Source organism: Phocoena sinus, chromosome 20, assembly GCF_008692025.1.
Source record: "Phocoena sinus isolate mPhoSin1 chromosome 20, mPhoSin1.pri, whole genome shotgun sequence".
Taxonomy (NCBI): domain Eukaryota; kingdom Metazoa; phylum Chordata; class Mammalia; order Artiodactyla; family Phocoenidae; genus Phocoena; species Phocoena sinus.
Genome location: NC_045782.1, coordinates 4,826,745 through 4,970,923, shown reverse-complemented (window position 1 = coordinate 4,970,923; position 144,179 = coordinate 4,826,745). Strand labels below are relative to the sequence as shown.

At 44.6% G+C, this 144,179-nt stretch overlaps 1 protein-coding gene and 1 pseudogene across 3 annotated transcripts; both read left to right on the top strand.

Annotated features, from left to right (window-relative positions):
* The window catches only part of LOC116745478, a 3,124-nt pseudogene extending 800 nt beyond the window's left edge, over positions 1-2,324 (top strand).
* A 50,131-nt stretch (positions 2,325-52,455) lies between these two features.
* Positions 52,456-142,698, top strand: MYOCD (myocardin). 3 transcript variants are annotated; one of them, XM_032617846.1, is made up of 14 exons: positions 52,456-52,858; positions 87,434-87,499; positions 97,359-97,414; positions 98,817-98,892; positions 101,551-101,712; positions 114,659-114,831; positions 117,767-117,892; positions 122,732-122,976; positions 124,629-124,782; positions 131,961-132,899; positions 134,974-135,117; positions 136,367-136,495; positions 139,407-139,464; positions 141,808-142,698. In XM_032617846.1, the coding sequence occupies exons 1-14, from the start codon at positions 52,804-52,806 to the stop codon at positions 142,380-142,382; spliced, it is 2,958 nt and encodes a 985-aa protein (XP_032473737.1). In that variant the 5' UTR covers positions 52,456-52,803; the 3' UTR covers positions 142,383-142,698. The 3 variants fall into 3 exon arrangements, with proteins under 3 accessions (XP_032473737.1, XP_032473739.1, XP_032473740.1); XM_032617848.1 differs by lacking the exon at positions 134,974-135,117 and having other exon boundaries at positions 52,749-52,858; positions 141,808-142,449; XM_032617849.1 differs by lacking the exons at positions 52,456-52,858; positions 87,434-87,499 and adding an exon at positions 92,721-92,753 and having other exon boundaries at positions 141,808-142,449.
* The last annotated feature ends 1,481 nt before the right edge of the window (positions 142,699-144,179 follow it).

Sequence of the window (144,179 nt, the reverse complement as noted above, 5' to 3'; positions counted from 1 at the left end):
TAGGAGAAAGTCTGGTGTCTGAAAATTATTGCCAGTATCTTCAAAGTTCTTAATAATTGTAATAAGGAAGGAAGGGAAGGAGGGAGGGAGGAAAGGAAGGAAGGAAGGAAGGGAGAAAGGAAGGAAGGGAAGGAGGGAGGGAGGAAAGAAAGGAAGGAAGGAAGGAAGGGAGAAAGAAAGGAAGGGAGAAAGAAAGGGAGAAAGAAAAGTCTGGTATATTCTAGCACTTCAGGGCATTGGGCAGCATATATAAATTTAAAGAGTAAAACGTCTTTTTTTCTGGAGTAAAAATCAGAAGTCTACACATTTAAATAAGACACATTAATGAGGACAAAGGTGGATCAGGGGACCATGGTCTTTTTCCCACATGCTGCATATACCAGGAATCAAGAGAAAAAAAGTAGATAATGGTGAGTGTGTGACCGAAGTGCTTTTTTTCACTGACCTGGAAGAAAATGCAATCTTGAAGCAGAAGAAAAATACTAGCATCACTAAGGGGCTTTGTGTCCTGGCTACAAAGTCAGATATACCTTGGGAATCCAAATTTAAACCTGGGAGACTGGTTTCCTTTTCTCTGTAAAAGCACCAGATAAGAAGTCAGGCTTCAGACTGAACTTGAATGAAAATCATTTGTGCACTCTTCTTTCTGTCTTAATCAAACAAATGGGATTCCTTACATTTTATGTGCTATTCGTCTCATATCTGAAATACTTTTAAATTCTGGTTAGATTTGGAGTTTGTTTGAATCTAGTCTTGATCATTTAAGAATGATTCAGTTGGTTGCTGTTTCTTATTTCATTAGACTTCTAATCATGCCATGATGCTGTTTTTAAGAATATCCAGGGATTTCTCCTGCCTAAGAGATAAAGCCCAAAGTCTTTACATTAAAGACTTTCATTATCACACACCAGCTTACTTTTTCAGTCTGGTGTCTTTATGATCTAGAAGCACCAGGTTACCCACTAATGGCCAAGCACATCGTTTGCCTTCTTCCTACTGTCCATTCATTTACCCTCAGTACTACCTCGTTCATGATGCTTTCCAGATACCGGAGCCCCAGGCAGAACGAATCACCTTCCTCTGCTCCTAGAATCCTCTGTTCCCATTGTTGGCCCAGCAGGGATCTCACTGGTTCTCGGAAGCCACGGGTGTGACTCTCTTGTTGTATAGTCAGTGACAAGCATTAGGGTAGGGACTCTGCCTGTTCCTCTTTATAAGTCTGGCATCTAGCACAGAGCCTGACACATGGTAGTTGCTCAAGAAATCTTTATAGAAAAAAAATTGTTTCTAATGAGTGAATTCTCAATGGCATCTAGACATTAGGGGACTGAGCAGTTCTCTACATGGTGGATCCTTCTTTTGTCTGTTTTAAATGTATAAGCTTACTTACTAGTTGTAAAATGAAGAGTACTGTGGGTGTTTTGAAACTAAATCTTTCCAGTTTAGGATGACATGTTTTTGGTTTTGGTTTTGGTTTTTTTTCCCTAGGTGGCTTTTTAAATATTTTATTTAAAAAAAATTTTTATTCAAGTGTAGTTGATTTACAATGTCGTGTTAGTTTCAGGTGTACAGCAAAGTGAATCAGATATATAGAGATATAGATATCTGTATATCTATAACTATAGATATAAAGGAGCCCAAGGAACTGCTCCCACCCTTGAGTGAAGACTTCCTCCTTAATGCTTTGTCCAAGGACTTCAACGTTCCCCCAAACACTTCATCTCCTCAATTTGAAGATGCTAAACTTTCGGCTGTCATCTCTGAAGTAGTTTCCCCAACCCCAGCTCCACCCACCCACTATGCAGGTCCACCCCCTGACACTCCGCAGAGTCATGACAAAGAACTTGACAATGCCCCGGATCAACTTTCTGACAGTCTCGGGCAAAGACAGCCTGACCCAGATGGGAACAAACCCCCTAGAGGATAAAGTCGAGGCAAAAGCGAAAGCTGAACACAGAGACAAACTGGGATAAAGGGATGACACCATCCCACCTGAATATCGACATCTCTTGGATGATGACGATGCGGTCGAACCAGCGACACCACCTACAGAGAAACCTGAGACATCAGAGAAACCTGCAGATGCCCAAGACCTCACTGATGCCCTCTCAGGGGACTTCGACAGCTGTCAGTCAGCTACAGAAACCTCAGAGAACACAGCAAAGGACCGAGACAAGAAAACTGCTTCCAGCTCCAAAGCACCCAAGAATGGGGATAAAGCAAAGGATTCTGCAAAGGCAAAGGAGGAAACTTCCAGGCGAAAAGCTGGTGGAAAAAGTACAAATTAAAGTTCACACTATTTGGTATCTGCATATTAAAATCTTCATCTGGTAGATGGTGACTTTTGAAGAACAAAAGGCTTTGACAGCAGAAATATTTTCTGAGTGGCTTCTAGACAGTAGTATTTGTTGAGTCTTTTGACATCCTAAACATTGTTTGTTATTCTTTTCCTGAAAAGAAACTGAATTTGTCTGGTTCACCTGTGTTATTCTACTGAGTATTGATAAACTTTGAATATCTATATATCTATATCTATTTACATTTACATTCTCTTCCTTTGTAGATTATTACAAGATACTGAGTATAGTTCCCTGTGCTGTACAGCAGGTCCTTGTTGGTTATCTATTTTATATATAGTAGTGTGTATATTTTAATCCCAAACTCCTAGTTTATCCCTCCCCTCCTTCCCCTTTGGTAACCATAAGTTTGTTTGCTGTGTCTGTGAGTCTGTTTCTGTTTTGTAAATAAGTTCATTTGTATCATTTTTTTAGATTCCACATATAAGCAATATATATTTGTCTCTGACTTACTTCACTAAGTATGATGATCTCTAGGTCCATGCATGTTGCCACAGATAGCATTATTTCATTCTTTCTTATGGCTGAGTAATATTCCATTGTATATATATCCCCCCCCTTCAAAATGTCCATAGAACTGCCATTCTCCCATAAAGAAAAATTAGCAAAAAGTCTGCATCAACTTTGCAAAACAAGGAAGGGCATTTTCTGCATGAAAAAAAACTCTGAGGACTTTCTGTTAAATGTAGTGCCGATCCGAGCCCACCCACAGTTTCAGACACGCAGTGCAGCAAACACCTGAGCAGTAAAGGAAAAAGCACCCAGAGGTGAGCTTGAAAGCCACTGGCTTGAGAGTTTGGTGGAACGACGTGTGAGTAGCGTTAAAATATTGCTGGAATAAGTGGGAAAGTTGAGGCCAGTTGGCAAAGCTGACAACATCTTTGAAAGATGATTCAAATAAACTCTACATGAAAAACAAATTATGAGACAGGGAAATGTGAACAGAGACTGGACATTTAATGATTTCAAGTAATTACTGTTAGAAACAGACTCACAGACATAGAGAACAGACTTGTGGTTGCTAAGGGAGAAGGGGGGGAGAAGAGGGATGGACGGGGAGTTTGGGGTTAGCAGATGCAAGCTATTACATTTAGAATGGATAAGCAACAAGATCCTACTGTATAGCACAGGGAACTACATCCAATCTCCTGGGATCAACCATAATAGAAAAGAATATTTTAAAAAGAATGTATATATATGTATAACTGAGTCACTTTGCCATACAGCAGAAATTAGCACAACCTTGTAAATCAACTATACATCAATTTTTAAACATACATTTATTTATTTATGGCTGCGTTGGGTCTTCGTTGCTGCGCTCAGGCTTTCTCTAGTTGCGGTGAGCGGGGGCTACTCTTCGTTGCGGTGCACGGGCTTCTCGTTGCGGTGGCTCCTCTTGTTGCGGATCACGGGCTCTAGGCACACGGGCTTCAGTAGTTGTGTCTCGCGGGCTCAGTAGGTGTGGCTCTTGGGCTGTAGAGCACAGGCTCAGTGGTTATGGCACACGGGCTTAGTTGCTCCACGGCATGTGGGATCTTCCCGGACTAGGGCTCGAACCCTAGTTCGAGCAGAACTAAAGCAGCAACAGAAAAGCAAAATAAAACATACAAAGGAAGGCAGATTCTTAACCACTGTGCCACCAGGGAAGTCCCGTATACATCAATTTTAAAAAATGAAATAAAATAAATAAATAAAAAATTAAAAGTAATTACTGTTAGAATTTTTAGATATAGTAATGGGACATGGGACTTTGGTTGTGCTTTTTAGAAAGAGTTTATATTTTTCAGAGACATATACTGAAATAGAGTTGATCCTCATTATTTGTGATTCCATCTTTGTGAATTTGCCTCCTGCTAAAATTTATTTGTATCCCCAAAATCGATGCTCACGGTGTTTTTACAGTCATTGGAGGACATGAGCGGAGGGGTGAAAACTGAGTCATCCGACACCCCACCTGAGGTCAGCAAGGCAACAGCCGCCCTTGTGTCCCTTTTGCCATCCATTTAGTGCTACATGTTTTGCATTTGTGTGCCTTTTGCTGGTGACTTTATTGTTTAAAAGGATCCCCAAGCATATGCTGAAGTGCTGTCTGGTGTCCCTAAGCGTGGGAAGGCTGTGACGTGCATTTCGGAAGAAAGATAAGCGTGTAAGATAAGTTTCCTTCAGGCGTGAGTTGCGGCTCTGTTGGCCATGAGTTCTGTATTAACGAATCCATGATATATAGTCACTAAGGTGTCTTTAAACAGACGTGCACGTAAAACAAGGGTATGTATTAATCAGTTGACAAAAAGTTTGTGACCAGAGGCTCTCAGGAACCTAACCCTGTATGTTTCCAAGAGCCGTGGTTGAGTATTTGCTATTTCGGTATTCACGAGACTTCAAAAAACATCACTACCACGAGTAACAAGAATCAGCTGTCAACACGGATGAACTGATGTGTGTCTGAAATTTGCTTCAGAATTGTCCAGAGGATTAGAAGCAGGAATATAAATGAAACAGGTTAGCCCTGAGTAACTCGCTGAAGGAAAGTTCATCACACTCTACTCTCAACTTCTGTATATATTTGAAATTGCCCGTAACCAAAAGGTTTTATTTTTAAAAGAGAGAGTGAGAGAGAAGAGCAGAAACCCAAGTGTGGCCTTTTCTTCAGGCATTAAAAGAATCATTCCATGTATTCTCTAAAGAAATATAATTATTTAGAGGGAGGATGAATTAAATTTCATGTTCAGTATAAATGATCCAGGGCCACGTAAAGTTAATATATACAAATCTGCAAAAGCAAAAGACAGTGAACGAGTGTGGGCTTTTATAAATTGTAAGGTAATATAGAAACTTCCATGTTGTTTTACAAAGTGAAAAGCGAAAGGCAAGAGACATCTAAATAAAAGACCACGTTCTGCCATTTCATTATAATAAAGCTCAGTTTCTAACCTTCACTCTTGTTTATTCCATTAATAAAACTGCTTCAGGCTCCTGGGAGGGCTTTGGCCCCTCTGCCCCAGCTTAGCCTCTGAGAGTTCAGAGCAGGCCAAGGGCAGGGGCGAACGCCCTACTTTATCTCCATCAGTTTCCATCACGATGCCTCTACTTGTACTCAAGCCCTCAGACACTGATTCCAGTCACTTGTCCCAAGTTAAAGCCTTTCTAGCATTCCATCTTCCCTCACCTCTAACAGTGTTCTCCAAATGCATCCTGAGTGGTCCTAGAGCTCCAGGGAGATTTCCCAGGAATGGGAAAACTAAAGGACCCTGCAGCATGGAACCACACCACTTTTCTTTTTAATTGAAGTATAGTTGATTTACAATGTTGTGTTAATTTCTGCTGTACAGCTAAGTGATTCAGTTATACATATATATATATATATATATATATATACATTCTTTTTTATATATTCTTTTCCATTATGGTTTATCCCAGGATATTGAATATAGTTCCCTGTGCTCTACAGTAGGACCTTGTTGTTTATCCATCCTGTATATAATAGCTCACATCTGCTAACCCCAAACTCCCACTCCATCCCTCCCCCAACCCCCTCCCCCTTGGCAACCACCAGTCTGTTCTCTGTGTCCCTAATTCTGCTTCTGTTTCATAGATAGGTTCGTTTGCATCATTTTTTTTAAGATTCCGCATATAAGCGATATCATACGATATTTCTCTTTCTCTGTCTGACCTACTTTACTCAGTATGATAATCTCTAGTTGCATTCATGTTGCTGCTAATGGCATTGTTTCATTCTTTTTTATGGCTGGGTAATATTCCATTGTATATATGTACCACGTCTTCTTTATCCATTCATCCGTTGATGGGCATTTAGGTTGTTTACGTGTCTTGGCTATTGTAAATAGTGCTGCTATGAACGTAGGGGTGCATGTATCTTTTTGAATTACAGTTTTGTCCAGATATATGCCCAGAAACGGGGTTGCTGGATCATACGGTAGCTCTGTTTTTAGTTTTCTGAGGAACCTTCATACTGTTTTCCATAGTGGCTGCACAAACTTACATTCACACCAACGGTGTAGGAGAGAACCACACCGCTTTTATCTGCCTTATAATTTGGGTTTTGCACAAGATTTTACAAGGGGAAAAACAATAGTCTGCTTCTTAGGAAAAAAAAATTGCACAAGCCAAGCTTCTGAGATACACGGTACACTGAGGGGACATGAGGGCTTGATGGAGACACATCACAGCTGTTCCCCAGGAACTTGGCTCACTTCAGGTGAAAGACACACTTCCTCGGAACACTTCACTCTGTTTCTTTAGAGAAACCAAGCCCTTTCGCAGCCCGGATCAACATCAGTACCTCTGAGATGCTTAGGACTGGCCGCTTCAGGTTGAGAAAGATGTCGAGGACCCTGAGAGCTTTTTGAGGCACCGTCCTCATGACCATTTCTAGAGAGCCTTTTGTTTGCCGGTTGTTGCACTGGTTACTTTCCATTTATTTATTTATTTTTAATTTTTTTTTTTCGGTACGCGGGCCTCTCACTGCTGTGGTCTCTCCCGTTGCGGAGCACAGGCTCCGGATGTGCAGGCTCAGCGGCCATGGCTCACGGGTCCAGACGCTCCGCGGCATGTGGGATCTTCCCGGGCTGGGGCATGAACCCACGTCCCCTGCATCGGCAGGCGGACTCTCAACCACTGCGCCGCCAGGGAAGCCCTGCATTTATTATTTTATTTAATCCTCTCAACAAACTTGCCAGCTAGGTGGTGGCTTTCTCATGTATTAGTCAGCACCCTTTTACAGGCAAGTGACAGACACCCAGACCCTAAGCCACAGAAACTCACAGGAACCAAGTGAAAGAAACACCAGACAGAGCCTGTCTCTGGAAGGACCAAAACCCAGGGCTCCAGCACTGAAAGGATGGCCGCTGCCTTCACGCTCTTTGGTGTCCATCTTCACCTTGACTTGAACCCACAGAGGGGTCACTGGACGTGCCTGCTTTGTCCCTGCAGTATTCTCAGCAGATAGACCAATGCCTGGCATGTGGAAGGCACTCAGAATATAACTGTTGAATGAATGGATGGAGTGAAAGCAGGATATGGAGTTTTGTAAGTCCCATTACCCTATGCTCATACCAAAGACACAGGCACTTCCCGGTGTACAGAGTATCAGGGTGAGCACTGAGCAAGTGCATCCCCCAGCCTCTCTCCAGCCGGCCTCCATTAATAGATGATTACATCTTTTCCCTCATAGTTAGCTAAGTTATCATTCCACATGTTTTTTTTAAATGTGATATGTGTGAATCTAGAGGTAAAACAAGACCAGAACACTCTCTATGAAATATACAGGCAGGTGTGCACATACAGCTGCTGTTGGCTTTGGGTTATTGCGGAGACTCTACCACAGTTTTCTAAGGAATAATCCCTCTTCGTTACAGTCTACCAAGTAATTTCACTACGCTTTTATAATTTTAATTTGGAAAAGAAGCATCTTCCCATGGGTTTGGTCCTGAAGAAAGTCGAGTACTTGACCTCAGATCTCCCTACATAAAATGAAAGTTTTAGACAAAAGGTTCAAGGACTCTTCTGGTTCCTTCTAAATTTCCTTCTACTTGTCACTCACCCACACTTATGCCCCGTTCCCATCAGTCTTTGTTCACTACAGTTAAGTCCCCTACATACAAACAAGTTCTGTTCGGAGAGCGGGTTTGTAAGTCCAGTTTGTTCATAAGTCCAACAACGTTAGCCTAGGTACCTAACTAACACAATTGGCTATATTGTACCGTACAGGTTTATAATACTTTTCACACAGATAATACATAAAAACATTTAAAAAATAAAACATTTTTAATCTTACAGTACAGTACCTTGAAAAGTACAGTAGTACAGGACAACAGCTGGCACACAGGGGCTGGCATGGAGTGAACAGGCAAGATGAGCTACTGACTGGAGGAGGGAGAGGAGGTGGCAGACGGCAGAGCTGAAGGATCGTCAGCAATAAGAGACGGAGGGCGAGCTGCCATTTCACTCACGCCTGACGTTGATGGCACAGGTTCCGGTTCCTTGCTAGAACCAGATGCACGTTCACATCTTTGAAAGTTCGAAACTTGAAGGTTCGTATATAGGGGACTTATGTACTTGGGACCAAATCCAGTGTATTTTCCTCCATTTGGGCTTTTAAGAAGATGCTATATTTCCCCTACATCAGCCTCAGGAAGGCACTCCAGTACTTAAGAAAATATAAGATGCTAGTAAGGCTTCTAGAAAGGGAAGCAGACAATAAACAAATAATACCATAATATGTTATATAATATAGAATTCATTAGTTATTAATTTTATCAAATTAGTTAAGATATATAATGTCAGGTAGTGAGAAGGTAAAGACATAAAGCAATGCCATCCAATAGAAGTTTTTAATTTCTACTAGCCGCATTTAAAAAGTAAAAAGAAAGCGGTAAAATTAATTTTCATAATATATTTTAGAAAACCAAATATATCCAAACTATGGTCAACATGTAATGAATATAAACATTGAGCTATTTTACATGATTGTCTTCTCATACTAAATCTCCAAAATTCATTTAAAAAATCTTTGAAACCGAAGTATATTTGACACATTCAGCATATTTCAGTGTCAATGGTTAAAGTGGAATCGGTAGTCCCATCAAACAATAAAGTTGTTTAACAGGAAAATCATTTACACCCCATCAGTTTTTAAATTTAAGTTAAAGACGATTAAAAATTCAGTGACACTAGTCACATGTCGTGTGCCATATAGCCATGTGTCTCATGACCACCGCATGGAACGGCAAAGCAGAGGGAGTTACAGGGTGGGAGATGGGGGAGAAGGCAGTTTCAAGTAAAGACGTCAGGAAGATCTTGTGTGGAGATGACCCTCGAGCAGAGACATGAATGGAATGAGAGAGGGAGTCTGCCAAGATGGGAGAGAACAGCATTCCAGGAAAAGAGAAATAAAAATTGCAAAGGTCCTGAAAATGGGACCATAAATCCCAACGCATGTACAACCTCCGAAGACACGACCTTGGGAGTCTATTCTACTTGTTCTAAGGATGCCATCGTGGTGCAATATCTCTTTGGTGTTTGGGGCACAAGGTTCCTAAAGTATGCATCGTTTCCCCTTTCTGCGGTTCATTAGAACAAAACATGAGATTCATGTGCGTGATTTGAAGGGTGTGAATGGAGTTTGAGGCTCTGTGTTTGGTCTTAGGGCTGAGTCAGCCGTCTCCCTCTGGCCTTATGGTGTGCGCCACTAAAGAGAAATCCGAAGAGCAAACTCTCTGGATCACACCTGGCAGCGAGGTGCTGCTTGCTCTCAGCCACCTCTGTCCTTGAGAAGGGTTCCTGGTGTCCCTCTGCATTTAGCTAATCTCGGTGTTATTTTCCCTCGGTGGTTTTCTGGACAGCTGACACCTTTGACAGTGATAATCAGAAGTAGGTTTCCAAACAGTGCTATTCACGGCCCACTCAGAGCATCTGAGCGAATGGATGAAAGCCCTCCTTATCTCTGCTTTTTCTTAGGCGAGTTAGACAGAGGTGTGTAGCTGCCGAATAATCTCAACCAGGGACAAAAAGTCTAGAGGAACCAAAAGACCAAGAGCTGCAAGGCCCCTCAAGTGGGCCCTGAGCTCCAGGGCCGGGAGCACACAAGGTTGAGTGAAGCTGGGGAGCCAGTTCTGGCTCCACGCTTCGATATCCCTGTGCAAAAAGCGAAATACCTGAATGTGTGCACAGCATTGCCGAAATGAATTAGAAAGGTAGAAGGGTTTAAGCTAAATCAAAAATAGATTTTGCGAGGGTGATTGGTTGAAAACTTCTTTCCTTTTATCAAAATTGTCTTTAATAATCAGTATTAATTAAAAGTTGTAAAAGTGAAAAGATGCCCACTACCACTAATCATTGGAGAAAGGAAAATCAAAGCCAAATGAGATGTCCCCTCACACTTGTGAGAATGGCTGTCGTCAAAAAGACAAGAGATAACAAGTGTTTGCATGGATGTGGAGAAAAGGGGACCCTGGGAACGCTGTTGGTGGGAATGGAAATTGGTGCAGCCACTATGGAAAACAGTCTGGAAGTTCCTCGAAAAATAGAACTGCCATGTGAGCCAGCAATCCCCCCTCTGGGCATATAGCCAAAGGAGATAAAGTCATTATCTCAAAGAGAGATCTTCACCCCGGTGTTCACTGCAGCATCATTCACAATAACCAAGACATGGAAACAACCTAAATGTCCACTGATGGATGAATGGGTGAAGAGAAAGTAGTATACTGTTTACAGGGGAATATTACTCAGCCGTAACAAGGAGGAAATCCTACCATTTGCAACAGCATGAATGGACCTTGAGGGCGTTATGCTAAGTGAAATAAGTCAGACTGAGAAAGACAAATACTGTATGATCTCACTTATATGTAGAATTGAAAAAAGCCAAACGCACGGAAGCAGAGAGTAAAGTGGTGGTTGCCGGGGATCGGGGGTTGGGGGAAATGAGGAGAAGATGGACAAAAGGTACAGATTTCCTGTTACAAGATGAATAAGTTCTGGGGAGGTGATATACAGCATGGTGATGATAGCTAATAATTCTGCGTTACATACTGGAAAGTTGCTAAGAGGGTAGATCTTAAATGTTCTCACCACAAAAAAGAAATGGAACTACGTGACCCCGTGGGACTAATGCTACCTAGGTGATCATTTTGCAACGTGTAAGTGTTTCACATCAATACGTTGTACACCTTAAACGTAGACAATGTTATATGTCAGTTATCTCAATAACATTGCGGGGGGGGAAAGTTGGAAAACAGAAATTCTTGCAACTTTTCATTTAAGGTTAGTCCTATCCCGTCTTTCAACACTATCAGCCTTGATGACGCTGCTTCCAGAGAAAGTTTGCCCAGGCTTCTCTTGAGCCCATTCCCTGAATTAAAGCCCCATGAGGGTGAGAGTATGCTTGTCCTGTTCACCAAATAGCCTCAAAAACTCACACAGAAGTGACGCTTAGAAAATATTTGCTGAATATTGAAGGGCCCATGTCATGTAAGAACTCATTGCCCAAACTACAGGACAGGAGAAGAGAGCAGAAAACAGGAACCATGTGCCTGATTGGGGGGCGGGGGGGAACATGAGGTTTTAGAAAATGAGACCCTGAAGGCATATCTGGGGTGAGATGAGGAAGGACCTTCCAGGCTGTGTAGAGAGCTGCTTTGAAGTCCATCAGAAAGCTATGGATTTTCAAGTCCAGGGACGCAAGGCCCTGGGGGCGCCATAGCACCTGCCCTTGGAGGTTCAGGATGTTTGAACCTGAATATGTGTCTGCCCTGAGCCTTGGGAGCTAAGATAAATCAGGCACTGGACTCAGCCCAAGGCCATTTAACGCTAATGGTGAGCTCCGGTTGCCCAGACCAGCAGCTGCCAGTTAGGAGGGGGCTCAGGGATCCCTCAGGGGAGAACCAGGAAACAATGGGGAGCAAAGGACTTCCCTTGCCCCTCCAGTCTGATAGCACCTTTCCATCCTCGGACCTTCCATAATCATATCTGAAGCGTTCTCCATTAGGAGGGAGAGCAGACTTTCTGTGCTCTTGGAGAAGGAAGATTTCAGCTCAGTCTGATAAAGAACATTTTAGAATCCACCGAACCACACAGAGAGTAGGCTGCCTCCTGAATCAAGGTCACGACCCCAGCCTGAGGGACCACATCAGCGGCATCATGGGGGGGAATCGCCATTCAGAGGGAGTTGAACTTGGTTATCCACCTGTGTAACGATAGCACCCCTTTGTGAGTGGAACCAGCAGCTGTGGCCCATGCCCGGCGCCCTGAGCACAGCCCTGCTCCCCTCCAACCTCTGAGCAGAGTCAGGACCCCAAAGCCAGGTGGCCCGCTTGTCCCCTGCACGTAGGGTGACCATCTAATCAATCATGCAAATTTGGACATTTTTACAAGTGAAAGGGGACAGTAATATTATTATAACATACCACAACAGGGCAGAGAGGGAGCCGTGGGCCCCTAACTGGAGTGCACCAGCAGAAAAAATGCCCAGCCTTGTGGTGGGACCTGTGATTCTAAACCACAACATTGATTAATGGGCTAAAAACCTGCCTGGTGCGATTAGAGCCTGAGGATCTCAATGACTCTAGCAATAAGTATTACATGTGGGGTTATGTAAAGCCTCTTGGCTCGGAAGTCTGTTGGATACAGAACACATTGTGTGGGGTTAACGGTTGAAGGAGAGCCCTCAGGTTTTTGAAGAGCAGAGGTGATTAAGAGAAGCAAGGCCGGAGTGAGACGTGTTTCAAAACTGCATTTCCAAAGAGACTTTTTTTTTTTTTTTTTTTTTGCGGTACGCGGGCCTCTCACTGTTGTGGCCTCTCCCGTTGCGGAGCACAGGCTCCGGACGCGCAGACTCAGCGGCCATGGCTCACGGGCCCAGCCGCTCCGCGGCATGTGGGATCTTCCCGGACCGGGGCACGAACCTGTGTCCCCTGCATCGGCAGGTGGACTCTCAACCACTGCACCACCAGGGAAGCCCGAAAGAGACCTTTAAATGCTCTTAAAATAAGCGTAAGAAACTCTCAACTGTCTGTATCCAGTTATACCATTTTCTTTTATCTGGACCGCTTTAGGGGATATCTAGAATAGAATTGGGGGAGATAAAGCCCTCTGCTACACTGTCTCCTCACAGCACTGTCACCGAGCCACGCCCCCAAGCTGGCATTGCCTGGGTTTGCTAAGGAACAGCCATAGGACCAGGCATGTTTCTAAACATCTGAACGTCAGGTCTGCATCTGTGAAGCCCAGCACGGAGGCCTTTGCCCCTGGGTTTCCACTGTAGCCCAGACCTCTGTGACTTCACTCTCTATTGACCTTCACAGCAAACCAGCTGACGTCATGCCAAGCCCTGCAGACCTACCGGGGTGACCCATTTAACAATATTTGTAATCTTTGTAAGGTGCAGTTGCTCCATAAAAGAGTTAAAAAACAACCAAGTCAGGAGTCCCTCTGGTGCAAACAATTTTATTACGGCCTGTGCTCTTACTTTCTTCCACTGGCTTCCTATCACCCCACTCCCCCCCTCCCCGGGCTCAGACTCACACTGGAATGGTTTGCAAAACTCCGGTCTTTTCTGATTGGGTCCATCTGAATGGAGCCACACCACTGTCTTCACAAATGGCATTTCCATTAACATTTCTATTTCCGTCCATTCGGGGCACCTAAAGATTTCCCACCAAGATTTACATCATCTATTTTAAGAAAGCGCTTTTAAAAAGCCAGCGCTTTGGCTAAGTTTAAGTCTGACTTTCTCAAGGGATGCTTAAAAGAAATACACAAAGCTTTTTTTAAAAGAACCTTTGTAAGTTCAAAATAACATTCCAAAAGGAGTCACTAGAAAAACATTCCGGGGAAGAGAAAGGCTTTCTTTTTTTTTCTTGCGTTTGGGGCAGTCCTGGCTTCATTCTCATGTTCTGTGTGTGTTTTTTGATGCGCAAAAGTCAAATAGCCCTACGAGTCAGGTAATAATTGAAAGAAGAATGGGTTGTGCCTCCCATATCTAGGATATTTACAACAGAGGGAAGAGTCAAGCCTGTCTGGATCCATTACTCAATAGGTCGGGTAGAAAGAGAAGATTCTGACAAATGGTGGATCAAAGGCAGAGCTTTGGAGATTCTCTTAGATCTTAGAGGAGAAGCGTCAGAACCATTGCCCAACTATGCCAACTGTAACTTTCCATGAGGCTGATGACCCACGATCCTCTGATGCCACAGCCCGATGGAATGCCTGATGTGCTTGGACAGCTGCCAATCAAGAAGATCAGCCGTGGGTGATTACTTCAACAAAATTGAGATTTGACGTGATTGTTCTCCTAGGCATGGAGACTGACCTCTGCTGACAGAGCAGCATGAATGTGTCAGCATACGGTGTTTGTTTTTCTCTTTCTGACTTACTTCGCTCTGTATGCTAACACATATATATGGAATCTAAGAAAAAAAAAAAAAAGGTCATGAAGAACCTAGGGGTAAGACGGGAATAAAGACACAGACCTACTGGAGAACAGACTTGAGGATATGGGGAGGGGGAAGGGTAAGCTGTGACAAAGCGAGAGAGAGGCATGGACATATATACACTACCAAACGTAAGGTAGATAGCTAGTGGGAAGCAGCCGCATAGCACAGGGAGATCAGCTCGGTGCTTTGGGACCGCCTGGAGGGGTGGGATAGGGAGGGTGGGAGGGAGAGACGCAAGAGGGAAGAGATATGGAGATATATGTATATGTATAACTGATTCACTTTGTTATAAAGCAGAAACTAACACACCATGGTAAAGCAATTATACTCCAATAAAGATGTTAAAAAAAAAAAAGAATGGCGTCTCAGTGAAAACTGGGTTTTGCTACGAAAACTGAAAAACCATAATAGTGGTCTAATCATAGAGTCAAAGAGGAGGTTTAGGACTAATATAGTGGGACCACAGTGTCGTCTGGGTCCCAGGCTCCTAACTGTTTCCTCTGCTACCTTGAACATGTGGCTTCCATTCTCCAGTTTACCTCATGGTCCCAGATAGCTGCCGGGTCACTGTTCATCATGACTGCATTCCAAGTAAAAGCAGAGAGGAAACAGGGGGAAGTGTGGTCCCTTCTCTTTTTGGAGTCCCACACAACACCTCCATTGCATCTCATTGGCCAGTGTGGTCACGTGGCAGTTAGGAGCCACAAAGCAGGCAGAGAGTTTCTACTTTGGAAAGGTATCCCCCCCGCCAGTCTCTTCCATAAATAGAGACTGCAGTGAGTCTTTTCATATCTTCCAGAAGCACCAACTTGCCTAAACTCAGCATTGTAGACTACAGAAGTCTTTACGAATGTTGACTCACCCTTGGACATAAAAAATAATCCAGAAATTTGAAAAGAATGCCATTTTCCATGACCTATAATAAATGGTAAGTGTCTAATCCTTAAAACAGTAGGTAAGAAGTATCTCCTGGGCTGTCTCCAGAAATGGATATGGACAGATAACCTGTGTTTTACTCTAATAAAGATGTGGTGTCCTAAATTCACTTTTGAGGGAAAATGAGAAAACCATTAGCTTCTAGAGAACCCACCCACTGTGCTTGCAAGGTTCACATCCAGATTCCCAGATCTGTGTAATTCTACTCAGGATGGCTTAAGGGGTGCCAGTCTGGGTGGAAGTTACAGGGGAAGTGGAGGTGGTAAAACCTGTCTTGAAGGTTACTTCCATAGCAAGCACGATGCCCATAATTTGTTCAAAGTCTGTTGATTTCAGGTTTCGTTTTCCCCACACCCATGACAAGGCAGCTTTGGAGATGGTCCTGCGTTGGAAGCTTTTTCAATGTTCCTACACAACAAATGTCTACAGGGCAGGTGCTACCACCGGAATCGGGCTGTATTCAGACACCTTTCCACGGGAACTGCTTCCCGCCTGCTCTAGGTTCTGAGCTCTTGACTGAGAATACTCAGTGGGTCTTTCAGCTTTAAATATTTCTTTCCATTTTAACACGTGATACTTTGCTTCTTTCACACCAAAATATATAATGATGAACAGCAAAGACTTATTTGAGACTAACTGTGTCCGTTATCTACACACTATGGAAGGAAAAAAAAAACAAAACATGTTGATCATGAAACCATTGACTGAAACGGTTATCTACAACAAACTCCGGTAACATGGTACTGATGGGGTCTTTTTAGTGTATTTTCCCAGCCTGAGATATAATTGACAAGATTGTAAGACATTCAAAGTGTGCAACGTGGGGCTTCCCTGGTGGCGCAGTGGTTGAGAGTCCGCCTGCCGATGCAGGGGACACGGGTTCGTGCCCCGGTCCGGGAAGATCCCACGTGCCGCGGAGCGGCTGGGCCCGTGAGCCATGGCTGCTGGGCCTGCGTGTCCGGAGCCTGTGCTCCGCAACGGGAGAGGCCACAACAGTGAGAGGCCCGCGTACCCAAAAAAAAAAAGTGCGCAACGTGACGATTTGATATATGCATACATTGTGAAAGGATCCCGCCTACTGAGTTAATTAACCCATCCATCACCTTACATATTTATCTTTTTTTGGTGGTCGTGGTGGGGGGATACATTTAAGTTCTACTCTCTTAGCAAATTTCAGTTATACGATACAGTGTTATCAACTATAGTCACCATGTTATGTATTAGATCCTCAGACCTTATTCATCTTATAACTGAAAGTGTGTATCCTTTTACCAACCTCTCCCTATTCCCCACCCAGCAGCCCCTGGCAAGCACTATTCTACTCTGTGTTTCTGTGTTCAGGTTTCTTGCTTTATGTTTGTTTGGGGGTCCACTATGTCACACTGTCTTCAGTAGGCAGATCTGGATGTAATTGACGGGAAAGTGACTCCAGCTTATTCTTTTCCTCCTTCTCTTCTCCCATATGCCCAGAGGCACGGGCCTGGTGCACACAAGTAGGTTCAGGGACCTCCTGAAACTGCATGTCCAATTGTGTGTATATGTGTATTTGCGTCGGGAGCAGGACACATATCAGATTCTCAAAGAGGCCTCTAGCCCTATTTTATACCTCAGCAATGCAAACCCCTCCCACCAAGGCTAAACACGCAAGGTTGTTTCCTGCCTCCGAGTCTGCCAGGGGACAGAGAGGAGGCGTCCAGGTAGAGAGAGCCATGTTGTCTACCTGGTAAACTCTGGCTCAGCCTTAATATTCCAGAACAAAACCTGTCTTCTCTGTAAAACTTTCTGAGACCTCTAAGGAGATACAGGCTTTCTTTGCCTGGGTGGTGCTGCCTGCACCTTATTTCATCATATCCTGTTGTTTTTCTTTTCATTTGTCTGTGAATTCTCTGAAGCTCAGATTGACTTTTCATGTAGGTATCAGCTAGTACTACAACTAGTACATCCCAGTGAGTTCCCACTGGATGGGTAGGTGGGTGGTTGGTTGGATGGATGGATGGATGGATGAATGGTGGGAAGATGGGTGGGTTAGTGGATGGGTTGACGGATAGATGGATGGATGGGTGGGTGGGCAGATGGGCAAATGGATGGATGGGTGGATGGGTGGATGGTGGATGGACAGATGGATGGAGCCTTTCCTTTCATTGCCGGTTTTGCATTATCCACAGATCCACTTTTGTTCCCTAATATGTTAGTCATTTCCTTAACTCAGGGCTAATATTAATTGCAGTGCCTAATATTGCTGAATGTTTAGGCTTTAAAATAAGCAATCCTGGTTAACTGAACTTTGATCCATCCATTTCTGTTTTCTCTGGACAAATTCTAGAGCTGCAACTCTATTCTGTAAATGGGTCCTGTTTGGTTCCTGAATAACAAATAGTGTCTTCTCTTTGATGGGGGCTGTTTCATGCTTCTTCCTTTTTCGAGAAAGAAAACAATGTCCAGTCTCAGGCTTATCTGAATCTAACACCATTTTCCACAAGTTGTTTTTGCCTCATCTACTTTACATGGCTCTCTATCAATTGCTGGTCCCCGCTCTCCACAGTAACTAGGTTTAAAAAACTGTCAGTTTGGCTCCTTCCTGAGGTTTTGCTAATTTTTAAACTTCCCAGTACTGACTTGCATGTTTTAAATTTGCTTATCTCTCAACTTACTTCCAAGAGCTGATGAACTTTCCCTTCCACGTTGATAAGCTGTGAAAGAGTGAAAAATTAGGAGAGGAAAGAGTTACTGTCTCACAAGCTGCGAGTTTGCCTGTCTAGCGTGGCGTTTGGATGAGGCTCATTATTTGTGGCAATGGTGTGTTCCACAGGCAAAAATAACTTTTTAAAAAAAGAACATCTCTGTACCCTCCTGAAATCATCTCAAAAGGAATTCAAGATTTCTTATGAAACGTAGAAACCTTTATCATGGCCCGAGTGGGTCCTTGTATACTTGGCCACACCACATTAAGTCTAATCTCAGTAACATTAGGGTCCAGAAAAAGCTAATAGAGACTTAATGATGAGGTAATGAGAACAGAGGTCAAGGGTGGGAAACAGGTTTTCTATTTGGAGCCACACGACCATGGGAAAATCTCACTTGAGGACCATAAACTACCAAAGAGAAACAATGGAAAGGACCATTCTGATATGGGACCTTTCCCTTACCTGATTTTAAATTAAGCACAAAGGAGGTCATGTTTTGATTAATAAAGCATATTATGTCAGCTTCACGTGAGAATCAGCTAAGGAAAAGAGAAAGAGAAGGAAGGAAAGACAGAAAGGGAGAGTTGGAAACAGAGGAGAGGAGAGGATAAAGGAGAGAGAACACGGCTGGAAAAAATAACCAGCACTTCCTTTGTGCCAGGTACTCTTCTAGGTGCTTCATTCATATTGGTTGTTTGAACCATTGTAAATCTACAAGACCCATATTATTATTCTCTCTGAAGAAGTGATGCATAGAGAGGTTAAGTAACTCACCCAGTCAACACACCTAACAGGTAGAGGAAGTGGGATTTGAACCCAAGAAGCCAGACTCCAGGGTCTTTGCCTTGACGACAGTGTGACTGCAGGTGCAACTGAGGGATTGGAAAGCTGAGCTCTCCTGACCCCAGGCTGACTGTTTATTTCCCCTCAAAACTCATTGAAACCTCACCTTCAGTTTGATGGTATTTGGAGGTGGGGCCTTTGGGAGGTGATTAGGTCATAAGGGTGGAGCCCTTATGAATGGGATTAGTGCCCTGATAAAAGAGACTCCAGGGAGTTCCTTCACCCCACCTCCCGTGTAAAGACAGTTGTTTATGAACCAGAAAGTGGGCCCTCACCAAACACCAAATCTGTCGACACCTTCATCTTGGACATCCCAGCCTCCAGAACTGGGAGAAATAAATTTCTGTTGTTTATAAGCCACCCAGTCTGTGGTATCCTTTTATACAGCAGGAACGCACTAAGACACCATGGAACTCCCATCCCAAATCCCATTCAGGGTCCAGCTGCCCACATCCCTGCTTTGTACGTTCCACCCCTCTGCTCCCACCTTGGGCTCTTGAAAAAGCATTTCCAAGTGCTCTCCTAAGAGTTCTTTCCTTCCCTAAGAGTTCTAGTCTAATAATAAGCTTTGCCTCTAGTTCAGAGGACACAGTAGGGAAAGCCCTGGATTCAAGGTAAGTTGCTTTGAGGGGTGTAGTGGATACAGTAGTCTGACACCCAGAGCCCCCAGCTGCTTGGAGTGTTTGGGGGCTGATGCCTCTCAGCTGAATCCCACTTAGAGATTTGCTCTCAGCCAAAGAGAATTACCCAAGGTTCGATCCCCTCCCCAGGGGCACGTACACTCAATGACTGGTCCGTGAGGTTGGCGATAAGCAGCCCCAGCCTCATTGCCTGAAGGCAGAACGACTCTGAAGGACCATCCCAGCTCCAGACCTCCTGGGATTCAGAGCCAGAACTAGGATGAGGAGATGAAGGTGCTCACCTCAGCTACAAAATCTAAGGGGGCACCAAAAGTCTCAGTAAACAAGATAGATACAATTTTAATGCAATATTTTTTTTAATACTGCAAAAAAAGAATCCAGGAAAACTATCAAATTTTTCAATAAAGACTGACCTTGACCGGGGTGAGGAGGGTGAGGGCAGTCACACAAGTGCAGGGTTGGATTTTGACTGTATTTAAAATTTTGATAGCGTGTTCATGATGGATTTTTTACCGTTAGCTTAATTTTTTTTTCGCGTTGCATTAAAAATATTATGTATCGTGATGACTGTGTTTTCTGGCACCCTTACATTTCGTCCAAGGCAAGACTTGCTTCACCCTGGTCCCGGTTCTACTGGGATCTGCTGGGGTTTCCATGGCAATCACATCCCAGCTTAACTTCTTTGCTTGCTAATTCTGCGTTCCTCACTCTTGTAAGAATTATTCCCCACAAGCCTTCTACGTCCACACCTAACACTGTCAGAGTCTGTTTCCTGAGGATCCTGACTGAGGTCACGGAGACAGCTGGAGCAGGAAGCTTATATGATGGGCAGACTTGGGACTGAAGCTCAGCCCTGCAGCCTTCTCAAAGCACGATCCCAGGCAGGGCAGGCAGTCCCCGTATCTCGGTTTTCCTCCAAAGTAAAATAAGAACAACGATGCCTATCACTGATTTGATCGTGGGTCTCTGTGAGGAGTAAATGAGCTAATGTAGGTAAAGAATTTAGTCTAGCAAATAACAGGTGTTTGGGAAACGTTCTTATCTTTCCCTGTTTCATCTCCATCTTTACTGAAACCCTGAAACAGACAAGACCGGGAGCCTCGGTAAAAGGGATGAGACCCAGTGTCATTGGTTTTGCCAAATCAGCCTGGGTCCGACCCCCCCTACAGCTAAGTCAACACTCTTTATCCTTTGCCTGCTGATAACCTGATCCACTGCTTCCTGGTAAAAATCCCTAACGCGGGAGGTCTTCCCTCTGGGTTGTCTCTAAACATCCGTGATTAGGGACAATTAGGGACCAGTGTGCCTGCCTTTCCTCGCCTTTCAGCTGAGGAGGAAGTCCTGATGGGCCATTATCAGGGGCGAGACATCACCTGTCAGCCACAGTCTCAGGAATCCATGGCTCGTTCAGGCCCAACACCAATCTCACTACCTTTATCTGTGTTCCCCAAGTGCCTCCGACTGTTTGCTTCCCACCGATAGAGGAATCCAGCTTCTCCTTCTCTCAACAACCAGAAAAGGATGCTTCAGTAACAAGAAACTAAGATAGGTGTTATGGAATGTCAAGGAAATCGGGAAAACCACATAGGGGATGCAGTCCCCTCCTTCAGGGAGCTTCCAAATTTCCTACAGGAAAGAGGGCATAAACATACACGCGAGAGACAAACAAAACCCATAACCACAGACCTATAATGGGATGTACCCACCTCCCTGCGTGCCGCCTGTCAAAACCCATTAGGGCTCCTGTGACACCTCCACAATTAAGTGTCCCTCTCTTCTGCGCCCGCCCCCTCTCCCACGCCAGACAGAAGCAATTTCTGTACTATCTATTTCCCTAGCAAATTGCAATGCTGTTATAATACATATATGTAACAGCTCGCTGAAATGCTCTTCTCGTTTCTAGATGCTTCGCTTTAAATTCGGATGACTGTATCCACTCTTGCGTGCTTTTTCATGTGTCTCTTCCACAGTGATTTGTGCAAAACAGGTGCTCAGTAACTGCTTGCAAATGAGTGGCTGGGCTAGAAAAGGCCAGGGACCATGAGTAAAGGAAGGAAGAACAGATTTCCATGGGAGGTGGATTTTGTGAGATGGCTTTGGAAGGAATGGAACAGTATGTCCCTCTGGAGTAGGAGTTACAGACTGGAGCTCCAAGGGCGCCGTTCCGCCCACCCAAGTGTTTGCTGGGCTGGCGTGGTGTTGTGAAATTTTCATATCCAAAGGCCTGAGGTTAGCATGTGCACTCCTGCTGAACAGCATGTCCCATCACTTCCCGTCTGCTCTCTGCATCTCTGGTACCTGCCTGGCTCCTAAGGCCATTGGCGTTTGTCTCCTGCTCTAAAGCAGCCTGTCCATAGCTGCTTCCCTCTCTAGAGCTAAGTCTGCCTGGCCAAAACACATGGAGGACGAAGGCAAATGTGTGTGTTTTCCCTAATTTCTCCGCCGTCTCCTTCAGTGTAGATTAAGATCTCTTCTTTCAGGGCCAAATACAGATCTGGAAGAGAAGGGACAAAGCAGTTATTGAATACTCCCCCTCCATATAAACTAGGCTTTGTTGCATTTAATCCCCACAGCCGCCTTGAAATTAGGTGTCCCCCATCCCCATTTTACAGATGAGCAAACTGAGGCGCAGAGAGGTTTAAAAACTTGCCCAAAGCTACAGAGCTGGGAAGTAACCAAGCCAGAGCTCAGACCTAGATCTGTACATCCTACACCCTTTACCTAATTACAGCTTGGAGCTGCCAGGGAGGAGAAGCAGCACAGAACCTCCGTTTTCACGGGCAGAATCCTGGGAGGGAGGATTGTCTGAGAACATGTGCTCAGACACATCTTCTGAGCCACACAGGGGTTTGCATGCAAGTAATTCATGTTTATCTGCAGTAAGGCAGGAGACTCATGGGCAGATAATCCAGAAATAGTTTCTCATTTTTCTTGGGATAAATATAAAGTTTTGGCAACAGACACCCGTTTCAAAGTCTGTTTTGATTAGAGTTACACGGAAAGGCGTTTTTATTCTATGAGGATTTGCCAACTAACAAGCAAAAGGGAACTGAGAAGTACGCCAGCCCGACCTTTCTCCTGCCACCAGCAGGAGGACTGTGTCCAGGACACAGAGCTGTCAGTGGAAGGACACTGGGTGGATGTGAGCCACCTGGGCTAGGGCTGAGTGTCTCCCACTCCAGAACTTGAATCGCAACTCAACCCTCCTCATTTCACAGACACATTTCTTACTTCAGTCTGGTTAGGAAGTGTCTCAGCCATGGTCCCAAGGCAAGTCGGTAGAGAATAGGAATTAGTCATCTCTAGAGCCCTTAACGTCGTCTCTTTTCAATATTAACTGTCCTCCTGATCCGAATTCCAGAGTCAGGAATAGCCAGGAATTGAGGTAAAGAGATATTTGCATATGACTCAAAGTATGTACCCAAAGCGTGAGGGACAGAAAATGGTGGGTGGGCATTGTTCTATTTTAGCCCAGAAACTGGGCTTCCGGGAATACCCTACTTCTGAAAATTAACAAGGATCTTGGAGACAGTCATGAGGCAATTTGAGTCAAGGGGACGGAGCTGAAGCTTGCAATCAGGCAGACCCGTGTGGTCTGGGGCACCTTGTTTAAGCTCTCTTGGCTTTCCCTTGAATGCCATATTCAGTTATGGTGGGAGCTCACAGAGGCAGCCGGCATGTAGAGAAGACTTGATTAATGCAAACAAACGGTCTTGTTGAGGGCGGAGGGATCCTCGTGCTGCAGTCCTTGTGGATGAATCTGGCTTTATGATTCATTGTTAAAGTTATTGATTTAGTGATTTACTGGCGGGTCTGTTTTCTTTCTCCCAAGCACCTGCAATAGATGAAAGGGAAATTAAGAAATTGACATACAAAGAAAAGCAAGATCTATCCTCCCAGCCCTTTGGACTCAAAACCCGTGCTCTTCTGTACCACAGTTAGATGTCGAGGGCGTAAGTTACGACACAGCTGGGCAGAGAACATGGGGAGGGGAAGAGGCCAGAAGTGAGAAAACCCTAGAGCATCTGCTTCTGAGAGCACAGGCTCCAGTAGCCCAAGGTTAACTGAAATTGTCCAGCGTGCACAGGAGGGCCATGCTGCCTGGAAGAGCCAAACCAATGCGCACAATGTTTCTGTCTTTAAGATGAGGTCTGAGAAGGCCTGGGGTTTACCATTAACGTAGTCTTTAATTCTCACTTACTGGATCCTAGCTGATACTCAGGAAGAACTCAGGAATGGTCAGACAGGGACCCAGTGATCCCATTTCGTGGATAAGAGAAATTGAGACTCAAGAAAATCAAATGACTTTTCCAAGCATACACAGTGTGTAATGATAGTGCCTCCGTTAGAACCTACTTTTACTGAAAGGGTGTGTTCATATGCCTTGTACCTGGGGGAGGACAGAGGCTGTATCTCGTTCATCTTTGTGTCCTCAGTGACTAGCGGAACGATTGGGCTTCTTCAGTAAGGATTTGTTGAAGGGATGACTTTCCTACATGTTATCCTGCTATGGAGTGTTATGAGTCGCCATGACTCCTTCTCCCAAACAGTATGTGACTTGGGATAATCCCCGGTGATCACAAACTGAACCAAGTATAAGTTGGTGAGACAAATATTTATTTAGCCATATTAAAGAGTCTTTTAGTACAAATGTTTTTACATAATCCTAATTCATCAATCATTTCGAAATCAATTGTTTTCTGACTTTCTAAATATAATCAAGATACTAAGAGCCAAAATGGCTGCCCCAAGGAAGCTCACTCTGCACAGCTTCTGTGGGAAAGGGGGAGGGAGGCTATAGGAAGAGCCGTTGCCAGGACCATTGCCCCGCGAGCCGCACAGTTTCTGCTCAGCGTGGAGTCTGTCTTTCTATAAAAGAGCTTCGGGAGAGACCTTAAAGATGGCGGAGGAGTAAGACGTGGAGATCACCTTCCTCCCCACAAATACATCAGAAATACATCTACGTGTGGGACAACTCCTACAGAACACCTACTGAACGCTGGCAGAAGACCTCAGAATTCCCAAAAGGCAAGAAACTCCCCACGTACCTGGCCGTGTGGCTGACAGTGTCTTGGTGCTCTGCCGGGTGTCAGGCCTGTGCGTCTGAGGTGGGAGAGCTGAGTTCAGGACATTGGTCACCAGAGACCTCCCAGCTCCACGTAATAATATCAAATGGCTCAAGCCTCTCCCAGGAGATCTCTGTCTCAAGGCTAAGACCCAGCTCCACTCAATGACCAGCAAGCTACAGTACTGGACACTCTATGCCAAACAACTAGCGAGACAGGAACACAACCCCACCCATTAGCAGAGAGGCTGCCTAAAATCATAATAAGGTCACAGACACCCAAAACACACCACCGGACACGTTCGTGCTCACCAGAAAAAACAAGATCCAGCCTCATCCACCAGAACACAGGCACCAGATCCTCCACCAGGAAGTCTACACAAACACCTGAACCAACCTTAGCCACTGGGGGCAGACACCAAAAACAACGGGAACTACAAACCTGCAGCCTGCGAAAAGGAGACCCCAAACACAGTACGTTAGCAAAATGAGAGGACAGAGGAAACACACAGCAGATGAAGGAGCAAGGTAAAAACCCACCAGACCAAACAAATGAAGAGGAGATAGGCAGTCTACCTGAAAAACAATTCAGAGTACTGAGTGTAAACATGATCCCAAAATCGTGGAAAATAGGATTGGAAAAAATACAAGAAACGTTTAACAAGGACCTAGAAGAACTAAAGAGCAAACAATGATGAACAACACAATAAGTGGAATTAAAAATTCTCTAGAAGGAATCAATAGCAGAATAACTGAGGCAGAAGAACAGATAAGTGACCTGGAAGATAAAATAGTGGAAATAACTACTGCAGAGCAGAATAAAGAAAAAAGAATGAAAAGAATTGAGAACAGTCTCAGAGACCTCTGGGACAACATTAAATGCACCAACATTCAAATTACAGGGGGTACCTAGAAAAAGAATAGAAAAAGAAAGGGACTGAAATATTTGAAGAGATTATAGTTGAAAACTTCCCTAATATGGGAAAGGAAATAGTCAATCAAGTCCAGGAAGCGCGGAGAGTCTCATACAGGATAATCGAAGGAGAAACAACGCCAAGACACATATTAATCAAACTATCAAAAATTAAATACAAAGAAAAAATATTAAAAGCAGCAAGGGAAAAACAATAAATAACAGACAAGGGAATCACCATAAGGTTAACAGCTGATCCTTCAGCGGAAACTCTGCAAGCCAGAAGGGAGTGGCAGGACATATTCAAAGTGGTGAAAGGGAAGAACCTACAACCAAGATTACTCTACCCAGCAAGGATCTCATTCAGATTCAACAGAGAAATTGAAACCTTTACAAACAAGCAAAAGGTAAGAGAATTCAGCACCACCAAACCAGCTTTACTACAAATGCTAAAGGAACTTCTCTAGGCAGGAAACACAAGAGAAGGAAAAGACCTACAATACAAAGCAAAACAATTAAGAAAATGGTGATAGGAACATACCATATCAATAACTACCTTAAATATAAATGGATTAAGTGCTCCAACCAAAAGACATAGACTGGCTGAATGGATACAAAAAGCAAGACCCGTGTATATGCAGTCTACAAGAGATCCACTTCATACCTAGGGACACTACAGACTGAAAGTGAGGGAATGGAAAAAGATATTCCATGCAAATGAAATCAAAAGAAAGCTGGAGTAGCAATTCTCGTATCAGACAAAATAGACTTTCAAAATAAAGACTATTACAAGAGACAAGAAGGACACTACATAATGATCAAGGGATCAATCCAAGAATAAGATATAACAATTCTAAATATTTATGCACCCAACATGGGAGCACCTCAATACATAAGGGCAAATGCTAACAGCCATAAAAGGAAAATTGACAGTGACACAATCATAGTAGGGGACTGTAACACCCCACTTTCACCAATGGACAGATCATCCAAAATGAGAATAAATAAGGAAACACAAGCTTTAAATGATACATTAAACAAGATGGATTTAATTGATATTTATAGGACATTCCATCCAAAAACAACAGAGTACACTTTCTTCTCAAGTGCTCATGGAACATTCTCCAGGATAGATCATATCTTGGGTTACAAATCAAACCTTGGTAAATTTAAGAAAATTGAAATCGTATCAAGTATCTTTTCTGACCACAACACTATGAGACTAGATATCAAATACAGGAAATGTCCTGTATCCTGTACACTAATGACGAAAAATCTAAAGAGAAATTAAGGAAACACTCCCATTTTGCCATTGCAACAAAAAGAATAAAATACCTAGGAATAACCTACCGAAGGAGACAAAAAACCTGTATGCAGAAAACTATAAGACACTGATGAAAGAAATTGAAGGCGCTACAACAGATGGAGAGATAGACCATGTTCTTGGATTGGAAGAATCAACATTGTGAAAATGACTATACTACCCAAAGCTATCTACAGATTCAGTGCAATCCCTATCAAACTACCAATGGCATTTTTCACAGAACTAGAACAAAAATTTTCACAATTTGTATGGAAACACAAAAGACCCTGAATAGCCAGAGCAATCTTGTGAAAGAAAAACGGAGCTGGAGGAATCAGGCTCCTGGACTTCAGACTATACTACAAAGCTACAATAATCAAGACAGCATGGTACTGGCACATAAACAGAAATATAGATCAGTGGAACAGGATAGAAAGCCCAGAGATAAACCCACACATATCTGGTCACCTTATTTTTGATACAGGAGGCAAGGATATACAATGGAGAAAAGACAGCCTCTTCAGTAAGTGGTGCTGGGAAAACTGGACAGCTACATGTAAAAGAATGAAATTAGAACACTCCCTAACACCATACACAAAAATAAACTCAAAATGGATTAAAGACCTAAATGTAAGGCCAGACACTTTAAAACTCTTAGAGGATAACATAGGCAGAACACTCTATGACCTAACTCACAGCAAGATCCTTTTTGACCCACCTCCTAGAGAAAGGGAAAGAAAAAAAAAAATAAACAAATGGGACCTAATGAAACTTCAAAGCTTTTGCACAGCAAAGGAAACCATAAACAAGACGAAAAGGCAACCTTCAGAATTGGAAGAAAATATTTGCAAACAAAGCAACTGACAAAGGATTAATCTCCAAAATTTACAAGCAGCACATGCAGCTCAATATCAAAAAAACTACCCAATCCAAAAATGGGCAGAAGACCTAAATAGACGTTTCTCCAAAGAAGATACACAGATTGCCAACAAACACATGAAAGGATGCTCAGCATCACTAATCATTAGAGAAATGCAAATCAAAACTACAATGAGGTATGACCTCACACCAGTCAGAATGGCCATCATCAAAAAGTCTAGAAACAATAAATACTGGAGAGGGTGTGGAGAAAAGGGAACCCTCTTGTACTGTTGGTGGGAATGTAAATTGATACAGCCACTATGGAGAACAGTATGGAGGTTCCTTAAAAAACTAAAAATAGGGCTTCCCTGGTGGCGCAGTGGTTGAGAGTCCGCCTGCCGATGCAGGGGACACGGGTTCGCTCCCCAGTCCGGGAAGATCCCACATGCCGCAGAGTGGCTGGGCCTGTGAGCCATGGCCGCTGAGCCTGCACGTCCGGAGCCTGTGCTCTGCAGCGGGAGAGGCCACAACAGTGAGAGGCCCGCGTACCACAAAAAAAAAAAAAAAAAAAAAAAAAAAAAAAACTAAAAATAGAACTCCCATACGACCCAGCAATCCCACTACTGGGCATATACCCGGAGAAAACCGTAATTCAAAAAGAGTCATGTACTGGCACATAAACAGAAATATAGATCAGTGGAACAGGATAGAAAGCAGCTCTATTTACAATAGCCAGGACATGGAAGCAACCTAAGTGGCCATCGACAGATGAATGGATAAAGAAGATGTGGCACATATATACAATGGAATATAACTCAGCCATAAAAAGAAACAAAATTGAGTTATTTGTAGTGAGGTGAATGGATCTAGAGTCTGTCATACAGAGTGAAGTAAGTCGGAAAGAGAAAAAACAAACACCATATGCTAACACATATATATGGAATCTAAAAAAAGAAAAAGAAAAAAAAGTGGTTCTGAAGAACCTAGGGGCAGAACAGGAATAAAGACGCAGACGTAGGGAATGGACTTGAGGACACGGGGAGGGGGAAGGGTAAGCTGGGACGAAGTGATGTGAGAGGCATGGTCATATATTCACTACCAAATGTAAAATAGCTAGCTAGTGGGAAGCAGCCGCACAGCACAGGGAGATCAGCTCGGTGCTTTGTGACCACCTAGAGGGGGATAGGGAGGGTGGGAGGGAGACGCAAGAGGGAGGAGATATGGGGATATATGTATATATATAACTGATTCACTTTGTTATAAAGCAGAAACTAACACACCATTGTAAAGCAATTATACGCCAATAAAGATGTTAAAAAAAAATTTAAAGAAATATATAATCAAGAAGCCTGAGTTATAATTCTTTTTTATTTTAATTAATTTTTATTGGAGTATAGTTGATTTACAATGTTGTGTTAGTTTCTGCTGTACAGCAAAGTGAGTCAGTTATACATATACACATAGCCACTCTTTTTTACATTTTATTCCCATATAGATCATTACAGGGTATTGAGTAGAGTTCCCTGTGCTATACCGTAGGTTCTTATTATCTATTTCATATGTAGTAGTGTATATATGTCAATCCCAGTCTCCCATTGTATCCTTGCCCCCTTTCCCCCCGGCAGCCGTAAGTTTGTTTTCTACCGCTGTGACTCTGTTTTGTAAATAGGTTCATTTGTACCATTTTTTTCGATTCCACATATGAGGGAGGCCATATGTATTTTTTCTCTGTCTGACTTACTTCGCTCAGTATGACAGTCTCTAGGTCCATCCATAATTCTTTATGAGACATTGAAGTAGCATCACCTGAGGTGTTTCTTTGCTTAGGGACACAGGTTTAGGTGGGAATAAGAATGAGGAGGTGGGTCAACTGGGCACATCTTTGGAATTAAAGATGCCAACTCCCAGAATTTCATCTGTGAATAGTCCACCATTTCTTAGTCCTCTAAGATAGTGTATTTTGGAAGAAGGACATTCTTTTCAGCCAAAAAAAAAAAAAGTTCTTTTTTTCTTACATCAAGATAACTCTGTCCTTCATCACCTTTGAACCCATCACCTTGATGTTTGGTTGCATTCTCACCCGTGTTGTGATTGCCCCCTCCTCACTGTTCGGTTCACTCTCCTGCCTGACTCTCTATGTAGACAGAAACTCTGGGGCAGGCGTAGGATGACAAGGAAGGAAGAGGTCAGTGGCTTTGCACACTAAAAGGAGGACGGAGCTGACCCTTGGGTGGGAATCTATAACAAAGTTGATTAAACATGTAAGCTGACAAGTAGGAAGCTCGGCTTCATTCCATAATTCTCTGCTGTTTGTAAGGAACTAGACAGCCCTGGTTGACATTCTCATGGGGTAAAGGGAAGGGGGGAATATGAGATGGTTTGGGATCATGAGAGGGAAAGCATGACGTCAGCTCAGGCTGCCATAACAAAATTCCACAGACTGGGTGGCTCAAACAATAGAAATTATTTCCTCCCAGTTCCAGAGTCTAGAAGTCCAGGATCGAATTGTCAGTAGGGTTGGTTTCTTCTGAAGCCTCTCTTCTTGGCTTGGAGACAACTGTCTTTTTGCTGTGTCTTCACTTAGCCTTTCCAATGTGTGTGCACCTCCCTGGTGTCTCTCTGTGTCCTAATCTCCCCCTCTTATAAGGACTCTAGTCAGATTAAGAATTAAGGCTTCCTGCGACAGCCTCTTAAAGACCCCCTTTCCCAAGACAATCACATCCTGAGGTACCGAGTGTTAAGGCTTCAACATACGAATTTTGAGAAGAATAATTCAGCCCATAACAGAGGAATATGTAAAAACACCAAAATCAAGCTTCATCTTCATCACAGATTTTCTCAAGGCAGAGTTAGACCATTGGACCCAGGAAAATGGAAAACTAATATGTTTTCTAGAAGCAGTCATTTTCTGGTAAATGTTTAACCACCATTTGTCCAGGGATGTGGGGCACCATGACTTGTAGTGTTTGCCAATGTCTGTGGTGTAAATATTCCCACCACCAACTATTTCAGGTTAGCACTGTGATGTCACCGAAAATGGAGTTGGGAAGAGATGCATGCAGTCCAAACCTCACGAACAGTCCAAGCTGGCTTCAGCACACCTGCAAAGACTGGGACATTGTGTCGTCCCTCAAAGAGTGGAATGGTTGTAGGGATGTCGTCTTGTCTTCTGGGCCACATTTCTTCTTCCACAGTTGCCTCTGGTTTGTAGTCCCTCCTTAGTCTCCACCAGCTACTGGGTCTCTAATCTGTCAAACTAAAGATCTGTGAATCTAAATGTTTCCCTTTTCCCTTCACCTGGACCCGAAATATTTTAATACCAATACACAAAATCCTTGATAGAATCCATCTCAACTCTCTATACTGGACAAATCACCTGATAGGTCATGGAAGAAAAGCGGTAGATGTATGAAAATATTCCACAGTCTCCAAAAAGGGAACTGATCTGATAAAGGAAATACCCCCCCCATTCAGGTAACAGTTACTGAAATAATCGTAGGCAACCTAACCTCTAATATGTATTTTTCAGTGTTCTTCAGGAAGATTTACACTTATGAAGCTGATCCTGAAAAGGAAGCAACCTGACATCAGAAATATTTATTAGCAAACTGAAAAATGACAGATACATTTTAAAATTCAGTGAAGGTGGCACATATCAAATGGAGTCTGTATAAAAAGTGCATAATTTAATTACAGTATAAGATCAAGAAGTTTCCACATAATGTGGAAGCTATAAATGATAAACGTGGTAAAGTATTAGGCATGATCCAGAAAGTCTAGTGTTTATGTGGAACAAAAATTCCAGAAAGAGATCAGAGTATTCAAAGGATCAATGAACAAAGAATTAAAGGAAAATCCTTCCTGAACTAACAAAAGAAATGAGTCTTTCACCAAGTAGCACACCCAAGAATAAACTAAGACATACATCAAGACATATCTTGTTTGCTTCTAATTCAAGTGTGGGAGGGGAGGACCCATAAGATCCATGTATTTTTGTAAATTACTCACAGCAAGAAGAAGGTCAGTTCTACAATCAAACTTCTCCTTTGCAACACTGAAAGCAGAAGTCCAGTTTACAGATTTCTAATGAGAAAATATTGCAACGATGGGAAATGTTCTTAGACTTACACACTTTAAAACTACACCATTTGTTATAAAGCAGAAACTAACACAGCATTGTAAAGCAATTATACCCAATAAAGATGTTAAAAAAAAAAAAAACTACAGCAATACACCCATTCTACAAAGTTAATCAGAGAAAAGGCGATTTCACAAAAAGCAGATAAGTAATATAAAATCCAAGATATGATGCTAGCTCAAAGATGAGAAAAGTACAAATAGATGATGGTGAGTAATAGGGACAGTAAGATTTAAAGTTTTACATTTTTTTGTTAAAATGATTTTGACACTGGATGCAAATGTAAGACCAATTCTTGCCAAAATACTGTATAAGTGAAAAAAAAAATTTGAAGTCTGATTATTTTCCTCTATATTTAATATTCTTGATTATTATTGAAGTTATTACTGAGAGTAGCAGAGGTTAAATTATACTCTAGTTTGGAGCTTCCCTGGTGGCGCCGTGGTTAAGAATCCACCTGCCAATGTAGGGGACACGGGTTCGAGCCCTGATCCGGGAAGATCCCACATGCTGCGGAGCAACTAAGCCCCTGCACCACAATTACTGAGCCTGCACTCCTGGAGCCCGTTGAGCCACAACTATGAGCCTGCACGCCTAGAGCCTGTGGCTCTTGCAACAAGAGAAGCCACCGCAGTGAGAAGCCCGCACACCGCAACGAACGAGTAGCCTCCGCTCACCACAACTAGAGAAAGCCCACGTGCAGCAATGAGACCCAATGCAGCCAAAAAATAAATAAATAAAATTTATTTAAAAAAATATACTTCTAGTCTGAAAGAACCAGAGAGGGATCCCCAGACAGAGTGCCACCTAACGTAAGTTCTGGAGGGAGAAATGCCTAGGTGATGAGAAGGGGAAGATTGTTCCTCAGAGAGGGAGCATGTCAGCGAAAGCACAGGGTATTAATAGAAAAATGTTGTTCAACTGTTTTTTAAAGAGATAAGGTAATAATCAAGGACTAGGAATAAGATATAGAACTTGGAAAATCACTATAGGAAAGAAAAATAGCAAGAGAAAATTAAGAACTATGATAGAAGCGTGGGAAAGCAGAAAAACGTAAAACAAGATGGGAGAAATAACGTTAACAATTTACCACAATAAATGTTAATGGATTAACCCCCCCATTCGAAAACAAAGACTCTGAATCAGATTGAAAATTCAGATTGTGCTTTTTTATTAAGAAATACCTAAACTCAAATGACATTAAAAAGTTAAAAATAATGTGGGAAGATGTCAGTTGCAGATAAAACAAAAAAATGTCAGGGGTAGGGACTTCCCTGGTGGCGCAGTGGTTAAGAATCCTCCTGCCAATGCAAGCGGACACGGGTTCAAGCCCTGTTCTGGGAAGATCCCACGTGCCGCGGAGCAACTAAGCCCGTGCGCCACAACTCCTGAGCCTGTGCTCTAGAGCCCAAAAGCCACAACTACTGAAGCCCGCGCGCCTAGAACCCATGCTCCGCAACAAGAGAAGCCACCGCAATGAGAAGCTTATGCACCGCAACGAAGAGTAGCCACCGCTCACCGCAACTAGAGAAAGCCCACGTGCAGCAACGAAGACCCAACACAACCAAAAATAATAATAAATAATTTTATACAAAAATATTTTTTTAAATGCAGGGGTATACTACCATTAAACAAAGAAGTCATGGCAAGAAGCATTTAATGACACAAGGTTATGTACCAGTTACTGTTTCCTCAGCTATAAAATAGAGGAAATAATAAGTGATATTAAGAAAATAATGGAGAAAATAATAAGTTCTGTTTGAATACTAAGTGAAATGATGATTAAAAGTATTTAGCACAATGCTGCTTGGCACATAGAAGGAGTTAAATAAATGATTATGTAAAACAAGAGATATCACTGACCAATTCCTTCAAAATTTCTCACATATCTCACCTTTGTTCTCCATTCCCATTTCTATGACCCTAGCACAGTCTGTCCTTAAATTTCTGCTGGATTACAAGAATAATCCACTATCTGCTTTCCCTGTCTCCAGTTTTTTTACAAACTTCAATCCACCCTGCACAGATTAATCCTCTTAGAACACTATTTTTAGTGTTCTTTGGCTCAAAATTTATATACAAGATGAAGTCCAAACTTTCCAGCTTGTTATTCAAAGCCCTTTAAAACCTGCCATGATCCCACCTTTGCTTATAGGCTTACGCTGTACCACTTCTCTGTATGAACTCTCCATTCCAGAGAAAGGGCTACCTTTTCAATAGCCCTGAAACATATTTTAATCACGTCTCTCTGTGCGTCTTTCCTTGTTCACATTTGTAATCTCCCTCCACTTATTTCCATGTCATCCTTCCCTGCTTTCACCTCCCAGCCCCAACTAGATCTCCCTTTCTCCTCTTCAAATGTAGTGTAGCTCCTACTACAAAGAAGCTTTCCTCTTATGATGTCCCAAAGAATCAGGTGCTGTATTCTAATACTTAAATAAATCCTCCTTGTACATTATTCATCATATGTCATTGAATTCAAAAGCGTTGATTATAAGGTAAGACATTATTGTATGAACTACTGAGAGAAGAGAAAAAACTTCCAAGTACACTGTGACATTTCATTGATTTTTTTCTTTTTTTTAATTGGAAGTATAGTTGATTTACAAATGGTCAGTTTTCAGGTGTACAGCAAAGTGATTCAGAGATAGATAGATTAGAAATTCCTTTTCAGATTCTTTCCCTTATATTGAGCATAGTTCCCTGTGCTATACAGTAGGTCCTCGTGGTTTATATATTTTATATATAGTGTGTGTATATGTTAATACCAAACTCCTAATTTATCCCTCCTCCGTTTCCCCTTTGCATTCCATTGATTTTTAAGAGGCATTGTATTTTGGTGATAGTAAAAGACAGAAAAATGTGCATCTTGGATTCAGTAAAGTACAGTGGGTGATTCATACATACATTCATTTTTCTGTAAATACTTCCTGACTGCCGACCACGTGCTCAGCACTGTACCGACGGTATCATCGAACGATACTGACAAGACACCTACATTCAAGCTTACGTTCTGGTGTACACACGCCTTTTACGGCCCCCGCCCCCCAGAAAGGATGGTAAGGTCTTTAAAGGTAGAAATTAATGTCTTATACTTTATATCCCCTAGTAAGTAGTATTTCACATAGTTTTGCACGTAGTAGGCACGCTAAACATTTAGTGTGAGGTAATGAATTTTTAAAAAGGTGCACATAATGTAATAAAGTCTGTTCTAAAAGAATACACAGTCTGTTAGAACTGCTTAGCTTACAGGCCTCTCAACGTGCATGTCTTTACAGGACTTCATAAGTCAGGGGGGAAATATTCAAAAAGTGTGAGATGAAGCAATCGCGTTACGTCGATGTACCCGAGAGCTGTCTCAGGGATTCTCTGGCGGAAGCAAAGGAACACAGAGAATTAGAATTGATGCATTATTCGTACTGCTTTATGAAATGACTTTCTTCCCAATTATTTACAACAGCAAGTCAGCAGGTCCTTGTCATTTGTTGAGTTCAGATTTCTGGTTTTTATTATGAGCCACTGCAGAGTCCACGCTGTCTAGAAATTCGCCTTTGTCCTGGGAATTCCATCACCTGGGAGGCTGGCACTCAGAAGAGAGTCGCCAAGCTGGGGGTGGGCGCAGACTGCCAGCCAGCATCTCAGCATCTCAGCATCTCACTGCAGCTCTGTCCTTCTCGACTTCAATTTTATTCAGGAACTTGAGGATTCTCAAGACTGTGGGATTATCCCTTGAGAACGCTGAGCGAGCATTGTAATCTTGATGAGCTGCAGCTCTTCATTCTTGGAAGTTCTAAGCACACTCCTTGCAGAACTGAGTGAGGAGAGCACCGTGTAGGCTACCAGCAATGCTTATTTATTCTATCAACAAACTTATAAAGAGATTTACAATGTGCTAGGCTCGGTGTCAGAGGGTGGAACACATACAGTAAGGTATATACTCTCATGTGACTGCAATGCTCCCTTAAGTGAGGACTGTCCTTTAGAGAACTTCCATACTTTTCATTGTTCTCTCTCATTTTCATGTTTCACCCTCCCAACTACACAGTGGAACAGCCAGGAAACATCTTAGTCCCATTTCACAGATGATGAAGGTGAGGCCCAAAGAGGTTCAGAGAACTGCCTGAATTTAGATGGCTAAAAAGGCCTCCCAAGCTCAGGCCTCTCTGACTGTAAATCAAATCCTCTTTGCCAGATTATACATGTAGAGAGTCAGGGATATCAGAGACAATGGATGGCATTTCAGAGTAGTTCCACCGGAAGTCCTGGATGGGCTTCTAGAAATATTCCCCCATCCCACCTCCAAACACACCCAAAATTCAAAGAATCATGCAAAAGAGTACCAACTGGTTGAACATCTGAAGGTCCAAATATAAAATGACACACAGAAGCTTCTGAGCAAACCAAATTAGCATGGAAAAGTGACAGGGAAGTTTTCCATGTCCCCGAGTGTTTCTTCAACCCTCTGTTCTTGTCTGGGGCTTGGCCTGACCGAAGAGCTCCAGATGGAATGGATAGTGTCTGGGGCCAGTCTCGGGCCTTGTGTTATGACTGCAAGTGGGCATCTTGCCAGGTTGGCCTTCACTCTGTCCTCCCCAAATGACCCTGGCCGTACTTGGGCTGGCTGATTATTTAAATATTGTACATTACTAGTTATAGACACAACATATTGAAAGTTTTACAATCAAATATTTATGCTGCTAGAAAACATTTTACGTGATCTTTAAACAGCCATGTCTATTTATTTTCATTCTCTGATCTTTCTGTTTTGTATCAGATCGGAGAATTCAGCCTATTTAACCAGAAGTAAATATTATGATGAAAAACATGGGTTGGCTCAAAAGTAGACTTAGTAAATGCAGAAGTATTTTTGTTAGCGTCCAGTTGTGCAAGAGCCCCGGCATGGTAATACGTTAAGACGTTTCTTTGGGATGCTTGAAAGCCATGGAAGATTAAATGTTCCATGGCTAGACTCCTGCCTCTTACCTGCCTCTGGCCGCCTTCACGGAGCAGCCTCACCATCCTGTCCGTCATTCGCTCCGATTTGTGAAATGGAGAGAAACGCTTCTGGGGCAATGAGAGTGGGCAATTTGCAGGTGACGGCAGTCAAGGAAATACATTTAGTACGGAACCTGGTGCTGCAAAGTATAGAATTGACAATGCGATGATCTGAAGTCTTCTGTTTGGCAGCTGAGAGCCACGCGGCCCTCAGCTGGCCTCCTCCCTATTTTTGCCAGATACTTCTCACTTCTGAATACTTCTCCCTAACTTCTGTCCTTGTGGCTGCTTAATGAGAACCTGAGAGCTAGTCCACCATGTTTCAAGGGCAACTTATCTCTGCCCTAGAGAAGGTCCAGCCAGTATCTCCTCTTATTACTGAGTCAGAGAGAAGACCCTCCTTGAATATCAGTGGGTTTTCTCCATGTCCTTTCCAAAGAATAGTCTTAAAGATGCAAAGAAGGCACTAGAAAGTCAAAGGGCCAGGAAAGCACCATCTCTATGATGAGCCTTGCATGGACCCCCCATCTTTAACTTTGGGCTCAAGATCTAATTTCGACCCCTTAGCCTTAAAGTGGCTCTGTATGCTCTCTGCTCCTTGGGCTTCATTCCTCCACTGATGCCTGATTTTTCCAAGCTCTGGCTGAACTCCCAATCAGGCTCTTACTTCTCTTCAACCCCCTCTCTTCGAAGGCCAGGTTACCTGCAGCTCCCTTACCTAATTTACCAGGAGCCTCATTAGATTTGGAGAAGGTAGTGTGCAGGGCTTAAGGTGAGTGGGACCCGTGTCTTAAGCCATCTCCTAACCTCCTTGAATTTCAGCTCCTGCCCCTAAAGAAGAGGAAGATGTGTAGGTCACGGGATTACTATGAGGAAAAATATGTAAGAACTTATATGGATTATATGCAAAGTGCCTCATGCTATGTATCGGTCCAGACTGAGTGCTCATCGATTAAGTAGCAGTAACTATTATTATCACGATGTGTGGGACAGATGCTCTGACTTTTCTTTTTTTTTTTTTTTTTTTCGGTATTCAGGCCTCTCACTGCTGTGGCCTCTCCCATTGCGGAGCATAGGCTCCGGATGCGCAGGCTCAGCGACCATGGCTCACGGGCCCACCGCTCCGCGGCATGTGGGATCTTCCCGGACCGGGGCACGAACCCGGTCCCCCTGCATCAGCAGGCGGACTCTCAACCACTGCACCACCAGGGAAGCCCTTTTTTTTTTTTTCATGTTATTTATGTATTTATTTGGCTGCACCAGGCCTTTAGTGTGCGGACACTTGGGATCTCCATTGCAGCATGAGGATCTTTTAGTTGCGGCATGCATGTGGGAGATCTCATTCCCTGACCAGGGACCTGAGCCCCCTGCATTGGGAGCTCGTAGTCTTAACCGTTGGACCACCAAGGAAGTCCCTGACTTTCTCCAGGGTCTCCCAGGTCTTGATCTCCCCCAGTTGCTCTCCAGTCCTAGCATGGTTTTTTCCAAGTATCTAAACATTAGCTCTTAAGTAGTGGTTCATAGCTACAAGAAGAGGCATGGGGATAGGACATAGGAAAGAAAGAGAGCAAGAGGGTAAAGAAAGATGGTGGGGGGAGATACAGGTTAGAACATCATGCTTTAGGAGAATTACTCATTATATTAAAGATCATAGCCAGTAAAGAGAAGGTAAAGGAGAGAGACCCCTTTCTACAGGAAAGACAGGATTAAAATGAGATTGGAACTTGAGAACTGGACAGGCAGCCCTGAGTCATAAAAATCTTGGTTCAATTCCCAAGAGGGGTCCCTGGACAAGATCCATTTCCACAGATCTCAGCTTTCCCGACTGCAAAAGTGACATGGTCCCATTGGATTCATTGAACAAACACTTAGCACCCATTTATGGGGCACCGGCAGTGTGCAAGGTGCAATCCTAGGCACTGGGGTTGCCTAGCAGCGCCAGAGAGACAAGAATTCCTGCCCAGGTGTCAGCAGTGGAGACAAAACAGACCCACAAACGAAAAACCAGATAACTGAATATGATCATTTTAGTCCATGATAAGGGACTGGAAAAAAAACAAAACAGAGAAACTGATAGAAAGTGGCTGGGAAGAGTGGGCTGCTTCAAGGAAGAAGGTCAGAGAAGGTCTTTCTGCGAAGCTGATTCCTATGTGATTGGAGCCTGGGCCTGTAAAGATCTGGGGAGAGTGTGTTCCGGGCAGAGAGACGCCTTGGCCACTTGTAGTGCTGAAGGAAGAGAACGGAGTGGTCGGCAGGGCCCACAGGAAGGGATCACAGACAAGACTGCCTAGTGAGAGCTGTAGTCTTCACACGGGATGCTGCTGGGGTCAGGGGACCCTGGGAAACAAGCACCCTGACCTCACTCTCCCACCTCTGTGGAATCCCTGCCAGAGCTCCCCGTTGGCTGACACACCGGGAAGTCAGAGGGCAAAGGAACCTATTAACCCTGGCCTTATTGGTCAACCTCCCGAGCACTGCCCCACCCTTGTGACCCCCCCCTCCCAGAGTGGAGGGTAGGACAGAGGAAGAAGGAGGAAGATGGGAGATGAAAAAGGAAGATAGCAGGTGATATCCAGAATGGCCATGATGAGCTGTGTGCTTTAACTCTGAGGGCATTGGGAAGCCACTGGCGAATTTTGAGCGAAGAAGGACTTTAAACTGATTTATGTGAAAAAGATCAATCCGGCTTCTGTGTGGAGAATGGACTTTCCAGGGGCAAGACTGAAAGTTGGGGGAATATTTACGAGGTTATTACGCCATCTAAATAAATGTTTTAAAATGCATGTTGGGGTGGTTTAGCATGGTGGCTGAAGATAAAGAAAAATAAATGGATTCAGGAAATACGCTGGAAAAAACATTTTAGAAGCAAGTTCTGCCATTGCCATGAGCTAAAGGGAGACCCTTCTCCAACGCTGATGGGAAATAAGAATGTACGTACACCCTCAAAGTTGCGAACTCTGGAACCTCGGTACCAGTACCAACTAATGTGGCTTTTATAGTGCAAAGTGCATTGAGATAAATGTGTCAGCTCTATGCAGTCTTTATTTATAAGAAGGAGAGAGGAAATAAAGAATTTTCTGAGCCTGGCATGTAGAAAAAGGATTTGTTCCAGTCGACCCGATAAATAACAAATTGTAAAGTCTTCCAGTTTTATTGTTGGCATTATCATAAAGAACATGCTGTGCTTATTATCTGGTTAAAGGGGTTTCATTCTTTGTGATGTTGAAGTGAGTTATAATCTTTAATAAACAAATAACGTCAGTAATTTTTAAATTCCAGAGTCATGAATGTTTGTAGGATTTTTTTTTCCCTTTCTCTCTCTCTCTCTCTCTCTCTCTCTCTCTCTCTCTCTCTCTCTCTCTCTCTCAGATGACGCTTTTGTCAGATATCAGAAATGCTTTTTGCTGTGATCCCAGATAAGGTATCATTCCAACTAAAGAGCTAAAGTCCATCAATGTCTCTTTAATCCACAGACTATATCAGGATGAGCAGTTTAAAGGCTGGTGCCATAATACCAATCCCAAACCATTATTCACTCCCTGAGAAGTTCTGATGTCCCATAAATAAATGTAGGTAGACTACCAAATTCATATTCTTATGGAAGGTAGGCCTAGCCTGTAGCTGGTCGCAGATCAAAGAAAAACTGTGGACAGATTTTTTGCTCATCTGCAAATAAATGACTTAAGATAGTCGAGGGAATTGATCTTTTCTGCAAAATGTATATATAAGCATCACCACCCCCTAGAATCTTTAAAAATAAAGAACAAATGTGTGAAAGCACTTCAGACACCATCTGAGGTCAAATCACAGCCCTACCACGTAAGCAGCTGGACGATCTTTGGTCAAATCGCTTCACCTCTAAGCAGGGCTGCTTAGAGCAGGGGCTTTTGGGAAAATATTTTTCCCAAAGGCAGGGCTCCTGTCTGTGTAAACAATTTGAGTAACTCAAAATCAGCATGGCAGCACCATTCTGGCAGCCTGATAACACACCATTGAGAGGAAGTTATCAGCTCACCAGGCTGCCCTCCTGGCACCAGGACAGGTCACAAGGATCTGAGATGACTCATTAATTAGGCTGCCAGTTCTGGAGTTCACTGGGCATCTGGTCAACCCCACCACAGGCTAGGGGGTTAGAGAACAGCCCAAAGGGGAGAAAACAGAGACCAGGCAGTAGGGCCCACCCTATTCTGACTTGGGCTCAGAGCACCTAGCCCAAATGACTCTGCTGGCCTCCACAGTTCTCAGAAGACCTAGAAAATTTCAGGGAAGGCAGTCCAAAGCATAGGGGGGCCCCTGAGATACGGCATCTGGGTCTGATGATAGTACCTCTCCGGACCCCAGTTTTCCCTACCTGCAAGATGGGAATAAAAAGTGTACCTATGTCCCTAAGGCCATTGTGAGTATTAAGTGAGATAATAAAACCATTCAGGGCTTCCCTAGTGGCAGCAGTGGTTGAGAGTCCGCCTGCCGATGCAGGGGACACGAGTTCGTGCCCCCGTCTGGGAAGATCCCACATGCCGCGGAGCGGCTGGGCCCGTGAGCCATGGCCGCTGAGCCTGCGCGTACCGGAGCCTGTGCTCCGCAACGGGAGAGGCCACAACAGTGAGAGGCCCGCGTACCGCAAAAAAAAAAAAAAAAAAAAAAAAAAAAAAAAAAAACCATTCAGGTCCCTAGTATAGAGTAAGCATTTACTTCATGTCAGCTAATATCGTTGCATACATGTGTATTATACACATAAATGTGTTTTATACACATAAATATGTAATAGCCCAGATTCAGAAAACTTTTGGATGACAGATGTATCTTATCGGTATTTAACACTTGGCTCTATTCTCTGGCAGGTGCAGTGTGTGTCCAGCTTCAAAGCACCCATCAGCAAACCCAAATAGAGCAATAACAACAAAAAAAAGAGGACACAAAGCCCTTTAGAGTTCTGAGTTCTAGCTTCACAAATTTCCACCCAAGTAGATATTAGTTTGCAGGGTTTTTTCTTTTTCTCTTCATATAGGGCAAGAATAAAACTTCCAAAGTCTAACTGCCTCAAAATTGAATATTGTTTCCATTTTTATGAGTCACTTAAGCATGTGATCATTCCACATTTGTATTTCCAGTGAAATCTTTAGAAAAAAACTCAGATGCCAACCAATCCAAACCTGCAGCTCAGGGGTCTGACTGTAGCATCCCTGGCAGTGGCCTCCCCCACTTGCAGGACCACAATCAGCTGTGAAGCCCTGATTTCATGCAGGGACAGCCTGGCCTGATGAAACTGGAGGAAGTTTAAAGGATGTTGACTTTCTCACTGCGTTGGAATGACTCTGGCTGTTTCCACCACAGAAAATAGTTATTTCCCAAATGATCACCATTCACAGACTCTAATATGTAGCATTTGTAGAGCACGTTAAAGTATGGTGAGGTTGCGGGACGTCCCCTGGAGGTCCAGTTGTTAAGAGTCCACGCTTCCACTGCAGGGGACGTGGGTTTGATTCCTGGTCAGGGAACTAAGATCCCTGCATGCTGTGTGGTGCGAGCCAAAAAGTTAAAAAAAAAAAAAAAAAAAAAGTATGTGAGGTGCTTCTCTGCACCTTAGCTTTGCCCCATAAATGGCTTGGTCGATGGATATGCATGACTGTCAGCATTGCCATCCCCGCCACCATCATAGCCATCTTTGGAGGGGAGCTCTCCTTCTGGGGGAACTTCCCACGTGCCTGGCTCTGTCCCTGAGTGGCTTTATGTGTATCTGTTTACCTATCGGGTCCTCTCTGTAACTTTTTGGGATTAGACCACCATCTACAGATGAGGCACAGAGAACAGAGAGGTTAAGTAACTTGCCCAAGGTCACACAGGTAGTAGAAGGTGGTACCAAGCAATTACATTCAGGCATCTGGCTCCCAGAACCCACAACTTTTGCCATGACTGGCCTTTATGCCACTGCTGCACCTGACCACAAAGGGGAAAATTACACCCCCAACAGCTCCATGTTTCAATAACCTTTCCAAACCCAGCCCTCTGCAGACATGTACATTTTTATTGGATCTTCTGGGATTCATCTTGGTCATTTTTAATAAATTTTCTTTCAAACCCACCGGAAGATACCCCCAGCTTCATGTCATGAAAAGCCTTTGACACACAGTTACCATTCTTTAGCTTTAAATGCTAATGTAACAAATCCTGGCTTTTATGGATTTTTTGGGGGGGGTGGGAATGGGTCAGTACCAAGGTCAGTTCGTATAAAGAAATTTTCCAGAAGAAAAACAGAAATTGGCAACGTACTGTAAGAGAATCCTGCATGAGCCAGGAAGCAATGAAGAGATGTTTAAATTTTCCCTGACACGAATACTGACCACCCCAGGGGAATAAAGAAAACACCTGTTGAAGCCTGGGCACATGTATACCCAGAGAGGGAAACCAGAGTGGGCTTCCGAGTCACCTGTCAAATTAGAGGCTGCGTGAGCTCGTGAGAAGAACAGCCACACACAGGCCTTGAGACCCGAGACCTGGTCATTGCCTCTACCTAGAGGGGACAACTTCCCATGAATCAGTGACCCTCTCTCCTGCGTCAGTTACTTCAGCTGTCAAAAAGTGTCTCAGAGAACTCCCAGAATGACTACAAAGGAAAGTACTCACTCCAGGGCTTTAAAAAGTTAAAAGTACATGTGACCTTGGGGAAAAGAAGCATGAAAATAGTGCAATTAATAAGACAGGAGAATCTCAGGGCAGGGAGGGTATGAAAAAGTGGAGCACAGAGGATTTTTTCAGGGCAGTGAAACTACTCTGTATGATACTGTAATGGTGGCTCCGTGTCATTAAACAGTTGTCCAAACCCAGAAAGGTACAACAGCAAGACTGAACCCTAATATGAACTGTGGACTCTGGGTTATAATGATGATTCATGTAGGGTCATCACTTGTCACAAATGCGTTCCTCGGTGGGATGCTGATAATGGGGGGAGTTGTGGGGGTGGGGGGAGGGGAGATATAGGAACTCTCCTGTGCCTTCCACTCAGTTTTGCTACAGACCTCAAACTGCTCTAAAAAAATTAAGTCTTAATAAAAACAATCTTATAAAAGAGAACTACTAAGGATTTGCAACCCCTGCCTGAACATGGTGTAGGTTTCAGTCTGAGAGTTTTTCAGGAATCCATTTCTATCAAACTGGCATATCTGTTCTAAATCATATCCATAAGATAGGAATTTTGTAGCAGAAGCATTTAGTGGGTCTGAAGGTCCCTTGGCTATTTGCTGAAATGAACGATTTTTTTTTCCCCAAGTTTCCTTTTACTGAGACCAGCTGAGGGTATTCCTGGTTAACAAGCCTCCACCATGAATTTTCTTCCTGTTGTCATAGCTGGTTGGAACAGCACTTGGAATTTTCCCTTTTCAGACATTCTCACTTGGAATGTACTAATTATAATAGTCAGATGTCACTTGCAGTTAACCTGTTTCTGACTCTCTGTGTGGTGTTTCCAAGGGGAGGAGAAATAGCCCTTTCTAGACCACGTCCCCTAGAACTAAAAGCTCTCCTCCCTGACTCACAGCCCTGGAAACGTGGGGTGAGATTAAGGTGAGGTTTGGAAAGCTGTTGAGTGATTGGGGTCCAGGAAACAGCACCGCTGGCCCTGCCCCGCCCCCTCCCATGCTGGGGCGGGTGCTTCTCCATTCCTTGGCCATAATAGGCGTCCAGGGTTTAATGAGGACTAGGCATGCGTGATTTGTAAGGTCATCTGAAGCAGGTCAGGGATTTATGGGCCTCCATTCTGTTTTCTGGGAGCGGGGGAGCATGTGGCAGGCGAGCTGAAGCAAAGGGAAGAGTTAGGAAACAGAAATGTGACCAGTTGCAAAAAAAAAGAAAAGGAAAACAAAAAAAAGATTTGGAAGAGAAAGCGCACTCCCACGTCAGATCACACTTTATGAACCAGAAGCGGTTTCATCATCTCTGGAAAGTGTATAAGTTTGCATCGGGCCCTGAATGGGAGTGAATCAGAACAAAACAGTCCCTACACCCCAGCGTCATCCAACCAACCGCCTGTTATAACAAACTATTTGAAAACCACCATTTAAGATGCCTTTGGTAGAGATAAAGCATCTAAGATGTAGCCAGAGCCCTCAAGAAATGTATAATATATTTGCAGAAGAGAAGATCAAAAACCAGAAACACTATCCTATAGACAATAATTCAAATACAAAGTATGTCAAAGGGCAGTTTATTATGAGAGGATTAATACAGGAAATTAGCAAAGTAGAAACAAAGAAGGAAAAATAGATAGTGGGTTACGGATAAATGAAAAGGACATTTCTGTCCCCCAATAGCCAGTAGAAACTAGTGGAGGGATGTTCATGTCAAAAGTAATCCATAATACTCCTTGATCAATGCAATTACAAAGTATAAGCAAGATACGAAAAGAGCAAAGCAAGGAGGGTGTGATTAATTCCGCCTGGGCCTGTCAAAGGTTTTCTGGATAAGGTAAAGTTTGAATTGGGTTTTGAAGTATAAGTAGGATGTCTCTAGACAGAGAAAGGAAGAAGGAATTCTAGGTAGAAGAAACAGGAAAGGAAGGGGGACTTCCCTGGTGGTCCAGTGGGTAAGACTCTGCGCTCCCAATGCAGGGGGCCCCGAGTTCGACCCCTGGTCTGGAAACGAGATCCCACGTGCATGTTGCAACTAAGAAGCCCACATGCCGCAACTAAGACCCGGTGCAGCCTAAATAAATAAATAAATATTTTAAAAAAAGAAGAAAGAAACATGAAAGGAAGAAAGAAAAGCCTCAGTGTTTTTAAAATTCTTTGTTATTGCAGAGGATGAAACGGGAAGAAAGGCAGGAAATAAAGTAGGAGTTAGTGGGTCCAGATTACGTGGGGTTCTCCATGTCGTACTTAGGGGTGTGGACATTATACTTCAGCAGTAGGGAGCCAAAGGAAGATGTAGGCAGGAGGCAGACTGATCCCGCTTATGATTTAGAAGTACCATTTTGATGACACCATGGAAGATGGGTTGGAGCAGGGAAAGAGAAGGGCAACCACTCAAGAGACACTGGTAATAATCCAGGAAAAAACCAAGGGGGGCTTGAAGTAAGGAAGAGGCATTAGGAGCAAATTAAGGGGTAGGTTCAAAAGGTATTTAGGTGGAGAATGGAAAAAGCATGGTGACAGATTGGTGATGGGGCGAATGAAGGGATGGTGGGCCATCTCCCAAGCCAGAAACTCAGGGGCTACTGTCCTGTTCACTCAACAGGAACTGCAGGAGAAAGAGTAGGTGTGTAGGGAAACTTGGTGAGTGGAAGTATAAGTTAGGTGTTGTACCTGTTGTTTTGAAGAGCTTTGGGTAAACCCCAGCGGAGAAGGCATTTGGATATGTGGGAAAGGACCAACAATGCCTGATCCCTGAGAATCTAGAAAGACAAAAACTGACAAGTGTCTATTGGACAAGTAGGTAATTATTTGTCGTCCTAGTGCCCTCACAGAATGGACAAAACAGGGCTTCCCTAGTGGTGCAGTGGTTAAGAATCCGCCTGCTAATGCAGGGGACGTGGGTTCGAGCCCCGGTCTGGGAAGATCCCACACGCTGCGCTCTAGAGCCCGCAAGCCACAACTACTGAAGCCTGCGCACCTAGAGCCCGTGCTCCGCAACAAGAGGAGCCACCGCAACGAGAAGCCCACACAGTGCAACGAAGAGTAGCCCCTGCTCGCCACAACTAGAGAAAGTCCGTGCGCAGCAACGAAGACCCAACGCAGCCAAAATAAATTAAAAAAAAAAAACAGACAAAACAAAGGGGAATTGAAGAATTTGCACCGTGCAAATGGCACCCATCCAATACTGAATGACAACCATGAGTCCAGCTGTGGGCATCACACTTCCAAATTCCATACTCTCCATGGCACACAAGTCACAGCTGTGTGACAGGCTCTTGCATATACCCTGGACCCAGGGACACCATCATTGCATAAATTCAGTGCAAACCAGATTAAGCAATACTCGTAATGGGGCTGGGACGACTGGTGTAGATTGATTCAAACACTGTTAAATGCACGTTTTTAAAAATTGAAGTATAGTTGATTTACAGTGTTGTGTTAATTTCTACTGGACAGCAAAGTGATTCAGTTATACATATATAAACATTCCTTTTTTATATTCTTTTCCATTATGGTTCATCATAGGATAGGGAATACAGTTCTCTGTGTTATACAGTAGAACCTTGTTGTTTATCCATTCTATACATAATAACTTACATCTGCTAACCCCAACCTCCCACTCCATCCCTCCCCCATATTTTAGATTCCACATATAAAGTGATATCATATGGCATTTGTCCTCTTTCTGTCTTACTTCACTTAGTATGATAATCTCTAGTTCCATCCATGTTGCTGCCAATGGCATTATTTCATTCTTTTTTATGGCCGAGTAATATTCCATATATGTATCACATCTTTATCCATTCATCTGTTGATGGATATTTAGGTTGCTTCCATGCCTTGGCTATTGTGAATAGAGCTGCTACAAACATAGGGGCGATGCACATTCTTTATTTCAGATCTATGCTCCTCCCACCCTCTTAAGTGAGAGCAGCGAGGAAGAAGCAGAAGAGGAGGTGATGACAGATGCATGACTTTTTAACACAGTGACCCTGTCCTCCAGCAAATGTGGCCCAGCTCAGTGGCTCTAACTCTGAATTATCAAATCAGATTCCCTTTTCCTGGGCAGGAGCTAGGATAGAGAAGTGAAAGAGAGAAGGGAAGACTGAGAGGTATTGCTGGTAAGCAGGGGAAGAAGAAGGAGCCGCGATAGATACTTTCCACTGAAACTACTTTCTTTACATGTGTTTAACTTAAAAGTCTTTGTTTAAATCAGGCAAAAGTCCTTTTATACTCACGTTCATGAAAGAAAACAGGCTATATTAATAGGGTGGGTCACACGAGTTCCATCTGAGATCTCATTACATTACTAGTATAATAATGACATTGGATTTCTGGTTTAATGGGAGTTTGTGGAGGCCCTGCCACCCTATTCTTGTCCCCTGGAGGTCCAGGATCACATCTGCTTTATCTTTATAACCCTTACAGTGCTAGAACAAGGTCTGTGCTTTATAAACATTTCTGGAATTGAGACTGATAGGCTGAAATTGACAGGAAATTGACACTGAAATTGATAGGTGGAGGCTGTATTCCTTAAGTAGGTAATTGGTAGTCCAGATTTCACCCCTCCATCCCAGGATCTAGATGGAGCCCCTTGGAGATTAGAGCACAAATTTCATCACAGGGCTCGCCAAGCGGGACTGCATGAATCTCCCTGAGCTCACACACATGTTCTGCTGGCCCCAGAGATGGATTTACTGTGAAGGCAATGAAGCTTAAAATTAAGGGACTTGCACTGGTGCTATGGGTGCCAGGAGGAGCTGAGAATTCTCGGGAGTTCCAGGTGGGAAAAGGAAACCAGGATGTAACTAGGAGGCATTTCTGAGTTGCCATTTCCAGTCAGTTGACTTCAGGGTCCCACGAGAAAGAACTGAGTCTTCATGCTCTAGTCAGTTGTCAATCAGAGGTGATACGCTACATTACCCACCACATTTCTAATTTAGCACTCATTTTTTATTTTAAAAAATTTTTTCCATTATGGTTTATCCCAGGATATTAATATAGTCCCTTGTACTATGCAGTAGGACCTTGTTGTTTATCCATCCTATATACACTAGTTTGCGTCTGCTAATCCCAGCCTCCCAATCCATCCCTCCCGCATCCCCTTTCCCCTTTAGTAACGATAAGTTTGTTTTCCATGTCTGTGAGTCTGTTTCTGTTTCATAGATATGTTTATTTGTGTCATGTTTTAGATTCCACACATAAGTGATATCATACGGTATTTGTCTTTCTCTTTCTGACTTAACTTCACTTACTATGATCATCTCTAGTGGCCATTTGTAGCTGCAAATGGCATTTATCATTCTTTTTTTATGGTTGAATAATATTCCATTGTATATATAGACCACATCTTCTTTATCCATTCATGTGTAGCTGGGAGGGGTGGGTGATGTGACAGATGACACTGCCATGATTAGATTCTGTTCTATGGTCAAAGTAAAGAGGTTTTGCAGGTATAATTAAGGGTCCTGATTGGTATGACTTTGAGTTAATCAAAAGGGAGTTTATCCTGGATGTGTCTGGCCTAATCAGGTGAGGCCTTTAAAAGAATCTTCCCTGAGAGTGAGATTCTCCTGCTGGCCTTGAAGAAGCAAGCCACGATGAGTTCTAGAGCTGCAAGGAACTGGATTCTACCAACAACCAGGGAGTTGAGAAAAGGATGCTGAGCCTCTGATGAGACCACAGCCCCAGCCAACACCTGGATTACAGCCTGTGAGGTCCTGAGCAGTGGGCCAGCAGAGCCAGGCCCTGAATCCTGACCCATGGAAACTGGAGACAAGAAACGTGTTAGGGCTTCCCTGGTGGCGCGGTGGTTAAGAATCCACCTGCCAATGCAGGGGATACGGGTTCGGGCCCTCGTCCGGGAAGATCCCACATGCCACGGAGCAACTAAGCCCGTGCGCCACAACTACTGAGCCTGCGCTCTAGAGCCCACGAGCCACCACTGCTGAAGCCCACAAGTTACAACTACTGAAGGCTGCATGCCTAAAGCCCGTGCTCCGCAACAAGAGAAGCCACAGCAATGAGAAGCCCGCACACCACAACAAAGAGTAGCCACTGCTCGCCACAACTAGAGAACGCCCACACGCAGCAACGAAGACCCAGCGCAGCCAAAAATAAATAAATAAGTAAATTGGAAAAAAAAGAAACGTGTGGGCTGTTGCAAGCTGCTAGATCCGTGGTAAGTTCTTACACAGCCTTGGGTACCTGAGGGCAAAGGAAAGGAAAGCCAAAACCAGGGAAAAGGATTTGGGATTACCTGGTATCATCAAGAATGGATGCAGAAGGGGGCAGGGTAAAGAGAAGGACCTAAAACACGCAGGAAGAATTGTTCTGGGTAATCATTATTCTTCCAGATGTATTATTTTGTTTCAGTGCCCCAACACTTCTGGGAAGTGAGCATTTCTAACTCCATTTTACATGAAGATGCTCAGCATCTCAGAAGACTTCAGTCACTTACTCGAGGTCACAGAGGTAGCTTAGATGCAAATGGAGAGTTTCCCAGCAGCTCACGTCTCTCCCTTACATCACATCACATCGCAGGCTCACGCTAGGCCACAGGGGATAGCAAGGCCCCCGAGAAGTGCTGCCAATGTGGTAAAACTGCAGGACAGAGCCTGGGGGCCTGCCGTTGCTGTGTTAGCCCGCTGCTCCCAAAGCACAGCAGCTTGGGACATCTGTCTCCCTTGGGAACATCCTCTTTAAATTCCACCAAAAACATTTTTTTTCACAAAAAATGCTTGCATAGAGGGGGGGAAGGATGAGCTTCTATATGAGCATATTTATATCCATAGATATTCCTCGCCATAGCGGGTACAAATCCCAGAGGGCCGATGTCAGCAGCTCCATGCTTCGATGGGAAACTTGAGGAAGGCTATGGTTACAGCATTTCCAAACTTACTCAAAAAGAAACCCCCCACGCACACACATGCACACGCACACACACACGCTCTCGGGCCTGCAGAGGGAAAACAATCCACTCCTGTCCAACTCATCTGGGTCAGGCAGACCCGTATCCCGACTTTCACTGCAAGAAGGATTCTCCGCCAAGTTGCCACGTATCGCTCCACAGCCCTCAGGATAATAATCTGTTTGGCTTTTTTTTGTTGTTTAATGTGGCTCTGAATAGTTTTTTCTCTGCTCAGATAATTTAGCAATATTCCTTCTCCCACCGGTCTCCTCCCTGTCAAGGACCTCCCTGCCACAGATATCTGAAAGCTGGCCAGGGTTCTTCCAGGCTCCTGGGCAGCTCTATTCCCAAACCTCCCTCCACTTGACCTCTTTTCATTGAAGATCACGAGCCTGGGGCTCAACTGAGGACAAGAACAGGCTGGTAGGAAAAGGGGTCACTCTGTGTCACAGATACCATAATGCCCCTACCTCCTATGTTCACATCTTAAACCCCAGGAATCTGTACGCTACATCACATGGCAAAGAAGGGTTAAAGATGCAGGTGGAATGAAGGTTGATAATCAGCTGACCTTACAACGGCGTTTATGCAGGTGGGCCCCGTATAATCACAAGGTCCTTAAAATGAGGAGGGAGGCAGAGACGAAAGGGCGGGGCCATGTCACGTGAGAAGAACGTGACCCATCATGCTGACTTTGAACGTGAAGAAGCCAGAGACAAAAAAACATGGGCGCCCTCTAGAAGCTGGAAAGGGCAAGGAGACTATTCTCCCCTAAATCTTCCACAAGGGAAAGTAGTCCTGATAATACTGTGATGTCAGCCTAGTGAGACCCACTTAGGACTTCTGACCTCCAGAACTGCAAGATAATAAATTCTTGTCGCTTGAAGCCACTCAAGTTGTGACAATTTATTCCAGCGGGACTAGGAAAGAGATGCCTTGTGTATGAGTGTGTTTCATAATAACTGAGATACTCATGTACATCTTATCCTCCGTAAACAGGCCTCCAGCTCCAAGAGGAACAAGGATGGGATTGCTCCGCCTTTCTGACATATCAGGAATTAAGTGGTCTAGTCCAGAAGACCTCATTTATACCAACGACTGGTCAGTTCCAAAGGGTGAACTCAAGGATCCGAGAATTTGGGCAAGGCCCAAACTCAGAGCATTAGAAGCTGTCCCAGGAGCTGTGGTCATATTAGGTCTTCATCTGTCACCCACGGATCTTTGAAGGGTTTAGCACTCTCAGACATAAGCAGGCGTGCATGTAGTAGATGATACTTCGACGCTCACGTGCATAGAAGGTTGCAAATAAATTCAACCCAACACTATGTGTGTATATAGTTCCGTGTTATTTTCTGTGCTGCCAACGATTAAGCAAGCTTCTCGAGAGCATGTCTTTATTTACAGACGAGCCTATCACACTGGCACATTCTGGATGCGCAATCACTTGGTGTTGGATTCGGGACTCTCTCGTGGGAAAAGTCTTTTAGCCTTTACAAGCTGAGCCCAAGCCCGGCTCGGACATCCCTCTGCTCCGGAGACCCTCCTCCCTCCTTGAGTCCCACTCTAGTGAGCGCCCCAAAAGGGCTTCCAACTCGTGTATCTCCCCCAGGAGAGAGAGCACTGTGTCCTGGCTGCACCTGCAGACAGCCTGAGTCAGGTTTGTCCAAAAAGAGCATATCCCAGAAAAATGAAAGGCGTTTCGTTTTCTCCGTGGACGTGTATCCAGGTTTGATACGGGAACTGCGACATGTATGCTCCGTCTCTGCCTGCGCAAACGGAGAGAGAATGTGCTCACCCTGGTGCGTTGGAAGCCTCGGTTATTTGCCAGGGGTCCAGCCTGCTTGCCAAGCTCGGTGCGCCCCGGGTGCGCGGGCGCGCAAGTCCCCTCCCGGGGTGGGCCACGCCCACCGCCCGCCGCCCGCCGCCCGCCTCCCGCCTGCCAGGCTGCAGGGATGCAGGCCCCCTCCCACCCCCGCCCCGGGGTCCCCACCCTCCCACCTGGCCCGCCCACCTGCGCGCCTGACGCTACGCGGCGCCCCTCCCCTCCCCGCGGCTCTCGGCTCCCGGCTCCGCCCCCCGCGCGCGCCCTCCGCATCCCTGCCTCCCGCCCCCGCGCCGCCCGCAGCCAAGAGTTCAGACCGGCTCCCGGGACTCCTCCGGCTGCTCCGCGTCCCGGGCCCGCTTGCCACTCCTGATTGGCTGAGCTCCTGTCAGTAGTAAAAAAAAGGATCAGATAGCAAACTGGGGACCTTCATAAAGGCGTGGTGGGGATGCTCGAGGAGCGCGGGCAGCCTATGACATCAGCCGCGCACGCCTGGGATGCCGCGGCGCCCCGCCAGACCCCGAGGAGGCGCAGGGTCCCGCCAGCTGAGAGTGGCGTAGCCCCGCGCGGCGAGGCCGCCACTTTTCTGGGGACACTGGTTTCGGTCACTGGCTGCCACTGTACTCCTACCCGGGGGAGCTCGCGGAGAGTTGGATGAATTCTGGGTTGTTAACTGCGGTCAGCTGGGCTCCCGGGAGTCCGTACCTGGTGGAAGTCAGGGGCCATCTGGCCAAGGGACCAGCGGCTCGCTGAGACTCAACATGACACTCCTGGGGTCTGAGCACTCATTGCTGATTAGGAGCAAGTTCAGATCAGGTAGGGCTAAGGCACTTGGCATTCCTTCTTCAACTTTTCCTCTTCTGCACGTCTCAACTCCACACTGCTTTCCAATAAATGTTTCAAAGCCAGCACCTTGGCTACTTCAACTCTGTTCCCCAAAAGCACATTTGGCAAGTGAAGAATTGTATGTGCCTTGGGGGGCCTTTAATGTCTTCTGCTGTAAATGCTTTGAGTCATAGAGTGTGGTTTTTGTTTGTGAAAAGGCCAGTCCTTTTACTTTTGTCTCTCTGTTTGCGAGTAGAAATTCTGGAGGGGTCCATCCAACAGGAATAACCTTGAAAGTGAGCAAATAGGGGATTTCAAGTTGGAGAGCTGCACAGTATCCGTCAGAATTGCTGAGACAATGAACCTGATGCTGTTGTATTAGATACAGGAGTCACTTCAAATGGAGCTAATCCAAACAAATGTATTTCCCAAAAAAAGTCACTTGGGGGAAGTAAAAATAGCAAATTTGGAGCACACCAAGTATTTAAAATGACATCACTGTAGGAAAAAAAGAAGTCCAGTGCCACAAATATTTTTTCCCAAACCATCTGATGTTTATAAATGGAGACTTTTCCCCCAAATTTCTGTGTTAGTGGCGATAGAGGAACTTCTCAGAGGACGCTGAGTGAAGGTGAGTGGAGAGGAGACGGGCCTTTAACTGCCTCACACATAGGGTGGTAACTCGCCCCTGGAAGGTGTTGATGTGTGTGGGTCTCCACACTGAGACGGGGAGACTTCTTTGGTTCTTTGTCAATAGCTCTGTGTAGAATATCGGTTTTATGAAAGTGGTAACAAACTGCTCAGTAAACGGTACAACTTCCGCTTAGAAGATGGGTTACTTTATATAAACTGTGATGTGAACATTTCCCATAACAGGTGTTAGAAGGATGCTGGCATAGTTTGCTAAGTTTTCCATAGCCCTTCTAAGTGGGACCACGCAGCATTTCACTTGGACGGATGTTACCAAAAAATGAGAAGAGTGGATGCTGGAAAGTAGGGTCCTCTGGGACTTGCTTAGATGCTCCTGGCTTTTAGATGTCTGTGGGGTCCACTGGAGATTTTCTATGTCTCTGTACCGTCAAAGCGAGATGAAAACTTGAGAACGGAGGCAGCTACAAGACTCATTGCCCCGAAGATCCGGGGCCGGTCTGTCAGGGACTAGGTTCTGCAGTGGATTAATCCATCCTTTCCTTTCCGTGGTGAGGTGAGGCGGTTGGTCTGTTAATCCAACTAGAGACATGGCCACTGCTTTGCAATTTGGTCAAAACCGCAGGGCAACACTGCCACCTTTCTGAAGAAGAGAGGATGTGGATTTGTTTTCCAAGAAGCTACGCTCATTTCAAAGGCACCCTTGCCAGTTTCCTGCAGGGGCAGGGGAGGAGCTGGTTTGTCTCTAGATGGACTTGGTGATGTACTTGATAGTAGAATTGCGAAACAGACTTACCAGACGAATGCTTCCTTCAGCTGCAGTGCAGAGGCAAGGAAGACAGTGTTCTTAATTCCTGCTTTGGTGGGTCCACGGAGTCCTGGTGTCTCCCAGGTGGACCCTGCAGACCTAGACCCTGGGGCTTCCGAGAATTCCGATGGCAGCCTCACTTTTGTTTTTTTTTTTTTAAACTGGGACAGGCTTCTGTATCACAGGAAGGATTGCTTTGGGAAGACATGCTATGCTATCGAAGCAGACATAGGCAGGCTTAATCCTCTACCTTTGATAAACAGGGAAACGGGGTCTGGAAATGGACAAAGTGGTTTGGTCCTCTGAATGCAAGGGGTTGATATCTCCTAAAAGATAGAGAAGAAGACAAGTTGAATGTAAAACTAAGTAAATGTAGTGTTGAGGACGGGGATTATTCTTCCTGGAGATAATTACAGCCCTAGCTGCGGGAGCACAGAAGTCTGGCTGGCAGCATGCGAACAAGAGGGCCTCTTCCTAAGAGACCTCGATTTATTTTATGGCTGACAATGAATAAAGAAGGCCTCTTCTCTGCTTTGATTTCTCTCTCTCTCTTTCTCTCTTGTTTTCTTTTTTTCTTCTTCTTTTCTTTCACAAACTACTCAAAATGTGAACTCATAAAACTCTATCTCAGGGCTAATGTTTGCTTTGACAGTGGGTTCTGGTGTATTTCATTTAAAAAGTTTCAAACAAAAAATACAGGAAACGAAATCGATCATACCAAGGGGCCTGTGTGTAGGGCTGGTTTGTAAGGGAACAGGTAACTGTTTTGACTCTGAAACTGACATGTATGGTAACAGCTTGCAACTGACTTTCTATAAGCTGTATTCCAGTGACCTTGTTATTAACTGCAAAGCGGTGCTACTGGAGCAATAAACACGAAAGTTTAATGGGTGAACGTGTTTAGTGATACACACTCATCTTACTGGAGAGGCCGCAGGGTTTCACAATCGAATGTGCAGGTCTAGTGCCAAACTCTCTGGGTTTTTAGCAGGTACTTCTCCTTATCGGCTGTATAACCTCGAACCTTAGCTAAATTACATCTTTATCTGCCTCAGTTTGCTTCGTCTGAATGATGAGAATGGTTATAGGATTGTTGTGATGACTAAATGTGATACTGCAAGTAGAGCATTTAGAAAAATGCCTGGCACTTAGTAAGCCCTCAAAAAGTGTTGTTCTATTATTTAAATTCTTAGGCAGGGTGGTCCTGGGTTTGTCACTTCTTCTGAGTCTTGGTTACTTCATCTGTAAATGTCAGGGTTGGACTAGGTGAGTTCTCAGACCCTTTAGAAACATTTTATGGTTCTCTGAAAATGCAAAGATTGGAAATAAGCAAAATTGTGATTGGGCTGTGTGCCAGTGGGGCATAAATCAGAGGCAGTTTGCTTAAATGCAGTCATTAATGTTGCTTTTAAACTAACCACATTTTTATTGTTTTTCATCTTTTCACTGTTGTTATGTCAGTATCTGTAATCAGTATCACTGTCAGTAATTTTCCTCAATACCATAATCCTTGTGTCAGTAAGACACAAGGACCCATACATGTGTACACACACACACACAAACACACACACACACACACACACACCATGCACAAAGGATCAAAAGGAGAGAGAGAGGTCCATTAGTGGGTTTCCCTTCTAAAGAACCATTGTGTTTCTTTTGCTTTTTTCTCTTTTTCTCTTCTTCCCAAACAGCTCATACAAAGGCAGACTCTGCTTCCTGCCATGACCTTACCTCCATCCCCGGAAAGTTTAGGGCTGTCAGATTTCGCAAATAAAAATACAGGATTCCTAATTAAATTTGAATTTCAGATAAACAATGATTAATTTTTTAGCCTATATTGGGAGCATACTTTCACCTGAACTAGGCACTTTGCATTTTCTGTGGCAACTAGGCTATAAAACTATATATATTTACCTTATTTAATTGACCTTTTCAGATCTCATTTTTGTCATCTACAAAACAGAGGATTTGACTGGTTCATCTCTGCAGTTGCTTCCAGCCCTAAGATTTGATATTTTCCCAAATGAACGTCCCTGAGTACTTCTGTAAACTTTTGAAGACTATAAACTTCATAAAAGTGTTACTATGACATTTTTTAACTGTCATATCCTCAGGGAACGGGACATAGATGCGCAATAAATTTTTCTCGCGTGGATTAATGAATAATTCACACCTGCCATCTTTATAATTAACCCATTCTTATTCTAAGATTATTCTAAGATACGATTATTCTAAGACAATCGTTTCAATTGCTTCACGTGTTCAGTCTTCTTTTCTAAATTTCCTTGACAACTTTTGGGTGTGACGTTTACTGGAGCACAAATATCTATTCCCAAATTCCATTTTGCTATTGAAATGACCAGTAGAATATTGGTATATATTCTAATATTAAAACAAAGGTGAATTTTGAAGTAAAATTATTTCAGTGATATAAAAATTTACTACTTGTTTACTTAATGTGCTATCAAAATATCTCTCATTTGCCCATGGTTACAACATTTTCCTGTAACCACAAAGGCAGAGCCTACTATATGCCGGGTGCTATGACAGATACCGGGAATTCAAAAATGAGTGAGGTTTTACCCCTGCACTCAGAGCTAACTCTAAACTAATAAACATAAAATATACAGGATAATCCCCCTATTTTAAAAGGTCAATTGATTAGCAGCCTTAATTCCCCTGTGCCACGCGTTTTAGTCAGCATGGGCTACTGTAACAAAATACCATAGACTGGGTAGCAAAACAACAGAAATCTATTTTCTCACAGTTCTGGGGGCCGGAAGTCCAAGTTCAGGGTGCCATCATGGAAAGGTTCTGGTGAGAGCTATCTTCTTGGCTTGCCGACGGCCATCTTCTCGCTGTGTCCTCACATGGCACAGAGAAAGAGAGACAGACAGACAGCGAGCTCTCTGATCTCTTCTCACAAGGATACTAATCTCATCATGAAGGCCCCACCATCAGGACCTCATTTAAACCTAATCATTTCCAAAGGCCCCGCATCTCCAAATACTATGACATACGGGAGTTAGAGCTTCTGAATCTGGTGTGTGGAGGACACATTTTAGTCCATAGGACCATGTAAGGTAACATATTCATTGGTTCCAGGGATTAGGATGTAGACATCTTCGAGGAGGGGACATTATTCTACCTGTGACAGCAGCTTCCAATAAGGCATTCCTAACTGTAACCCCTCCCATGCCTCTCTCCTGCAGACTTCGTTCTGTAGCACTTTTCCTTTAATATAGATTATTCAGCCATAATACCGGTGTTTTCCCCAGGGAGGTCCACAGAAGACTAACTCCACAGCATGTTCAAGTTGTTCAGCAGGAAATTTTAAAAAGAGGGAAGCAAAGTATAGTGAAAAATTAAATTGGATTTTTAATTGCAGGATTTCTGAAGCCTTTACTATTTCTCATGTCTATTATGAGCTTCTGAAAGGCAGGGATTCCGAGACATGCTTCACCTTTATTCACACAGCATCTCAGAGGGCAAGTTTAGCTGGACAAACACATCGTGGAGAATTCTTTCTGGACAGAAAAACTCACAGTTTCCGACAGTGATTTCTCTCATGGGGTTAATCTCTGTGTCTAGGAAGCTGGCAAGCCCTCCGCACCCAGCCAGGTGCGCATTCTGTTGCTTTTCCTTCCTGGCTGCTTCCTCCCGTGCTGGGTGCCCCTTTCACTGCTCAAACCTCCGTTATTTATTGGCACCAAGGCCCCACCCCGGGAATATCCATCAGAGGATTATAACCCATGTCCCCAAGGAGCTCACAGGCAACCTGAAAGATGCTGAAAAAATGCTATACGAGAGTTACGTGTTCATTCATTCATTCAACAAACATGCAGGAATATTTCTTCCATGTTTCCCTTGTAATGGAGACTGTGTTAGGAGCTGGGGGTTCGATTGGGAAGCAGAAAAGACCCGTCCCATGTCCTCACGTGGAATGTTAGAGCTGACCCTCTAATACCCTGTGCGTGGTTCCTGCAAGCCTTCTAGAAGTCCACATGAGAACACAGTTACCGGGGTTTTAAAAGATGAGTGTGTTTTAAGTGCTAAATGGGACTTTTAAATCTTTTTTTAAAGCTAGTGGAACATTCAGGGGCCAGCCCATCTACTTCAGACCATTGCCTTCACCTCATATACCAGGTGGCCTCCCCCAGCATCTTAATTACTGTAGCAAGAGCCCCAAACTGCCCCCCTGCACCTAACCTGCCTTATTATTACCCATTGCTCCTATCACTATGGAGGACACTAAACATTTTACTTGATCGTTCACGAGGGCAGGAATTTTTGTCTGTTCCTTCGTTTTCACTGCTTTATTCCCCCGGCACCTCGCACAGTGATTGGCATAGATAAGGCACCATTAACAATGCCTTGAATAGATACATTTTATTTTCCCCACAGACTATTCAGAAACAAAAGTAACCAGTCTATGCTTTTATATAGATTTTAGGCATATTGAAGGAGTGGTGCTTAAGACTAGAACAAAAAAAGAATGAGTGAATATAAGTACAAAATTCAGAAAAGTAGTTACCTCTGCAGTAGGAGAGGCAAGGGGAAGAGCTAGGCATGGAGCCTGAGTAGGAGAAAGGTTATTGGTGGTGGTCTTAGGTTGAGCGGTGGTGACATGCACGTTGATTATTCAGCAAATTAATTAAATAATGTTCATTCATGGGCTGATGATGACAGTGTGACTTGGACCAGGGATGATGATGAATCCAATTATATGTATCTGGGGTCTTTGAAAAAAATTGAAAACATGGGTTTTTTAAGACCATAAAGAGTGGCATTCATCTTTTATCTGCTACAGTATATGACAGACACAGTAAGAGTTTGTCAGATAGGACTGAACCAAATTGAATGGATTCTGATCTAATTGGGTTGAATTGGAGAACAACACAAGTGCCTGGCAGAAGCAGAAGTGCTTAACCCAGCACTTTGAGGATTTTACATACCTCAAAGAAGCCAGACCTGAATAGGAGATGTTGGAACATGAAGTGGTCTTTCATATTTATTTCCATCTTACTGGCATGAACTCACTGGTCCTCTAGCAGATGGTGACGAGTTTTTTTTTTTTAATTAAATTTATTTTATTTTTTATTTTATTTTTGGCTGTGTTGGGTCTTCGTTGCTGCGTGCGGGCTTTCTCTAGTTGTGGTGAGCAGGGGCTACTCTTCTTTGTGGCGTGCAGGCTTCTCGTTGCAGTGGCTTCTCTTATTGGGAGCACGGGCTCTAGGCGCACAGGCTCAGTAGTTGCGGCTCGCAGGCTCTAGAGCACAGGCTCAGTAGTTGTGGCGCACGGGCTTAGTTGCTCCACGGTATGTGGGATTTTCCCGAACCAGGGCCCGAACCCGTGTCCCCTGCATTGGCAGGCAGATTCGTAACCACTGCGCCACCAGGGAAGGCCATGAAGAGCTATCTTGAATCTCTGCCCAGATCAGAAAAGTGAAGCTGGCAGGTGTGTTGCCCAGGTATCAGTCTTTCCAGTCTCATGCCCGCTCTCCTGTGGGCAGACCTGTAGGGGGAGCCCATCACGCCCACTCTCTGACTCCAAGATCTTGGGAAAGTCATTGCAGCTCGCTGGGCATCTTGTTTCATTGTGGTAAAACGATCGCTGCAATTTGTGAGGGAAAGAGTTTTGTAGAATTATCAAGGCTTTCTTCTGCAGAAAGACGTCTCCATTCCCCACATGGGAAGGGATTACTTGACCTGGTGGCAAGAATCGCACGAGAGAGAAGCATGGAGTAGTGGTTTTGATAGACGTAAATAGGATTTTAAAAAATAACCAAAGCCACCCATTAGCCAAATGATAGTTTTTTTCAGCCTTATGATTTTAGTATTTAGTTTTTTCTACTTTATTAAGCAGACAGTGTTTAAGTCAGTAATGTGCACTAATTTCTATTCTGATATCATCTAGAACAGCTGGTGAGTCAAGCTTTACCTAACTACATCTGCATTATCATCCTTAGAGGAAAATACAAGGGTCTCCACATTTTTTATAATGTCATTTATTCCCAGAAAGTCGGAATAAATAAGGCTGATTCCTGACTTTCATTTTTTACAGAGCACAGCAAAGTGCCCTCAGAAACCGCTGAAGGAAGAATAATTTCATTCTTTTCTCCTGTTGGTTGAAGGAAGATAAATTCTCCTGTTTCTCTACAGATACCACTAGAGTAGTTCTCTCACATTTCAGTTACACCAGTTGACGTTTGCTGTTTTCAGCCACCTTAGATCATTAGAGAAAGCAGTAGAATTCTAGCAGTAGAAGCAGGGGATTAAGCCACTGTAATATTGTAAAATATATTTATTGGGTTCCCCCGTGGAGGACCTTAACCATCACTTGGTACGCGCAGCAGTGATCAGCGAATACACAGACTCTCAAATTCTTAGCATGTCTTGCCTAACATCTCAATTTGAACTGCCACTCAAACAAGTTATCCATCCTTCAATCTGCATCTCTTTCGCCTTGGACTCTTAAGTAGTGCAAAGTCATCAGTTCTTTCTCATAAAATATAGTCCAGTAACCCCCAGGAATATCCCTGTTTCACAGATAATGACTGGAAAATACCCCATAAGCTGTTTTGACGTTCCTCCTTCCGGGAAACACTCTCCTTTCAGGAAGTCATTCGACTCTCTTGTCCTCATGACTGATTGGGCTGGTTTCTTGGTCTGAGGGGAAGTTCCACACGAGATTTTCCGATACTCAGGCTCCAGACAGGGGCCGTGGGGCTTCAAAACAGGCTAAGTCCAAGAAAATGCTATTCAACATTCATTGAACAATCATTTCCTCAATACTTCAAATGTCTTCACTGTTTTGTGTTCCCTTCCTGCCCTTGTGCAGGCGCGTAAAGAACTTTACAAAGCTGTGGTCAGAGCGTACGTCTAAGTTAAGCTCAGCCTTTTTAGCAGTCAGCATGATATCATAAGCAGTTGTCCAGGCTGCTGCATGGTAGCATAATTCTTGTTTTAAAGACTGTATCCTATTCCACCAAGTGAGTACATAATAATTCCACTTGTAGTGGAATGTTAAGCCAGTTATACTTCTTTATGTTATAAACAACACTACTATGGAAATCTTCACGCACATAGACTCTTTCTTCCTCTGGATCGTTTTACAGGATACTCATCCTTTAGAGGAAATAATCCAAGTGTGGAAATCACGGATAGGAATCTTTATGATCCGCTCTGGTAGCTTGTATTTCTGGAGCACTTAACAATGCACCAAGCTTAACCGTAGTCCCTTTTCCACGTGGCAGTGAATATTTGACCCTGTGATAGAACTAACTCAGAGTCATCTTGGATACTTATCCAATGCGGACTGGTGTTCAGTGAGCTTTTCACACCTTTTCAGTCAAGAATGAAAAGGAAAAGGAGCCACAAGTACCTGATACCTTTGGAAACCTTTGGCTGCCTCTGTGTGATCTGCTATTTGGGGACCAAATGTGACCGTATTTCCAAATATGATTGATGCTTCATCAAAGGAGAAGAGAACAGGACCAAGAGTTACTGGGAACCTGTTATCTGTGACATTTTCAGTATCTCATTTAATCCTTACAAAAAATGCTATGAGACAGGTATGCTTATTCCGTTTCATAGATGAGGAAACTGAGGCTCAAGATGTCAAACAGCTTAGTCGGAGTAACGTAACTGGTAAACGGCAGAGACGAGGTCTGATCCCATCTGTGCCATGATGACCATCTCTATCACAAGCTAAACCTCGCTTCTCCCACCCTCCCCCTCCACCGCCCATCCCACACGCACACACTTGGCCCAGTGGATTTAATTCTACATTCCAGTGGAGTTCTGGACTACAACTTCAGGTTTATACCCAACTGCCATTATTGTCCGTGATTTTCTAAATAGCGATTTACTAAGCTACTTGTTTCTAATACTAATTAACCTGTAAATTATACATGCCATCTCTCCCAAATCCCAGGACTTTTAATGAAACTTGAGTATTTTAATCTCAGTTTATCTGATGAAAAAATTTCAAGATATTTTTGAAAACCACCAACAACAAGAACAGACTTGCCCTAAGACACTGAACATGTAAGGAATATCAAATAACAGAGAATCAAGTGATGGTTGCCAGGGGCTGGGAGGTGGAGGAAATAGGGAGAGGTTGGTAATAAAAGGGCACAAACTTTCAGTTATACAATAAATAAGTGACATGACATAAAATATTAGAAGACAGTTTTAAATTTAGCACCCTCCCCAAACACACACAGAAATGTCAGTAGATTCTAAATATCATGCTCACTTCTTGATCAAAAGGCAGTGGGAAAAAAAAAACGTTTTTGTATTTCTAAATTTTTTATACAATTTTTAAAAGTTACTTTCCATTTACAGTTACTACAAAATATTGGCTGTATTCCCCATGTTGTGCAGTATATCCTTGAGCCTATTTTATACCCAGTAGTTTGTACCTCCACTCCTCCACCCCTTTATTGCCCGTCCCCCCTCCCACTGGTAACCACGAGTTTGTTCTGCGAGTCTGCTTCTTTTTTGTTACATTCACTAGTTTGTTGTATTTTTTAGATTACACCTATCAGTGGTATCCTACAGTATTTGTCTTTTTCTGACCGACTTACTTCATTTAGCACAATTCCCTCCAAGTCCATCTATGTTGCTGCAAATGGCAAAAGCTCATTCTTTTTTATGGCTGAGTAATATTCCATTGTATAAATAGACCACATCTTCTTTATCTATTCATCTTCATCCATCTGTTGATGGACACTCAGTTGCTTCTGTATCTTGGCAATTGTAAATAATGCTGCTGTGAACATTGGGGTGCATGTATCTTTTCAAATTTGTGGTTTTGCTTTTTTCAGACATATGCCCGGGAGAGAAACCGTTGGGTCATATGGTAGTTCTATCTTTAGTTTTTTGAGGAACCCCCATACTGTTTTCCACAGTGGCTGCACCGACTTACATTCCCATCAACCGTGTACAAGTGTTCCCTTTAAAAAAAAAAATACTTTGATAGCTGAAATATTTTAGGCTCAGCAAGTTAGGGATCAAAACACACCACAGATATACCAAAAGCATTCAAGCATACAACAAAGTCTAGAAGGATCCGTTCTCAGTGATTATCTCTGGGTGGTGAGAAAATGAGTAATTTTTAATTTTTCTTATCTTCTTTCTTATATTCCTGTGTCCCTTATCTTGATGATCTATTCAGTGTCTCCTGTATCTTCTATAGTAAGCAGGAATAACTTTGGTAATACGTGAATTAGCAGTGGACATTGCTTGAGTATTCAGTTTTAAGCCATGTAGTCACAGGAGATGAAAGATTCCTTAACTGAGGAGCCGCTGAAACAGGTTGGCTGAACACCTAGGAGGTTTAAGTTGTTACAGACTCCCACCAATCCGAGAGCACGTCCACGTTCATAGACTACAACCGAGAAAACTTGGTCCGTAGCTGAGACTGAACATCGGCACCCCCTCCGATTAATCTGTGTTGGAAAATTCTAATGTGTATATCGTGATACAAGCCCTACAGTCTCACTGACCTGGGGTCAGATCCTGGCTCCACCTTTCCTGGTCGTATGAACTTGAGCATATCCTTCAAGCTCTCCACTCTTCCGTCTGTGAAGGTGGGAACAAAATTGCCTGCCCTGTGGAAATTTTGTGAGGCTTTAGTGAAATGACAAAAAAGGTATCGGACCTAGTGCAGGGATGTCCTTGTGTACTCCGTCAATGGTAACGGTTTCATCCACGGATTAATATTCGTGATGATATCATTATTTATATCAATATGCTATAGGAGGTTAATCTGCAATATCTAAAATTACTTCAATATTATTATAAAATATCATATTGTTTCTAAATTTACAACCATCTTGTGGTTATCTCGTGAGACTTGCTGCTACTTCTTCTCGTTTCTTTTTACCACAGGTGGTGTTTGAGAATGTTGCATATACTCATTATCATTATAGGATTTACACTGTGTTCTATAAAGTGATTTATGTACGTACTATCACTTATTCCTTCCCTTTCAAAGAAAATTTTGAGAAAGGCATTATTATCATTTTCATCCTCCAGACAGGGGTAGTTGTCCAGCTCAGGTCCTTATGTGTTTCCGACAAGAGCCCCAGGCCTTGTCTGGGACCTTGCAAGGTTACCAGTTGGCTGTAAGGGTTAGCGTGGCTCATGGCTGTTCTTCGGGCTCCACTGAGAGCCCAAATCCTACACCCTTGTAATCGAAAATATTGTTCTGTCTAAAACTGAAACCAAGGCGAAGAGCTCTCTCCAGAGGGAACAGTGTTTGAGGATCAGACAGCACCCTGCTAAATTATAATACCTTTTATTTTTATGGTGCATTAAACTCGCAAGTTGATACGCTTATATTTTCATAACAACTCTGTGCGATTACAAAACTGGTCGTGCGGATGAGGAGACTGAGAGTCTGGGACATTACGAAATCTGCCCAAAGGGCTTCCCTGGTGGTGCAGTGGTTGAGAGTCCGCCTGCCGATGCAGGGGACGCGGGTTCGTGCCCCGGTCCGGGAAGATCCCACATGCCGCGGAGCGGCTGGGCCCGTGAGCCATGGCCGCTGAGCCTGCGCGTCCGGAGCCTGTGCTCCGCAGCGGGAGAGGCCACAACAGTGAGAGGCCCGCGTACCGCTAAAAAAAAAAAAAGAGAAATCTGCGCAAGGTTACTTATTAGATTTAGAATCAGAGTTCTGGGCTCCCAGAACCAAGTTCTCAGTGTGATCCTCTGAGGAACATGCAGCCTGGGAAGACATCGATGGTGCAAAGATGGGCCGATGCCTGGCTTTTTCAAGGCCAGTGGCTCTCAGCAAAATAAATGGTTCTTCTGCTTAGAGCGTTCTTCGCACATAGTAGCCATCTGCACTGGCTTCAAGGTTCAAAGGGCTAGATTAGAGAGAGAGGTGAAATTCAGCAAGTTGGATACAGTATTAGCTGGGAGAGGAGAACAGAATAGGCATAGAAATGGCAAAGCAGCCTTTGGCTTTAGTAGAATACCAGTCTCTGTAGAAGGTTCTGGTCTTAGCACATAGACTAGAACCCAGCGCTATGGAATGTCCCAGAGACAGAAAATGTTCTTAAATGTTATGTTTGGTTGTTTCAAAACCTTGTAAAAACGGTAGAGCCAAGATTATTTTCTAACGCTTAAAAAAATTTTAATATACCTACATTTACTATTTTCTCAAACTTTAAAGGTACAGTATATGTGTACATATATATATATACTCACACTATTATATGTTATATATATTTATATCAGTCACTATTATATATATCATGATTATGTAATGGTGTGAGTATATAATATACACATATGTCTATTGTATATTATGTATATACTATACACTTCATATGACGAGTCAAAGATCTATATTCTTTGTAGTGTTATACATGCTACAGAAAAACTGAAGGAAAAACTCAAAATGCTCAACAAAGGGAGAATGTTTGAAGACACGGAAATGTAATATAACGTGCGTGTTATAGATGGTACTTTCAAAGAATAGCTAATGAAATGGAAATATGTTTTATAACCAGAAGAGGCAATATGTGCTTTCAATGCTAGCACAGCATACCACAGGCTTCACTGAGGATCTCGAAAGAACTTCAGTCTCTATTCCAGGACTACAGCGACGTGGAATGAAAAATTTCCCCTTAATTTGGAGAGAATTCCTTTTCCTCGCCCTCGTAAAGCACACCCTTGGTTCCAAGTTCTAATACCAGTTCTCATCCAGGATTTCCCTGGACGCCTACGTTCACCTCTTGAATGTTTGTGTAGTCATTTATCCCAGCTCACGGAGTCTTAGTTTGATCACGGCAGTGACCCTGTGAAATGGGTCTAATGATACCTTCCTTAGAGGGATGGGAAAATGAGGTTCAGAAAGGGTTCGTGACCCACTGAAATTCACACGCAGAAACATGGCAGAGCAGGGCTGAACCTGGATCTCGTGACCCCTCCCAATGAATGGTGGACCCTGGGAGATGAAAATCAGAGTCACTTTCCTCCAGGACCACCCCCCACCCCAGCACCAGCTTTCAAGGAAAGCAGGTCAAACAGCAGGTTCTGGTCCCCCAGGCCCCTCCTGCCCCCCCCACCCCACCCCGGGGTGGCACGCTGTCCACCTAATTCACTCGTGGCTCTAGGCCATGGAACACATAAACAAGTGGGGAAAGCCTCCGGAGGAATCTTGATGCCCACATGGAACCATTTGTCTTCTGAAATGATTGTTTGAAATTGTTTATGTCAGTTGCCGAGTTTCTGTTGCACGCTTCAGGGACCTATTTGTGATGGAGGAAAAAGTTTCCCTGCAGCCGAGCGGTCAGGGCTCAGCGGGCAGTTCTGGTGACAGCGTGGCCTGACGCCAGCTGGTCCTCCCCACGTGGGGATGGCTCTGGGGGTTTGCACCGCAGTCCCAGTAGAGCACCCCAAGAATGACTGGGTGCTCACTGTTTGCTGGGTACTGCTTTTAGTGCCTCACATGTACGAACTGAATCCACACAACAGTCCTGTGGGGTGGTACCTTGGGTCCCCCGCCGTCCCCCCACATTCACAGATGGAGAAATTGGAGAACCCAGCCCCAAAGGGCATTTCATAGGACTCCACGACTAGTAAATGGAAAAGCTAGGACTTGAACATATGCACCCCTGGCTTCAGAGCCTACGTCTGCAACTCCTACTCTGTACTGCTTCTCACAGGCATCTAGGCTGGCCGGAGCTGGCTTCCTCATCCTGTCCTCCCCGAGAGCAGGCAAATTGCACCTTCTGTCCCCTTAGTGACATCGTCAGCCCCACAGCACATCCACGCGAGGCCTGCGTTCCTCCTGCCTGTAGTGTCTTGAGATGTTGTAACATAAAAGCCCTCGGCTCACAAACCTGGCAGCCGGCTGCGTGAGAGAGAATTCCTTTTGAGGCATGAATTAGTCTTCAAGTGTTTTGACAAACTGAGAGGGTGGTGCTTACGGAAAGGATCGCTTCGCAGTGTTTGTGTGAACAGACATCCTTCTCGAACTTGAGACTGTGTGTGAGGCTTGATCGTTGAAATAACTGCGTGGTCATTCTGAGCTGGTGCTCTTTGGATGTGAATATTCCCCTGGTTTTTACCCAACACGTGCCCAGTGCTGGAAGCTGGCCTGAATTCGTGTGTCCCAATCTCCTCGAAGGAAGCAGAGTCGGGACATCTCGTGAGATCAAGAAAGAACAGTGGTGCCTGGTCCCAGCCTCTTCCCTGCGTGTCTGCTCATCTGTGAAGACGACTAACGCCAGTCCGGCAGCCCGGGCTCCCCTTCTCCATCAGACCACAAGGGGCGCATCAGTCACCTGATCGTCATTTTCTCTGCCTCTTCTCTCGATGCCCCCAGCAATGGACGGGTACCCAGTCAGCTTCTGTCCTTCTTGTTCACTGTGACCACTTGGCTGCACACAGGGCAACGCTTGGTCAAGGGAACAGTTATTCTTGGTACCTGGACTCTGAAGGCAAGGAGCAGGGTGTGCTCAGATGTCAGCAGGACACACAGAAATAATCCCTGGCTTTCAGCCTTGTTTGGGGAACACGGCCAGGCTTGGGGCAGGAACAGTGTAGACAACCTGGCCTAAAAGGTCACATTCTCTCAGTTCTCATCCCCCCGTCTCCTCTGTACTAGGCGGGTTGATGCCCGTGTACCATCAGACCCACGAGTGACACAGCCTGCTCCTGGGAAGGGGGTCTGTCCCAGAGTCGGAAAATGCCGGGGAAAGGAAAGAATTCTGTGAGCGGGCCACCTGTTGGGCAAGGAGAGAGCAGTTATTTCTACAGTCTGTGTCCGACAACATCAGCTTCCAGCTCTGAGCATCCCTGAAACCTCCAGTGGTGGTCCTGCTTGATACTTACCAGGAGATCCTCCATTGCCCTGTGCCTGACGGTGTCCTTGAAGGCAATGATGTCGAAGTCGGGGGTCGTACGTGAAGGTTGATCTAAACGCAGGGTGGAGCTCAACAAAAAGAAGTTCAAGGCCAAAATTTTGGACAGATACGACTGCCCCTTCTGAGGGGAGAGCTTTCAGCCAACTATTGCTCTGTCGTGTCCAGGGCTTGTGGTCTTTACCTGGCATCGGCTAGAGAGGGCGCCACATTAACAACCATCCAGGATGCGTCCCACGACATGCTTAACTTGGCCTCCTGGGTCTGCCAGCATTGTGCTCTGGGGTGTATGTTTTGCCACCTCTGCAGACCCTAGGTCTGCACCCCTAGGAGTTTTGACTGGTGGACCAGGATTTTAAAATAGATCTCAAAGCTTTGCTTGCTTGCGCTGGTAGCTTTCCACCACCACCGGCAGCCCCCGTTCAATACTAATCAGTAGGGAGCTTCTTGGTTTGCAACCAGTAGAGAATTAAATCTTGAACAAGCTTAAACAAAGAGCGAGCACTTACTATAAGCATCCCGGGCTGTCTCATGGAACTCGGCAACAGGAATGTGGTTGGTACTTGGAGGAGAATGAGCTGGAATTGGGGATTGGAATACCTTCAGGCCACTCTCCCTGGCTCTCCCCATCCCTGTTGGCCAGCTTCACCATTTTCCCAATTCACGTGGTTGAAAACGGCCACTCCCGACAGCTCCCAAGTAGACAGCTCTCGCCCAGTCCAATTTCCAAAATTCCTGGGGAAAAGCCCAATCTGGCTGGGGGGATGCCCATCCTTGGGGGGAAACTGAGATCAGGAAGAGAGGCCATCCTGTGGGAAAATCTTAGCTACACAAAACCCACCTCCAGGGGCTTCCCTGGTGGCGCAGTGGTTGAGAGTCCGCCTGCCGATGCAGGGGACGCGCGGGTTCGTGGCCCGGTCCAGGAAGATCCCACATGCCGCGGAGCAGCTGGACCCGTGAGCCATGGCCGCTGAGCCTGCGCGTCCGGAGCCTGTGCTCCGCAACGGGAGAGGCCGCAACAGTGAGAGGCCCGCGTAAATAAAAAAAAAAAAAAAAACACCTCCATAGCAGATCAGAAAGGCATTTCCTTGTAAGTTCAGTGGAAAACCGTTCAGAAGATAATGAAAGGCAGGTATGACTTGCTTCTTATTTCCTCTTTCATTCCTCACTCTGCCAGGGACTTTATGGTCAGTATCTCCCCCTTTCTCATCGGGGGAGCCAAGTCTTTCGGAAATGGAAACTACCCATGCGTGTGCACGGACGCACACACACAAAATGGGCTGTAGTTGAGTAGAACTGAAAGGAAGCAGATTAAGTGCCATGGGCTTAACAACTCCATTTATTTATTTGCCTAAGTTTCCTGGGAGAAAAGACCAGAAAAGCCTCTCTAATTCCCAAACGACGTGAAGCTTCCCTTTCATAATGTACCCACAGTTGTAATTATTTGTTTAATGTCTTTTGCCTCCTAGGCTGTAAAATTTTCATAGGCAGGGTCCGTGACCGCTTTATTTGCAGCTGGATCTTTAAATGTCTAAAACGGTATCTAGATATTTAGTAAGAGATCAATAACTATTGAAAGACTGAAATGAAGGATGAGTGATGTTAACGCACTCACCTTACTGCCAAGTTCCCAGATGAAAGCATGGCCTCAAAGCTCCTGATAGCCCTACCAATAATTATAGTAACAATGCTTTAGTTTTTTTGTTTGTTTGTTTGCGGTACGCGGGCCTCTCACTGTTGCAGCCTCTCCTGTTGCGGAGCACAGGCTCTGGACGCGCAGGCTCAGCGGCCATGGCTCACGGGCCCAGCCGCTCCACGGCATGCGGAATCCTCCCGGACCGGGGCACGAACACGTGTCCCCTGCATCAGCAGGTGGACTCTCAACCACCGCGCCACCAGGGAAGCCCAGTGCTTCAGTTTTTGTGGTTTTATTTCTTCTTTGCCAAAGTCTGATGAAAGAAATTGTCATGTAAATTTGATTCACCTGTCTCTGACTCTCTCTCTTTCTCTCCATCTTTAACTTATTATCAAGACATAGTGATTCTTCTTTTCCACTTGTTTCTCAAATCTTGCCTCTCTTCTCCATTCTCACCATGTGCAAGTGACCTTTCTTGCTTTACCCACGGAGCCTGATAAGAGTCTTCACACCAGCCCCATCTCCGCCATTCATGTTAACACGAGATTAGTTACCCTAAAATCTCAATGTTACCATATAACTCTGCTGCTCAAAAAGTGCCAGTACTGGACTTCCCAGGTGGCGCAGTGGTTAAGAATCCGCCTGCCAATGCAGGGCACACGGGTTCAATCCCCGGTCCGGGAAGACCCCACATGCCGCGGGGCAACTAAGCCCGTGACCCACAACTACTGAGCCTGCGAGCCACAACTACTGAGCCCGCGTGCCGCAACTACTGAAGCCACGCACCTAGAGCCCGTGCTCCACAACAAGGGAAGCCACCGCAATGAGAAGCCCACGCACCGCAATGAAGAGTAGCCCCCCCTCACCGCAACTAGAGAAAGCCCGCGCGCAGCAGTGAAGACCCAGTGCAGCCAAAGATAAATAAATTAAAAAAAAAAAAGTGCCAGTACTGCCGTCTTTCTACAGGATTAAGTCTGAACACTTCAGCGTAGGTTTCAAGGCCCTCTGTCCACGAATCCCGACTTCCTTTTCCAGTATTATCTCTTACCGCCCCACGATAGGAGTCCCTCTCCTTGAAAAGTTGGTGTTCTGGGGCACACTACGTATCTGGTGAGGGCCCAATGCAGCATTATAATGTGGGATCACAATTTCAGGTGGTGACAGCACAGCGTTAAACTAAGCACAGGGCCCTTCTGAGCGTGGGATGCTCATGGCACAGGTCATATATGCTCATGAAGCTGGCTCTGGCCAGGAGGTACCATATGGATTCCACATTCCAATTTTTAGGCATGCTTTTCCCTTGATCAACAATTCCCTTTATCAACCATCTTTCCTCTAAGATTCTCCCTTGCAAATGTAAAGGTTGCATTCTTTTATCCTCGGTACCCTTCTGTGAATATGTATTCTTTAATCACGCGTTACGTGACACTTTATTTATCTAACTCATGTGTGGGCATCTTCTTTTCTTCATTAGATTATTCATGCCTTAAATTACTGTGTATCGTCCTCAATGTCTGGAGATGCCTCAGCCAATAGCAAGGGACTGTTAAATACTTTTTGAGAGACTGAATTGGTAGCTTTGTGGGGGGGCATCCTACCAATTCTGGGGCCTTTGTAAAAATAATAGCTGTTTTGGGTCACATTTGCCTCTGGAGGTTCACTTTAAGACCCTGCATTTCACATCTGACTTCTTGGAACCCTCGATGGTATACTGCTCTGCTGTCTTGCGCTCTTTTTCCTGCACTTCGAATATAATGCTAAGAACTCTTACAAGACATGTCATCATCTCGTGGGGAAAACTCCGGAGATGAAGAAACATCTCAGAGGCTTGAATTTGGAGACATGCACAGAAAGACCCGGGTCAAAGATGAAGCCAAAGGTCATGAAATGTTAACACTCTTAGTAGGAAGCCGAGGCCTGCAGAGGTGACGTCTGTTTGACCGAGGTCACACAGCTGTTTCATGGGAGGAGCAGGACTTGGTCCCCTGAACTCTCGTGTGACTTGCAGGGGACATCCGCTGTTGTATTTCAGCAGGCAGAGCTCCGGGTGATCTTCTAACCAGTACTCATAAGTATTTTGCCTGTGTGCAAACCAGAAATTCACCGTGGATGCAGCTTATTATTTTTTTTTAATACAGTTCACTTCGGTTTTCTGTGAGATTCTGGACTTTGGCATCTGTCTTCCAATATTCAGATGATAAAAAGGATTCACATTTAGACAGAGGGCATATTGTATATGCAGGACATGAAACAACGTATAGAGCAATGAGGATACAAGCAGCGTTACCGGTCTGACGGAATGATTGCTCTTGTGGTTGCCAAGGGATGCTGGCTGCTAGGCAGGGTACAGAGGATTCTACCAGGAGACAGGAGCGCATTGTAATAAGGTGCTAAAGAAGCAGTGAGAGCCCACCACCAGCTGCTGATGGGAAAGGCTTCCCTCTGCTGCTGTTGCTAAGGAACCTTGGCGTGGTCCTCTGAATCGGAAGCTTTCCCGCCTCTCGCGAGGCTTTACTCCCCCGCAAGAAGGGTTCAAAGGACCAAGTTGGGCTGGAGGAATAGGGTTCTATTGATGCAATGGCGGCGCCGTTATCCGCCCCTCAGACCCTCGTTCCTGAGTAAAAATCACTCCATCTGTTCCTAAGCAACGTCTCCTTGGAGGTTTGAGATTTTTAAGATCGAAATCACAAAAATAACATTTAAGTTGGAAGGGATTTAGGGACGACCCAACCCAATGATTTTTGAAACTACTCCACAGAGCTCTGACATTTCATGAGAGGTTTTGCTTTTACTGTGCTCCCTGGTACTGTTTTGTTTTGTTTTTCCTTCCATGTAGGATTTCAGCTTGAATTAAAAAAAAAGGTTTCTTTTTTTTTTTAAGTTTGAGAGCACCTAATTCTAACTTAATCTGTCCTGTCCTTCATGGGTAAGGAGGCTGGAGCCCAAAGAGATGACTTTTTTTTTTTTTTGCGGTACGCGGGCCTCTCACTGTCACGGCCTCTCCCGTTGCGGAGCACAGGCTCTGGACGTGCAGGCCCAGCGGCCACGGCTCACGGGCCTAGCCGTTCCGCGGCATGTGGGATCTTCCCGGACTGGGGCACGAACCCGCGTCCCCTGCATCGGCAGGCGGACTCTCAACCGCTGCGCCACCAGGGAAGCCCGAGATGACCTTTCTGTATTATTATTTTGAAGTGTTGTTGGAAGAAGACCTTTGGGTTCGCTCAGCAAAATTGGGGGATTGATTTTCACCTTACCTCGTAGTCAAAGCAGATCTCCAGCTGTTGGACTGGAATTTATGGAACATTAGAAGGAAGATGATTCTCTAGATGATGAATACTATGGTTGGTTTAGTGAGTACATGTCTTCCGTTTATCATTTTACCTTCTTTGAGGTGTTTTTTCATTCATTCCCTCCCACAAAAATGACTTACTAAATGTAAAATAAACAAATTAGTTTATGACTTGGTTACGTTTAAATACAAAATAATTTGTAATTCAGAAACAGTATCTTGTTAGACCATGCATTCTGGGGTTCCTTTAGAACAGGGGTCCCAATACCCGGCCCGCAGACTGGTACCGGTGTGCGGCCTGTTAGGAACCGGGCCGCACAGCAGGAGGTGAGCGGCCGGGTGAGCGAGCGAGCGAAGCTTCATCTGCCGCTCCCCGTCGCGCCAATCGCTCCCCAGCGCTCCCCAGCGCTGGCATTACCACCTGAACCATCCGTCACCCACCGTCCGTGGAAAAAGAGTCTTCCACGAAACCGGTCCCTGGTGCCGAAAAGGTTGGGGACCACCGCTTCGGAAAATATGACCATTCTTAGAGGCCGAAGGGTGGTGGCAAGTGAGCTGCATAGAGACCACAGGCGAAGCGAGGGCTGAGAGAAATGTGTTTAGGAGAAATGGAGGATTTGGTAGGAAAAAAAACAGTTGAGTAGAGGGAGGGTAGAACAGGAAAATCAATCAAATATGAATAATATGATGGTCTTAGGAAGGCAGTGTCTCCATGGCAACACGGGAGGTGTGATGGGTAAGGATGATGCTCATCGCAGTGATGGTTTACTTAGATGGACCAAGTAGAAAGCTTAGCGCACAGATCCCAGCAACTTCTCTGTAGGATGCAACTTCATGGGCCCAATGTCGTATTCTAGATAGAAAGTAATAAACAAGAATTCACAACTGCCGAAGAGTTGGGAAACACCAAGACCCCTAGTGTTATCATTTAGGGGGAAAAGGCAGCTACTCTCCACCATCAGTGGCCGAGAGGAAGATATCTGGGTTTCACTTGGACCTGCCAGCTTTGTCAATACAGCCCAAACTCAAGTAATGAATGGGTGATAATCCAGCTTATTGGGTCGGTATAGATGGCTCCCATGAAGAATTCTACTTCCCAAATTGCTGCTTCCAAATCCCTCCCTCCCTTCCTTCCATCCTTCTCCTCTCCCTCCACCTCATTCAGAATTAGAATCACCTCCACGCTGGGCCCAGGGAGGCAGCTTATTGAATCTGGGTGGAGCCTACAAATCCATAGTTGTACCAAGACACTAGGCCCATCTGTGGTTTCCTTCCTGGAGCAAGAAAACTCACCCTTGATTTAACTCATCTTTTCTTTTCCAATACATACATATGAACTAATAGCCTTCCACTGGGATATTCATACACACACAAATATTCTCCTTACAGTGAAAGAAAACGAAACCTTTTTCCTACTGTCTTTCTTTTGTTACTTCCTCTTTTTACCTTTATCCCATCCTTGCTTTCTCTTCTTTGTCTGCTCCCCTTTTCCCTAAAATCCTCAGTACGTTCAGAACTGATTCAGACTCAGATTTCATCAGATTAAAACTTTTCCTACCTGTCGTATATAAACATTTCCATGAATACATGGCACTATCTTAACTTGATATGTCACCTCTGTCGCTGGTGTGAATAGAAGCTACTTTCTACCATTTGGTATCTTGAAACCTTGTAATTACTTAGAAATCATTCTGAGGGCTTGGTTTTGATCATCTAAATAAGGGTTGTGTAACTGGAGGGACTGAGGGTATTTCAGATTAGACTCCTACACCGTACAAAATGTATATTTAAGTCAGGATAAACCCAGCCTGCCAACAAAACAAAGTATCGAGGTCAGAAGATAAAGAAAGGGTAGAAAAGGATTCAAGGGTATAGAAGTAATATATTAAGTATTATACGACAGAATCTAGATCTAAAATCCATTTAATTAGAAATTAATTATGTTAGAATAATTAGTTAACAATTTGAAAAAAATAATGAAAAGCCTTTTTAAATACTATATACTAAAATTAATTCCAGGTGCATTGCAAAGTCAGATAGAAAAAGCAAACCATAAAAATATAAGAACATTTAAGTGAATATGTAATCTGGAGATGGAGATTTTTCTAAGTATACACCAAAGATACAAATCATAACAGAGTTTTTAAAAGGATTGCATATAGAAATGTTAAATGCCAAAAATCATCACGAACAAAATTGATTGGAAAACAAAAGACCAGGGGAAATTTACAACATATATGACTGTGTTTAATGTGCTTCAGATATAAATAGCGCTCCCAAACCTATAAGAAATATAATCCCACTGGAAAACTTTGCAAAGAGTATTATAAGGCCACGCACAAAAGAAAAGATACTGATAATCAACAAATCTATGAAAATGTGTCTGACTAATTAGAAAGATAACAGGATACCGTCATTACTTATCAAATTAGCAAAGCTTTTCTCCTCTTTAATAGCATTGTTAATAAGGGGTGTAGTGAAATGCGAACCCTCCAAAAGTCCCAGTAGGAGTACAAAGTGATACATCATTTCTGGAAAAAAAAATTAAATGTACAATGAAAGGGGGTTTGTTAAACAGATAGTAAAACATGACAAAACGCTATGTGGCCATTAAAAATGAGAGTCTACATATACACACCCACACAAAAAGTGACAGTATATTACCAGTGAAAAAGCAAGGCGCAAAGCAGTATAAAGACATGGTCTCATTTTCTTCGCATAATATATTTGCTTATCTCTGTTTCTCAAGCCTACTTTTTTCCTCAGAATTTCCTGGAATGTTTGTTAAAATATACTTCCAATATACACCCAAGCTATTGGACTGTAGTCTCCAAGGAAAGATCCCAAAGAAATGTTCTTTTCCAGGTCCCAGGTGACTCTTGATATGAGATGAATTGGGAAAAGCCTGATCTAAGCTAATCTAATCTCTTCTGTTGCTTTAGATTAAACTGAGATCCAGAGAGATTCTGGGACCAGTCTAAAGAAACAACTACGTAAGAGCAGAGGGGGTTCTAGAATGACATGTGCTGTATTCCAGATAAGTGATCCCTTTTTAGGGCACCAGCTTATGCAGACCGATATTATTAAATCAAATTCCCATCAGCCTCCTTCTATTTTGGTCAGACAGGTAACAGAACTTCTCTTCAACTCCTCTGTTTCACATTCAGTAATGATCTTTCTTTGTTGATGGCAAATGGAAAGTTTTCCATTTCCACTGTTCCCTAGCAATGTGACATTTTCAAACAGTAGCACAAAACTCTTTAAATAGAAAAGATCCATTTCTACTCTATCGTGACTCAGTAACAGACCCAGGATTCTTCTCAAACTTTCCTAAAAATGTCATCTTTGGGCTGGACTCAAGAGGAACATTTCAGCCAAGGAGACGCATTTTCCACTCTGTCAGGAATGAACAAGCATGGGGTTGGAACATAAAGTGTTTTGCAATCCTCAGAAAAGCAATACTTCTCACCAAAACCATGGCAACAACTCTGTGTGATGCCGTCAGAGTCTGGGATCATTCAGGAGCCTCATCCTAACTGGAGACTCCACTGAGCCCATCACCTGTGTTGGTGAGCATGGTACTCTACATGACTGTTGCTATGGAAACACTACAGACAGTAATGCTGAGCTGTGGGTTACTAAAGAGGCAGGGAGCATAAAACATGCCTCGTTTTCTAGCGGCTCCTGATTCTTCATTTGAAAGGAACCCTTCCAATGGAGGAAATACATTAAACATAAGGTTTAACATGGAAGAAGTTACCATTTTATCATCCAAATGGTTCCATCAGAATTTGCACCCATGAGGCAGAACTTTAAAGTCCAGAGTCATGGGTTTGAAGTTCGCTGTGCTTGCTTCGTAAGTCTATGGCCTTGGATGAGCTATTTACACCCTCTGGGCCTTATGAGTTATAACATAGGGATCAGAATTCATACAACTACAGGATTAATGGGAGGTTTCGATGAGATGATCTATATAAAACTTCGGTCCGAGAGACTGGCACTTTCAATTCTACCAATGCCAGAGAGACAGGGAGAAATAGTGAACAGGAAGATGGAAGAATTGATCTGTGTTGAGTTACTGATTCAGCTTCTACCATTCACTTCTTCTTCTGTCCTCTGCCTTTCCCACTTCACTCTCCGTACCGTATAACCTCTGTATCTCTGGTCCCTTCTTCCTACAAATCCCTCCTTTACAATTCGCATCACCTGCCCCCAGCAACTGCTAGCCCTGAACTTGGCCAGTATTTAAAGACAGCAGTGACTTTCTAAAACTTATGCTTTAGTGCTCCCACTACAAGTTAAAGCTCCTTCTCTTCAAATTCTGTAACCAGAACCCAGCAGTTGGGCTTTCTCCCGAAGCAGCTATTAGCAGTATAAAACAGAAAGGTATTTGACAGCCTTGTATAGTTTCGAAAGTGGTTAACTCGTTAACTCCATCCCAGTAATCCTGTGAAATTGGTTATTCTGGTTTGTTATTGACGCTGTTGCTATACACAGAGAAGGCTAGGACTCGTAGACAGAGTGACTTACTCAAGGTCACGCGGCTTGGTAGAATCAAAGTTGAGTCTCTGTTTTCCATTCCCACCCTTGCTCCATCATATTGCTTCCCTTTTGCATCAGGAAAGGTCTGTCTGGGCATGTAGCAGAGGTGGTTGTCTGTGTGACAAGAGAAATGTCACAGTGTCCATCAATCCCGATAGCTCCCTCCTCTTTAACCTGAAACTCTTCAGAGACGTGCACAGTTGTACCTGGTCCTTCCCATCCTGACTGGCCCTGCTTCCTCTGCTGGGCACAGGCAACTGACATGTTCTGGTTGCAACCCAGGGGTGTGTAGAGATATTCTAGCTCCCATCCTTTTTTTAAATTTATTTACTTTATTGAAGTATAGTTGATTTACGATGTTGTGTTGATTTCTGCTCTAAAGGCAAGTGATTCAGTTAGACATATATATACATTCTTTTTCAGATTCTTTTCCATTATGGTTTATCACAGGATATTGAATCTACTTCCCTGAGCTCTACAGGAGGACCTTGTTGTTAATTCATTCTATATATAATAGTTTGCATCTGCTAATCCCCAACCCCCAATCCTTCTGTCCCCTACCCACCTCCCCCTTGGCAGCCACAAGTCTCTTCTCTGTCTGGGAGTCTATCTCTCTTTTGTAGATGGATTCGTTTGTGTCATATTTTAGACTCCACATATAAGTGATATCATATGGTATTTGTCTTTCTCTTTCTGACTTGCTTCACTTGGTATGATAATCTCTAGGTCCATCCATGTTGCTGCAAATGGCATTATTTCATTCTTTTTTATGGCTGAGTAATATTCCATATATGTATCACATCTTCCTTATCCATTTATCAGCTGATGGACTTGTAGGTTGTTTCCATGTCTTGGCTATTGTGAATAGTACTTCTAGCTCCCATTCTTGGGTTGGGTATCCAGTCTCAGCCCCAGCTGCATGCAGGGAACCTAGTCCTGGTCCTGCACTATACTTGACCCAGAGGTTTCTATATATTCTTTAATAATCTTAAATAGGATGATGCTACCTATCCAGGTAGGGTTCACACTTGTGATTACAGAATACTAAAGGAACATATTCCTCCTGCTTCTGGGGAGGTAGGTTCTTGGGGTGATGACGGAACTTGCGACTCACATCCTGAAATTCATTTTGGGGGAAAAGCAGGCTAGGGTAGTCAAGACACATTTATAAAAGAAGGGTGACGTAAGATCCTCCCTATCAGGCATGAAAATCTATCATAAATCTAGAATAATTCAAATAGTGTAGTACTGGGGCAAGAAAAGCCCCAGACAGATGAGAAAATCAGAATTGAGAGCCCAGAACTTATGAATAAAGAAGCAAGTTGATTAGAATAAATACCTGTGTTTGTACCAAGAACACCAAATTGGACTACTTGTCAGTCTTGAAGAGAATTTAATATAGTAGAGCTGATATTTTTATGATTAGATAAAAATCACTAATGTAAATATTGTGTAGTAAAGAACAGCATGTACTGAGGATTCCTTTTTGTTTTAACCTTAATATTTTCTCAGATCTTCCTATTGGTTCCTAGGCAAGTTATGGAAATTTCTAGAATGATATAAATATTGCCTAACAATTATTGTGTAATGGGTCACAATAATTATCACGTTTTTATTTTAACATTCGGGGGAAATATCACATTGGTTTTATTGTCTCTTTTTGTCCTTAAATATAACATTGTAATGATTTTGATTTTTTTAATAAAGAAACTTAATTTTTAAAAAAAAGGAGCAACCTGAGTGCAAACATGTGACTCTTAATTCTGGCAACGATGCCCAAATGAACACAAAAATAGAGGGAAAAAAAATTGCTTTGTTTCTGAAAGCTAAGACAGGCTGACACCCAAATGCAGCACCATAAGGGAACACATTGGGATGACATGGAAAAGACGCCAAGAACTCGCTCCCCTTCACCTCCCAGAGATAACCGTATGGCCTCAAAGGAAGCGAAGAGGAAGCTCCATGGATACCCGTAATTTGTAGGTGCTTGGAACTGGGAGTGGGGGAAGGCTTGGGCTGAAAAGCAACCCTCTGCTCAGAGTATTTTTAGCTACAGTGAAGCAGTGGAGGTTTGCCAAGAGCTCTGGGGACACAAATGGCCACAGCAGGCTGAAAGCAGGGAGGGCAGTGCTGGTCAGTAAAGCACAGAGAGACAGTCAGGGATGGAGGCCAGACAATAGCTGAGGACAGCTGTGCCCAGAGGGAAAGGCCAGTAGTGGTACGGTTTCTGCCCCAATAGCAGGGGTCTCCCACATGTAGCCGGAAGCAGGCATGGAAAGGGATGTGGTCATTCAGTCTCCACCTCTGTAGCGTCAGAGCTTTGCCAAACCTGGAGAAGAAGCCTCCCAGGGACAAATGCCACTGCCAAGATCATCCTGCCCTTGGCCGTCTGGCCTCTCCCTGTAGGCTTGGAGCACTGAACTGGCAACCAGGCCACCAGCTTCACTGGAGAGAAGGATTACAGCAGCTTCCAAGTGATAAGAGCAGCAAAGCCAAGGGTGCTGGACAACCCTGCCATGCTTTACTTAGCTAGTGAGAAGAACGTCGGAATAACCCCTCAAGAGAGCTGTTTGCTTTACGGACCAAAAGCCTGCAAACAGTTCCACTTCTAAGAGTGTATCCCAAAGTAATATCTTGAGGGCGTGGCCCCAAATTAACTACAAAAAACGTCTGCTTCAGTTTCACATGGTAAGATATGGGAAACAAACTCATTATTCAATAACAGGCATTTCGTTCAGTCACTTGTGGAATAATCGGAAAATGAAATACTATGCATTGAAGGGTATTCAATGGCTAGGAATGTATTTGTGATACATTACTAAAAAGAGCAGCTAATGAAGGAAAACTTACCGTATGATCCCACATAAACATATAGGAAAAAGGACCTCAAGTACATGAATCGAATATTAATAATAGTTATCTCTAGTTCAGGGATGAGTATTTTTTCTCCTGGAAGCCTTTCTGTATCTTGCAGTGTTTCTACATTGAGTTCATGTTGCTTTTGCTATCCACCCTTTATCCCTCTATGTTACATTCTAAGAGAATGGCTCAGACATCCCGTTTACTGATTTATTTTTAACTGTATTCTTTCAGCCATCCACTTGAGTGTGTTTATTTTAATGAACTAAGTTATACTTTGACCTTTGGTTTCGTTTTTAATTTTATTTTTCTGATTATAGTAAAACACACATAAAATTTACAGTTTAATCGTTTTTAAGTGTACAGTCAGCGGTATTAAATACATTCACGTGGTTTTACAACCATCATCACCATCCATCTTCAGATCTTTTTCATCTTGCAAAACTGAAACTCAATACTCATTAAAACAATAACTCCCCATGGCCTGGTCCCCTCCTCCCCTGGCAATCACCATTGTTTTCTCTGTCTCTATGAATTTGACTACTCTAGGGACTTCATATCAGTGGAATCCTGCAGTATTTGTCCTTTAGTGACTAGTTTATTTTACTCAGCGTAATGGCCTCAAGGTTCATCGACATTGTAGCATGTGTCAGAATCTCCTTCCTTGTTAAGGCCGAGTAATATCCTACTGTCTGTCTACACAACATTTTGTTTGTCCATTCATTCACTGGTGGACACTTGGGTTTATTTCCACCTTTTGGTTACGGTGAATAACGCTGCTGTGAACATGGGTGTACAAGTATCTCTTCTAGTCTCTGCTTTCACTTCTTTTGAAAGTGAATCTCAGAAGTGGGATTGCTGGGTCATATGGTAGTTCTATTTTAACTTTTTGAGGAGCCACCATACTGGTTTCTATAGTAGCTAAACTACGTTCTCAGCAGCAGTGCAATTTCGTCACATCCTCATCAACACTTGTTAATTCCCATTTTTTTTTAACAGTAGCCATCCTAATGGATATGAAGTGGTCATTTTATTTTATTTTTAATTAATGAAAATTATCTTGCCTGTCTCTGAGAAATACCTGCTCCGTTTGTTCACACTGTTTCGTTGAAGTTTGGAGCCTTTCTTTCATGGTGCTGACATTCCTCCCAGATGAGGTGATTCTTGATTGTACCCTCACGTATGCCCTGTGGATACCTGTTAGACTGTCTGGTGCACAGGTGAGCACAGTCTGTGGGGAAAAGACATGTTGCTTCACAGTCTGAAGCCCACCACTGTGTCTCCCAAGATGACTTGTTTACCGCTCCCACCTGGAGACAGTTTCATCCCAAATAACCAATGCCCGATCCAGTGTATGGAGGGGTACAGGACATAGTAGGGGCAGACCTCTAGCTTTGGTACCCCAATTAACAATCCTGTTACACTGAGCCTTAGACTCCCTCCTGCTCCAAGGCAAGGAGGATTCTTGGCATGGCTTTCAGTCACTCACTTGTGTATGTCTTGGGATGAGTTTTCCAATCCAGTCAGTTCCATATTCATTTTATGTCTCAGAGATTACTTACGGTTCCAATCCACTGAGGAATCCCCTTTTTCTTTCCCTGTGAAGGTATAGGTTTTTTAAACTATCATTTCTGTTATTTATAGCAATCAGTGTGTACTCCGTCTGCCATCTTGAAACAGAAAACATTTACTACTTTTGCTGCTAAGAGGAGAGAAAAGGATAAGAAGTGTAAATTAGTATAAATTAGAACTTAGCACCTAGAAACAGATCATGGCTTATATTAGAACTCTAATAAATGATGAAAGCAACATTACAAATCAGTGAGCAAAGGAAAATTCTTTAATAAATGGCAGAGATATATGTAGTTTGCCAATTATTTGGAATAAATTAAAGTTATAGTCTAGCCTCAAGCCATACGTCAGATTCCACATGTGGGGATATATATATATATTTCTCTCTCCATTCATATCACCAAATTCTTCCATTTTTTTGTTCAAAAGTGTTTTCATATTTTTCTCTTTCATTCACTTCTATTACTTTAATGCAGTCAGTCTAAGTCAAAATAGCTTTATATCTAGAGAACTTAAGCAGACTTCAAAATGGTTGACACTAGTAATGGGTTATCTTTCTAAACTTTCCTTTATTGGATTAAGATCTATGATAAATACAAAATAATTGAGGATTCTTACTTTTGGTGTAATACATAGAATATGGAAGTTATTTGACGGAGAACTTGCAAAATCACTTATTCCAATCAATATTTTGATAGAATTTACTAGTAAAACAGTATGGGCTTGGAGGGTTTTTTGAGGGGGGAACTTTCTGGTAATCAGTGTAATTTATTTATTAAATATAGCATATTCAGATTTCTGGTTCTTCTTGTATCAATTTTGGTAAGTTGTAGTTTTCAAGAAATTTTATCTAAATTGTCAAGTTTATTGGCACAAATTTGTTAATGATATTTTCCTGTTATCCTTTCTAATGTCGAGTGTCTAGGGTGGTAATTCCTGATACTGGTAAAATTTATCCTTTCTGTCTCTCTCTCTTTTTTTTTTTTTTTTTTGTCAGTCTGGTGAGGCTTTGTCAGTTTTGTTGTCTTGGCAAAGAACCAGCCTTTGGCTTGTTAATTTTCTCTGGTACTTGTCTGCTTTCTGTTTTGAAGATTTCTGCTCTGATCTTTATTTCTCTTCCTTCTCCTTACTTTGAGTATACTTCTTTTTTAGCTCACTAAGGTAGAAACTTAGGTCATTGATTATTTAACTCTTTCTCCTAATCTAACAGAAGCACTTAAGACTCTAAGTTCCCCTCTAAGCATTGCTTTATCTGCATCCCATAAATTGTAGTATGTTGTATAGTCATTATCATTCGGTTCAAAATATCTGTAATTTCCCTCGTGATTTATTTTTTGGCCTATGAATTATTTAGAAGTTATCACCTGGTATTTTCCTAACTAGCACATTGGTTCCCATTTCTAATTAATTCCAGTGTGATCAGAGAAATACTTTATATGAGTTCAGTTTTTCTTAAGTTTATTGAGACTTGTTTTATGGTCTAGTATATCTTGATGAATGTGCTATGTGCACTTGAGAAGGATGTTTATTCTGTAGTTAGTGGGTGTAGAGCTCTGTAAATATAAATTAAATCAAGATGGTTGATATCGTTGTTCACATCCTCTATGTCATTAGTCATTTTTTATCTAGTTCTACCAAGTGTTGAGAGGGATCTTAAAAATCTACCATGAGTTTGAAATTGTCTATCCCTTTAATTCTGTCAGTTTTTGCTTCCTGTAATTTGAAGCTCTTATTAGATGCCTATCCATTTATAATTGCTAGGTCTTCCTGATGAATTGTCTTTTTTATAATTATGAAATGTCCCTTCTTTATCTCTGTTAATACTCTTTGACTTGAAGTATATATTAACTGATACAGCCATTCCACCTTCTTAAGATTACTGTTTGTATGGTGTATCTCTTTTCCATCTGTTTTTAACCAATCTGAGTCTTTATGTATAAAGTGTGTCTCTTGTAGACAGCATATAATTGAATATTGCTTTTTTAAAAATCCCTCCTGATAATCTGGCTTTTGAGTGTTTAACCCATTAATATTTAATGTAATTATTGATTACCACTTTAGTACTCATTTTCTGTTTGTCCCTCTACTTTTTGTTTCTATTTTCCCCATTTCTTGCCTTGTTTTAGATTATTTGAATATTTTTTAACATTCCATTTTAATCTATTTATTCTTTTAAATTATACCTCTTGGCATCTTTTTTTAGTTGCTCTAAGGATGAGAATATACATAATTAACCTTTCGTAGTCTACCTACAGTGTCTACCTAAAGTCTACCTATAGCCTTTGCTGTCACAAAGGGCCCTTGATGTTATAATTGTTACCTGTATTACGTCTACATGCCTTAAGGACATCACCAGACAATGATATGACTTTTCTCTAAACAGTTTTATACACACACACACACATATATGACATATATATTTCTTAAACTTAAGAAGAAAAAAAATCTTTAAAATTTACCCAGCTAGTTACCATTTCTGATATGCTTTCATCATTCTTGAATATCCAGGTTTCCTTCTGCTATCATTCCCCTTCAGCCTGAAGAATTTCCTTAAGCATAGTAGTAAGTAATAAGGAATTTACTTCCTTATTGTAGTAAAGTCTGCTGGCAACAAATTATCCTGTTTCACTTTTACCTGAACATATCTTTATTTCACCTTCATTCCTAGAGGATATTTTCTATTCTGAGTTGACAGTTTCAGGTTTGTTTTCATTTTGTTTTATTTTCTGGACTCCATGATTTCTGCTGAGAAGTCTGTGATTATTTAAATCAATGTTTCCCTTTATGTAATGTGTTGTTTTTCCTGGCTACTTTCAAGATTTTCTCCTTCTCTTTGGTTTTCAGCCATTGGATTATGATGTATCAAAGTGTGGTTTTCTGTGACTATATCTGGTTTGGGGCTTGTTGAACTTTCTGAATCTGTAAATTTCTGTTTTTCACCGAATTTAGGGAGTTTGGGCAATTATTTATTTTTCTGCTCTCTCTCTAGGACTCTAATTAGCTGATATTAGACTTTTTGATATTGTGGCACAGGTACCAGAGGCTCTGTCCACTTTTTCCATCATTTCCCTCTCTCTTCTTCAGTTTGCTCTGTGTTCAAGTATACCGATTAATTACTCTAATATTCATTCTCTTTTCAGGCCTTTTGGTGATTTTTTTATTTCAGATATTCTACTGTTAAGTTTTGTATTTCCATTTGACTCCTTTTTATGTGTTCTGTTTTCTTGGTGAGACTTCCTGTCCTTACATTCATTTCAAGTATGTTTTCTTTTACTTCATTGAGCATAGTTGAAAATAGGTAAAGGCCTTGTCTGTTAATTCCAACATCTGGGTCATCTCAAGGTTAGCATCTTATTATTGTCTTTTCCATTTAGAGTGGGTCACATTTTCCTAATTCTTTGTGTGTAGAGTAATTGTGCATTGCATCCTGGACATTGTGAATCTTATACATAGACTCCTACGGTCCTCAGGAGAATGCTGATGTTTTTGTTTTAGCACACAGTTAACCCAGGTAGAGTCCCACTTTAAGCTCTCTCTTGCCTGTGTGCACAGATGTTCAAATTCCAGTTTAATTTTAAACCTTTGCTTTGCTGCTTTGAATCTGCCCCATGGAGACATCATTAGTGGATCAACCTGAAACTTGCAGAGATTCACACATGGAATTAGGGAACCCCTTCCTTCTCCAGCTCCCTCCCTTGCTGATTTCCCCCCTGATGCCCTGGTGGGCAGCCTTGGTTGTCTGGGCACCTTTTCCTGATTCCTCTGGCCAGAAAGATGAGCAGGTTTTCTATTGGAGTTTTAACTACCTATGACTTGCCACTCCATGACTACAGGCCACCCTCAAGGCAAAGCCTCCCACCCCAAAATGAGAAACTCACCTGCGCATGTAAGTCACCTCTCCAAGTTTCAACTCCTCCCTACAGTCTGCCTGATTTTGTCACTATTCAGAATCCTCACGTAGTTATTTTTCACATTATGTTCAGAGTTTATGGTTTTTATCAGTAAGAGGGTTGGTCTGAAGGAGGGCTTGAATAATAAACACTCGTGTTGTTTTCATTTATCCACAAAGTAAAATAATTTAGTCCTCTTTGTTGTCCAGTCCTAAGATGGAGTCATATGAGGCTATTCAGTGAAGCACAGTCTAGCCACCAAAAGTAATTAAAAGTGTTTCAGCAACATTGGTCTCTCCCAGAGAAGTTTGGTGAGAAGCTAATTTCAAAACCCACAGCAACACTTTTTAAAATTGTCTTTCTCCCTTACTCTCTCAGTGTATCTTATGACTGCATTTGCTCTGAAGCCTCACTCTGAAATACTAAATAAACTTGAACATCAGCCCATATATCCTTTTCATCTTTGCTTCTCTTCTCTCCATTCTAATTTCATCTTCATAAAAGCAATGCTTATTCTCTCTTTTCATTATAAGGTGATTAAACCAATCCCTCTCCTTGAAAATTTCTGCTCTTTCTGTTCTTATCCTGAGCAACTTAAACCCGGGAACCAAGATGGCGAACTCAGAATCTCCCTGAGAAATTGTAAATGTCCAAAGATGATGGGTATTTTTTTAGGAGGAAAGGGGTGAAGAGAATGAGAAAATCATAAATAATATGCTAGGGATAGTAACAAAGTTTTATAATTTATAGTTTGGACAGATTACAATGTTTTAATATTTCTAAGTAAAGCATGACTCCAATAGCCCTTCTCTGATGGGATTCTAAACTCTCAGAATACTACCATTTATAGATGACTTAGGTGCCAGACACCCTGCTAAGCACTCTGCATATACAGTTTAATCAAACTATATAACAATCCTGTAAGGCAGGCATTGCTCCCAGTTACAAATGAAAACACTCTGAGGGTCAGAGACGTTGAACAACTTGCCCAGAGTTACCCACATAGGAAGGGGCTAGAGATGGGATTTGAACCCAGGTGAGACTGGAGAGGCCAAGCTTCCTTTACTCCGTCTCCTCTTTTGAAATCATGGCCGAGTTCCCAGCAGTGTTTGATGGTATTCACCTCCCAGGTGGTATAGCAGGGGAAGACAGAGCATGGTGCTTTGAAAGTAACATTCACTTCACAGAGGAGACAAGTCTTCTAGTCTCTGGCTGTTACCCACTTACTGCAAAACCCTGCAACCCCCTCAGCTTCTCTCATCCTTCCTTCTCCACGTCTACAACAAACACGCAAGTGTCCTTCACGCAGACTTTCAGAACTGTTCTAGAAATAATGCAAGAAGAGTGATGCAAAAAAAAAAAAAAAGTACAAGGCAAATAGAAGTGACTGCAATCGGTCTTGGCCCAACTCACAAACTAACACTTGCTTTTCTAAGTTTTACAGTTACGGCTTCAACAGAGAAGGACCCAAGAACAGCTGGCTAACCAAGGCATCATACCACGTGAGTAGCTGCATCTCTTATTGACTGATCTGTACCATGGGACCATGCAGCTTGAGAGCTGGAAAGCACCTCAGAGGTCATAGTCTAATTCCATGGATCAGTCTCCCCAGATCCTCACAGACTCTGTATCAGCAGGAATCCCAGACCTTGGAGGCTTAGCCCCAAATGCTACTCACCTGTAAGGGCTTCCCTTTAATCATATAGGTTGTACCTAAAATTCTAATGCGGTGGTTTGTTTACAGGACAAACACAATTCTATGGGCATCCATCCCTCTCTCCTACTTTTAGAATTGGATCTAATCACTCTTCTTTCCGGAAGCATCAATCACATCATCTTTTTCTCACCTCCTCGGTTTCACTTCTGTTTGGGTACCTGAGTCCACAAGTAATTGAATATTGTCCAGTGCTTCCTTTCTGGAATAATGAGCGGTAATACCACTCTAGTGAAAATGGTATAACATTGAATTACTGGCCATCATTTGGGTCAAAGAAGAAGGATTATCATATCTTTTAGAAGATACGTTTGAAATTTCCTGCCAGTTTAGCAATGGAAGCTAACTTTTGGTTAGCTATAGAAACAGGAAAAGTACTGGAGAAATGGAATCACCATGTAAGCTCCTTTAGGTGACACTTTCTAACTTCTCACCCCAGCAAAATTTAAAAGTCAGTATCCGTAATGACTCCTGCGGAAATCCAGGTCCTTGTCATGACTGTGGCTTCAGGGTCAAGCATGCAACAAGCAAGCATGTGCCCCTTGATTGAATGTCCTGCAGGTAGTAACCTTGGTGCCCTGTGATCCAAGGTCCAAACAATTTAAGTGTTGTCCGTGCTTCAGAACCAGAACAGAACTAAGAATATTTAAGCCCCTTTCCTTTGGTAATTCAGGTGAAGTTCTTTGTTCATGGCTAAGCCCTACAAAGAATAAACAGCAGGTGACCTTATGGCAGAACAACTTTTATAGAGGTTTGCTAAAGCACAGAAGAAAGATCTCACCTTGCAGTTGAAAGGCTGCTTCAATAAAATGTACAGTTAGGAAGAGAAACCAAAGGTACAAGTCTGTGTGGCCTGTTTCATCTCAGTCAGCCCAGCAGGGCAGGTGCTAAAACCCAGGAAAGACCAAGAGTCTGCAGACTTCAAGACAGGTAAATACGTTCGCACTCCGATGTGAGCAGGCCAGTCTTTTTCAGAATCCTGTAGAAGACACATAGAATCGAATTTGTTTAACCGCGTCTGGAAGAACGATTCCCTAAGAATGGAGTGTAGACAAGTGTAGATCCACCAGGATCCTCTCAGTGTCTCTGCCACGTGCCCTCAAATAGAAGATGAGCACATCAGTTTCAGTGGGATTAAAATAATCTGTTCCTTCACGGGTGTTTCTTTCCCTTAATTCTGGAAAGGCAATTGGAGTAGAGAGGCCTGGTACCTTTGCATCCCCTCAAGCCGTTCACAGCTGATTTAAAGTTTAACCTACGTGCTTAAATAATCCAAGCCTGGGTCTTGCAGCTGGCTTTTGGACGAGAATAAACTTTTGTTTTTAGGTTGCTGGGGTTAAATTTCAGGGAGTCAGTGAAACACCTAATAAAAATAGGAATGAACCCGATGGTACATTTTTACATAACACCCTTATGTAAGTCTTGCAAATTGAATGTCCATTTGTAGAGTCGAATCCAATGAAGATATAATATTTTGTTCTCCAGGATTTTCAGAATCACATAGTGTACATATTAACGAAATACTGCTTGACAGAAATTTTGCATCCATAGCCCACTGTATGATTAAGATAATTGCTGGGGGAAAGTCCTAAGAGTAATGCAATGATACTTCTTTTTAATTCAGCAAAATGAGGAGGGTTGATTAAGCATTGTCAGTTTTCCTTACTCTTTAGCCACCTCCTCTCCAGGCTTCCCAAGGGTGTCGATTCTGCTGTGGAAAAATGTCAGAGCCGCAGCAGGTGCACCCTGCAGGCCCAGCCCCTAGACCTCGATGACTTAGTGCTTCCGGGGAAGCCAGACCCAGACGAGCCTCTGCACCTGCTGAGAGGCTGGGGGCCGAGATGGTAGCCTCATCAACCCAGACGTGAAACATGCAGTCTGTTTACTCAACGCCCCCGGGGGCGTGTGTGTAAAAGCAGCCGCTCCAGAGGAAGGAACAGGAGCCCACAGTCTCAAGGTCCTTTCAACTCAATCAAACTCAGCACGTTTCATGATGAAGACTCTCTGCAGGGTGGTGTGCCAGGTGCTGTGGGGGGCCACAGTGAGCAGGACCGTCCTTCACGGAGACTCGAGATTTCAGGGGAAAAGGTGACAAGAGACACATAGTATGAGTCAGGGTGAAACTAGTTATGTGCTACAAGAGGGCTCTTTATGTCTTCGTTCTATCATTTGAATTTTTTGAAGTGGAAGGAAAGAGGAAAGGAGGAAGAAAGGGGGTAGAATGGAGGGAAGCAAAGCCGGTAGTCATTGGAGATCATCTAATTTACGGATTTTCAATGTTTTTTAATAGTTAAAGATATTGTGTCTGTGTATATATATATATATATATATATATATATATATATATATATATATACACTCCCCTGGTGGCGCAGTGGTTGAGAATCCGCCTGCCAAGGCAGGGGACACGGGTTCAAGCCCTGGTCCGGGAAGATCCCACATGCCACAGAGCAACTAAGCCCATGTGCCACAACTACTGAGCCCGCGAGCCACAACTACTGAGTCCGTGAGCCACAACTCCTGAAGCCTGCACGCCTAGAGCCCGTGCTCTGCAGCAGGAGAAGCCACCGCAATGAGAAGCCCACACACCGCAATGAAGAGTAGCCCCCGCTCGCCGCAACTAGAGAAACCCCGTGCACAGCAACGAAGACCCCAATGCAGCCAAAAATAAATAAATAAATAAACATTTTTAATTTATGGAAAAAAAAAATATATATATATATATATACACACTGACTGGAACAGGGTCGGGGTCCTCTGTCCCATTCACCTGGCTCCCCTCATCCCTCCTAGATGACCCTGATTATCCTCCCCAGAGCGCTGGTCGTCTTCAAACAGAGTTTGAAAATCCCTTCCCTAGTCCACGTCTCGTTGTCTTTAACCTCCATGAAACCGAGATTGGAGAGGCCTAGGCGGCTTTTCAAACATCCCAAAACCAGGGCCCAGTGTGGTCCTACTTACAAACCTGAGCTGTGAGACTTTAAATGCACGCACAATAAAATTAGTAACACGATCTCACGTTATCCATACATTGGAAATAATTGCAGTGCTTCCCCTGAATTTTCAAACTTGTCGTAACTGCCTAAATGGGAAGCTTATGGCCAGGTGAATTGTCCATCGCCCTTATGGTGCTATCGGATGGCTCTGCAGTTTTTAGCTGGTCAGTGGAAACGCCTGGTCTCCTTGGACAGAATTAGTCATGAGTTGTACATTAGATTAAATCCCAAGGGCATCGTCCATTGCAAACAAAAGTGCAGTCCTCTCCTAGTGCGGCAGAGCTGAGGCCAGAACCCGTGTCTCCTGATCCTGGTATAGGGCTCTTGACTCAAATATTCAAAAGGAATCGCTGGAACTGTAAAAGCACTTCCTTAAGTTTCTATCATCAAGCATTTTGTGGCCAGAAAAATTCAGTTGGAATTTGGGAAAATAAAAACGTGTATATGTGAAAATGCCAAGGAAAAGCCCATGGTTTTAATGAAATGGCTTTGGGTTCTACGTTGTAATCTATGTCTCACCGTGACCAAGAGTGAATGGAAAATTCCACTGAGTTTGCTCTGTGGCTGGTCTCATTTCAAATGCACGCCAAATTGACGATTAAGTAGAAGGTTTCTCCCCCACTGACTCCAGTGGGACCATGGGTGATTTTCAGTAGGCTGGTGAAACGGGTCCACGCGGATTGAATTTAATTCCTTCCTCCTTCGTGGGCTTTGCATCCTGCAGGTTTCAAAGTTACTGATGAGTAACCAACAGGCCACAGCAATCAGAGACTCAAAGTCTCTTTTATAATCGCCCTTCCTCACCTCTCTTAAGCATGTACTCATATCTTACTTGTATGTATTATAGGTCTAGGATTTTCCCCTTCCAGTGCTTTGAATGCACCTAAAGGCATTTTTCCTTGAATTTAGTCAAGGAAGGCACACGGCCCCTTGAACAACTTTAAACAGTGGGAAAGCGTTCTCGGGCCAGAAGCACGGGCCCAGGTTGGCTTCTAAGATTGCTTTCACGTTTAGAGTATCAGTGGTGGAATTCACATTTTCCAAAGAGTCGTGAAATCTGAGTGAAATAGCCTCTCAACGTTAATGTAGAAATACTACTTTAAGAATATATTGTTTGGACTCCTCTCCAAAATCCTTCCTCTGAATCTCAAAACGGAGATTTCAAATTGCCTGCCTGTCACCATCAACTAGAGTTCAAAGGGATGGCCTTGCCACCCCTCCCTGCCAGGCTCCAGGCTGCAAGAGGACATCAAGTTTCTCTTATTTTCTCTTGCCTTTGAGATAGAGCCCAGGCTCGTCCTCTGGAGACCTATGGATGGGGCTCAGATCTGTTCATTATTTCTCGGGCAGATTTTCCCCACTCTCTTCTTTTCTCTGGGCATCACTCTTCTGGGTTGAATCTTAAATACCATTTTATTCCAACCGTTTCAGAAGCCTTAGTGCAGAAAGACGATCAGCTCTTGAGTTTTCAATGCAAAAAGAAAACAATGGTCATAGAGCAATTCAGTAAATATTTCGACCATCTGCTGGGAGGAAGGCCTTATGGAACACAGAGGAGTCAGACATGAATTCTGTTTCAAAGAGCCTACAGTCCAGAAGGTTCCCCAAATCGCTCCTGCTTAGTTATCCCCATTAATAATATTGGATAATGTCCCACCGCTACACGGAGTGAGTTTCTGGGAGAATTGAAGGAAACGGATGACTTTCTCTCCCTTTCCTTCTGCTACTACAGTGGGGCTCATCTATATGAACCCAGGGGAGAGAGGAGGGAACATTGAGTTTACTCTCCGGGGAATATAGAAAATGAGATTAGAGAACTGAAGTGGATTACAGAGGCCCAGGGGCCCAGAGAGGCTGCGACTTCTCCCCAGAGACTCAGAGAAAGCACCGCTGGCCAGAAAGAAGTTTCTGGGCAGCCTGGTTCCATGGTCTGATCGATGTCAATGAATGGAAAGATACGATGAGCTGTCTGTGAATGGTGCTGCCTTTATTTGTTTTACAGACTAATCCAAGCCTCAGCAGCTACATACTTACTGCAAAGCCTTGGTAAATCCCTGAATTCTGTGGTCCTCCTGCATAGCAAGAAGAATGGCGGGGCAATTCCTCCACCCACAGCACATGCAGCTTCCTGATAGTTTTGAGACGTTGACGGGGCGCAAAGTCTTCCTTCCCTTCCTCAGTGCCTCCATCTGACTTGGCTTCTCCCCACAGCACCCTACGTACCACACACTGTTGGCTGTTTGAGCAGAACACGGCACGAGGGTTTCATCTGTCCCTCTCCCCTTCCTTCTAACATCTCAAACTCAGAGAGAGGAAAAAAAAAAAAAGGCGCCCCGGATTTTCATGCCAAGCCCATTTGGGTCTAAAATCCTCACTTCTTTATTTCCCTCCCTCTTTCCTTCGATTTTCTAGTTCCTTGCTCCTTAGAAACTAGTAAACCGGTGATGACAGGCACCCTTTGAATTTGTCTTCGAACCCTTCTGCGAAATTCCAGAGTATTCATGTGTGATGCATTAAACTCTCCCAAGTGTGCAAGCCAGGCCTTAAATATTACAGAGCTCCGTAGGGAAAATGCACTCTTTTTAGACCCCTAAGGCCATTCTTTGGGTACCGAATAGGCAATCTGTTGCCTACCTAAAGAGTTAAGACAATTTCCAAAGCATTATCACACCCATAGCATGGATCCCATTTGTTTGGGAAAAAAAAAATACTCGTGGTCCAACTTGTCCTTATAAGCAGAGTCAAGAGAGAACAGGTACTACTAGATGCATTTTGTAAGTGGGAAACTGAGAACACAGGAAACCTATCAGACGTGTTCAAGGCTGTACCAAAAATAGATGGCAAAGCAAGGACAGAGCCCGCAGGGAAGGCTCCCAAAATTTTAGTCACTTTTTAAACTATACCCATTACTGCCATAGGTCTTGCATCTGAATTAGTTTTGTCTTCCTCCCAAAGAACCCTACATATGTGAATTATTAATCCATATATCTGTCTTTAATTAGTGGCATATAAGCTTACCAGCCAGTGCTTCTTGATGAGAACAACCAGTTCTAACCCAAGTTATTCTGATTCGAGACAGCAAGTATGAGAAGTGGCAGTTTCATCGAACTAAGCAGCCTTTCTCTGGGCAAACACACGCTTTTTTGAAATACTGAGAAGTCAGTCCTAGACGTCACTCCCCACTTTTTGAACTCTCAGTTTCCCAAGGACTCTAGATCAGCAGCCACTGGCCTTGTGAACGCCGGGGCGCCAGGACCTCCCAGAGGGCACGTTCCAACACAGACCCCTCCGTCCCTCTACGGCCCACCTGAGCTTTGGATTCCGTAGGCCTGGACATTCGTATTATTAACAAGTTTCCAGTGCTGCTGAAGACCCTGGTGCAGGGGCCACACTCTGAGAACCGTTGCTCCATCTGTTGCCCGAGATGCGGCCTCTTGGTCTTATCCGTATACCGGTGGAGCTGGGTTCTCCCCTGCAAGCCTGGCAGTGAGCGGCCCTGGGAGAGAAGGCAGGCCCTGCCTCTGCCACCAGAGCTGCTACCAGCCCCAGACCCCTCCTCTGTGAGAGCCAGGCCCCTCTCCCTGACGGATGGTCCACGGTCTTGCAGCCTGTTTTCTCCTTTTGCTGGGCTCCTGCTGGAAGCAGGAGGTTAGCAGCAGGGGACCGCCGGAGGCCTGTTCTTATCTTGGGATCTTTTCCTGAGCTCTGAGTAAGCAAATGTTTATACACACAGCTGACCCAAATTAGCTGGAGCCGCGGGGACAGAAATAGCACAGCCCCTAACTAACTCCACGGGGAGAACATGAATTCCCCTGTGAGAAGCGATTCATCTTCCTCCAGGCGGAGTGAGTTAGGTGTGGGGTTGACTGAATTACAACCGTATTTTAATTTGAGATCACATTGACTTATTATTTTTTTTTAATTTAGAAATCCAAAATTCCTTTTCAGTCCTAAATGTCAACATCCCTTAAATACAAAATTTTGCCATTGGATACTCCCAGGGCTGGCAGCAAAGGAGGTCCTTTCTTCCAAAAAGTCAACCGGGATAGGGGGTGCATTATGGCTTTCACTGGCCCTCAGGGGAGGTGGCTAAAACCCACATTCTCTGGAATAACAGAAAAGGCAAATGTCAATCACAGGGCCCATGGCAGCCAATGGTGCCCCACGTAACACCCCTTAAGCCCTGAAAAGAAGAGCGTGGGGTGAAACGCAGTGTGTGGATTTTTAGCTTCCTTCCCGAGTTCTGGCTAAATGGGCGTATGCCTCTCCCACCCTGGGGCAGAAGATCCCAGAAGACCTTTGTGCTCCTGGCCCTGGAGAACTGGACTGTACAGTCATTTCACAGGGGAATAGTTAACACCAAGAAGTGATGATTTAGCTCTGTAAGCTAAGATACAGGAAATGCAGTGTTTCGTAGAAGAATTAATAAGTTCCGCAAATAAGAATTGAAAGCCTCAGGGATAAGAGAACCAGATGAACTGCCCCTAGGGTCCTAAGCCCAATTAAAACCCAATTGAGTTTGGAATGTAAAAGCGATCTCAAGATAGATTCATGCTGTTACCTTAGGGTTGCTTCTTCAGGCAAAGGCTGTGTTGCTCTTTTTAACCACTTAATAAGGCCACACTGAGATCAGTTCCTTTTCTGGATTATGGAAGAGATTAAGCCGCACCACTATATAATAGCCACTTAGGTGACCACCAGACTGTCGGACAGAGGTGCAGACCTATGGGTTCAGATTGTACAGACTCACCAGGGCCCACTGGACTTCAAGCAGATTCATAGCATCTGGTTGCCTGGGGAAATGGGAGACGGTTTCAGAACTCCATCAACATAAATCGCAAGTGTGATCAAGTGCAAATAACAGCAAGCCTCCTGACCCAGGATGAGGGTCAGACCCAAATCAGAGAAAAGGCGTGAGCAACGCGGCAGGCCTGCACAGTTTTCCAGATGATTCCCCAGAGCACTGAGTGAGGAGACAGGGAGGGGGAAAGCGGCCATTGAAAAGGACAAGGGTTGGCAGAGAGGCTCATTTTAAGCGTGAAAAGCAGCAAAGAGGAAACTGGGCTGTTAGATCCATGGGAAATACGATAGTCAAGCAACGGGCGATTCTTTTTTTCCTGTAAGGAAGGAAGCCTCTTAGTCTCTGGTCAGATCGAGGAGGACGGTGTGCCTGTCCATCCTCCTTGGCACGAGGCAGCCAGCTGGGACTACTCTGCGTTCCTTTGGTCAACTTTGCAGATGTCGGGGTGAGACAGGAAGACTCAGACATGCCTTAGTAGCTTCCCAGGCAGCACCCTCAGTAGAGGATAACGTGGTCGATCAGTTGCCAGGACCACAGGTGGAGTCTGCCTGCTGTCCAGCAAGCCCGTCTGAGAGCTGGGCTCAAAATTCGGCATGGTCTTAAGGCTGAATGAGGCACACACCGCTCACCGCATATGCGCGCACACACACATTCACCACACACACACACACAGCCCCAAGTGCCCATCTGGCTAGAAATCCAATTTTTTTTTAATACCAGCCAAGGTTTGGAAGAATATTTTCTTGCCTGCGCTTGAGAGTTGACATCTGTGGGAGTGAATATTAGAAACCTGGATCCCGTGATTCGCACCACTTGTCCAGACCGACTATCCAGAAAACTATCTGATGTGATTCTCTAACCTCTGAACTGCCTCATCGCTTCTGATGAAAGGCGGTCCTTTATGGCTTCTGGTTGCAATTGTTCCAGGGGATCAGGAAAACCAGTAAAAAGGTAGAATTTTGCTGAACGATGTTCCACTGCTTTGCAAAGTCAAAGTTCAGTGCATCGACCTGAGGAGTTGCTGGGAGCTGGGAAGGGGAGCAGCGGGTCTTGGAAAGAAGGGAGGCCGGCGTTCGGTCCAGGTTGTTTCCGGCTACTGTGAGCTGTGAGGGACCAGTGCCCTGTCTACTGCTTGTTAGTATTTTGAGCATCACAGCCTGAAAGAAGTTAGGTTCTCAGAAGACCTAGGCTCCTAGCCCTACCTGTGTGACCCCTGGGCGAGGCAGTCCCGTTCCGTGGGCCTCCGTTTCCCCATTCCGCTCAGGCTTGGAGCTGTATTTCACCATCTCCAAGGTCCCTTCCAGCCCTCAGAGTCTGATTCTGTGCTTCTCACTCACTGCCCTTTGGTTGCATGTTCCTACCCACCAGCCAACTCCCTGACCCAAAGGACAAGTTCCCCTCCTGCAACGCGGGACGAGGTTCCTCCACGGACTGGCAGTCTCCACCCAGACTTGCGCACTCAAGGGCAGAGAGCGAAGTCAAAGAGGTGGTAGTCACCCCAGTCTCCCTAAAGCTAGAGCATTGCCTGTTCTCGTCCCCCAGGCTTGTCCTCATCCTCAGCATCATTGGAATGCCCTGTCTCTGCCACTTCTCTTCCTGTCGCGTATTCTGTCTCTGCTGCTCCTCTTGTTTGAGGCTGACGTCTGCCTTCCCTCTGGATTCTCCGGCTTCAGGGAAGCTGGTGACCTCCAGGCCTTTCCTCTTCCATTGCTTGTGGCCTGATGAAGGCCATCACATGTCCAATCACATCGTCCACTGTGCACCGCTCGGCAAGCACACCGGCAAGCACTGCGACGCCGCTCCCCGGCCCCAAGCCCTCTCTGCTCACGTCTGTGTCCTTTCTGTTTCAGCCCTGAAAAGCCCACCTGAATTCCATGAGCAAAGAAAACGTTTGGATAGCGGCAAGGTAACTGTTTGCAAACTTCCCACCTTCCTGAACTCAGGCTCCAGCCTCTGGATCTCTGAATGCTAAGCTTGGGGGAAAGCGGGTAGAATTTCTCCTGCAAACTCAACCGATTTGCTGGTCCCCTCCCCGCACACCATGCGGAATCTTCCCTCCTAGAAACTGAAAACTGTGGAAATGGGATCAATAGTATTAGGCTTTGAGCTACTGTTTATTAACTTTAAGAAAATGTCCCCCATCTTTCTGATGTCGGGGGTATCCCTGCAAGGATGCGGCGGGGTCAGAGAGACATGAAACAGGGAGGTAAGGGTGTGTCGGCAAGCTGCCCTCTCTTTCGTGACAGGCTTTTCTCAGCAACAATCAGATTATTTTAAATCCAATTCAGTGGTAGGGTAGGGCCCTGCAGATACAGAGCTTATTCATGGCTATTTAAAGGCAAAAGGAATTCTATTTATTTCTCTTTCTTTTAGCGTTTGAAGGGGGGAAATCGGTGTATATTCTGTACCTCCAGAGCAAATCTCTGCAACTTGAATTTACCAATACAGTAAGTGCTATTGAGCAAGCATCAGCGCTGTATGTAGAAGGAAAGGCCATTAGGTATCTTTCTCCTGGGACGTCTTAGCCTGGCAACTAGTGAGGGGAGGGGCTGGAAGAAGGGGCAGAGCCCTGGGACTCTTCAGAGTCACTCGTGAGAGGCTGGGGTTCCTACTGCCTGGAGAACAATTGTCCTTTCATCAGAACTGGAGTGATCCCCCAGACTCCTCTTGGGGGCCAATTAAGAGATTCAGGATAGTGGGATAAAAACCCAGAACTAGAAATCAGAGCCCTGAGGTCCAGTTGTGGCCCTGCCCCAGCCAGCGCCATCCCTACAGACAGCTCCATCATCAAGGAAGCCATGAGACTCAGTAAATAGCTCATCTCTAAGTGTCCTCCCAGCTTACAGTGGGTCTCGGTCTGCAGGATTTACATTTTCACATCTTGAGAGAGAGATCAAGGGCAAAACAGGAGGGGCGCACATGTTGTCACGTTATACTGGATGGACTGAGGTTACATTTCATCTCTGACTCTAGTTAATTTCTGACTCTTTTAAGAGGCAATGGAATAGGATTGGCTCTCATGCAAAAGCAGTGTAGTATCATGACAGTTTTATTGATATTTTATAATTAGGTACCTGCCTGGCCTCTTTATCTTATTTTTCCATCCTAAAATTATTAGAGGTTTTTGTGAGCCCTCCATCAAGACGTAGGAGAACAGAGATATTTGCATGTTGCCTTTGTCAAACAAAAAACAAACAAAAAGAGACTTTTTCCCTTTGAGAGAAAAGGGGTTTCTTTTAGAGTTAAAACTAGGTGACTCAAGTGTATGAGGTTGATAGCAGAATTCATTCTGTGTTTGTGTCTAACAGGCTGAAGACACCCTGAAGCACAAGGTCAGAAACAGGTCCGACCGTGCAGACGTGGTGAAAATGCACATACTCCAAGGTAAGGTTGCCCAAAGTCATAAACTGGGGCCCATCAGTGGGAATGGAGCGTGGGCCATTTTCCAGGGTCCTTTGTCTCTGCACAATTGCTAACTCCCCTTAGAAAGAGTCCCCTGCCATTCCAAAGTGGTGGTTTTGAGCTCTCATCTAGTCATTTGAGGCCATGTAGATGGTCAAATTGGGAAGACATATAGTGGCCAAGAAGTACCAGACTTGGCGTTCATTCTGAGCTGTGCCACCTCCCAATTTTCTCTGAGCACATAGGGAGTGTCCAATATCTATCAACTTCCTTTAAAATGTCCATCCTTCATACCAGTAATAAATGTCTAGTATTGTATCAAAGAAATAATAATCAGACATACAAAGATTTATGTACAATGATGTTTATCATGTAATTACTTTAAATAGTGACACATTGAAATCAGTGGAACGTCAAAGAATAGTAGAGAGGCTGAATAAATGATGCACCATCCGTGTGATTGAATGACTTGCAGCTACCACAAATGAGGCTTTAGAAGAATCAGGTTTTAATGAGAAGAGGCTTACAAAATGATGTTTAGTGAGGAGACCAGAAGACAAAACTATATTTACAGTCAAAATCAGGGAGGCAAAAATATATACATAAATTGTATTTACAGTCAGATTCTATGATGAAGAAATACAGACTTACCAATAAATACTGTATAAGTAATTAAGAAAGATGCCCAGTTATTAAAAACAGTTGACCCTAAGTGGGAAGTTTCCTAACGCTTTCACTTCTTTTGCATAATGTTTTAGCGTTGTCCATACTTAAAACAGTACGTATGTATAATATTATAATCAAGAAAGCATTATCTGTCATATCAGGCCAGTCTTGAATTAAAATATCAGGCTATGAACCACAGAAACCCCAAGCTTAGTCTCTGTTGGTTCCCATGAAACCCACCCTTCCCCCCCACAGAAACTGGAAATTGGCCCCCTGGTGCACCAAGGATCTGCTAGATTATAAATGACCCTTGCCCTCCAAGGGTTCATGGTCTGATTTTGGAAATAGCAATATAAGATTAGGGACCAATGCTTGTAACTGCTGGGGGTAGTCGAAGCAGAAGGAAGCTGTAAGAACAGGAGTCAGGAAGACTTTGTTAGGGCGGGGAAACAAAGTAAGCAAAGGTACAAAGGTGACCTCAGGAAGATGGGGGGCGGGGGGCAGAAGGCAAAGGACCAGGCTCGCTGGAGTGGTAGTTTGGGCATCAACCGTCTCAGGTCATGTAGGGGGTGGATTCAGTTTGTGGCGAGCCTGCGAAACCGGACTGAGAGACGGATGGAGAGGACCATCTTGGAGGGGATGCAAGAAAGGAGTGTTTTCTGAGGATGAATCCTGTATGGCTGTGCAGTATGGGTCAGAAAGATCCCTGAGGCAGGGGGTGTAGCAGAAGCCCTTGCACTGGCCTGACGGGTAGTTGGGACAGGATTTGCGCTTAGAAACTTCCATTTTGGGGTTTGGAATATTGATGTTTTCTCCATCCCACATCGAGTGCTTTGCAGATGTAGCTTCTAAGCAAGTCTGACCTGTTGCAACCATGAGACATCCCTAGCCCTCCCCTGTGTGGAGATTTCTAGAGCAGCGGCCAGACACTAAGCCTGGGTTAGTAGATGGATATTAATAGAACAATAGGACCAGGACGTCCGTAAAGGTCTCAACTTCTAAATGTGCAGAGTTGAGCGGAAAGCTACAAACTCTCGTGGAACCCTAACTTCCAGTCCTGCGTTATAGCAACCACCGGCTCACAAGGTTCTCTTCCACGTTCTTGCACAGAAGTAAGTCAGGGCCTCACCCAAAGAGGAATAGAGCGGTGATTCAGGGCTTGTCAGTGACCTTTCCCACTCTCCCAAAGATGAGAAACTGCCTGTTGGATAAATTCAACTTTTTAAAATCCCTGTTTAGGGCTTCCCTGGTGGCGCAGTGGTTGAGGGTCTGCCTGCCGATGCAGAGGACGTGGGTTCGTGCCCTGGTCCGGGAGGATCCCGCGTGCCGCGGAGCGGCTGGGCCCGTGAGCCATGGCCGCTGGGCCTGCGCGTCCGGAGCCTGTGCTCCGCGATGGGAGAGGCCACGGCAGTGAGAGGCCCACGTACCGCAAAAAAAAAAAAAAAAAATCTCTGTTTAATTAAATATCCCCCCCCCCAAAATTGTTTTTCTTTTACAACTGGACCTGGACATTTGAATCAGTTAGTATCACAACCTCAACAAGTCTAAAACTCTTGAGAAGTCACGCTACTACAATTAATTATAATAATAGATAATATTTACTGCCAGCTCAGCCTGGGCTGGGCAATACGTAGACAGGCTTTGCACGCAAATGCTATAGTTTAGTGTCTGCAAGCAATACAGGCCCCGTGGACTACTTACTTACAGAATCGCCAAATTGCACATTTTTTTCCCCCAAATCCTCACAAAGCAAGTTTCTCTAACTCTTCTGTGCTTCTCTATTTGCCTTTATTTGGAAGTGTCTAGTCTTCGCTGCTAATCCATGTGAAATGAGGATGATTGCATTGAAAAATTATTAGGATGGTGGAGTACAATGTGTCAGAGTGTTTGGGTTACAAAAGCAAAAAAAAAAAAAAAAACCCACAAAAATAACATCGAATTCTAGAGCTGACCCTTTTGATTTTAACCCCTTAGGCTCCACTGCAGAGAGATCCGTTCCAACTGCTCAGATGAAGCTGAAAAGAGCCCGACTTGCAGATGACCTCAATGAAAAAATCGCCCTCCGGCCGGGGCCCCTGGAGCTGGTGGAGAAGAACATACTCCCTGTGGATTCTGCTGTGAAAGAGGCCATAAAAGGTAGGTAGCACAAATGAATGGCACGCTTCCCTCCGTGCTGAGGTCTGAGGGCAGCCATGGCTCTGAAATGCTGGGGCCCTGGGGGTGAAGACCTCTCACTAGACAAGAGTCAATCCGTGGGTCGCTGTTCCGGAGTGTTCCCCATAACCAGAGGTCCGGGGAGTAAGGAAGAAACTGAAACCCGCTCAGCCTCCAAAGTCAGGTTAACATAGACCAGTCTGGTTCTGGTCAAGCAGGTCGGGGAGCTGACTTGATTTTAAACCTCAAAACATCTTCCCTGCAAGGTTCCGTCACTTTGGGGTCATGGCGCTCTCCGCCCTTCCTCTTTTAAAGGGGTGTAGACTGGCAGAGTGGGAAGAGCGCTGGACCTGAAGGGGAAGACCTGGACGCCAAGCCCAGTTCGGGTGCTGTGGCTTGGGGCTTCCCCAGGTCCCTTCACTCCTCCAAGATGAATACCCAACCAGCCCAACTCATCGGCTCTTGGGAGCGAGGTTCAGTTCTTTAAGCACGTGAAAACTCTTTGACAACACACGAAGCCTACAAAAGCTCTAAGAATTACTGATATGTAACAAGCAATGCACATTTACATGTTTTGACACAGTGTCCAATATTACGCATAAAGATGTTTTATTAAATGCTGAGTTCGTTGTTAAACTTACCCACATTCTAAAATCTTGCTCCCAACCAGTCAGAGGCCAGCCACGTGAATTTTGTACTTGGAACCTGTAAATATGGAAGAATCAACTCTAGGGGAGACAGTATCCTCATCACTGCCCGTTAAATATCCCACCGTGGTTTTCTCTCTTCTTTACTCTCTCTGTCCACACTAAATATCCTGTACCTTTGAGCTTGGACTAGCCCAGTCAACAGTGCACCATCCCCGTCTTTACTTTGATGAGATCTAGGACAGAAAAGGTCTCTATCGCGTGTCTCTTATCATTTATTGGAACATTATATTTATTCCATGCATGCAAATTTATCTTTGATTTTTATACGATAGGCAAAATATCTCATTTTAAATCGCCTTCTTTGGTTTATAGAGAGATGATGTTTTTCCATGGGATCTTGTGTCATTGGCAACTCGTGGCTATTCCTTTTTTCTACTGGGCATTTTCTTCCCTCACTATAAAAGCTATTTATATATATTGAAAAAAAAAAAAAAAAGCTAATCCTCCATCTGTCACAGGTATTACACATCCTTTTACCAGCATGTCCTTTGCCTTTTATTGTTGGCTTTGTTTGTTCGTTTCTGTCCTTTGCCTTTTGATTTTGTGTGTAGCGTATTTCACCTATAGCAGTTTTAAATTTCTGTATCGTGCAATCTCTTAATCTTTTATTTGTAGTTTCTGAATTTGTTGTTGCTTTTCAAAAACACTTCCTACCTCAAGAATAGAGTTATCCACCTATACTGTCTTCTAACATGTGTATACTTCATTTTTATATTTCAGTCTTTACTGCATATTAAATTATTTCAGTGCACGGTTCAAGAGACGGGTCTAATTCTCCTTTTTGCACGATTTTAATGGTGTATTTTATAATTTGTCTTAATATCTGTCTTCACAAGTTTCTTTACGTTGGTCTGATTTTTCTAATGTTTCTTGGCTACTCTCACAAGTATATGGTGGCTGAAATTTAGAATCAGTTTATTATATTCCAACTCCAATCCTATTAGAATTTTGTTTGGGATTGCGGTGAATTTATAGGTTAGTTTATGGTGAATTCATAGGTTTAAAATACATTAATTCTTCTGAGACAGAAAGATAGTATCTCTTTTCACCTCTACAAGTCTTCTTTTATTTCCCTTGGTAAGGTTTTTTTAAATAAATTCACATCAGTTATTACTTACATATTGGAAACCTCTTAATTTTGCACATTTATTTTATAACTGGGCATCTTTGAAGATTTTCTTAATTGTTCCGATAGTATCTCATTTTATCTTTAATTGTTTGCATGGGCAATCACATCACCTACAAATAAGGAAGATGTGCCTCCTGTTTGTTTTTTCTTTCTGCCTTGGAGCACTGGCTGGTTGTTGAAAAGCACATCATGGAATTATTAATAAATTACACAATTAACATCATTTTAAAAGTTACATGTAGTATATTCATAATATAAATTCAATATAATTTTATGTATTTTATTTATAAATTAAATATTTTATGTATAATATTAAATATTATATATTAAATATTACATGTATTAATTTAATGTAATTTTTTATTAATGTATTAATAAAAATTATTTTTATTGATGTATTAATAAAAATTATAATTATATATAATATAATTTTATTATGATAAAAATATAATTATTATTATAATTATATATAATTATAATAAAATATTAATGTATTAATATCAATTATTATTTATTAATGTAATGTAAATTATTATTAATGTAATGTAATGTAAATTATTACATTACATTTATTTGTAAATGATATATGTTATAATAGTATAACATACTATACAAATCTAATTATATGTATTTTATCATATATAAAATATTTATATCACGTAGATATATACCTTACATATAAAATTATATGTATGAATTATATAAAGCGCATATGATTTATATTATTTTGCATTATGCAATATTTCATTATATAATTTAAAAATTATTGCTATATTACATAGTAGACAATTATTATTATTGCTACATTGCCAGTGCTTCAAAAGCAACATTATATAATGTTATATATTTGTTATGTTGATGATAACATTTTTTTTTTTTTCGGCTGCGTTGGGTCTTCATTGCTGCACGCAGGCTTTTCTCTGGTTGTGGCGAGCGGGGGCTACTCTTCGTTGTGGTGCGCGGGCTTCTCACTGCAGTGGCTTCTCTTGTTGTGGAGCACAGGCTCTCGGCACGCAGACTTCAGTAGTTGTGGCACACGGGCTTAGTTGCTCTGCGGCACGTGGGATCCTCCCAGACCAGGGCTCGAACCCGTGTCCCCTGCATTGGCAGGCGGATTCTTAACCACTGCGCAACGAGGGAAGCCCAATGATAACATTTGTTGATTCAGTCTTCAGTGGGAATTCCTCTGGTCCTTCACCTCTAAATATGACACTAACTTGTGCTGGAGGTAGATATTCTAAGGAAGTGTCTCTCTATTCTGTTCCACTAAGAATAGCTTGCAAGATGGATGCTGAGTTTTCTAAATGCTTTCAACACGCATGTAAAGATGATCACATGGGCTTCTTTCTTTGATCTAGCAATGTGGTATTGCTGTCTTTCCTAATCATCCTTGCATTTCTGGAAATAAATCCTCCTTGGATTTTTTTCCCTAGAAGTTGCTAGTATTTTATTTGAGACTTTACATCTCTTTTGTTGTTAGTTGGGATAACAGAGGCTGCTAAACAAACCACAAAATTTCAGCTGCTTAACAATAGACGTTTATTTCTTGTTCATAAACAGTCCAGAGAGGGTTTTCCTCGACAGCAAACCCTTCAGGCACTCAAGCTCCTTTGGTCTTGCTGCTCCACCATCCGCCAGAGCCAGGGTGGCAAACTTTTTCTTAAAGAATAAGCTGAGGTCTCTAAGCTGTCACAGCTACTCATCTCAGCTGCTGTAGTGGGAAAGGAGCCATAAGCAATATGTAAACAAGTGGCCATGGCTGTGTTCCAATAAAACTTTATTTACAAAAACAGACGGCAGGCTCACAGGCCCTAATTTTGCCAACCTGTGCCCTACAGTCTCATCATCTTCTGGATCTAGCCGGTGAAGAGGAAAGAAAGAATGAAAAGGTCCACCCACATGCTTAAAAAGGCTCAACCTGGGGATGTACACATCGCTTCCACTCACATCCCACTGTGAAAACAGTACACACGGCGGGCAGGGGTGGTGTTCCCTGGCTGAACAGCGATTTCACAGCAATATCTCTGCACTTCGGAAGGGGGAACGTAAAATCTGTTGAACAGCTTTTAGTTAAGAGTCTGAACAAGAGTCGTGCTGTGGGTACAAAAAAAAGAGCATCTGAGAGGTAACTGACGTTGCATCATTAGATGACCGGTAGAATATGTCGATGAGAGCAAAAGGAAGAGTCAGAGATGACAGTGAGGTTTCCCTCTTGGTCAGCTGAGTAAGTGGCAGCCATGTACCAAGAGTGGAGGAGCAGATCTGGGGAGAGATGATGAATTTCCGTTTCAACTGTTGCAGCCGATAGGTCTGCAGGAACTCCAAGGGCAGGGATTCAGTAAGCAGTAGATTCCATCCAACTACCCTTCAGAAGAAAGTATTGGTCTAGAGCTGTAGACTTGGGAGACTTTAGTGTGTACGGTAATTTAAACAGATGGACTCGATAAGATTGCCCTTTCATTTATTTAGTTCTTCATTTAATATTTATGGAGCATCTTCTATGTGTCAGACACTAGACAAACGTACAAAAATTTCTGCTCTAACAGAGCTTATATTATAGTGCAGGAGACACAGACGACACACAAAACCCATAAATAATTATACATCCTAATAAAAGGTGATAGATGCTGTAAAAATAGAAGCTGCGCAGGGTACAGAGAGTCAGGAGTGCCCAGTAGACGGGGTGTGAAGGGGGAGCTGGGGGTATGAAGGATGTATAAGAAGCAAAGAGGGCTAGGGGGCTCTCATGTAGGAATATGAAAGACAGAGGCAGGGATCTGTGAAGAATAAAGAGAAGGCATAGCTAGCGAAAGAGGTGGAGGATATAGGTTGACCTCATCCAGGGAACGTCCGTGCCTCAGGCTCTCTAGCGGTAATCTTTCAATGTGCGTGAATTCCTATGGGCAAGGCCGTGGCATCCTATGAAGTGTCATAGAGGCAGAGGGAGTTGCTCAGTGACCAGTTGTAGAGACAGCGCTCTGAGTAGCCCTTCCAGTGGTGGTGATGATACCGACCCCTCACCTATCTGTCACTGCTTGGGGTCACGTCATCCACCCTCGGTGAAGTGGTGACTCAGGGCTGTGGTTGTCTGTGTATCCTTCTCCTGGCATCTGTGTATTTTTCCTCCTCTGTGCACGTGCCTTTCCAGATGTGTTTACATTTTCCAGCTCCCTCTGCAGCTGTGCGTCTGTGTTTCTGCCAAGCCCTGAGCGAGACACTCATTGTCTCCCTCCCTCCCGGTTTTATTCAAGACCTTCTCCATCCCAAACATACAATAATCCAGAACCTCTCTCAGTGCAGGGAGGGAAGGATACTGTAAGACAGGGAACCAGCCCCTACTCTGGGATTTTTCTTCTCCTTCCCAGATGTCCCACCTCTTGCATCAGCTGAATGACTGTAGCAAATCGTTTCCCCCAAAACTTTCCTCTCCTTTCTGTGGTGCCAGCTAGCCATCCGTCTTCCAGCCTGCAAGTTTATTTTCTGAGTCAGGTAGAATTTTACAGATTCCCTGGGGAGGAAACATAGGCTTGTGTGACCAGAGTGACGCAATGTGGATGAAGAGGGGGCCTTGTGATTTTACTGACACAAAAGGAGGCTTGGGGCGCCTCGTGGCTACATCTCAGAACATACACCTGTTTCCCTGTTTCTCCTTCTTAGAAAACCTCTAACAGCTACTCTCTCTCAGGCCAGAACTGCAAATACAACAAGTATAACATTATGTGAGAGTGATGATTTACGAGAACGGAAACTGTACACTGGAGTTGAGCCTGGCTTTGTTCTGCTTACACGTGGTCGTTGTCACTTAGCATCCCTCAGTTTTGAGAGCCCTACTCCGAGCTTGTTCATCCTCTCTCTGGTCATCCGGGTGTCTTCTTAACTTGCCAGGAGCATCCCTTAGGTACCAGCAGAAGCTGGCTTCTGCTTGGGTAAAAGAGAACCGCAGCTGGCTTTCCCAACTCTTCAAACAGTGGAAGGGTCCCGGCATCCTGCTCTAGTGAACAAGCTCCTCCCCCTGAAGTGTCCTCTTTTTCTTGAACTGAGCCAGGCTTCCCACCTGAATGCCTGAGTCTGCTTTTCAGCTCTTTTTTTTTTTTTTTTTAATTGAACCTGTGATTCAGAGTATACAGCGCCATAATCCAAGATAAAGCAGTTCTTTTTATCACCGTAACCCTTCGACACAGGAAAGCAACGTTTCTGTCCGCCAGGCACGGCCCAGAAATCATCCATTTACAAGCGTCGTGTACATTTTTCTAAAGGATCCTACGCTAGTCTTCGCTCACCTGCAAGCCCAAGGCTCAGACTTTATAACTAAACAGAACAAAAATTCTTGTTTACTAAGTATCCCGTCATTCTTCAGAGACTCTGGAAGTCGGACCACTCTCCGATCATGCATTTTTAAGACAAATAGACAATAACCATGGCCCTAAGGCAGATGGTAGCGTTGTTTGCTTTGGCATAACTTTCTCGTGGACAAAATCTGTCATTCCATAATGAGAAATTATTTCCAAAGCGTGAATAATCCTTGGGGCAAAGAAACACACGGAGGCACACGTGATAAATACTTTTCTGAGGAAGGTTCTGGAAAGGGGGTGGGAAAAGAGAAGTAGAAAGCCAGTAGCTTTGAGGGGGTCGGTGACAGGGAGGAAAGTTAGGGTGCTCTGAGACAGTGCTAATGTATCTTTGCCCACCTAAGAATTTGTTCCTGGAGAATTAGCCTCGAAAGCTGTTACAGGACAAGTGTTTATGCAGCTGAATTGTTTTTCACAACTCGTGTGTTCCTAGCATCAGGGTCTATCTAGAGACTTAAAGCCAATTTCTAAAGTGCCTGGGATCTGAGGAAAAAGAATGCTTGTCCCTCCAAAATTCCACTTTCATCTCTTTCCATCCTAAAGGCATCTGATCCCCTGCAAGGGCAGTAGGTTCGGTCTTTGTTGGACAACATAATCCATCTCCTCCGGACTATGGTATCTTCAGTGTACTGAAATCTCTTTAGGCAAGAGCCACTCTTAAACTATAGCTACTGTCACCTGACCACCTCCTCCCTTAGGAAGTGAATTTGGCTTCAGTCTCTTCCAGGAGGACATTAGGAAGTCTGACCATGAATTAAAGTAGCTGTCATGCGAGCACCGCTCAGGCTTGCAAACAGATAAGCGAGCGAAGTTTGTTCTCACATTCCCACCCCATGCTTTCCAGCCCCTGGTGTGGGTCCCGGCGGAAAGGTAACCAGGACTCTAGCGATCGCATTTTCATCTTGGAATTTTAAATGTTTATGCAGATGAAAGTCCAACTGACTCATTCATCCAATCACTTCCAAGAAAGAGGGGGGAAAGCGCCAGAGTCTCCAGGCCGAGATCCCCAAGGGGCCGGTGCCCAGAGACAGCCCCGTGGGCATAGCCTGGGGGTGAGTCAGGGCTTCCAGAAGCAGGTCCTTGTCATCACAGCGCCTGACGTGTCTCCAGGGACAACAGCCAGCGCCCTACTCTCCCGCAGCGGCCAGTGAGCCCCGCGCCCGCCGTGGGGGATTGGAGCAGGGGCCCAGGGTCACAGCACGGAGCCGACAGACTTTGCTTGTTCCTGAAGCAGCCAGATAAGGTGACCTTCGTCCCTCTCCACCGAGCCCGCCTTGAACCAGGCAGGAGAGGGGGGAGCGCGCAGCCTTTCCTGGGGCACTCCTCCTGCTCTGGGGAAGGTCTGTCTTTGCTTTCCCGGGAGGAACCTCTCAGTGTTTCTGGCTCCGGAGTTGGGCTGACCTTTGCAAAGCTGACCACAGGATAAACTGCCTCTTGGGTGGTCTTTGTTTTATTTATTTTTTTATTTTTTATTTTTTTTGTGATACGCGGGCCTCTCACTGCCGTGGCCTCTCCCGTTGCGGAGCACAGGCTCCGGACGCGCAGGCTCAGCGGCCATGGCTCACGGGCCCAGCCGCTCCGCGGCACGCACCCGTGTCCCCTGCGTCGGCAGGCGGACTTTCAACCACTGCGCCACCAGGGAAGCCCCGCTTTGTTTTATTTTTGATCGTGGTGAACTTGAGACAAGCAGACACTGCTACCAAAAACAATAATAACAACAACGGCAGCGAGAAATGACGACACGTGTGCATCAGGGACCATGTGGATAACATATAAAACATGTAAAGCGCAGTGCTTTTACAGGCGTTATTTTAATCCTCAAAACCCCGAGAGGTGACTATGATGACGTTGCCCATTTGATAGATGGGGAAATTGAGGCTCTAAGAAGTTGAGTAATTCATCAACAGTCACTCCACCACCGAAGGGGTAGAACCAAGAAACAAACCAACCTGTCTGGCCCACACTGACCACACCGAACACCACGTACCTCAGCGCCAAAGGAAGCCACTGCCACGCTCTCGGGGGCCTCCTGCCGTCCCTGTTCTCATCAGCAGGGGCTGAGCCTAGTGTGGGCTCATCTATCTGCTCTGTCGCTCACCTTCTGGCCTCGCAGTCAGAGATCCAAGCCCTTTGTGGTGCTGGGGGACTGGCAGGGCCCCCCGTGGTCGGCTCTCTGAGTGTGGACAGCCTCTGAGTGGTCCTCAGTGTGTCTGTCGGCTTATTCTGACCTGGTACAACATGCTTTTAGAAACTAGATGGGAGTCATTTTAGGGGCCTTGTTCTTCACGCTGTGTTTGTTCATTCAGGTGTGAACAACTACCCTGTACGTGGTTGCATGTATTCATGGCTTCTTCATGTATGGGGTTTCATGTACTCACGGCTTCTTCGTGTATACAGTTGCACGTACTCACGGCTTCTTCGTGTATACAGTTGCACGTACTCATGGCTTCTTCCTTGACTTAAGCAGAGGAACCTCTTTAAATGATTGATGTCACTTGTAAAGCAGACTCCTCGAAGCTGTGTGTCTCCAGGAACTGGATCCTAAAGTAATCCACTCCGGTGACTGGGAGAGTTACTTCTTCATCCTTCCCACACCAACTCCGCTCATCACCACCCTGTAACTTCCCTTCTGCGCCCCGCAACTCTTGCCAGGTGCCCTCCCCTTTTCTGTCATCCTGTCCACCGTCATTTCAGGCTCAGCTCCATCCCACCTCGTCTGGGAGTGAGTCTGCCTGGGCGACCCACATCTCCATCCCCTTTGTCTGCTAGCCACCAGCAGCACTCACCAGGCAGTCTAGTCCTTGACAGGTTCTCCGGTTATGTCCCGTGCAGATAGACGGATAGCATCCTTCTCGTGGTTTCCATATCTTCACCATACTGTATCTGATTATACTTTTGCTTCTCTCTACTCCTCTCTGAGTGGGAAGGCTGGAAGTGAACAAAATAGTTGAGGAATGTTCCATCCAATTCTGGGGGAAATGGGACTGGTTACCAACTCCTTTATTCCGAACACTCTACTTCTAGACGTTTCCACATCATTCCAGGCAGGTGCCAAAGTGAAAAGGACACGCTGATTTATGGCCACAACAACAGGGCTTCACAATCCTCCCAGTCCCTTTTCTGAGACAGTGGCAATGAGGTCGAAGTGATCGTCTGCCTTCTCTCTTCTCACAGTCAAGATGTCACGTTCAGTCCTTCAGATCTCAAAAACTCGAGTGAAAGATGTTGTGGAGGATGGAGCTGTCCTTAGTACGTGTGTGCCGAAAAAGAAATGGACGTTGGCCGATTTCTATGCTACCCCTCCCCACTGCCACCAACCCAGTGGGTCTTGCGATGTTCCCTAAACAACATATATCTGTTGACCTCCCGGGAGGGAAATTGATTTTGCCTCCCCCTCTGCTGGAGGCTCTGAGCGTACAAAGGCTGGGCCTGTGTCTTAGCTCGGTCTCTAAAGAACCGGGGGACCTGGATCTTGCAATGTCCTCGTCTGCAAAACAGAGATGAGAGAGTGTGGTCCTTCCTCTGACTTCCTGGACCGTTCTAAGGCCTAACACAAGTTGATTGTTTCTGTTACTGCCGCCACTGCTAAGGGAGCTGCTGATGCAAACCACTGTTTTTATCATTTGTTATCTTTCCCCTTGAAACTATTGAAGGGGGATAGTTGGGGGATTAAGAGAGAAATTTTCTCTCTTTCTCCCATCCCCGCCCTTCTTGTAATATTTCCACGCATGTTAGAACGCTTGGAGGACTTTGCAGTTTGGTTAATTCCCTCTCATTTGCACACGTTTGGGACACGATCCTTGATGCTGGTGGAGGTGGCAGGGGGCGGGGGCATCTTCTTTGTCACACGAAGTGTCAGGTCACACAGAGAAGATCCCTACCGTTCAGGCTGAAGGAAGTGGGGAGGGAGTGTAAGATGCTACAGCTCTCCCATGGCGGGTCCTGTTGGGCAGGGCAGGCTGGCTGCCCCCAGGGGCTGGTAGGGTCACACGCAGGGCTCTCTGAGTTGGTCTTGCCAAGTCTACGCCAAGTAAATCCCAATGAAATGCTGTGGCTTCTGAGGTGGGGAGGGCTTAACACCCACTCCCCCCGCACCAAATCCCATGCCCACCTGGCCCTGAATAATACATATCATCTCTTCAACAGGGACAAAGCCTTTAATTCCACAACTAGAAGTGGGACTTGAAATTTCAATGAAAACGTGGTTTCTAAAGTAAAGAAATAGACAGGTTGAGTTTACAATGGAAGCGTATTCACGGAGGCTCCTGGAAGGACCTTCCTGGGAAGATCGCAGGCACATGATCCCCTGGAGAAAGGGAAAATGGTATATAAAATCCTTCACATTGTGTGCAAATGACAGAGCGAGGCTTCTTTGCAGAGCCCCAGTGTGTGGGGGGGGGGGGGGGGTTGCTGTAAGTAAAGAAGGGAAGGATGTGAGCTAGCTCTGGACCTTAAAATAGAGAGGGAGGGAGGTGGGAGAGACCAGATGGGAGAGAAGAGTGACTCCTGATTGCAAAGAAAAAGTTGACATTTGTCAAATACCCGATGAAAGCCCTTTCTGTTAGAAAACGAATAGGTTTCTGATGCAAATATAGGAAAATACTGACATATATTTATTTCAGGTGATTCACATGTTTTATATTATTCTCTGTACCTTTCTATTATTTCAAAATTTTTATAGTTAAAGATAAGGGCCCCTTGGGAAATAAAAGTTGGAAAACAAAAGTTCCCATTCATACAATGAAATATTGTGTAGCTGTTACCAAAATATTGCGGAAGATCTCTATGCGTTCACATGTAAAGATCTCCAAGATACACTGTAGGGTGAAAAAAGCAAGTTTCAGTACAGTATCTTTCACTCAGTCCTGTCTGTTTGAAATGCTTTTTCAATACGTGCGTGTCTTGCTGTATGGATAGAATTAAGTCTAGAAGAGGGAGCAAATCATTAACGGAAGTGGGATTGTTATGTACCTTGTTATGTACATTTCATATGGTATGAATTTTTATAAGTAAACATTACTTCTATAATCACAGAAAAGTAATAATGACTTTTATAAAGAATCCTTGAAACCAAAGAGCAGCAACGCTGGTCCCCAAGCCTTTCCAGGTTAGCAGGCTGCCCAGCGGGCCAGTGACTGGAGTTCCCACCTGCCCTGTCCTTGTCCGGCCTCTCTCCTGATTTGACACTTGCGTGTCTGAGTGAGGGTCCATGACAGATGCCAGCAGTGGTGGTGATGACAAGCCCCAAACCACATTCATTCCATTACTGCCAGCTCCTTGCTGCCTCTCCAATCTCCACAGTGAGAGCGCCTCTCTCTTATCTGCCCCAAGCCTGAGTCAAAAGTTCTTGTCAGTGTAACTGCAGGATACCGGGCTGGAAACCTTGCTGATAATACATAAATTCCTTTCGAAGAGCTGTGCCTGCAAGAGGGTCATAAGAGCTGTGTAGCCTCAAAACATTTTGTACTGTGCATTTGGATAATAAGCCAGAGGAGATTTGGCAATTAAAAAACATAAGGGAGGGACTTCTCTGGAGGCACAGTGGTTAAGAATCCACCTGCCAATGCAGGGGACACAGGTTCGAGCCCTGGTCCGGGAAGATCCCACATGCCACGGAGCAGCTAAACCCGTGCGCCACAACTACTGAGCCTGCACTCTGGAGCCCACGAACCACAACTACTGAGCCCGTGTGCCACAACTACTGAAGCCCGCGTGCCTAGAGCCTGTGCTCTGCAACAAAAGAAGCCACTGCAGTGAGAAGCCTGCACACCGCGACAAAGAGTAGCCTCCGCTCGCCGCAACTAGAGAAAGCCCGCGTGCAGCAGCGAAGACCCAACGCAGCCAAAAATAAATGAATAAATAAATAAATAAAATCACAGTACTATAAATGATCAAAATGATAAAAAAAACACACACACACACATAAGGGACATATAAGGATGTCACGATAGTCCCACCTGGTCTGGTAACCCCACTCCCCAAGCCAGTGTCTGGGTTTCCCTCCCAAGACCACGCAGGCTGCTGGGGAAGAATCTGAGCACGTGTGATTCGCTGGGGATTTCCAAAATAGAGACAAAGATGAGAGGAATAACAACAAAATCCAAATAATAAAAATAAATAAAGATCGCGCTCCAGTTTCTGAGACACGGTTATGGCTTTTATAAACAGGTATGCGTTCGTTGAGTGGGGCTTTGGGACATTCTGGTGACATTAGCTCTTCTGACACTTAGGAATTTAAACTTAGGAGCTCCCTGGCTTCTCCTTAATAGCAAAGTTTGCGAAACATTTTGTGCCGGTTGCCCCGCTTTATGTTTGAACACGATGCAGATGGCCCCCTGTCATTTCAGTTTCACCTCTCGTCGTAAAGCCCCGGGGAGACAGGGACCTTCTCCTCCTGCACCCGATGGCCCCTGTTCTTTCCTTCATCTTCCCCGATTTAGCTTCAGAAAGATGGGGGCTCACATACAGAATGTGCAGGAATGGATCGATCTGAAAATGAAGTTTAATAAAGATGATAGACCTTTAATATGTCACTGATTCGTCCCTGTCAAACGTGTCACTTTTATAAACACGAGATCCCCTGTATGGAGTAAATAGAGGGGAAAGCAAGTCATTTTAAATATAGCTCCACCCCTACCTTGAACTGGAAACATCTAAGGAGGTAGGTAACTGCTCCTAAAAGGGATGGCACACTGAAGCACTGCCACTGACCCAGTTCTTCTTGGCTTTCACTCCCTCAGGTAACCAGGTGAGTTTCTCCAAATCAGCGGATGCCTTTGCCTTTGAGGAGGACAGCAGCGATGGGCTTTCTCCAGATCAGACTCGAGGTGAAGACCTCCAGGGCTCAGCCGGATCGCCCCCAGACATGAAAGCTACAGAGACCCCTTTGGCGGGTCCTCGGGGGAAAACCCAGGTAAACAAACCACATCTCAGCCTGTCGCCTCTTCAGTCTTGAAGTCAGCAGTGCTGAGGTGGTTTTGCTTAGAGACCCCAGAGATGTCTCTTCATGGCACGTCATCTTGATGACGCTTCTCACCCTATTCGGTCCAGGGGTCTGTGTGTAAGGGCAGAAGCTTCCAGATAGCACCGAAAGAGAATCCCCAGAAATATGCCCTTTTGACTTATGTTTTCAGTATCTACTCTGTCAAGTAGATCTCTTTTATCTCCACTTTTAGAGACAAGGTAGAAATGAGGCTCCCCGAGATGAGATGACCAACCAACAGTCTCCTGGAGAGAAAGGGCCTCAGCAGGACTGGTTTCAAAGCCCACGGTCTTTCCAGGCACTGAGTTACCACCGTAGGACCCTGGGGAGCAGGAAGCAGAAGGCGCTGATTGGCTACAAAGCTGGAGCCCCGAGCCAGTTCTACCCTTAGCAGGCGTCTACCTACCGAACCCCTGGAGCAAGGACCACTTCCAGCCCCAGCCCAAACATAGCATTCCCCTTTTTCTGGACAAATCCACAGACTGTCGAGATGTGAGAAATGGATATTGCACGTACTGTTAAAAGCACATTTATAAGGAGCAGTATAATGATAACTAACAACATCTACTGCCATTATTAAGGGCCCACTGTATACCAGGGCCAGTGCTAGGCACCTTGCAAGCGTTTTCTATTAGACGTTACAGAGAAGGAAGTGAGGCTGAGTAGCTGTGTGGCCCCAGGAGCATGCAGGGCCCCCACTAACACCTGGAGCTCCCCCTCTATAAGCCACACCCAGGCTTGCTGGGACCTTTCCTTGGCCTGGCAGGATGGTATTCCCAGAGCCCCCAGAGGAGATGAGTGTGAGGCCCACACAGGAGGCGGAGGGGTTGCACTCGTGGGACAACGAGCTGTGAATCTTCCACCACATCCTGGCTCTGGAGAGAACCCTCCGACCTCAGCCCCTACCCTTCAGGAAGCGTTTACTCCTCTTGGCCTCACAGGAATTATTCGATGACTTGAAATCAGATATTTTATATATACGATGTATATTTTATTAACAGATATTATTTTATATATTTTAATTATATAGAGATATCTCATTTTTATTATATATGGATATTTTATATCTGTATGTACTTCTAATTTTTTAAATTGAGGTATAATTGACGGATACCATTATATTAGTTTCAGGTGTACAACATAATTGTTTGATATTGTATATATCGCGAAATACACAATGTATACAATGTATACAATATCAGGTGTACAAAATAATTGCTTGATATTGTATCTATGGTACATATACACGTGTACCATTAAATACACATGTATTTCACAATATGTACGATAGATACAATATATCATTGTATGTATTGTGAAATGATCACCAGGGTAAGTCTAGTTCACATCCGTCTCCACACATGGTTACAAATTTTCTTTCTTGTGATGAGAGTCTTGTAAGATCTACTCTCAGCAACTTTCAGAGAGACACTACAGTATTGCTAACTATGGTCACCATGCTGTACATTACACCCCCAGGACTTACTGTATAGCTGGATGTTTGTACTTTGTAAACCGTATTAGATAGTGTATTTGAAAACCTTTTTACACTGTAAAGCATGCAGGAATCAGGGACAGTTTCAGGAATTATTTACCACGACCCTGTTTCCTGAAACTGTGCTGTTACCGGGTCGTTGTCAGGCCCTTCTTCACTCCGTCAGAACAAAGCCAGGGCTGCCCAGGAGGAAATGTGGAACAGGAGGGAGGCGGGAGACAGAGAAAGCAGAGCCAAAAGAGCCGTACGTTTATTGTGTAAGAGTTTATAATCAAAGCATTTTTCCGTCCCCTGCATCCCGCAGCTGGTCCCTGCAGCCCAACTTCTTTGATAACATCAAACAGTACATCAGACCATTTGTATCTTATTACTCTGACAGTAAATTCCTCAGCTTCTGATTTAAAGATGCTTTGGGGAGAAGACGCATTCTTTTCTTTTTAACCCTCGGAGCGGGGCAAAAAGGGAACAAACACTGAACAATGCCAGGCAAAATGCAAAAATCATCTTATGTCAATTCATCCGGCAACCGCATGTGACAGATGAGGGCACAGGCTCTGAGAGAAAGGGATGCTACAGACCTTTGATAGGTGCTGGGGCTCAGGGAAGGGCTGAGCCGCTCTGGGAGATCGTGGAGCAGCCCCTGCCCCTTTTTCAAAGTCATGGCCTAGGATTGTAGGGGAAAGAGAGAGGGCACTTGGTCCATTTCAGAGTCCTCTGCATACGGGAACGTGCCTCTCGTAAAGGTTTTCCTGATACTACACACATACACACACACACTTACATATACACACAGACACACGTGCAAAGGGATACATATACATATATATATGCACACATACATCACACAGGCATACACACAGACACACAGACACACATGCACACAAATACAGAGACCCAGATGCGTACACACACATACACATACCTACACACTTTCCCTCCATCTGCTAACCCCTGTTTCATCTAACTTTTTTGTTGTCCTGCTTTCCCCCAAAGCTCCTACACCCACTTCTCCCACTTCCTCTCTTTTTCAATCCCACTGTCAATTCCAACAGGTAGACCTAGCCGCAGGTAGGTGGAACCCTCACCCAGGGTGACCAGATGTCCCAGTTTGCCTAGAACAGGCCAGTCCTATACCTGTCTGCTGGAATAATTATTAATCATGCCTGCTTTCTCTCTTAAAAGTGTCCTCAACTGGATGACAAATTACATACACGACTCCTCCCGCTGGAGGACAGAATCTGATGTTCCTGAGATAAGAAGCTAGGATGAACACAGCAGACCTCGGGGGTGGGAGTGGGAGGCTCTACCGCAACATTTCCACGTCACACAGTCTTTACTCCTGCATCCTAATACTGAACTTTGCATTTTTAGGATCTTATTTCTGGCTCAGAAAATGAAAGGAGTGACTCGGCCCCCCAGCCCGGCAACCAGTCAGACCCGGGGAAGCAGGGGCTCGGCCCCCCGGGCAACCCCGTCCCTGTACACGCTGCTGTCAAGGTAAGGTGGGCCGGCCTCCACGCCCATCTGAGCACTCGCCTCACGGGGCCAGCTCGGGGCAGGGAGTGCCGAGTTAGGTCTGTCAACAGGAGGAGAGTCACACGGACCCACGGACGTGTTCGATCCACTGGGAGCATCGCAAGACAGGAGTTGAGACCTGGGCCATCAGTGTGTATGGACCAAGATGCTCTTGCCCAGCAGGGGTCTCCCCTGCAGACGAAGACCCCCGCTGGGCAATGTTTGCCCTCCTTTGGGATCACAGCTCAGCCAGCCTATTCCTGACTTAAAAGGCTTCGTCAGCTCAGCCTAGAGATAGACACAACTGACTGCAGCGCACACAGGCTTTGTATGTGGCGTAAAACAGGTGTAGGGCAGCTGCATTTTATGCAAGGGAAGCAAACCTGAAGGGCTTGCCTACAGCAAACCCTATATCATTCAAGCCGGTCTCCCTATGGAAATAAAGACAAAGCAGAGGGTTACCCTCACAAGAGACACATAACTACAAGCACGATCGCATAGTTTTGGTTTAAGTTTCTCAGGATTATAGCTAATGGTTCACAGAGTACTTTCTCCTCAGTTAACTGCCTGGTAGTCATTTGACTTTCTTCGTTTTATCCCAGATAACCTCGGATTGATTGGGGGGCGTGTTCTCTCAGCTCTAAAGCCACCGCTTGTTGCAGAGATGATTCTTAAGACACATTTTTTGAAAAGGTTGTAAATCGAGTTAGAATCAATGCTAAAGTAACGGTGCCCACCCACTGCCCCCTCCACTGCACGTACACGGGAGTGGTTTTCATCTTATAAATGGATGGCGGGTATTTCCGATTCCCAGGAAAGCTCCCCAGACTGCAGTGGCTTAAACCCAGCCTACAGTCCACTCAGCCGGACAGCGTTGAAAATAAGTGGCATTGATGAATTTTGTTCCCTGCAGGTGGAGGGTGGAGGGGATGACTCAGTGATTTCTAACGTTGCGTGCCGAGAGAAATTGCATCGGTATTTCTACCGAAGTATTTAACTTCTGCCTAATGCAGATGAGCAAAGCCTTCAGCCTCTTGGTACTGAGGGAGTGTAATAGTCGCCCTGAGGAAGGACAGTCAGTTTCAACAAGGAGCAGGGTTGATAACCAGCTGGTCCAGCAGGACTTACGTGAAAGCCAACAGCTCTTCTGACAGGTCAGTGCCTGTGGGTTCTCAGCTGACGAATATTCATCATCTCTAAGCTAGGAGGTGACTAGAGGGCTTCTCAAAGAAGGAAGCAGCCCAGCTAGGGGAAAACATCTCTGCCCTGTCGACTGCGTAAGCTTCACATAAGGCCATTGAGAGCATGCACAAGAATACTCTTTGAAAACTGTAAAATCTTCTGTAAGAGAACGGTGCTAAGATTGCAGGCTCCAAGTAGTGCATATCGGGTTGAATAAAACATGATTCCTGGGCTTCCCTGGTGGCGCAGTGGTTGGGAGTCCGCCTGCTGATGCAGGGGACACGGGTTCGTGCCCCGGTCCGGGAAGATCCCACATGCCGCAGAGCGGCTGGGCCCGTGAGCCACGGCCGCTGAGCCTGCGCGTCCGGAGCCTGTGCTCCGCAACGGGAGAGGCCACAGCAGTGAGAGGCCCGCATACTGCAAAAAAAACAAACCCCCCCCCCGCCAAAAAAACCCCATGATTCCTGCCCTCAAGAAGGCTACAATCTAGTCTGATATCACAGCCACCACTAGTCCATATGGGGCTTTGAGCAAGTAAGAAAAATGTGCCCCAAAGGACTTGAATAGACGTTTCTCCAAAGATAAACAAATTGCCCAACAAGCACACAAGAAGGGGGTTCCATGTCATTCGTTGTCAGGGAAATGCAACTCCAAACCACGACAGAATACCACTTCACACTAACAAGAATGGCTAAAATTTTTAAAATGGAAAATAATAAGTGTTGTTGAGGGTGTAGAGAAATCGGCACCCTCGTGCACTGCTGATGGAGATGTAAAATGGCACGTCTGCGTGGAATGCAGTTTGGCGGTTCCTCAGTAAATTAAACACGGAATGACCACGTAACCCAGCAAATTCCACTGCTAGATACACACCCAAAAGAACTGAAAACAGGTGTTCCAACAAAATTGTGTGCGGGAATATTCATTGCAGCTCTATTCCCAATAGTCAAAAGTTGGAACTAACCTAAGTGTCCATCAAGTGAAGAATGGATAAACAGGGCATATCCATGCAATGGAAGATTATTCAGCCAGAAAAGGGAATGAAGCACTGATTCTTGCTACAACATGAGTGAACCTTGAAAAACATGCTGCGTGAAAGAAGCCAGACACAAAGCACCACACAGTGTCTGATTCCATTTTTATGCAGTGTTCAGAATGGGCACATCCATGGAGACAGTAAGCACGTTCGTGGTTTCCAAGGGAAGCGGGGGATGGGGAGTGACTGCTTAACGGGGATGGAGTCACTTTTCGAGGTGATGAAAATGTTCTGTAACTGGGTAGCAGTGATGGTCGCACCACATCGTAAATGTGCTAAATGCCACTGAATTGAAAATGGTGACTGGGGATTTCTATGTTCCTTGTATTTTACCGCAATACAGAAGGAGAGTCCCCTTCCCCAGGTGGCCACAGCCCCCCATCAGGGCCGGTAGCCTCGGAAGCAGACCTGGGGCTAGATGTCCGTCTCCCTCCCCCCTCAGCGGGGTCTGCGGCAGTGTGACCGTTACGGGGCAGCCTCAAGTGTCATATGAGACATGCAGAGGAGAGACCTCACTGTGGGTTAGGAAAGGCTTCCCAGGTGAGCCAGGGTTTGAGCCAGCCTCGAAGGATGAGCCGACGTCAGACAGCAAGCAGAGGAGGGAGTCACAGATGGCAGGAAATGACAAGGAGAAGAGTCAGGAGGGGTAAGCCATTGGAGAGGAGTATGTTTAGGCAGCTTGGTGATGGTCTCCTTTGCAGGCTGGAGTTTGGACTTCAGTGTGCCGTGCGGGATGGACAAACTGAGTGCAGGTGGCTTGGGGGGGCGTGCTGCCTGCCCGGTGCGGTATGTGTGCAAATTCGAGGCAGAAGGCCTTTAGGAAGTCGTGCCCCTCTCTAGCTGCAGGCCCCACCGCTCCCTCTTGCCTTACACTAACTTGCTTTATACATTCATGCCCAAGTCTTAAACCACTGGATTTGGGATCCAGGTCTGCTTTAGAAAGATGACTGTGCTCCCCTTCTATCAGCCATGCAGTTCTAGAAAGAAAACAAAAGCAAACCCACAGCCTTAGTATCCTCTGGTGTCAAAAATATGAGACTGTACAGTTCCAGGGATTCAGAGTTCCATGGGTTCAGCGGCCTTTGCCCCTCACTATCCAGAGAAAATGGTCCGATTTTCGTACCTTCTAAAATGTTCAGAGTCCCTATGTTAAGGCGACAGATAGAGAAAATGCCTTAGCCCCTGACTTAATTGCTAGACCCAGGGCTGCGGCTCCCCCAGACAAGCAAGTTCTAGGAGTGGGAGCGGAGGCTGCACCAGAGCAAAGCAGGCCAGAGCTGACTGTAGGAGCCCTGCAGAAACTCTCCCAAGTGCAGAAGACCGATTCATTACCTGGAGCGCTAACCGATGAATGAGCAGGGAGGAGAGCCCCTAGCCCACGGGAATACTTGAGTTCACTGTTCATTGGTCTCCAAGAAGAAGCCTTCCTGAGAAAACACAAAAAAGGCTTCGGTGGAGGGATGCGCTGAGTCAGAGAAAACTTTTGCGGTTAAAACGGGGAAGCTGCCCAGTCACAACATGCCCGCCAGCTATTCAGGAGCCCCCTCTTCTGGACACTGCTGGTACCACACCTTCCCTCCCACTTGTCCCCAGATCCTCAAAAGGCTCTACCATCACCATATCTATGTTCCTTTCAATCTCCCGTAATAAAGTCAGGGTTTGGAAATGTATGTTTTTTAACCGATTCCAGTATGGATCTATTGCTTTCCAATCTATGGAGGCCTTTGGATTTTAGGAGTGGGTTATAAATATAATCACACTGTCCTTTGAAATCTTATTATTTCAACAGTATGTTTCACCATTCTTCCATTGATTACTGAGATCGAAAGTAGAGAATGTTTTTCCCAACTTGCAAGTGAGGTAATTGAGATGTCATGAAGTTGGATGATTGTACCATGTTCAAAAATGTGTCTTCACTTCCGAGCCTGTGTCCTTAACTTTTTTCAAGGGTCCAAATCATGCTCCATGATGGGTAACTTCTGGAAAGGTCCCAGTGGGTGACTAACCCGTCCCGTAGTCAATAAAGAATCTTCAGTTCAGAGGATGTCATTTCCTGATCTTATATCAGTGTTTTATGGGAAGGGGAATTGATCTTACGTTTGAGGTAACAAAGATCCACATTCTGGATTTTCAGAGGCAAGCTGAACTTCATCTGAGTTTATGTCATTACTAAGTCAGCGTACTAAGGGCTTCACTAAAGGTGATTACATGCATACAGATGAAAGAGCTTTCTTCTGAATCCATGCCAAGAGCAGAATATCTCCTTCGTTAGGCCGTCAGGTGGTTTTAGGTTAAGAAGGTGTACTCGTGAAACACAAGTGTACCTCTCCCTCTCCTCCGGGAAGGAAATTCTCCTGGAGCCACTTCTAAGACTCAAGACTCCCCGCCTCAGGGGTGTCCTTCCTTTGCGATGCATTTGCAGTGGATTTGTCCGTTAGGTACCTTAACGTCCAGGATCTCTTTGTGCATCCTGCCTTTGCTGTATTGTGTGTCAGGGGTTCAGGAACATCCATCCCATGAAACGTCCTAGAGATATATTCATGATGCCAAGCCATTCCCATCCATCACCTAAAGCACATGCCGTTTGTCCATCCGCTTTGCAGTCCAAGTCCTTGAGCGACAGTAAGAACCGCCACAAAAAGCCCAAGGACCCCAAGCCAAAGGTGAAGAAGCTCAAATATCACCAGTACATCCCCCCGGACCAGAAGGCCGAGAAGTCCCCTCCGCCCATGGATTCCGCCTACGCCCGGCTGCTCCAGCAGCAGCAGCTCTTCTTGCAGCTGCAGATCCTCAGTCAGCAGCAGCAGCACTGCTTCAGCTACCCCGGGCTCCACCAAGCTCAGCTCAAGTAAGTCAGGCAAGCCCAGGCTGGCGCCTGGGGGCACACGCTGCTGGTGACTTCTCTGGCTGAGGCCCCCGGGCCAGCCCCTGGGGACCCAGCGCGTCCTGCGCTGCACCGCATCCTGGTCCGGTGTGTTTAGAGTTTGACGGTTCAGAAACCACGCCCACTTTTTCAGGGACGGAAGGCTGGGAGGAAGCAGGTACATCAGTGCTTATAAGAGGCCCCTTCGGGGAAACTATTAGCGCTAGAGTAATGGCAGAACAGAGGGGAGGAGCCATCTAAGAATGTAACACTGGAATTGGGAGCCAATCCAATACTGATTACGTTTCAGGCATTGGCTCAGGGCTGAGCGACTGGGTGACAGCCTCAAAGGTTGACTCCTGAGCCCAGTGTGTGATCTCACAGTTAGGTCACCTTGTAAAGGGTCTTTCTCCTCAACCATAAAGCTGGGAGGTAGGTTCCCCCACCTGCCTCTGTTCAGCCTCGGGTCATGCTGGTGATCATGCCACGTGCTGTACGCCATCAAGCTTCGTGCGCACGTTCCTTCCTCCCCAGGACAGGGCATCTGCTGAATCACAGATGGACGGGCCTCTCCCGTGGCCACAGTCTCCCCAAAACTAGCTTGAGGGGTGCTTGCCACTTGCCATCCGGCCCACTCTGTGGTTCTTCCTCACCCTGCCACTTCTACTGATTTATTATTACGTTGCACTGATTATTATCGCTGATGTATTTATTATTACACGCCTGATCCTTCTGGGCAATTAGCTTGTGATCCAGTCTAATTGCAAGCCACCCCCTAAGGGTTCTGGTCACCCAGTTTTCCCCACACTGCCAAGCAACTCTCTGACACCAGCTGGGTGTTCTACAATTCAACTCAATTCCGACGCTCTCTCCCCGGAGATCGTGTCAGATCCCGCACGTTGAGGGCTCAGTCCCACAAGACTGTCCCCTCCCACTTCGGACACCAATCACAAGTCCAAGTTGTCACCTGTGCTTCTGACAGACCAGCTACAGATGGGAGGTTCCAACAATCCCCTCCTTGGGTTCGATTAATTTGCTAGAGTGGCTCAGGGAACTCAGAGAAACATTCTACTTACTAGGTAACCGGTTTATTGTAAAAGCACGTGACTCCCCATGGGAACAGCCAGATGGACGAGACGCTTGGGGCAGGGTACATGGGAGGCAGGCAGAGCATCTATGGCCCTTCCAGGTGCACCAGTCTCCCCAAATCTCCACACGCTAGCCAACCCAGAAGCTCTCCAAACTCCATCCTTTTGGGTTTTTATAGAGATGTCATTACATAGGCACGGTTGATTAGATCATTGGCCATTGCCGATCAGTTCAACCTCCAGCCCTCTGTCCTCCCCAGAGGTCGGGAGTGGGGCTAAAAGTTCCAACCCTCTAATCACCTGATTGGTTCTCCAGGCCGCCACCCTCCATCCTTAGGTGACTTCCAAGAGTCACCTCGTTAGGATAACAAAAGACAGCTCTGCGCTCTCATGACTTAGGAAATCCCAAGGGTTTTAGGAGCTATGCCAGAAACCAGGATGAAGACCAAATATGTATTTCCTATTCTAAATCACAGTATCACACCCCCAGATGTATAGCTGACTGTATTTGATGGTATTTTAAGTGCCTCTTTTCTGTTTGTTTTTCAGGGAACCAAATGAGCAGGTGATCAGAAATCCAAACCCTCCTTTAGCACCGCTGAGCAATACCCCTTTGTCTCCTGCCAAAAACAGTTTTTCTGGACAAACTGGTGTCTCTTCTCTCAAGCCAGGCCCACTCCCATCCAACCTAGATGATCTGAAGGTATACGGTTTGACATGATTTTCTTTCTTTCTTTCTTCTTTTAACAAGTATATATTTTTTTAACCACTGTGGTTGGATACCCAATAGAAAAGAAGACTGGGGGCTCCCAGCTCAGCTCTTCTCCTAATGTTTCTGCATCTCACATTCCTCCTTTGCAATGAGTCATTGCAAGAGTCAAATAGAATCGTATACGTGATAGCCCTTAGCGCAGGGGGCGGCTTTGAGATTGATACAAGTTTCCAATGGCCAACTTCACGATGAACTTTTACCAGTCTCTTGAAATAAGAAAAACAAGAGCCACGTCAAGAGCTTTTCATGAATCTAACTGCATTCAATATATCTGACCAGTCTTTATTTGAAGTATTTATTTCCCCACAATGTTTCGAATGTCAAAACGTCCTTTCCGTCAGGAAATGATGGCAGCAGTGGATAGAAGTTGAGTGTTTCTGGTGTTTTATTTCTTTTTCTTCCATCAGGACGCTATTAAATACGGAGGATAGTCTTTACTTAACAAGGTAAAACGTTGGGAACCCTATGTCGATAATATAATTTAAGACCAGGTGCTGTTCTATTATGAAATCCCCAGTTCTGAGAACTTCTGCCCTGAAGTGTAGCAACAGCTTGTTAAATGATATATGTGTGCTAGCAGTTGACTCTGGATCACACTCATGGATCTCAGTTCACTGAAAGGACGCTGGCCTTTGAGTTGAACCTGGTGTGTTTCAGAGCAGTCCTCAGGATCGGCAGATTCGTCCGTCCGGTATTTACAAAAGGACAGAAAAGGATGGAGGCAGGGCCCTTCCGGGTCTCCAATGCATGGGCACACCTCCCTCCAATGCCTACTGCAGCTCCATGATTGCACCTCTTTACCTAGTTTCCACCCCACCGATTACTCTTCTCCCCAAGAGGATCTTATCATTTTTCCCCAAAAACACTAAATTCCTAAAGGCCCCCGTGGTCCTCACTGGGCCAGTCTTATGGCCCTTCCCCAGCCCTCGGTCGTCCTTGGTCATCCTTCTTCCCATGCTCAGCCCTCAGTCATTCTCTCCTTTGGGGGAAAAGTAGGATTGGGACTCTTTCAAATTAGAGGAAGTTCAGTGGCCACCAAATGTCAACACTGGTAGATAAAATGTATCTTGGGCTTTGATATCAGAGGTTTCTCTGTTCCTTACAGTTGGAATAAAAATGCTTAGGTCTCGTCGAGTTGGTTTCAGTTTGGCAGCTGTAAACCTAGAGGAGGACGTCAGGTGTATGAGGATGCTCTGCAGAGTGGCGGCCCCTCACCCTCCACACCCCCGCAGATCATCAATCCGTAGAGACAGAAGTAGCTCCTCTCACCTGGAAGACTTTATGCTAAGTGAAGTAAACCAGACACAAAGGGACAAATATTGTGTGCATCCACTTCTGTGAGGTCCCTGGAGTCCTCAAATCCATAGAGGCAGAAAGTAGAATGTTGGTTCCCAGGGGAGAGGGGAATAAAGGGTGAGTGTTTCATAAGTACAGAGGTTCAGTTTGAGATGATGAGAAAGTTCTGGAGATGTGGGTGGTGGTGATATCTGTACAACGCTGTGGATGTACTTAATGCCACTGAACTGGACCCTTACACGTTATTAAATGGTCAATTTTACGTCATACGTCTTCTACAAAGATTTTTTTTTTTAAGTGGTCTCTCTCTGGATGGGAGCTCGGATCACGAAGGACTGGAGATGTCTTGGCCCCAAAGAAAACATAGTCCAGATATGACGTGCCGCCTATCAGAGCCCCTAGAGGTGGTTTCCTTGGCCTGCACATGCTCAGAATCATTGGCTGGTTATAGTTACAGTAATTAACAGAGGTCTAAGGAGATGGTGGTGGTGAACAGTGGGAACTACCACTTTTGAGTATAAACTATCGGTCGGCCAGCTTTCAGAGGTTTGCTTTAGAATTGAGTTTGGGAGTGTTCCTTCCTCTGCAATTTTTCGGAATAGTTTCAGAAGGAGAGGGGTTAACTCGTCTCTAAATGTTTGATGGAATTCACCTGTGAAGCCACCTGGTCCTGGTCTTTTGTTTGTTGGGAGTTTTTAAATCACAGTTTCAATTTCAGTACTTGTGATTGGTCTGTTCATATTGTCTATTTCTTCCTGGTTCAGTCTTGGGAGATTGTACCTTTCTAAGAATTTGTCCATTTCTTCCAGGTTGTCCATTTTATTGGCATAGAGTTGCTTGTAGTATTGTCTCTTAGGACCCTTTGTATTTCTGTGGTGTCCACTGTTTACTTCTTTTTCGTTTCTAATTTTATTGATTTGAGCCCTCTCCCTTTTTTTTCTTGATGAGTCTGGCTAAAAGTTTATGTTTTGTTTACTTTGAGATTTGCTTTAATTTTTGCCCTACAAGATACGTTTTAAATGTAAACATAATAAATCAGGATCTTAAAGAAGTTAAGTGAAATGCAAGTTAACCAGCTTCTACGTGACAAAACTGGGGCTTGAACTCAAGTGACTGATGTCAAAGGCTTTGCTATTGTCATTCTTGAGAGTGGAAAGGGGGCGGGGAGTAGATGGGAGAAACCTGAACTGGGCTTGACTACTGGGTGTATGGGGAGAGGTGTCACCTGGGAGAGTTACAGCAGTAGCAGAAATTGGGAGGGTAGACTGAGGAGATGATTTCAAGGTATGTTGGCAAGTTCATTCAGTTTAGAAAAGTTGAGCACAAGTACCAGGAGGACAACCAAGAGAAAAAGTCTAGCCAGTTTCCATCAGTTAGACGTATATCAGCCTCACTCAGCTCACCTGTGCTGTCAGGGATAGGAAAAGAAATCTTGGAATCATTTGCATAATGGGGAGGGTTGGAAGTAGAGCAGCAAGTGAGATAGAAGGAGAACAAAATGGAAAGAGTGGGAGGGGAGGATGGAGAAGGCGGAAAGGAAGGAGAGAAGAGGAATGAAGGAGGTGAATGATGGAACCACATTTAGGGAAAGGAAGAAATAAGAGGACTTAATGAAGGTAACCCTCAAAAAAAGTAATCAGAAAGGTAAGGCAATGAAGGTGATGTTTTCCAGAAAAATGCTTATGTTTTGCTTCATAGAAGTGAAAGGGGAAGGGCTTCCCTGGGGGCGCAGTGGTTGAGAGTCCGCCTGCCGATGCAGGGGACATGGGTTCGTGCCCCGGTCCGGGAGGATCCCACATGCCGCGGAGCGGCTGGGCCCGTGAGCCGGGGCCGCTGAGCCTGCGCGTCTGGAGCCTGTGCTCTGCAACGGGAGAGGCCACAACAGTGAGAGGTCCGCGTACCACAAAAGAAAAAAAAAAAGAAAGAAAGAAAGAAAAAAAAAGAAGTGAAAGGGGAAAGGCACTGAGAAAAAAATTAGATTTCTCATTAAAAAGTTCTAAGTGGAAATTTGACAGTATATGGATTTTTTTGTATCCTGCTTCTAATAAACTGGAGAGTCAGAGAACCAGAGAGCATGGGGGATCGGGGGAGGAGAGAGAAAGTAAATGGGAAGTTTAAAAAAATTGGGAAAATATTTGATGGATATTAAGAAATAATTATCCATATTTTTAGGTGTGATAATGATCTTATATCTATATATTTTAAGTACTTACTTTTTAGACAAAGATACCAAAATATTTACAGATTAAAATATATAATTTGCTTCCACATAATTCAGGAAATGTAGGGGAAGAAGTAGTTTGGGGTATAAATCAAACAAGACTGGCGTATAAATGAAACAAACGCGGGCTGATAATTGTCAAAGCTGGTTAATGGGTTTGTGGGTTCACTACACTTTTCTATTTACTTTTGTGTATGTTTGAAATTTTTCGTAATAAATGGTTTAAAGTTTTATCAACGATTAAAACCCCGGGGAGGGACTTCCCTGGTGGTCCAGTGGTTAAGACTCTGTGCTTCAAATGCAGGGAATGCGGGTTTGATCCCTGGTCGGGGAATTAGAATCCCACATGCTGCATGGCACGGCCAAAAAAACTAAATAATTAATTAATTAAAAAAATAAAACACCAGGGAATATAAGAAAGAGGTTTATACAAATCTTTGTCCCAAGCAAGCCTACACAGCATAACATTCTGAAATTTATAGCAAACTGGCCTGAACAAGTACTCATTTTATTTTAGAATATGAGCTGCATTATTTAATAATGTTGTTTAAATTATTCAATGCCAGAGCAGATTCTAAAAATAAACGTAGAACTCATTAATTTTAAGTAACTCTAAATTAAAACAGTAATGAGTTGCCATTTTGCACTTTTTCAAACCAGCAAATCTAAAAGAAAATGGTAAAACAATGCTAGCCAGGCTAGGGGGCCGAGAGCATATTTTGTTGCTTGTGGTACAGTAAGTTATTCAAATCCTTTTTGAGATAACTTTTAAAATAACCCTTAATGTAATATATATTCACTATTGAAATATGAGAGTGTATAAAAAAGTGAAGAGTATTTTTTTTTTTGGCTGCACAGCATGTGGAATCTTAGTTCCCCGGCCAGGGATCGAACCCGCGTCCCCTGCAGTGGAAGGCACAGTTTTAACCACTGGACCACCAGGGAAGTCCCAAGTATTTTAAAAGACAATTAACTCACAGATTCTGTATCCTTCTAGACTTAAAATATGCATGAACGTGTTTGGTTTTAAAATAATTATTTTAAAATAATTATGTGAGCATATACTTCGGGCATGCTCTTTTATTTATCATGGACTTTTTCATAACGTTTAATATTCAATAAGATTTTTCTTTTTAATACTGGCATATCATTTCTCCACCTCATTGACATCCCTCTATTGGACTTTTAACTTGCTTCCAAATTTTTGCTATTAAAAATATAATTTGTGGGCTTCCCTAGTGGCGCAGTGGTTGAGAGTCCGCCTGCCGATGCAGGGGACACGGGTTCGTGCTCTGGTCCGGGAAGATCCCACATGCCGCGGAGCGGCTGGGCCTGTGAGCCATGGCCGCTGGGGCTGCGCGTCCGGAGCCTGTGCTCCGCAACGGGAGAGGCCACAACAGTGAGAGGCCCGTGTATCGCAAAAAAAAAAAAAAAAAATATATATATATATATATATATATATATATAATTTGTACACACATTTATTAATATTTCTAATTATCTCCCCAGGCTAAATACATGGGAGTGGAACTCCTAAACCAAAATATATAACTATTTTTAAGAACTCTTGATCCATATGGCCCCATTCCTGTCCTGAACATTTGTGCCAATCCATTCCCAGAGGTAGTGTGTTAGGGCAGCACTTCTCAAGCCTGAATGTGCCCAGTGAACCACCTGGGGCTCGTGGTGAAATGCAGATTCTGATTTGATAGGTGTGGGGAGGGGCCTGAGATTCTGCATTTCCCCCATAAGCTCCAGATGCTGTCTGATGCTGCTGGTCCAAAGACCACACTTGGAATAGCAAGGTATTAAAAAGCTTTTTTTTCTTAACATTTTTATTCAATTATTTTTCTGCTACTTCACTGACACAGTGTTATTATTCATTTCTTTGTCGATTTGTTGAATACAAAGCTATGTACATAGTTATTTTATTTGCATTTCTTGGAACACTAATGATGGTACACATGTTATTGGCCATCTTTCTTTTAATTTTATCTTTTGTTTGTGAAGGATTGGATCATGTCCATTACCCAGTTTTATACTGGGTGTCAGTCTTTTTCTTTTGATACATTAAGCTTACGAACACTTTATTACTTGCCCTGCAATTAATGTTTTAATGAGATGGCTGTTTGCATTTGCATTTTCTTCCAGTATTTTCGACTTATAGTTTTCCATTTTTGTGGTCAGTATTTTTATTATTACTTTCTTTGCTTTGAGGCTTAAAAGATCTTTCCCTGCAAAGTATCAGAAGAATATTTCCCTATAGATTTCTGGCTGTTTTATGGAATTATTGACATTTAGGTATTTAATATATTTCCCATTTTAATTACAAAAGTAATATGCTGATGTGGGCTATTTTGGAAATACAGATAAGGAGAACGATTGTTAACATTTTAGCATATTTTTATCTAGACGTTTTCATCTTGCAAGCATAGGTTTAAGTATATATATATATATATATATATATATACACACACACACACACACATATACACACATACATGTTTATATAATTCTTATAGAAATAGAATCAAGCAATTCAAACATTTCTCACTTAATCATATACCATAAATAATTACTCATTATTCTATATCAACAAATAGCATCAGTTTTAATGGATCTAAAGTGTTCTATCATGTCTATCATATTTTTACATATCTGTGATTTATGAACACATGGAATTATTTCAACCCTGCAGTTTTATATAATATATATATATTATATAAAACTGCAGCGTTGAAATACTTCCGTGTGAATCAGCGTAATAATAATAGCAAACACACTGCACTAACAATTTGTGAGGCGCTACTCCAGGCCCTTTACAAATTTTAGGCCATTTTAATCCTCACAAAAATATATAAGGGAGGTACTGTCAGACCCATTTTACAGAAAGATCACTGAGCTGGGAAGAGGCAGGGCCAGGATTTGAATGATGGTCTCATCTCCGCACACACTTCTCTCAGTATATGACTGTTACTAAGCCAGTCCGTAAAATTAGGACATCGATGGTGATGCAGAGCTGCAAGGCTGAGAACCTGGTCCTGAGACCAGTAGCATCGGCATCCTCTGGGCACTTGCTAGAAACCCAGATTCTCAGCCCCCAACTCAGACCTGCTGAACCAGGAACCCCGGGCTGGGGCCCAGCTGTGCTGTAATGCCCTTGCCAGTGGTGGTAAAGAGGTGGTGGACAGGGCACTCAACTAGGATGCAGAGGTCCTGGGGCGTCAGCCTGCTTTGATATTGTGGGTTGAGGGTTGATTTCCAAACCCAGGCAGGTGTCAGTTTTCTCACCTGTAAAGTGGGGACAAGGACCCAGATGGGGGTTGGAGAGCAGTAGACCAGATAACCGCCGTGGTTCATTTGAGCTGGACATTTCTATAATCTGGACCCATGAAAACATGGTGTATGCCAATATTTTCAAATCAGTAAAATTGTGCAAAACCGTTGAACATCTGGTGTAGGGGAGGAAATCGGAAACAAGGAAGGGGACATTATAAAATCCCATTCGTGATGTCTTAAAGTTTCTGTAACAATAAATACATTTTTAAAAGATTGTCATTAAGCAGCACTAACAACGGCCTGGTTTCTTTAGGTCTCTGAGTTAAGACAGCAGCTTCGAATACGAGGTTTGCCGGTGTCCGGCACCAAGACGGCCCTCATGGACCGGCTTCGGCCCTTCCAGGACTGTTCTGGGAACCCTGTGCCCAACTTCGGTGACATAACGACTGTCACTTTTCCTGTGACACCCAGCAACGCGCTGCCCAATTACCAGTCCTCCCCGTCCACCGGCGCCTTGTCCAACGGCTTCTACCACTTCGGCAGCACGAGCTCCAGCCCCCCAATCTCGCCCGCCTCTTCGGACCTGTCGGTGGCGGGGTCCCTGCCGGACACCTTCAACGATGCCTCCCCGTCCTTTGGCCTGCATCCGTCCCCAGTCCACGCGTGCCCCGAGGAAAGCCTCATGGGCAGTCTAAATGGGGGTTCCATCCCTCCCGAGCTGGACGGACCGGACTCCGAGAAGGACAAGATGCTGGTGGAGAAGCAGAAGGTGATCAATGAGCTCACCTGGAAACTCCAGCAAGAACAGAGGCAGGTGGAGGAGCTGAGGCTGCAGCTGCAGAAGCACAAGAGAAGCAACTGTCCCGAGAAGAAGCTGCTGCCTTTCCCGGCTGCCCCCATCAAGCAGGAAGACGCCACCTCCAGCTGTCCGTTCGCGTCCCCGCAAATAGCTGTGAAAAGACAGAGCGCCTGCTCGGAGGGCCAGCCGCCGGCTCGTGAAGATGCTCAGCTCCTGCCCCTCGGGAACGCTCACTGTGCGGAGCCCTCGGGTCAAACCAGCGTACTTTCTTCCACATTCCTTAGCCCGCAGTGCTCCCCGCAGCATTCGCCCCTCGGGGCTGTGAAAAGCCCGCAGCACATCAGTTTGCCCCCCTCGCCAAACAACCATTACTTCCTACCCGCATCTTCGGGCGCCCAAGGAGAAGAGCACAGGGTCTCCTCACCTGTCGGCAGCCAGGTGCGTACTGCACAGGTAAGAACTCCTGGCCCCATGCCTGGTGAACCCGTCTTCCTGGAAGCGGGACGTGGACGTGCAGCTGCTACAGAGCTGACGTTGGAACTTTTCACGGGGAGGGTTCGCCACAAGCCCAGTAGCAACCGCCAGGCGCCACGATGCACAAGCCTTTACAGTAGAACGAACTCGCTTCCGAGACCAGCGTGGCTTGTTCGGGAAAGGGCTAGATCATGAATGGTTTTGGATTTATGGGATGTCCAGTCTCTGTCACAGCTCCTCAACCTCACGCCTGGATCACGAAAGCAGCCATAGACAACTGGTAAACGAATGCACGTGGCTGTGTTCCAGTGACACTTTATTTACAGAAACGAGCCAGGAGCTGGATTTGGCTCGTGGGGCTGTTCCCAGGACCCCTTGGTATCAAGCCTTACCATAGGCCAAACCAACTCATCAAGAGGGCCAAAGAGGGAGTTACCATGGCCGTGCCATGGTCTGCACGGTGTGCCAGGCTCTGTTCTAGTCTCTGGGGATTAGTGCTTAGCTGGCCAAACAAAATCCCTATTCTCATGGGGAGACAGATAGTAAACAAAAGGTATAAGTAAGTGTGTAACACATTAGAAGATGATACATTTTCCAGAAAAAAAGGCAGAGAAGGGAGATTAGGAGTTTGGAAGTTTACAACTTTAAAGGGAAGGGCCCGGGACATTTGAAGGAGGTAAAGGAGAAAACCTTGTAAATACTTGAGGCAAAGGCATTGCAGGTGAAGGAGGAGCAGCAAGTGCAAGGGCCCTGTGGTAGGAGCACGTGTGGAATGTTCAAGGACCAGAAAGAAACAGTGTGTTTGGTGCACAGCAAGAGTAGGGATGGCTTAGAACAGTGACCCGTTCAAAGACTAGACCAAGGTGACCATCCAGGACTTTCCTTTTATCCATGAAAACAAAGAATTATTAGGAAAGTCTCTTTGAGAAAGACAGTTACGTTATCCAAAGGTTCTGGAATCCATGTTATTAGAAAGGGAATAGGAAAAACACTTACATTAATTGGATGCCTGCCGTGTACCGGGTAATAAGAGGCATGTACGTGAGTCACCTCATTAATTGTCACAACAGCCTTACGAGTTCCAATTTATCACTCTTTGCTATTGAGGAAAATACGGGCCAGGGAGGTGAAGCCAGCGGCCCAGCGTCACAGGAACCTAGGTTTATCAGATTCTAAAATGCATGCCCTTTTCCCACTGAGTATTCTCTACCCTGGGAGTATGAGGTGAGGCCACAGGTAAAGCGAATACATTTTTATGAACCCACCAGAACAACACATTCACGTGAGTGACGCTCAGACCTCAGTCTGCGCTCCGGGGGGAGCTGAAACTCACATGGATTATCATCCTCATTGACAACAGGTGTTGAGCGCCTCATGTCCTAGGCAACAAAGGTAAAAATAGCTCTTGAAATACACAGCCGTGGACCAGAAGGGGCTCAACTGAAGGATACCGATACTATCAAGAAGAACTACCATTTGTACAGTCATTGATGGTTTACAAAGCACTCTTTGTAAAGACATGAATGATTCCATAATAAAAAAAAATTAAAAGATAAAGAGCAATATAGGATAACATCACTGATGGGCACTTTTGACGTTAAGTGCTGCACAGAGCATGGCAGTGGGTGTTGATCCTGAAGTGCTAGAAAAGTCTGGAAAGCTTTGCAAAGGGGTTGAACTTGAGAAGTGGAGTTGGAGAAGGAGAGTCGGGAAGAGATCATTCCATGTGAAGAAACACAGGGAGGGAGTATGTCCCGGGCCCGGAGGGTTTAGTAGAATTTAAGCTCGCAGAGGGAAATCATACTCGACTGTGGAGCGTCTTGAAGACTCATCCTGGTTAGATGTGGAGACCCTACGATGTAGATGTGTGGAAACCATGGAAAGTTTGTGAACAGGAAATGATACGTCCAAAGCCAGATCTGAGACTTTGGTGATGGAATTCAGGGAGGTTTGGAAAGATGAGATACCAGGGCAGGGACTAGTTGTCTCAGCAAAGGTTACCCTCAGATATGCTGCTGGTGGCCGTTTAATTTGTCCTTCTTCCTTTCTACAGAACTCAGGGGCACGTGAGGGCCATCCTTCAAGCTTCTCTCCCCAGCCTTCCAGCCTTCACCCCTCTTTCTCTGGAGCCCAGGCAGACAGCAGTCATGGTGCCGGGGGCAACTCTTGTCCCAAAAGCCCAGGTGTACAGCAAAAGGTAGGCACCTGGGAAGAGGTTTAAACTGGGGGTTGGCTTTGCCTCTTCTCTCTCTGTGGCCCCTGTTCTCCAAATGTTGAGGTTCAAAGGCAGAAAGAAATTACATTTTGGATAGAAACAAGTCCACTTGAAAAGGACAGAAATGGATGTACAGATAAAAGTGAGGGTATTCCAAGGCACTGTTTCCAGGGTTCATCCCAGAAATCATGCCGACTAACACGGCCTTGGTACGTTTGCAAAACATCGTGGCAAACAGACCTGGTTCAGTGAAGTTCAAGATTGGAGTCAGGGCTCATGGGAAAAAAATGTGGGGAAAGAAGTAGTGGGTCCTCGGAAAGGACTGGAGAGATGCAGAAAGTTGGAATCACGGTGCAAAAGGGAAGAGATGATACGTGTCAGCAGGTGGGACAATCGGGGATATAAAAGATGCGGGACACAGGGAATTCAAGGAGCAGTGGGAAGATGGTAAAAAGGAGACAAACGGGCTTCCCTGGTGGCGCAGTGGTTGAGAGTCCGCCTGCCGATGCAGGGGACACGGGTTCGTGCCCCGGTCCGGGAAGATCCCACATGCCGCGGAGCGGCTGGGCCCGTGAGCCATGGCCGCTGAGCCTGCGCGTCTGGAGCCTGTGCTCCGCAACAGGAGAGGCCACAACAGTGAGAGGCCCGCGTACCACTAAAAAAAAAAAAAAGGAGACAAACGTGAGACGGCCACGACACAAAAGTGCTGCAGGCCCCAGGGCAGGGCATCCTGAGGGGACAGAGACCCTGAAAGGTCCCGGGCACTGCACAGAATGCTCTCACAATCCCCAAGGCTGGCTCATGAAGAGATACCCTGGCAACACCTGCCTGCAACTGTCTGCATATACATCCACTTAGGGATGAAACGGGGTGGGAGATAAATCACTCTGGAAATTCCTGGGTTGGTGGAGCTCTTCATGTCGGATTGGATGGACCCTTCGCTTTATTCTCTTTTCTCATCTCACTTTCTCCCAACAGACAGGGTGTACCTTAGAGGGGGGAAATGAATTTTCGAGGTTCCCATCCTGAGATGCCTCCAGCTTTGAGTCCATAGTGATGTGTACCGTTGTTAATATGTATCTGTGGTATATATGTAACACAAATTTAAGCCCCAGCTTTTGTTTTCCCTTAAGTCAATGTTTGCAGAATTTAGCCTGTAGTTTCTAAAACAGAAGCTGTACCATTTCCGACGCATGGATTGATTGTCTTTCTCTGCGTTTTACTCACCCAGATGGCTGGTTTACACTCTTCTGATAAGTCAGGGCCAAAGTTTTCACTTCCATCCCCAACTTTTTCTAAGTCAACTTCAGCAGTTTCAGAGCTAAGCCAGCCTCCATCCTATGAAGATGCAGTAAAGCAGGTAAGCACGTGATTTGGTCTTTACGGAAGAGTAGGCTGACTCAGTGGACGTGGCTTTACCTGATGCGGCCTCGCGCGTGGAGATTCTGTTGTTGAGCGTGTCTGTCACCTCCCTGCTGGAATGAGCAAAATGTCTAGGTGCTCATTGTGGGGATGTGTTGTGTGTGTACAGATGCCGCCTGAGGCAGAGAGGGAAGAGGTTGGCTGGACGCCCAGATGCCTGGGCTTGGTGCCAGCTCCCTCTCCCACTACCGTTGGGCAAGTATTCAACTTCTCTTACATAAAATGGGGACGATATCTACTGCATAAGGATTTCAGATGATGCATTTATCACATTGTCCAGACATGGGATAGGTACCCAAATATATGAGAGTAATTGCTGGGTCAGTCGTTTCTAAGTTTCTTCCTAGCTTCAAAATTCAGTGATCCTAGTAAAATATGAATGGTTGTAGAAGCTGGGTAATCGTGGAGGTTTGTGGTAGCCTCCACTTCCATTTATGTTTGGAAAATTTTCAAATAATAAGTAAAAAAAAAAAAAAAGAAAGAAAAAACCGGCAATGCGTGATCTTATATTTCAAATGGTCTGAATGTGGATAAAGTATCACGCGTGTGCTCAACCCAGAAAATACCATCTCCATCGGTTGCTGCACCCTGGTATCCAGCAGAGCAAAGTCAGCCTGCAGTTAGATTTCATTTAGATGAGAGAGTGTTTTAAATATCGGGAAATTTTATGCAAAACGTAGGCTTTCCCATTTCTGAAAAAAAATCAGAGAACTGGCAACCCTGGAGGCACATCTCTGCCAGACAACCATTGCCTGAAACAAAGTATTGTCGCCTCCTTGGACCAGAACATGTGTTCTAGCCTCTACCCCTCTCTCTCTTGCTCTGTGTTTGGCTCATTTACATTACCTACCAGACCTTGTAGGCATTTGATGCAAATGATTCGTTCTCTAAGCAGTGCTCTCACCCACGTTGGTCATTGATGCCTGTGTTTATTGGGACCCAGCTCTCAGAAGAGTGAGATCAAATTATGCCTCTGTTCTCCCCATTCCTGTCCCCTGGTATCTGTAAACGTCAACACATCCTTCTTGGTTTCAAAAGAAAAAAAGAAAAGGCCAGGCAAAGTGGACTTCCATAAACGGACTCTGCTTCACAGCTCAGATGAGCCAGAGGGGAAGGTGTAGTCCCTACAAACGTTGATAGATTCCACAAGCTATGACAATGAGGAACCGGAGAAATGTGAACCACGTTCTTGGGTCACATCCTCAGCAACCAAATGGGAGGCAGAGCTGAGTCACCTCATTTCTTATTTTGTTTATTTGGGTTCTCTCTCTTTTCTTCTTGGTGAGTCTGGCCAGAGGTTTGTCAATTTTGTTTACCCTTCCAAAGAACCAGCCTTTGGTTTTATTGATTTTTTTCCTATTGTTCTTTAATTCTTCCTTCCTTCTGCTGACTTTAGGTTTTGTTTGTTCTTTTTCCAGTTCTTTTAGGTGGTAAGTTGAGAATTTTCTTGTTTTTTTGAGGAAGGCATGTATCACTATGAATTTCCCTCTAAGAACTGCTTTTGCGGCATCCCATAGGTTTTGTACGGTTGTGTTTTCACTGTCCATTGTCTCTGGGTATTTTTAAAGGTCCTCTTTGATTTCATCGTTGACCCACTGGTTTTTTAGTAGCATGTAGTTTAGTCTCCATGTAAGCATTTTTTTCTCGTTTCTTTTTCTGTGGTTGATTTCTAGTTTCATGCCATTGTGATCAGAAGAGATGCTTGAACTAACTTCTGTCCTCTTAAATTTGTTGAGGCTTGTTTTGTGTCCTACCCAAGTCACTTCAAAGTGATAAAAAAAAAAATGGCCATACTATATATGTGTTAAGGTGCCCATCTCCTGGGATGGAAACTTCTCAAACAACTGAATTCACTCTGAAGAACTCTGGGCTGGGGAGCATTCTGCCTCCTTTTCCCCTTCTTTTGTTGTAATAGATTGTTTTATTCAGTAGTTTTCCTGTCCAGAATTCATACTGAGCTTTAATCACACATGGTTCAAAAACCTTTAGTCAGTTACACCCATATTCATAGTCGCATTATTCACAAAGGCCGAAAGGTGGAAGCAACCTAAGTTGGTTGAATGGATGAATGCATAAACCATTGATGGATGTATGGATAAACCAAATACATATTCTGTACGTGCAATGAATATTACTCAGCATTCACAAGGAAGGAGACTCTGACATATGGTACGTACAGCGTGGATGCACCTTGAAGACATTATGCTAAGTGAGATAATCTAGCTGTAAAGGGAAAAATGCTGTATCGATCCACTTATCCGAGGTACTCAGAGTTGTCAAATTCAGAGGGGCAGGGCTTCCCTGGTGGCGCAGTGGTTGAGAGTCCGCCTGCCGACGCAGGGGACACGGGTTCGTGCCCCGGTCCGGGAGGATCCCACATGCCGCGGAGCGGCTGGTCCCGTGAGCCGTGGCCACTGAGCCTGCGCGTCCGGAGCCTGTGCTCCACAGCGGGAGAGGCCACGACAGTGAGAGGCCCGCGTACCAAAAAAAAAAAAAAATTCAGAGGGACAGAAAATAGAACGGTGGGTGCCAGGGGCTGGGGGAGGATGCAATGGAGAGTTAGTGCTTAATGGGGACAGAGTTTCAGTTTTGCAAGATGAAAAAAGTTCTGGAGCTGCACAGTGGTGACGGTGGTACAACAGCGTAAATGAACTTAATGCCCTTGAACCGCACACTCTGAAATGGTTGAGATGGTAAATTTTGTGTTGTGTGTATTTTACCACAACTAAAAAAAAACCAACCCTAGCCAAACCTACTTCAAAAGCCTGTTGTGCTGCTTCTAATGATTTCCTACAGAAGCGGTTGCCATCTTTTAACTACTCTGTTCTCCTTTGGTTACTTTGCAATAGCAAATGACCCAGAGTCAGCAGATGGACGAACTCCTGGATGTCCTCATTGAAAGTGGAGGTAAGACTTCAGGATGCCCTGCACCTGCGTGTACTCTGGGGAGCAAACCTTCGGATCAAGGTCAGATGCTCATTGTAAGCTGGACCAAAAAGCCGTCTCAGGGTTGAGTGTCACTTCCTCTCAGCCTCCCGTCCACATTGGAAGCAGAGATAATGTGAACAGAAGGCATAGAGGATGATTCCTCACTGCCTCTGCCCCGTTGTCCTCAGAAAAATTTTCATCAGTCATTTTAACAGTTTTCATCTTTCAGCTCAGTCTGTGTTTCCCTAAATGTTTTCTCCTGCTACACCACTTGTCCCTACTGTTCTAATCCCAGCGTCCCCCTCTTCTTAATTATAAGAAGAAGAAAGCAGATAAGGCAAGTTTTGTGCTACCTACTCAAAATGAAATTTAATTGGTAATCTCCCACTGATGGCCCATTCATGTTCACATGGCATTCAAGTAAAAAATGATCAGTGTGTTCTTTTTGCCTCCTTTTAAGTCATTCATTTATTTCTTTTTTAAAAATTACATAGTATGTGCCTAAAATTTGAAACTACACAAATGAGTAGGCTCATGTAAGGGGAACGTGTGCATAGAAAGAAAAGACTCCATATCTGAGCCCTTAAGTAACGACATTTAAAGTTTCAGGGAGAAAAGTGGCCAGGCATCATACTAGGTTCAATACTGTACCAGGCAGAGTCTCCACCTTTAGGGGGTTTGCGGTCTGGCAGGGGAGATGGGGAAAAAGCAAGTAAACAGTCAATTCTTCCATTGTAACAAGAGGGAAAAAGGAAAAGATGGGCACAGGGGTATGTATCGTTGTAAGTTTTGTAATGGAAAGATGAGCGGGTTCCTATCAGACACCCTTATATTTTTAATGAAGTATGTTGGCAAGGTCTGCAAAGAGTCGGGGTGTAAGAGGGGAGCACGGGAGGTTCCAGGAAAGAAGAACAGTGATGAATTGATCACAAGTGAATTGAGTTTTCTGGAGAAACACAGTAGGATCCCTAGGCAGTATTAAGTGCCCCTCGTAGGCTTGACATCATGAAGTTAAAGAGAAACCGGGCAGCTTCATTGTGTAATTTTTCTCTTGAACGTCCAGCCGATCCAGGGCAGGCTCAGAGAAAACAGATGATAAGATTCATCCAGATGTGGGCTTTTGCCAAGGGAGTATGGTGATGGGAGAAAAGGACAAGGGGATTGAGGATATTTATGAGAGAGTGATGACAATGGTGGTTCAGGAGTACAGACGGAACAAGAAGTAAAATCCAGAAGGGGCTGATGGATGGTGATAAGATAGCAGAGTTGGTAGGTTGGGGTGACCCCAGCTGGCTGAGAAGTTGTTGTCGTGGGGTCCTTATGAGGGGAGCTAGAGGAATAGGAGGAGATGGACAGAGAGTTGGCAATACCGATCGAAATCGAGCTTTCAGGGGGATGCAGTGTTTGGGGACAACAAAGTCCAGGCTGTGTCCGGCAGAATGGGAATGGCGGAATCAGCTGGGTTGGAGGGATGGAGTGTCAAGGAACGGAGAGGCCAGCTGGACAACGGGTCACTTCTGGGGATGCTGAAGGCACAGAGGATGGCAAGAGTTGAAGTAGGAGGAGAACAATGAACCGGAAGTAGAGTTTTCAGTGGATGAAGAGGAGGGGCCAGGAGACTGGGGGGCGGGGGCGGGGGCGGGGGCAAGGAGAGCAGCATGACTCTCAAATCCACTGAGGAGGGCTTCCCTGGTGGCACAGTGGTTGGGGGTCCGCCTGCAGATGCAGGGGACGCGGGTTCGTGCCCCGGTCCCGGAAGATCCCACATGCCGCGGAGCGGCTGGGCCCGTGAGCCATGGCCGCTGAGCCTGCGCATCCGGAGCCTGTGCTCCGCAACGGGAGAGGCCACAACAGTGAGAGGCCCGCGTACCGCAAAAAAAAAAAAAAAAAGAGAAAAGAAAAAAACCACTGAGGAGTTAATAAGAATGAGGGCGAGTGACAATCAGAACGTGGCAATGGGAAAGGACCTGATGACCCATTTTCTGGCTCTGCAGCAAAGGAACCCCCAGTGAGGGCGTAACGGAGGGTGCAGTGTCCTCAGGGGACAGCCAGGTGTCAGTGAAGAAGCAGGTAAAAGAACCTGCTTTGAGCATTCAATAATCACAGAGTGGAATTTCCAGCAGGTGAGGGTTTGGGTAGAGACCCAAGGGAAGAACTGAGGATATACAGAGCAGTTTGGGGATCAGACTGGGTGATGAGCAGTGACCCGAGAAGCATGGCCATCTCCTGTGTCTACACGTAAGTCATTCACTCCAGAGATTCACGCACGTGTCATGCTCGAGCGGAAGTGCTTGAACAATTCCCATTGTGTTTTACCAACAGAAATGCCAGCTGACGCCAGAGAGGATCATTCGTGTCTTCAAAAAGTCCCAAAGATACCTGGGTCTTCTCGAAGCCCCACTGCCTCCCTCCCCGCCAAGCCCCCGGCTTCCTTTGAACCAGCCTCTGCAGGAGGCCAGCTCTCCTTCGATCACTACGGCGCCGACAGCAACGAGCACCTTGAAGTCTTACTAAATTCCCAGAGCCCCTTGGGGAAGGTGGGCGACGTCGCCCTTCTGAAAATCGGGAGCGAGGAACCCCCTTTCGACGGGATGATGGATGGATTCTCCGGGAAGGCTGCGGAAGACCTTTTCAACGCGCACGAGATCCTGCCGGGCCCCCTCTCCCCCATGCAGACTCAGTATTCACCCTCTTCCGTGGACAGCAGTGGGCTGCCCTTAAGCTTCACGGAATCTCCTTGGGAGAGTATGGAGTGGCTGGACATCACGCCACCCAGCTCCACCCCGAGCTTCAGCTCCCTCTCCACCGGCGGCCCCAGCATCTTCAACATCGATTTCCTGGATGTCACGGATCTCAATTTGAATTCCCCCATGGACCTCCACTTACAGCAGTGGTAGATGCCTGATGCAGCGTGCTACGGAAGACCAGTAGGAACCCGGTGGGGGAGAGCACACAACCGTAAATACTTACATTATCCAAAAGAAGGAGGAGGGGGGTGGAGGAGGGGAGGGAGAAGCCGGAGAGAATTAAAAAGAAGCAATGGAGACTTCTGTGACAACGAACAAGAGCAAATCGGAGTCTTTTCTATATAGATAGATAATGTAATATTTACCAGCCTTCAGTGACGGTTCATGATTTCAGCAGTGCACTCAAAAATATGCTTTTTCAGACCAAGAATGCCAAAAAAAAAAAAAAATTCTTCCACTGCCTTTTCAAACACCAGTCTTTGTTCTAACCCGTACTTTTTCTCAGGCATTGTTGGGGCATAATCTCACTTTGTAAGCTTTTCTCATGAATTTATTACACATACTGTGGAAAGAAGATGTAAGCTCTCTAGGGAGCACAGGGAAGCCTTGGTCCATCAGAGGTGATGGAGGACGTACCCATGACGGAAGCTGCTTCCTGTCTGTCCGTCACCTGGCTTTCAAAATAGAAGTCAGGCCCAGTGTCAGGTTCTTAAGGCAGAACAGAGGGACAGGACCAATCCATTCCCAGGGGAGTGAAATGAACTCAGCGTCCCTCAGCCACAAAGCTGCCCCGTTGCAGTGGCCCCAATTCTATCCCACAACCGACCCACCTTTGGCCTCAAGAACCCCACGTAGAATTTCCCTCCTTCTCAACCAGTAGCTGAATCATTCCCACTGTCTCCGTGGTGATAAGCGTTGTGAAACTAAAGCAAGAAGAAAAGCAAAACCTTCTGCCGTAGACAGTTCTCCAGCACAACCCCCTTTAGTGTCGAAGACTAGAGAGGACCATGTAGGCAGACCAGAAGGACCTCTCTAGCCTCAGGAAGCCATATCAGAGATCATTCAGACAGGACTAGAGAACATCGTTTCGCGTGTCATGGAAATAAATACCGTGGGTTACTGTAACAGGAGGATTATAGAAGTCAGGCTGCTTTTCTTGTTTTCTTATTGGTGGGAGGTGGTCCACCTCTGTTTACCTTTCTCCCACTCTGCTTTTCTCTCAAGATCATCAGTCCTTTCTTGCTCCTCTGTTGGAGATCTTTCCTTTTCTGCCCCACAATCGGGAGAAGAGAACTTCTGCCTTCTAACCAGCTGTCATACCCCTAATAAAGCCATATGTTAAAAAGCTGAAAAATCGAGGTTCTCCTGGAGAACTCATTCTCCATATGCGTAATCTGCTACAAAAGGAAGTCAAAAGAATGCCCTCAGGAAGAAACCAATGACTCGGCCCATTAGTCACAAAGCTGTCTCTACCCTCATTTGATTAATAGCAATCCCTGATTTGGGTTGCTCTGGGGAAATCGGAAATCATCATATTGTAAAGATAAATACGAATCATAGTTACAAGGAGAGAGTATTTCAGGTCTGGGTTTCTGAACGAAAACACAATTGCACGTTGAAAAGGATGGAAGGAGAAAAGACGACGGTCTCGTGTGCATTCCTCATTACCTCTTGTGCTTTTGCTGGGAACTGAAAAACTTAACTTGCAGGATCGTCTCCCTAAGGCTCACTGTGGTTCCAGCTCACCGTTTCGTAGTGTTGCATGCTGTAGAAAGTAGCTATCGCTGTTTTTATTTTTTATTGAAATCACTAAGGCACTGTTTTCTTCGTTTGTAAAAAAAAAAAAAAAAAAAAAAAATTGTTCACTGTGCACTTATGGAGAAAATAACCAAACGTGTTGTGATTTTAGAAGTTCTCTTTTTGAAAAAAAACCAAAGATTTAGAAGT

Excerpts from the sequence above, each read along its gene's own strand:
- MYOCD (XM_032617846.1), top strand. The coding sequence starts at position 52,804 with ATGACACTCCTGGGGTCTGAGCACTCATTGCTGATTAGGAGCAAGTTC. Across the intron at positions 87,500-97,358 it reads TAACCAAGGCATCATACCAC|CCCTGAAAAGCCCACCTGAA; the intron begins GTGAGTAGCTGC and ends TTTCTGTTTCAG. Across the intron at positions 136,496-139,406 it reads ATGAAGATGCAGTAAAGCAG|CAAATGACCCAGAGTCAGCA; the intron begins GTAAGCACGTGA and ends ACTTTGCAATAG.